We start from the raw sequence: 144179 nt of genomic DNA, 5'->3' as shown, positions 1-144179 counted from the left end.
TGCCTCTCTGCCTACTTGTGATCTTTCTCTCTCTGTCTCTCTCTCTCTCTGACAAATAAATAAAATCTTAAATATATATATATATATTATTTATTTATTTGACAGAGAGAGAGATCACAAGTAGGCAGAGAGGCAGGCAGAGAGAGAGAGACAAAGGAGGAGGAAGCAGGCCCCTGGCTGAGCAAAGAGCCTGATGTGGGACTTGATCCCAGGACCTGAGACCATGACCGGAGCAGAAGGCAGAGGTTTATCCCACTGAGCCACCCAGGCGCCCCAAAGTTTAAGTCTTATTGGAGGAAACTAACGGCTGGTATTGAGAAAATGGAAAAAGTCAGTCTCCTGTGTTTAAGGGTCAGAGGAGACCAAGCGCCCAGTACAATGGGGAGAATGCGAAAGTCAATCTAGAAGTCTTCAGGGAAATTTTGGCCGCTCTGTTGTCTTTGGGGACATGGCAGGAGCCCTTTGGCACCGTTGTCATCCCCAAGACTAGAGAAAGGGTGACAGCTTTGTGAGGGTCACAAAGCATGGACCTTTGGGCCAGCCTAGGGCACCAGGGCTCCAAGGGGCCCAACGTGTGTGGCCTGGACTGGACACTAAGCACTGCACTGTGACCTATGGAAGCCTGTGTGCCATGAGCTGAGGACCCTGGGGTGAGTAAATCCAGGAAACCTTACAGCGGTGAGGCCAGCAGCGCGGCCGGCCGCCATGGAGGACAGGTGCTCCTTAGGACACCCGGAGGTGGCAAGGAGCACTGCGGCAGTGCCAGCAGGAGGCGCCAGCGAGCTGGGAGCCTCCGTTTGGACAGTGCGAGGCCCACCGTGTTCTCAGACCACCTGGAGGGGCGTCAAGAGCGGGGAGTTTGATGCTGGATTTCCTACTCGCTTGGCACCTGGGGTCCTGAACCCATCTTAATTGAATGTGGAAATAATAAGAGACATGCCGTGCTGAAACCCTTAAGTTTGTGGACAAATTCATGCTGGTTACTAGAATACTATGCTCTAGAAGCTGTATCCAACCTTGGAATTATGATGTGTTTTCACAAGCATTAGCCCATATGCTCCTCACGAAGTCCTGTGAGCAGGTAGGTGGTTCGCGCTATCCTCCCCATTTGTCAGATGAAGAAACTGAGTCTTGGTGAAGCCAAATGAATTGCTCGCCATCCCATGATTAATAGGGCCTTAAGCTCTGGCTACCGTTAGGTATTTTGACCCTTAGTCCAGTAGGCCTGTCATGCCATGCCTTTTTTTTTTTTTTTTTTTTTTTTTTTTTTCAGAAAAAGGGGGACTCCATAAGCCCCCCCCCACAAGACTTCAGGATTTTCCTGCCTCTGGACTGGAAGCAATGATCATAGTTCAGGGCCACATTTCCAAGTCGACTTCAGCGTGGCCCCAGCGGCTGTTCTCGCTTTAGTCCACAGCAGGGGCTCTAAGGAAACCTCCCTGCTCGCCACTGTGCTCTGCAGCTGCTCCCGCCTAAGGCAGGCCCTGGCCCAGACCCTCACCCCCGCACCGAGTCCTGCCACGTGGGCCTGCCACACCAGTCTGCTTCCAAACTCGCCATGTCACAGCCAAGTGGTCACTATGCTTTGTTTGTCAGCTGTTTGTTTGTTGTTTGTTCAGTTGATTGAACGATGTCCCCAGCGTTACCGCTGCCTTGCTCTCTCCGTGTTAATGACGTGGGCCATTGGTGGCGCTTCTGTCTTCCTAACTGGACTTGCAAGCTCGGAGATCAAGGGCCTCGCTTCACCTGCCAGCGATTCTCAGCAGCGTCCAGGGCTGAGAAGGAGCCGGCGCACTGCTCTCTGATGGACGCTTGTTCCTTTTTCTCAAACACAGGGTGGGTGCTTGGCCCACACTGGGTAACTGCCTGGTTGGCAAATCTACGATTTTCCAGTCACGTCCTATGCGAAAGCACAAGGATCCTCAGCTCCCGTGTGCACCCTGACACCTACAGAACCACTCCCTTAGCCAGTCACAGGCTGGGGACGTCTTCGTCCTAGAGAGTCGCGGCCCAGGGGCTGCCTGGGTTCCGCCCTCTCTCGGTGGGAGCCATGGGAGCTCCCGCAGGCTCTGAGCTTCTTGCCTGCTGCCCGGGAGTCGGGGACGGGAAGACGGTAACCTTTCTTATCACTTGGGATTGTTCAGGAACTAAGTCTGTTCAGATGTGCTCAGAGCAGTGACTGAGCACAGATTGGCGCGGGGATAGCACAGCCCCGTGAAGGTGACAGCTGGAGTGGACCTCCCTCCACCCCGCCCTTGGCACTTGACCTTGAAGGAGATAAAAAGCAGATTCTAAGATGCGCCCCCCCCCCCCAAAAAAGAGAAAAGCAGGGTTTAACCATTGTTTTTCTGGAATACTCCCCTCCCTCTTCAGGGTGGGCCTTTAAAAAGGGAATAGGTTGTGACTCAGTTCAGCTATTAGAGTCACGATGGGTCACGGTGCGCTTTGTGCAGGGGCAGCAAACCGCGTCACCCCTGCAAGGGCGCCAGGCATTCTCTCAGGCGGCCAGATTGCTGGAAGTTTCACAGGCTCGCGTGGGCGCCATTGCAGGGGCCGCTTCCCTCTCAGCCGTCCACTCAGTGATCCGTACGTGGATTTGTTCACTTACTCATTTGTGTGACAAATATTTCTTCAGCACTACATGGAAGACACAAGATCAAACGTATTTTTTTCATTTTCCTGATATATATGTATACACCCTTGATCTTCTGCAATCCCCAAACAGATGCACTAAGATTTTACACCCTGTCGTTTACGGACAACAGATCAATGAGTAAAGTACATGGTGTGTTTAGATAGTGTCCTGTTCTAAGAAGAAAAAATAAAGCAGAGAAGGGGATGTGAAATGTCAGGGGATGAACATTGAGAAATTCTAGTTACCTTGGCCAGGGAACGCAAACCAGTGTTCCTTCCGGTTCTCCAGAGAACAGGACCAACAGGATAGAGGGAGGAAAGATGGAGAGATTTTAAGGAACTGGTTCCTGTGATGATGGGGCTGGCAGGTCTGAAATCCTCAGGGCAGGCCAGCAGGCTCCCGTCCCAGAGAAGAGTTGATGTTGCAGTTCTGAGGCCAAAGGCAGTCTGGAGGCAGCTTTCCTTTTCCTGGGAGGACCTCAGTTGTTTTCACTTAAGGCCTTCAATTGATTGAACGAAGCCCACCCGGTTGGGAGGAGGTCATCCAGAGGACATGACCGCTAGGTGACCTTCAAGCTGGCCCCGGGCAATCACGGGCTCCCTCCCCTGTCCTTGGAATGTTCCTTCGGCTTACTTGTCCCACACCAGGAGCCAGTGTCAGGGACACAGCCTTGTCAAGGACAGGGTAAGAAGTTTCCAAGCCCATCTGGACTGGTTACGTGGCTGAATACCGTTAAAACCTCTGTATCAGCTTTTTAAGATTCTGGAGGGGGGTCGGGGTGCTGTAGGGATCTCGTCCTGCAGCGAGCATCCAAGACAAGCCTCGTAGGTTCTGTGGCTTATTAAACGTGCCGCCCAAATCTGGAATGGCCTACCTCTCTCTTCAGTGCCCCCTTGCCGTCCTCCTACGGGGGCCAGTTTGCAGCGGCACCCACATGGTGGAGGGTGCTCTGCTCTGCTCCATGTCCACTGAGACGGGGGTTCTTGAGAAAAAGAAAATTCAGAAACTGAGTGAACCACACAAGTAAATATCCAGGAAAGAGAAAAACAAGATGAGCAGAAGATGCAAAGGCCTCGAAGTGGGAATATGCTGGGAGGGGAGTGAATGAGGGGAGGCGGAACGGAGAAGAGACCGGAATTCCAGGGGACAGACTTCGTGGGGCCTTGGCGGGGTTCTGAGCAGAGCGAAGGGCAGGGTTTCAGCAAAGGGTGATGGGGTCTGACTTGGGTTTTAACGAGATGACCGGCCGCTGCGTTGAGAAGGACGTCAGGGGTCAAGAACAAGCACGGAGAGAGCCGCTGGAGGCGTCTCTCTGTGACCCAGGAAGCCCCACGGGGACTCCCCCCCCCCCCCGGCCTGGTAGCGGTGAGGACTAAGGAGAAAGGTCAAGGACAAGTCCTCGAATTCTGGGTGTAGTTTGAAGATGGCACCAAGAGGGTTTGCCGGCAGACTGGGTATGGGTTGGGAGAGAAAGGAAGGAATCAAGGAAGGCACTGAGGTGTTTGGCTCGAACCCCGGGGGCGCGGGGAAGTTTGCGATATTAGCTAGGCATGGAGCACCGTATAGCAAAGACTTTGGGACAGAAAATGGGGGCGCCTAACACCTGCCTCAGGGGAGACGGCAGGCAGGCAGTTGGGAGTCCAGGGCTGGACTGGGAGCATTGGCGGCACGTGGGTGATGTTCAGAGCCCCGCGGTTTCCCGTGACATCACCCAGACAGTGAGAGCAGACGGAGAAGAGGTCCAAGAATCGAAGTGTGGCCACCTGGAGCCTTGTAAGTTGGGAAGCTGAGGAGAAGCCAGCAAACAGGACGAGAAAGTGTGATCAAAAAAGAGACCAGGGGCGCCTGGGTGGCTCAGTGGGTTAAGCCTCTGCCTTCGGCTCAGGTCATGATCTCAGGGTCCTGGGATCGAGCCCCGCATCGGGCTCTCTGCTCAGCAGGAAGCCTGCTTCCTCCTCTCTCTCTGCCTGCCTCTCTGCCTACTTGTGATCTCTCTGTGTGTGTCAAATAAATACATAAGTAAATAAATAAAAGAGACCAAAAAGGTGAGTGTGGTATTGTGGGAGCCGAGGAAGAAAGTGTCTCAAAGAGAAAGTGACCAACATGTCACATGCTGCTGCAGAGGACTGAGAAGTGACATTGGACCTAGCGATGTGGGGTCATTTGTGACTGGGGCAGTCTCAGTAGACAGATGGGGACAGAACCTGATTGGGTGGGCTCCTGGAAGGACAGAAGCCCCGCTGTCAGAGACGGCGAACAGATGCCACTCGAATGTTTAGTAGAGAAAGGAGAGCACATGTGTATGCTGATGGCAAAGGTCCAGGAAGTCGGCGATGCCGTGAAGAGACAAGAGTGCTGTGGCCGTGGCCTTGAGCGGGATGGGGTCTAGTGCACAGGTGCAGGGACTGTTCCTGGCCAGGAGCATAAACAAATCACCCGTCTTACTGGAGAAGAAGTAGTTGCAGGAGGAGGGTAGCTGTGGGGCTGGGAACGTGTGGACGTTCTCATTCTTTCCATTTGCTTAGTGAACTAGGAAGCTAGGTGGAGCTCAGGTGAGAGGGAACATGGCGAGGGGCGGGGGAGAGGGGAGCGCAGGGGTGAAAAGAGGTTTGAGAGTTTGAAGACAGAGCTTGAAAAATAAAGCAGTACTGAGTTTTGCTTGAATTTCTATGAGTTGGAGGCAAGCTCTTTAACCAGTAGTCAGAGCGCAGGAGGCGTAGAGCCTGGAGTGAGCTAACCTGAAGGCTTACGTTTATAGAAACACCAGTGTCCACAGAAGGGCGGGGAGGGAGAGCACAAAGGACCCCAAGATGCCTGCTGCAAGGCAGGAGGCACCCCTGAATGGACAAAGGCTACATCAGGTAGCAACTGGGGATACCAGTGACTTGCCGCGTTGGCTAGTGTTAGACCCCATTGTGAGCGAGGTCTTTGGGTGCCTCCAGAAATCAGCAGACGAAGAGCATTCGCTTCATCTTGAACATTCGCTCCCTTCAAAAGAAAGCCGGGATGTAGAGGGTCAAGCCGGGCCACCCCGTCCCCACCTCCGAGTGGCAGCCCCAGCTCCTCTGTGGACACTGAACATGGCGGTGCAGCAGGCCAGGGGCCCGTTAGGAGGAAGGAGAGGAGAAGGCCCCATTCCAACTCCTTGCCGTCCAAGAAGCTCCTTGCACGTGGGCAGCCGTGTGGTTCCTGGACCAGCAGCATGAGTCTCACCTGGGAAACTGTTAGGAGTGCCAACTCTCGGGCCCCACCTGCCACCCGCTACACTAAAGTCTCTGAGGCAAGGGCCCAGCAAACTGTGTTTGAAGCAGAACCTCCAATGTCCCCCCGAGTTTGAGAAACACAGCCGGGGAGCAGCGCCGAGAAGCTTCCCTCTGTCTTATCCAGTAGTGCCACCTACTGGCCAAACTCCTCCGGTGCTGGCTGGTTACTAGAAACATGGGCACGGGTCCCTTCTTCTTTTCCATATTTAAACAACTTTACAAACCCACACTCAAAAGCAACCTTCTCATGATCCGTCACATTATGTAAACACTAATTTTACATGGCTGTGAGGAATATATTGAGACTCCTGTTTTGTTTTTTCATAAAACATTTGTATTCACTTTCCATGTATCAGCGCAGTAGAATACATACTCATTATTTTTCTGATAATATTTCATCATAACAAAATCACAGAGTCACACTGGCCTTTTTCAAATGTGACAAACTGGACCAATGGTCCGACTAGGCATAAATACAGACAGATGGAGATCACATGCCTTAATGTTTGGAATTAATTCCATCCTGGGAAATCAAAGAAGTTTATTACCGTATCACAAATGAGTCCAGAGTCTCCATGGTTTTAGAAACTTGAGCTCTTTACAGTTTTCCACGGGTGCAAATAATAAGGACCTTTGTATAATAAATTGGTTTCTGAAAGTTACTTCTTTGGGATTATAATCCCTAAAGTAAAATTTCTAGCCCAAATGGTCTGATAACATCAGAACGTTCTCGAAGAGAAGCGAAAGGAATAGCTAGCAAACTCTCCGACTGGGTTAACAAAAGAACCGGTAAGTTGTGGCGCGCTCGTCACACGCAACGACAGGCTTACAACGTCGTGTCGGGGAGCTTTGTCAACCTTCTGGCTTCCCAGTGTCTGGGGAACACCCTCCTTATGTTGCTCCTGCCTCCCTGGTAGAAGCCAGAAAACTCACTCTCTCCGCTTCCCTAGCAGATAGGTTCACACATGACTTGGGCTTCATCCCTTAGGCACACAGAAGTGAGACTGTGCTTCCCGCGTGGGCAATGCAGAGTCCGCCAGCGCGGGGAATCGGCTTTCTGGGGAGGGCAGTGTGGCTCCCAGCGCTCGGGGTGCTGGCACCCAGCCCTCGGCGTTGCAGGTGCAAGTGGGGGGTCTTGTCCGGGGGTCTTCACTGAACAGCTGGGGGTATGGTTTAACCACTACTCCTGGCTGAGTAGCCTTTAAGCTGCACACTCTATCCCTGTCAGAGATCTGGGGACTACGTGGTTCTCGTTGATAAAGTCCCTCTGTGCTTGCTTTCGTCCTTTGCTATGGAACAAATTGCCCTAAACTCTAGTGGATCTTCTGGCTTACAGTGGAATTTCTCCAGTCTCAGCACAGTCAGCATCTGGGGCCAGATAATTCTTTGTTGTGGGGAGCTGTTCTGTGTCCTGGAGGACGTTTAGCAGCACTCCTGGGCTTTACCCTCTAGAGCCCAGAACACCTCCCTGCATGTTGTGACAACCGAAAATAATGTCTGCAGACATTGCCGAATGCCCTGTGGCGGCAAAGATCTAAGTCGCTGGGAATGTCTCTGCCCGGGAGGCTCTGGCTCGGGGCGTCTAATGCAGTTGTTGTCAGATGGTGGTTTGAGCAAGGGGCTGGCTGGGAATCTTTCTCTTATGTAGTCTCAAGGCCTCTCTGTGTGCTTTCTTTACACAGGCTCTTTGGGACTTTTTCACCACGCCATGACCTCTAGTTAGTTGAACCGCTGTTATGGAAGCTTGGGGCTCCAACAGGGTGTCCCAAAAGAACTGGGTAATGCCTTTTATGATCGAGCCTCAGAAGTCACACTGTACCATTTTCACCACGGTCACAGGATTCAAGGGGAGGGGACAGAGACTGCCTCTCGATGGGAAGAGTTGTCCGAGTTACATTGTAGGATCACGTGGCATGGGAGAGGTTGTTTAAAACTTTACCTGAAAAACGCAATCTGTCACAGTGCTCTACAACATTCCTTGTCAGAGAAATGCAAATGAAAGCCACAATGAGATACCACGGCATACCCACCGTAATGGCTAAAAATAAAAAGACTCACAGCACTAGGTTTTGGCAAGGATGTGAAGAGACTGCAGCTGTCTCATATGTTACTGGCAGGGATGTGAACTGGTATAACCAACTTCGGAACAATTGTCTCTGTTGACTAAAACTCAACATACGACCCAGCAATCACTTTCCTGGGTTTAGAACCCAAAGGAAATGAATGTATATGTTCAACAAAAGGCACAAGCAAGGATGTTTGTAGAATTTTTTTTTTCAGCATAATTAAAAACCGGGGGAATAAAAATCCCTACGTCTGTTAGGAGAATGCATATATAAATTGCGATCTACTCATCCAATAGAATGTTACACTACAATATAAAAGGACAAGCAGGGCGCCTGGGGAGCTCAGTCATTAAGCGTCTGCCTTCAGCTCAGGTCATGATCTCGGGGTCCTGGGATCAAGCCCCGCATCGGGCTCCCTGCTCCACAGGAAGTCTTCTTCTTCCTCTCCCTCTGCCTCTCCTCCCCTCACTCGTGTTCTCGCTAGCTCTGCTCTCTCCCTCAAATAAAAAAATAAAAAATATTTAATAAATAAATAAATGGACAAACAACTTATATACTCAACAACGAGGATGAATTTCATAGACATTATGCTCAGCAAAGGAAGTCAGACACATACACATGGTGTGATTCCATTTATATAATGTGCAAAAACAGGAAAAACTAATCAGTGGTGATGGAAATCAGAGGAAACAGTCACCTCTAGTGGGGGAAGGGGATGAATACCAACTGGAAAGAGACACAAAGAACTTCCGGAATGCTGGGGATAATCTGTATTTTGATCTCGGTGGTGATTACACAAGTGTATACAGATGGAAAAGTTAATCGAGATACTTTGATTAGTGTATTAGTGTTGTGTAAGCACTTTATTCCGTCCCTCAGTAAAAAATAGAAATAAAATCCCTTTTCTGCTTAAAGTAGCCATTGGATTGTGTCAGCGGCACCTGAGGCCACTACTGCCGGAAGGCCGGGGCTCGAGCTGCGGCCACCATGTTCCCGGGTGGCCAGACCCCTGCACATGAAGCTCCCTGAAAAACCCTACCCACCCAGAGCGCACCCCAGGGCATCTTCCTACAGAAGAGAAGTCCACAACCAAGCACTGTAACCCTAAAATATGAAAAGCCGAGGAACAAAACCATGTTGCTATTGAATGTATCCATCATGAGCAGCCTGTACACAGCTGAAGGAGAAATGAGGGCACGAAAAGGCTACATTGAACAGCTTTCCCAGAACACAGCACCAAGAGATAAAGGGACAAAAGGAGAAGAAAACTGTAAATGCACAGGGAGAAAAGATTCAGTTAAGTTACAAGCTTCCTCTTGAAGTTATTTCCAAAAGGAGATAAGCAAAGCAACATTCAAAAAAAAAAGATAATAGTCAAGAAATTCCCAGAACTGAACCCAAACACAAGTCCCTAGATTGAGAGAGACTCTGAGGGCATATCAGTATTTAAAAAAAAAAAAAAAAGCCACCACTCACACGGAGACACTGTGACAAAGTTCCAGAACAGAAGGACAGGGTGCAACCCTAAAGCTACCAGAACAAAAAGAAGTGAAAAAATGAGAGTGCAATTGACATGGAATGTGACGTCAGGCAAACAGGTGCAAAACTATCAATCACTGGTGATGGGAAGCGATCAGTACTTGGGAGTTCGTTATATTATTTCCTCTGCTTTTCTGTAAGAGGTTTTCTGTAAGAGGTATATATATATATATATATATATATATATATATATATATAATAAACAGGTTTCTTTGTTGTTTCTCCTTTTGTTGTTTAGTAGAGGGGAAATCTATTTGAACTTTAAATTCTCTATCCATTCATATTGTCACAGATGAAGGCGAAATGAGAACATTTTCAGATTATAAGGGATCAAAAGTATTGTCATACCAGATACTCCAAAAGAACCTCAACAAGGAGAAAAATGGGACTAAAACCAGTAATGGGAGGGAAGGAGCGATGGAAAGCACAGAAGTCAGTGAAATGTGGGGTAAAACTAAATTGTGATTGCTTAGAAAAATGATGGTCTTCAACAGCAAACTGTAACTAAATTCAAGATGCGTCAACATGGAAGTCGCAGGAGAGCGAGGCAGGGGTGGAGCTGAGGGCAGTAAGAGCTTCTAAGGGTCTAATTTTGTCCAGGCTGATTATACAGAAGCAAACTGACCTTTAGCCAAGCGCTGCTCCAGCTTTAATACATACATGAATCATCTGGGGATTTTGTTAAAGAGCGTTTTCTGCTTTAGTGGGACTCAGGTGGGCCTGGGATTCTGCATTTAAAACACAAGGCACCGACTGCATTTTGAGCCGCGAGGCTCTAGACTGTATCGTGGCTGAGGACTATGCTGTCCCAGGGTGAGAAGATGCTAAGCTTCCCTCATTCTGTTTCAAAATGTAAAAGTGATAGAGTGTTTTGGAAGATATTTAGGGACATGATTTTAAAAAACACGGACCAAAAATTAAGTGGAAACCCACAGCCGTGAGTGTGGGCCCTTGGACACCAAGAAGGACCAGACCCAGACAATAAAGTCTGGAATTTCAACTCCAACCAAGGACTAAGGAACCATCGCACCCTCCCCCCACCATTCGCAGTAGGGGAACGGATGCCCTGAGCTCCTTCTGCAGCCGACCAAGCCCTCTGTTATGTGCAGAGCTGGAAACAAGCGGCCCGCTGAGGACAGGACGAGAAAGCGGAGAGAGTTGCACAATACATTTGGTGTGAGCTCCTGGGGAAGAGCTGTGATACACCTACAGCGCAAAAGCCCCAAGCCACTGACTTTTGTCCCCAAGGCACTGGGCTGAAGCAATCTTAACCCCACTGTGGGGGACAGTGAGTGGGAGAGAAGAGAAAACAAAACAAAACAAAAAAGCCTCCATAAAGATGAACGTCGGAAAAAAACGTACAAAGGCCACAGTGAAACCCAGCACTACAAAAGGAAGCCCACATGTAAAAAGAGTCACATAAAACAAAGTAGAAATAATAAAACAATCTGGAAAGGATTTTCAAATGTGTATTTAAAATCAACAAACAAAAGCAGGTGGTTATGAATCAAGAACAGATGAAAAGCTGAAAATTTAAAAAAAAAAACATTGAAACAATTTTTAGATGGTCTATTAGCCGAAGTCCGGTCAGAAAAAGAGAAATCTCTCTAGATATTGCCAACAGCAGGAACTTAACAGAAGGAATGTCTTAACTCAGGTAGCAGAGGAACTGAGAAGCCAAGAGAGGCTAGTGAGGCCCCCCAGAGATGGATATCAGCAGGAAGCCACTACCACCCCTGTGGCTCAAGGGACAGCAGAGGCAGCTGTGCGAGCAGAACCCAGCACGTATAGCCACGTGACCGGAACTCGAACCATAGCAGGAGTGGCCACCATGGAAGGTGCGGCTACCTGGCCACTTCCGGAGATGCTGCCCAAAAGGAAACAGTTTTTCCCATCCCTCTCCCTCAAGCCATCTGCCAATACCTCCCATCTGCCACACCTACTCAGAAGGGATCCCAGGGGGCATCGTTCCCTGCAGTATGGAACAGGGCAGAGTAGGGTGGGGAATGAATCAGAGAATATGCTGTCAAACGCCCAACCTAATGAGATCAGCGAGAATGAGGGCAAAATTGGATTCGTGATTTTTGTGATGGATCTCATGATTTTGTGAGGAAATTACTCAGAGGCAGCACGGTTAAAAAAAAGGTTTAAAATATGAAAAAGTAATTAAGAGCGAGGGGATTAGAGTAAGAGTCACCAACACATATTTAATGAAAGTTCCAGAGAGAGAAATGAGAAAGAATCAGGAAGTAGCAATATTTAAGGAGATAATGTTTGAGAATTTTCCAGAACTGAAAAAAGTCCCTAGATTGAAAAAATTATTTCCAGGGAAGATCAGCTGTATTATTTGTATCGTGCATCCCACCGAAAACAACTAAAACTATGGATAAAACTTTTAAAATCTTAACAGCATTAAAAAATGAATAAAAAAGTAAGGAAATACCAGGCCAAAATCCAAGAGGAAGCAGGAGCCTATAGAAAGAAACAGTTTCAAAGCACAGAATCACTTTTACCCCAAGGGATTTGCTAATAAGGAACACTTGTGCTTCGATTTTAGCAGCTTAATGGGAAAATTTGGACATAAAACAATGCCAGGGCCTGCCCAAGGTAGAGAAAGTAACAGGAGGCCTTTCCCATGGTAAGCTGGGATGCCATTGGCTTGGGGATGTTTAGAGCAGGGAGAAAAAAAATCCTTCCCTGTGAAGTTGTGACCATGAACTTGCAGCTCAGGTTCACACTGCCTGAGTAGTTCTGGGAAATTAGAGCTGTGTACCTGATTTAAAGTGGTTCCAGATTGGGACTAACCCAAGAAGAAAGAGCAAATGCAGAACTTTGTGTCAAGAAATCAACTTCATCCTGGGCTTCAGTGAATTTCCAGCAAAACAATTGTTCACTGTATAAAGTAATCAGCATCAAGTAAAAAATAACCAAACATACAGGAGAACTAGTCATCATGAGTGGGAACCTGATAAAACAACAGACTGCTGAATCAAACTTAACAAAATGTCAGACAGAGATTAATTGGGGGAAAAAATCCTTACTGCATTTAAAGAGATAAAATACATGATTAAAAATACCCACAAGAAGAAAAAACTTTAAAAAGTGATCTTCAATTCCAATAAAAGGAATCAGGGCTCCTTGGAGAAATGATTGTTTCTAGAACTGGGGCAGGAAAAACACACGATGAGCCTGGAGTGTCTTGAAGTGCCAGAAAGTAAGGAAGTGCTCAAAAACCAAAATGATAGGAGTATCTCAAAGGAGCACAGGAGACAACCTCAAGGAGCTAATAATGGCCAAAGCTGAGACAATTTGGGCAAGAGAAACAAAATACGTAATGTAGTATTGAATTATAACCTAAAGTTATGTTTATAAAATTAACATCCACGAGTCCCTAATGATATAAACAATTGAAGACAAGGGGGAGAGAAGAGACAAATCTCCTGTACCGAAGAATTCCAAATAATCTCTGTACATACTCCTGTCAAAGAGGGGAAGTTTACCTCCCCTTCCTTGTGGGTTGTGTTTGAGTCTTGCTTCCGAAAAACGACAGTGCTGAAAGGAAGTGAAGTAAAGCTGGTAAGCACTATCTCAGCCAGGTGACCGAGGTCGACATTGCCAGAGAAATTGCAATTTCTCTTACCTGCAGAGAAGAAACGGACTGGCAGTGGACTTTGCTGCAGAAACACTGGAGGCCAGAAGAAAATAAAGAGGTAATTTTAGTGAGCTGAAAGAGACTAACAGCCAACCTGAACAATCCCCACTCCGTGAAAATGTCTTTCAGGAATAAATGGGAAATAACAAAGAAGAGAAGCAGAGCCACAGCAATCCAGATAACGAAGTTTTTAGATACTAATTTCAAAGTAATTGCTTAATGGGACACCTAGGTGGCTCAGTGGGTTGAGCGTCTAACTGCGGCTCAAGTAGTGATCCCAGGGTTCTGGGATCGAGCCCTGGTTTGTTCTCCTTGCTCAGGGGGGTGTGTTTCTCGCCCTGCCCCTTCCACCTCCTCCACCCCGTTCCTGCACATGTGCTCTCTCACTCTCAAATGAAATAAAATAATTGGTTTATATGCTCAAAAAATTAAAAGAGAAGATTTAAAATTTTGGCAACAAAATTAGAAAGGGTAAATAGAATCGAAAGGGAATCCAGAACAACAACAACAAAAATACAGTAATTGAAATCAGTAACTTGATCCATGGGCTTAACGGCATTATTACACACAGCTAAAGAGATAATTGATGAACTGGAAGATAAGCCCAGAGGAAAAGTAGAGGGGGAAAAGGAAAATCCAGAAAACAGAGTAAGAGACATATAAGTTATAATGAAAAGACCTAGCAAACGGGGTCAGAGAAGTCCGAGAAGGGGAGAAGAGACAAGATGGGACTGAATCGATATTTGAAAAAGAAATAACTGGCAATTTCCCCAAACTAATGAAACATACAAGCCACGTGTTCACGAACTGCTGTTAGTGTGAAGCGGGACAAACACAAAGAAAAGCACACCTAGGCATGTCATAGCCAAAATGCTGAAAACAGAAGGCAAACAAGCAAATCTTTTTAAAAATTCATTTATTTATTTGAGAGAGAGAGAAAGTGCATGAGCGGAAGGAGCGCTGAGGGAGAGGGAGAAAGGGATTTACCACGGAGCAAGGAACCTGACGCCGGACTCGATCCCATGACCTGAGCCGAAGGTAGAGGCTTAACTGACTGAGCCACCCAGGCGCCCCCAAACAAATATCTTAAAAGAAGACGTGCAAAAAAGACAAGTACCTTCAAAGGAACAATTATAAGACTGACAAATAATATTTTTTAACAGGACCGGCAAGAAGAAAATGAAATGGTATCTTCAAAGTGTTGAGAGCAAAGAGCTGCCCATCCTGAAAATACCTTTCAGAAATGAGGCTGAAAAAGAATATTTGCGGACAAAAGGTTGATGGAATTCCTCACCAGCAGAATTTCCTTAAAGGAAATAAGGAGTGTCATTCAAGCCGAAGGAAAATGATCCCAGATGGAAATCTGGACTTGCAGAAAGGAAGGAGGTACAAGCAAAAGGGTAACTGTGCGGGAGGTTCTGATATCGACTGTTCGATACAATAATAATAATTTGGGGGAGGCTTAACATACACAACTACAGTGGCATATAGGTCAGGAGAGGGTATAAATGGAAGGTTCCGAGGTCCTTGCATGGTCCTGGAAGCAGGCAAAAATGCCATTTAGCATTAGATCTTTTTTTTTTTTAAGATATTATTTATTTATTTGACAGAGAGAGATCACAAGTAGGCAGGGAGGCAGGCAGGGAGAGAGAGGAGGAAGCAGAGCCTGATGTGGGGCAAGATCCCAGGACCCTGGGATCATGACCCGAGCCGAAGGCAGAGGCTTTAACCTACTGAGCCACCCAGGCACCCCTAGCATTAGATCTTAATGAAGGAAGATGCCTGTTTAATCTCTCTTACAGCTATCACCCAGCAACGTTACTCCCAGGTATAGACCCAAGAGAACTGTGCACATGCGGGCACCAAAGGAGAAGGGCAGGAATGTTCACAGTAGCGGGATTTGCAATGGCCCCAGCTGTTGATGGAGAATGGATCAAGAAAGTGAAGCATATTTCTCCAGTGCAACAAAGCAGAACCAGGGAGTTCCAGGGAGTCTCTGACTGGAGCAGCTCGCCCGCTTTCCCAGCACAGCCACTGGAATGAATGAATTGGTTCGCTTCACTCCCGTTTAGGATTAAAGGATTAAAAGTTCCAGGAGAATGAGTCACCCTCACATACTTTAGGCAACACGCTGACACTTTGGCTCTGCTGCAGACTTGGGAGGAAGGATCTGGCAGATGGAGCCTTCAGGGGCCCCCTTAGTTTCTGTAGCAGGAGTTCTGCCAGAGCCTCAATTTGTCATTCCGCCAAGATGGTACACACCTAGGGAATTGCCCAGGAGTAACCACGCTTGCTGGTATAGGAACGATGGATCAGTGCGGGCGGGAGCCCCCTCCCCTCACCGATCAATCTATCCTTTTGGTCCCTCATTATTCACATAACTCATCTGCCCCAATATACACTTCCCACAATGCTGTGGCCCAAAATAATGTGATTTTATCCCTTACGACATAAAATGTGCTCACACCGCCCAAAGAGAGGCTCACTGAAGTTTCCTTGGTTTCTGCCTCCAGCTGCAAGATAAAGATCTTTGGACCAAATCTGTTCCTCTTCTAATTCCAGCACAATTCTGTAACCCGTGGTCTGAAGAACAAGTTTATCCACTTCATCTATGCTGAGAAAGGAGTCAGCCGAAGAGACGAAAAATTCTTTAAAATTTATAAATATATGCATTTGGCAAAGAAGACAATTTGAGGATCAGCAAACGTCTTGTTTTTGCCACCAGTTTGGAAGTTTCCCTCCTCCATCGTAGAACCCTAATTCCTCCTGCCTTGCTGGCGTGAGGGGTCCCAAACTTGAATTTCTGAATCAGTCCCGCCTGTTTAGGAATCCAGTAGTCTTTCATTACCGTTTGCCTGGGGGAGCCCCGTGTTCTAGCCATCCCCTACCCTAACCCCATGTGTGGCAGCTCCCAATTTTGTATTGATCAGAAGCAGGTAATCAAGCCAATATCATAAGCCCCTTGTTTTGTTGGCACACAGTCATATCTGGAAGGGGCAAGCAGTTCATGTACGAGATGAGCCTGGCGGCTCTTTGGATTAATGTCCCAGCTAAAACCAATGGCTCTTCCTCCCCACAAAGGGGGAGGCTGTGCGTGATCTCAGTTGCTCACAGTCTCTCCCATTGCTATCAGCAATGGGCAGCTGATGTTCTCAGAACTGGTATGCAACTCCCCTAGATAGTTGGCAGCCAAGGTCAAATCCACATCCTCCTAATGCTGCCAGCCCGCACCCCCCCACAACTGCTCTCATAGAAGCCCTATAAAAAAAGGGGGGGGGGGACTGCCAAAAAATATATAAAAGGATTTTCAACCTCACTAATAAACAGGGGGATGCAACCAAAACAACAAGAAATGATTTTTCACCCACCAGACCGGAAAATATGACATTTTGGCAAAGTTTAGGGCAAAGAGGCACTTTTGTTACTGCAGGAAGTATAAATTGGCGCAGCCATTTTGTCAAGGAATTCGGTTGTGTCGCTAAGACTAAATATGTACATATTATATGACTTGGCGTCTGCTCTAGGAAACACACCTTGGAATAGATAGATGGGAGATGTTCACCTTGGCATTGTGTATAAGAGTGAAAGTCTGGGTACAACCTAAAAGTCGTCAGTGTAAGATAAGTGAAATGTGGTGTTTTCACCATTTTATAGCTCAGAATGAACTGGATGCACGTGTATTAACAGGGATTTCAGAACCGGATAAGATGGTTGAGTAAAAAGAAAAAAAAAAGTAAGGAGGATTGGAAACAGTGAATGATACTACAGGAGAGTATTACCTTTCTAAAAACAGGCACATGCATGTTTATATACATATTTTTAAGTTCTATAAAGATTTACTCCAAAGCCGTAATAAAGAGTGGAGAGGCGGGGAGGAGAGGGACCTAGATCAGGTTACAGTTAAAGAGGACTTTATCTTTATTAATAATGTACTTTTTCTCATCCAGAAAATGAGTTATTCTTACAAATGAAAATTAGTAATAAAAATAATGCCTGTTACTCTGGAAAGTTTAGTTACCTTAAAATGCTCACTCACCTGGTGTATGATAAAGATCTGCCTTTGGCCACAGCCTTTTTGTAGGACCATAGACCAAGTGGCCGCAGAAGCTTCCAGCAGTACTCCCATGGAGATGCAAGGTCTAAGGGGCTAACCAGGCAGGCCCAGCAGAACTTCTTTATGAGGCTTAAGTAAAATTTAAACAGGAAGATTCCAAAACTTTTGAAAATCCACCAAAACTAATGAGCCCGCTTTGGCCCTCGAGTGACTTAGCTACTGCTGCATAACGAATCGTCTCGAAACTTGATGGCTCAGAACAGCATTTAGTTCGTCACAGTTACTGTGGGTCAGGGACTCGGGTTTCTCACAGTGCTGCATTCAAGGTGTCCACTGGGGCTACGGGCTCATCTGAAGGCTTCATGGGGAAGCGTCTTCTTTCAAGCTCACTCAGGGGGTTGCTGGCAGGATTGTGTTCCTCACAAGCTGTTGGACTGAGAATCTTGGTTCTGGTGAGGGCCTTAGTTTCTCACTGGTTTTTGCCCACAGACGGTCCTCATTTCCTTGCCACGTGGACCTCTCCGTGGTGTAGATCACAACACGGCAGCTGGCTTCATCAGAACGAGCAAGTAAGAGATACCAGACAGAGAGACGGCTGTGACCCAGACAGAAGTCACAGTCTTTTGTGAGCCAGTCTTCAAAGGGACAACCCGTTGCGTTTGTCGTGTTCCATTCATTACAAGCAAGTGACTAGTGCCGCACACTCTCCTTGCGTCGTTGGGATCCAGATCAGAGGCTGCGACAACCGTCCCATGTGAATTCTGTCTTGTGTTTATGCTGTGTTAGGATGGGGCCAGTAAGGTGCTCAGGTGAGGGGGGAGGGTGGGCCCAGGCATGGCAGAAATATTAGTATCCAAGAGTCCCAAAAGACAGATGCTGGCGTTAGAGAGAATACGAGTAAATCCAGCAGATGGCAGCCTTCACTGTGAGCGCGCACCCGCTCCCTTGAGAATAGCATCTTCTAACACAGCTACCCTGGGAATAAAGAGATTTAAGCAGCCAATTAAATAATCTTATTAACAGGGAATTATGATCTATACCTATTGATGATCCGTTTTCAGAGCAAAATAATACGGTTCTGCTATAATTTGAAGTGATTTCTGTGATCGTCTTTTTAAAATTTTGTTGCAGATTTTGACAGTATGGTGACAAATTATGTCACAATGACATGGAAAGTTCTCGCATGTGAGCCAGGATCTGACGAGTACGGAGAGAGAGCAGTCATTTTAAACGGAAAGTACCCCAGTTCAGCATCACAACTGCTAAATTCAGCAAGCTGTGGCCATTTGTGTCTAACAAAGTATTGTACTGCCAGAAAAATGGCCATACAGTCGATTATCTTTTTTTTTAAGATTATATTTATTTATTTGACAGAGAGAAAGATCACAAGTAGGCAGAGAGGCAGGCAGAGAGAGAGGGGGAAGCAGGCTCCCTACTAAGCACAGAGCCCGATGTGGGGCTCGATCCCAGGACCCTGAGACCATGACCTGAGCCAAAGGCAGAGGCTTTAACCCACTGAGCCACCCAGGCGCCCCCCCCCCGCATCAATTAACTTTTAATCTTCTTCACGTGGGTAAAAATCTCTGGGTAATTATAGATATCAAGGGTCATCCAGCAGTGTTTTTCAGTCTATACTAAGACGACTTATGAGTGCATCAGAAGGGACATTGCCATGGGGGCTGAGTGGTCTTCTAGGTTGTAGATTTGTAGACTACCTGTGGAGTACTCGTGTTCTCTCTCTGTTTCTGTCTCTGTTTCTCTCTCTCTTTCTATCATCCCGTGTTCTCTGGTGGATTGTGCTGAGCACTGGACAGCAGCAACACAGACTCTCTGCCCAAACTACCCCAGGAAGCCAGCCATCCCCAACAGACACAGAGGCCACGAAACATCCCCCACTCCACTCCGGCCCAGTGATCCTCAAAACAATCTCCATAATCAGAACGAGCATCGCAGCCACACAACAGGAATTCTCAAATGCAAACACGAACACGGAAAACTTAGGGAACATTTGAGGGAATCCACAGCCATGAAAGACAGGCACCAGCTCAACCGACACGAGAAATACCAAAGTTGCCTCTGGTATATATGGAGGGATAGTTGTGTGTGTGTGTGTGTGTGTGTGTGTGTGTGTGTGTGTGTGTGTGTGTGTCTGTCTGTCTGTCTGTCTGTCTGTCTTCTTTCCACTCCACCTGGAGGAGTCTGAAACATCTCCAAGTTGGGATAATAGGAAGAGGGCTTTTTAGAAATGTAATTAAAGGCGAAGGAGTCATGAGCTCTTTCAGCATAATTAGCTTCAAAATAGACACCAACAGGAAGTTATCCTCCTCAGAAACATTTGACTGCTTTGTAACTATTTCTCGCGAAGGTCACCTCACCACACTGAACCCTTCCACCAGCAGGACCTAAAGCTTGGTTCTCCTCCATCCAAGAGGGGAACCGGGTGGAGCGCCACGTAGCTGACAGCCGTTATCAGAACTAATAAAGGCATCAGGGGATATGGGGAGAAGCCAAGGGGTTGGGCATGGTTCAGGGAGGTTGCTCTCTCCTAGCAGAACAAGGGGACACAGGCACGCAAGATGGGTTGAATGGATAAGGGCAACCTGCCAAGTTCTTCTTTCGAGCCCATATGGCTTGGATTAGGAAGCGAAGAACCAGTGTTGTGGGTTTGCTCTGCTGAGGTGTGGGTGTGTTACATCCTTTACCTCTCGAGCTACTCACAAAGGTTTGCTTTCTCTCAAGTAGAAGATAAAGAGGAAGGGGTCGTGCATGGGGTAGTTATTGACCCTCCTGCCCCTTCCCCAACAAGGTGAAAGTCACTAAGCCTAGACTGCATTGTGAGGCACTGTAAGCCGTCCTTGTGTTTAAGGGTGTAATATTCAGCTGGACTTCAGATCGAAACTTTGGTGTTAAACCTGAACAAGAAAACATTTTCACCATAAACGTCAGACCGTCGGAACAATGATGTCAAAGAACAAGAGTTGGGCCACCTGGGCCGCTCAGTCGGTCAAGCATCCGACTCAGTTCATGCCCTCGTGGGTTGTGAGAGAGAGCCCCATGGGCTTGGTGCCCAGAGGGGAGTCTGCGTGAGATTCTCTCCCTCTGCCCCCACACTGTACACTCTCTCTCTTTCTCTCAAATAAATAAATAAGTCTTAAAAAGGGGGGGGGGGCGCCTGGGTGGCTCAGTGGGTTAAAGCCTCTGCCTTTGGCTCAGGTCATGATCTCAGGGTCCTGGGATCGAGCCCCGCATCTGGTTCTCTGCTCAGCAGGGAGCCTGCTTCCCCCACCTCTCTCTGCCTGCCTCTCTGCCTACTTGTGATCTCTCTCTCTCTCTCTCTGTCAAATAAATAAATAAATAATCTTAAAAAAAAAAAAGAAAGAACTGATGTTGTCCCGACCCAAACGGCAATAGCTCTGACATTCACCCCAGATAGCCCCCCAGAAAGGGACATTGTGAGATTTGAAGTCAAAGTGGCAAATTTGGGGGAGACTATGTTGTCGGAACTGCATATATTAAAGAGAAACCCAACATATGCCGCATTATGTAAGTCTCCCCAACTGAGCAAGTCCGAGTTGTAAATCGGATGTCACTTCAAACATAACCTCCACAGATGTCTAGTCTCCAAAGAAATTCAAGTTGTTCCTGGATGGGGACAGAGGTCTTGTGACCAACAGGCTTGCATTCGCTCAGCCCCACCAGTGCCCCCAGCCCCCTGGGACCCGGGAGCCACCTTGAGGCTGGGGATACCGTAGGCTTTAGAGTCACTGATATCGAATACTTGCTACCGGAAACATGATCAGTTTGCGAGAAGTTTCTTAAGGCCCCAGATCGAAAGACTTTGATCTGTGATTTGAGATGCCAGCGAATGGGGACAAGAGTGAAAGGCACAAGAACAGAGCAGCTCTCAAGTGACTCCCACGTTAGGACTGTTCGTGGGCTCTAAGTCACCAAAATGGTTTTCTGTTTGTTCTGAGAGCCGCCTCACAGCCCTTGAGAGAAGAGCAGAATGGACGATGCTGGCAATTCACAAGCCCCATTTATTAGCACGTGTTGGTGAGACAGGGACAGGACACTGCCCCCTTCTCCGCACTGTCACAGCCGGCCTTTCCTGGGAAAGAAGACCGCAAGTCTGGAAGGGCCAGAAGCCCCAGGAGCAGAGCTTCTGAACCTTGGCTACACGCTGAGTCACCAAGGGAGCTTTCTAAAAATACCGATGTCTTGATTCCTCCCGCAGACAGTCAGTCTCCCGGCTGGGGCTGAGTCCTGCGCGGAGGGATTTTTTCAGACGATACCAGGTGAATCTAATGTGCCGCTCGCATCGAGAACCTCCGGTCCGGATGAAAAGCCCGTAACCCTAATTTATAGCCAAGATTTATGAAGCCGTCTTGGCTTCGGCAAGATTTTCCGAATCCTCACTGCTGGTGAAGCTAATCTGAGGAGAAGAAAAAGGTCATTCATAGCTGTTCTCCAAAAGCAAGAGTGAATAATCAAGCCCAGACTGAAGATTCTGGTGTAGATCTTGGGGGGGGGGGGGGGGGGGAGTGACCCAAAATACAAAATTGGACTCGATATAAGCAAGATCCCAGTGGTTTAGATACAGCAGGGTCGGGGCGCCTGGGTGGCTCAGTGGGTTAAGCCTCTGCCTTCGGCTCAGGTCATGATCTCAGGGTCCTGGGATTGAGCCCCGCATCAGGCTCTCTGTTCAGCAGGGAGCCTGCTTCCCCCAACCCCGCCTGCCTCTCTGCTTACTTGTGGTCTCTCTCTGTCAAATAAATAAATAAAATCTTTAAAAAAAAATTTAGATACAGCAGGGTCTGAAACCTGAGGAGGGCCCTTCCCTCCCCAAAGTTCTGCTGGGAGACTCTACACACGAATTTGCTTTCAGCTGAACGGGATGAAGCATGACAGGGCAGGCAGGGAGTTTTTTAGCCATTCATACCCCCTAGCATTTTGGAAACTCAGACAAATGTACATAAATGAAACCTCAAATGCTACCTCCAAACACTGGGATGTTCTACAGGGCCTGGGTTTGTTTCGAGTTGTTAAGGAAGACTGCCAACCAGCGAGCAGCCTGCAAACACAAAGAGATCTACTTGGTGAACGTCTTCTCATTGTCACATCATACGGGGCAGAAACTGTGGCGTGTTCCTCTCTCTGGCTCTAAGGTACGTGAGAAGAAATCCAGATGAACGCAGTCAGGCTCGGCTTGGCCTGGCCTCCACAGAGCCAAAAAAGTCATTAAATTCCTATCAACAGGAGAAGGTTGGAGACTGAACTGGAGGAACGTTCTTTGGGTGCTGCTATGAAACTCTGGGCCTCTCTTCACAAAAACTTTCAAATACTTCCTTAGGAAAAGTGTAACAGGGACAACAGTTTTATAGTACGAACATTTTTGATAATACAAACTATCTTCTCTCACTAAGTTCAGTTTCTAAGGGAGGAAGAGTTTTTTTCACGTGGCAACTCTGGGGTTTTCCTTTGTTGAGGAGAATCCATGGGTAAGGCACAAAGAGATTAAAAAAAAAAAAAAGTAAAGAATACGGAGATTCCAAGTTGGAAGAGGAGCAAAGAGGGAGGAAAATAAGAAGCTACAGGGACTAGTTATTTGAGGCGATTTGAGAAGGTTGGCAAGGGACAGTGGGAGAGATTTTCAGAGATCTCTCATCAGCAGCGTAAAGTTTAGTAGAGAAGCAGCAGTAGGGAGAAGGAATATTTAACATGTTAGGTAGGCATTAAAAATGAATTTTTTTCTTTGTTTTTTCCCAAGAGACCAAGTAAAGCTGTAAATTACTCATCGTGAATGTTGGCTGCTGACCTAGATTTCTTTGGCTAGATGCCTTGCAATAAATGGATCACATGAAGTCCCGGCAAATTAAAATTATTAGACTTGAAATTAACTATTAATATCAGGAGAAAGATTAGAGAGGCTATCACATTCATAAAACAAGAAATGGCTGTTAAGAAATAAACCAATTAAAGACTGGAAAACAAAAATTTGAGTATCAGAAAACACTCTGGCTGAAGAACAAGTTTTTCTGAGGGATTTTCTCAGAACACAGTGCAAAAGGGGAACAAAAGAGGTAAAAATGTGAAGGAAAAGAGAACAAGGACAAATTTAGAAGTATCCGCACTGATGTAATGAAAATTCCAGAGTAGCTAAAGGGAATGGAGGGGAGGACATAAAAAAAATGAGATGAAAATGCCCCAGATGTGAGAAAGAGATACTGGATTTCAGATTTTAAAAGTCAGTCAAATGCCAAGGAAGATGATTTTTAAAATATTTATCTGGCTCTATTATGATGAAATATCAGAACACCGAGAATAAAGGGAAAAAAAGTCCTTTAAATTCCCAAACAGGAAAAACATACTGCCTTCAAAAGAACTAGAATAACATTATTGTCAGATTCTCATCATGACCTCTAAATACCATAAGAAAGGAAATAATACAGCTTCAACTCTCAAGAGTGAGAACAGAACAGACATATTCAGACATGCAAGGACTCCAGGTTGACCTTCCCAAACCCTTTTCAGGAATTTTGAGGATGTGTTCCAGCATGTGATTGTGTAAGTCTAGAAAGAGAAAGACAAAATATTAAAGAAACAGTAAATATGACCAGGAAAACAAATAGAAATAATTCAAGAATAGGAGCTGCACAAAGAGACCTAGAGAGAAACCACACCGAGTTTAAACGGGAAGGAGGATCCCAGAGGGGGGAAAAAAATTGTGAATAAACCCAACCATCCAAATGCAGAATTAAACTAAAGAGCTCAAAAATAGCACTGCTGTGGTAAAATGACGGGTGAGGGACATTAAATATAAATTTAGAATTAACACTAAACTAGAAATTACGTTTATAGAATAGAATGCAAATTTCAAACACCTTAATGAAGTAAAAAAAAAAAGTAACCCATAAAAAATGGACAGTATTGGGACGCCTGGGTGGCTCAGTTGGTTAAGCAGCTGCCTTCGGCTCAGGTCATGATCCCAGCGTCCTGGGATCGAGTCCCACATCGGGCTCCTTGCTCAGCGGGGAGCCTGCTTCTCCCTCTGACTCTGCCTGCCACTCTATCTGCCTGTGATCCCTCTCTCCCTCTCTCTCTCTCTCTGACAAATAAAAAATAAAATCTTTTAAAAAAATGGACAGTATATTTTCCATTTTGGGCAAGAGTAAATTAACTTATTGCATACAAGCTCTTTCACAAAGTACGGCCAGAAACACCAGGTAAGACATTTTTCAAAATCTGTTGGAGGGTATCAGGGCCAATGCAATGAGGACTTGAGAGCCAAGATACAACAGAGATGAGACACATACAAAGATGAGACCAACAAGCACTGCTGACTTCTTTTCCCTTTGAGGCATTTACTGATTCTAAAAAAGCAGCTGAAAGTCTGAAAAGCTTAGCAAATGCAATGACTCATAAACTGTGGAACTGAGCAGTTCTTCCAATAGTCTCAAAGGGATAGGGGGGAAATTAAAGAGTTTAGGGTCCACTAAGGAAGAGGGACACTGATAAATACTTCATGTTTTCAGCTAAAATCTCTGATGGACCATAAGTCTAATAATTTAGGGATATGAATGAATCAGAAATGAGTAAGCCCTCAAAAAGACTTACTCCTAGATTCAAATCAGTTTAATCCCTGATTATACTAAGGAGAATTGTGTCACTTTCAGCTTCTAGCCTGAAGCTAAAAAACAAACAAACAAAAAGCTATTCCATAAGAATTCACTACAGTGAATCAAGTTGTCTCTATAATTTTTCATACACAATGTCAAACATTCCTTCAAACATTATTAGAAGGATTCTGGCCAAGATGGAGTAAGAGGACTGAATTTACCTTCCCATCTGAAACAACCAAAAGATAGGGGAGAAAAAAAAAAAGGAAAAACTAGGTTACAAGACATGATCTTTAAACAACAAAATGGCAGTGATGGGGAGAACTGAGAAATTAAAAAGGTGATCCCTAGGACTGCCCCACATCACTACCTTGAGTTTTGAGCTCCCAGGGTGGGAAAGAATTCAGGCATAGCCTGGCAACCTCTCCAAGTTGAAGAGACAGAGCTGAAAATCTAGGGAGATCAAAATGGTGGAATCTGCTGGAATGAGTTCCAGAGAGGAAAAAAAAAACTGCAAAAACACAGAGAGAACTCCAGCTATCTACAGAGGGCCCCCTGAGTATTCAGCGGAGTGCTAATCAGCACAAGCATGTTAGCAAGCTGCCCAAGGCCAGGGAGAAAAGTAAATGAAGAGGGAACAGTACTCAGGCTTACACAAGGCCAACAACAATGCCTGTTCCCACTAACCAGACTGGACAACTTCAAAATTCACAGGGAATTTGGCAGAGTACTCAGAAGAATCTTGGGTCAGTTGTGGAGATAATTAACCCTAGACTAAACACTGTTCTGGTCCTGTCTAACAGATCTTAAAAGCAAGATCTGAAAGGATCAAATTGTTTCCAAGTGACTTAACTGTGTCACAGAATAAGACTCAAGAATGTTTATAGGAACACAAAATTATCCAGCACTCAACAAGGTAAAATTCACAATGTCTGGTGTCCAATTAAAAAATTACTAGGCATGCAAAGAGGCAGGAAAATGCAACCTAAAATGAGGTGGTAGGTGGGAATAAATCAATGAAACCAACATAAAATGACACAGATGTGAGAATTAGTAAACAAGAACATTTAAAGAGTTATAACAGTGTGTCATACATTCAAAAAGTTAAGACATGGACATTATATTAAAAAAAATCAACTTCAAGAGATGAAAACTATAATGTCTGAAATGAAATTATACTGGATATTAATAATAGATTAATAACAGCCAAAAAATTCCAAAAATGAAGAAAACTATAAATTCACAGATTTAAGAAAGTCAGTGACATCCAGGCGCATGCATGCACACACACACACACACACACACACACACACACACACACAACCATGAAGAAAACCATTACAAGACACATCTTAATCATATTGCTCAAAACCAGGGATAAAGAGAAAAATCTTAAAAGCATCCAGATAATCAAAAAACATGCTACACGGCATATTTCTCCTTGGAATGATGCAAGCAAGAAGACAGTGAAGAAACAACTTTAGTGTATTAAAAGAATAAATGTCCACCTAGAATTCTATGCCAAGTGAAAATCTTTCATAATGAAGGGAAATAAAGACTTTTTCAAAGTTACAAAAGCTGAAAGAAGTCATCACACGCTGGGAAAAGGATAGTCTCTTCATAAACGATGTTGGGAAAAGGGGATCTCAAAGAGATAACTGCACTCCCATGTTCACTTCAGCATTAGTCACAATAGTCAAGATCCAGAAACAACCTGAGTGCCTGTAATGAATTAATGGCTAAAGAAAATGTAGCATAAGGGGCACCTGGGTGGCTCAGTGGGTTGAAGCCTCTGCCTTCGGCTCAGATCATGATCCCAGGGTCCTGGGATCGAGCCTCACGTCGGGCTCTCTGTTAAGCGGGGAGCCTGATTCCTCCTCTCTCTGCCTGCCTCTCTGCCTACTTGTAATCTCTGTCAAATAAATAAATAAAATCTTAAAAAAATGTAGCATAAGTATACACATGCACACATATATACACACATATATACATACACACACATGCTGTATACACACAAACACTAGAACATTATTCAGCCTTTGAGGGAAAAAAAAAGGAAATTCTGCCATCTGTAACAACGTGGATGAACCTGGAGGACATTATGCTAAGTGAAATAAGCCAGACACGGAAAAACAAACACTGCATGATCTCACTTATATGTGTAATCTAAAAAAGTTGAACTCATAAAATCAGAGAGTAGAATGGTGGTTGTCAAGGACTGAGAGGTGGAGGAAATAGGAAAATTTTGGTCACAGGGTACAAAGTTTCAGTTATGTAGGATGAATAAGTTCTGAAGATTTAATGTACAACATAGTGACTATAGTTAATAATACTGTACTGAATATTTGAAATTAGCTAAAATAGTAAATCTTAAGTGTTTTTACCACACACACACACACACACACAAAAGGTAACTATGTGGGGCAATAGATATGTTAACTAGCCTGACTGTGGTAATCACTTCAGAGTGTACATGTAGATCAAAACATTACATTTTACACCTTAAACATTTGTCAGTCATACCTCAATAAAGCTGGGGGGTGGAGGACAAAGGGAACAAAGAACAGATAGGATGAACAGAAAACTAGCAAAAAGTGACAGACGTAAACCAAATCACATCAATATTCATATTAAATGTAAGTGGTCTAAACACCCCATTAAAAAGGAAGAGATTGTCAATTTAGATTACCAATAAGGACAACCTAACTATATGTTGCCTATAAAAAAGGGACCTTAATCATAAAGAAACTTGGTTAAAAGTAAAACGATGGAAAAGATACACCATTCTAAATCTAATAAGAAAGCTGGAGTGGCTATATTAATTTCAGACAAAGCCTATTTCATGGCAAAGACTATTATAAGCAATAAAGAAGAGTATTTCATAATGATAAAGGGGTGAATTAATCAAAATTGCATGAAAATCCTAAACATGCATCCCCTAACAGAACTCCAAAATACACGAAACAAAAACTAAAAGAACTCCACAGAGAAAGACAAATCCACAACTGTGGTCAGAGATTTCAATATCCCTCTAAATAATTTATAATAGAAGTAGACAGAAAATCAGGAAGGATATAGAAAATTTGAACAAGGGCGCCTGGATGGCTCAGTGGGTTAAGCCACTGCCTTCGGCTCAGGTCATGATCTCGGGGTCCTGGGATCAAACCCCGCATCGGGCTCTCTGCTCAGCAGGGAGCCTGCTTCCCTCTCTCTCTCTCTCTGTGCCTGCTTCTCTATCTACTTGTGATCTTTCTCTGTCAAATAAATAAAATCTTTAAAAAATAAAAAAAGAAATTTTGAACAAAACTACCAAACACCTGGACCTAACTAATTGACACTTAAAGAATACTCCTCCAACAAGAACAGAGTACACATTCTTTTCAAAATACTTGGTTACTAAATAACACACTTCTCTATAACTCACAGGTCAAAAAGGAAATTAGAAAGTAAACTGAACTAAATGAAACAGAAAATAGAACATTTCAAAATTTGTAAGATGACACTAAAGTAGTACTGAGATGGGAAATGTTTAGGACTAAATAACTAAATTAGAAAAGAAGAAGGAGGGGCGCCTGGGTGGCTCAGTGGGTTAAAGCCTCTGCCTTCCGCTCAGGTCATGATCCCAGGATCCTGGGATACAGCCCCGCATCTTGCTTTCTGCTCGGCAGGGAGCCTGCCTCACCCTCTCTCTGTGCCTATCTCTCTGCCTACTTGTGGTCTCTGTCTGTCAAATAAATAAAATCTTTAAAAAAAAAAAAGAAAAGGAAAGAAGGACTCAAATCAATGACTTCAGCTTCCACCTACAGAAACTAGAAAAAGAAGAGGAAATTAAACCCAAATTAATCAGAAGGAAGATGATACATAGATCAGAGCAGAAATCAATGCCAAAAAACCCACGAAAACCCAAGAAAATAAATGAAACCAAATGCTGCCCCTTGGAGAATTTTAATGAATCTGATAAACCTCTAACCAGATGGATTAGGGAAAAGAAGAAGAAATCATCACAAGATATGAGCACAAACCAGCATGTGTCATGAACATAGCTACAAAAATTCTCACCATCCCTCAAACCAGCTTCTCCTCCCCATAGCTTTGCCAATATTTGTGCATCACCATTCGAGTCATCCTCAAAACCCATTTTCTACTTCTCTTTATCTCTGCTTCCACAAGCAGTCAATCAACTTGTCTTTAATTTTCCTTCCCCACTCACTGGTTTCAAGGCTGCCCCCCTGCTTTCCCTTCCTACCATCCCTGCTGTAGCTCAGGTCCTTCCTATCTCACAACTGGACTCTTGCCTCAGCCCTTGAATGGCATCCTCTTCTGGGTCCAATCCGTGCAGAACACCTGCACACTGGTACAAACCGGATCGACCTTCCAGCAGCACCATCTTTGCTAACACCTTGAACTAAATGCCTTGTGTCAACAAGCACTAGGCACAGTGTGTTATATGTAATCAGCACTCAAACATTATTTGCTGAATGAAATGAACAGTGAGTTCCTCAGGGCGGGGATCATGTTGTTTATCAATGGACAGTCCTGATCCAACATGGTGTACAGGGTAGCACTCAATAAGCGTTTGATTGACTAAATAAACAGAAGGATGCCATTTGTCTACTCAGAAGTTTTCAAGGGCTCCCTCTCCCTATTGGCTATTGATTGAAACTGCTTAGGCTGGCATTCAATATACTTTACAAAATATTTCTGTACTAATCAGGGCTCTTTGTGTTTTGAAGGATTAAAAGTCCAATTCTGAAGAAATTACGTTTAAAAAAGGACATTTATTGGCTTGTGTAACTAGAAAGTCCAAATATCAAGAACAGGATCAGTTGAGCCAATGGGTTCGCCATGGGTGGTGGCATCCCAAGGTGTCTGAGGCAAGATCTCAGGGGAAGCATGCACAAAGTTAAGAGGAAGCTGAAGAATCAGAGGTAATGGGGAGCAGTGGGGGAGTAACTGATAGGTGTTTGAGGCAAATCCAGGAGTCTGCAATCCAGGGCCCTGTGTGTGAACAGAGCAGGTCCATTTAAAGCAGCCTCAGTGGGTAATGCCCTGGTGAGTGTTAAGGACTAAAGGCAAGGACGCTTGTGGGTGGAGGGAGGAACTCAGTAAAGCCCCACAGGAATTTCTACCCAGAGAGAAAGACATTTTCACCTGATAATACCTCCCTTCCCACCCAAGTGAAAATTATTTCCTTCCTGTCAAAGAACATCAGGGTTGCTGATGGCCCTGAATAACTTACACATTCATATGCTTAATATCATGGCCCCGCCCCAGAGGACGGCATCCTGTGCCTTTCACTGCAATGATTTCCTACTTGTTTCCCTTTGTCAGTAACATGGGATTTCCCCAAATTTCAGAAAACAGGAGTGATCCAGGGTTGATGCAAACAAGTCATATCTTTTGGAACTGTGTGTGTGCCCAGGACCCAAGCCTACACCCTGGGGTTACAAACCCAAGGCAATAGAAGCACTGATGTTAACTGTAAATATTCCAGGAATTTCTTGATGCATATGAAGGGGTATTGTAGTTCAAAAGAAAATTCTAAACAAAAATTTGGTAATGTGAATTCAACAATATATAAAAAGGAAAGGACTTCTACAAAAAAAATCCAGAGCTGAAATAATATTTATTACTGAAAGACTGAAGGCTTTACACCAAAGAGCAGAAAAAGGCAAGGATTTCTAACAAGGCCAGGAAAAGAAATTTCATAAGATGGGAATGTAACAAGTAAAAACATGTCACAGATGACATGATTGTCTATGTAGAAAATCCCAGTGAATCAACAACGAAAAGCTCCTAGACCTCATAAGCAAATATATAAAAGTAGCAAGTTTCAAGGTCAAGATACACAAGTCAGTTGTATTTCTATATGATAATAATGAACAATTACTGGGAGAAAAAATTAAAAACCCAATATCACCACAACAATTCCCAAATTAAGTACTTAGGTATAAATCTAACAAAACACGTACAGGATATGGGTGCTAAAAATTACAAAATGCTAATAAAAGAAGGAGAGACATGCCATGTTCTTGGATTGAAAGACTCACTAAAACTAAGACGGCAATTCTCATCAAATCGCTCTACAGATCTAATGCAACTCCAGTCAAAACCCAGGGGAAATTTTTGAAGATAGAGACAAGCTTTTTCTAAAATTTATATGGAAATGCAAAGGAACTGGAATAGGCAGAACAATTTTGAAATAAAGTTGCAGGACACAGACTACCCAATGGTAGGACTTCCTATGAAGCTACAGTAATCAAGACAATGTGGTATTAGAGAGAGATAGACACATAGATCAATGGGGCAGAACTGACAGTCCAGAAAGGGCACTATAGAAATGTGGCAAATTGATTTTTGACAAAGCTGCAAAGTCAATTCAATGAAGAAAAGATAGTGTTTTCAACCAATGATGCTAGAACAAATGGATATCCATACGCCAAAAAAAAAGAAGAAGAAGAAACACCTCAACTTAAACATCAAACCTTGTACAAAAATTCACTCAAAAAGGATCATAGGGGCACCTGGGTGGCTCAGTGGATTAAGCCGCTGCCTTCGGCTCAGGTCATGATCTCAGGGTCCTGGGATCGAGCCCCACATCGGGCTCTCTGCTCCGCAGGGAGCCTGCTTCCTCCTCTCTCTCTGCCTGCCTCTCTGCCTACTTGTGATCTCTCTCTCTGTCAAATAAATAAATAAATAAATCTTTAAAAAAAAAAAAAGGATCATAAATCAGGGGTGCCCGGGTGGCTTAGTGGGTTAAGCCTCTGCCTTCAGCTCAGGTCATGATTTCAGGATCCTGGGATCAAGCCCCATGTCCGGCTCTCTGTTCAGCGGGGAGCCTGCTTCCCCCTCCCTCTCTCTGCCTGCCTCTCTGCCTACTTGTGATCTCTCTCTCTGTCAAATAAATACATAAAAATATTTTTAAAAAATGGATCATAAATCTAAATCTCAATTGTAAAACAAGATGTAAAATAGAAAAAACTTGATCTAGGGTTAGAGTTCTTAGGTATGATGTCAAAAGCATAATTCATAAAAAGAAAAAAATGAAATATTGGACTTTGTAAAAAATTTAAAACTTCTCATCTGCAAAAGATGATGTTAATACATCAAATAAAAAGATAAGCTATAGACCAGAAGAAAATATTTGAAAGTCACAAGCCCAACAAAGGCCTTATATCCAGAATATATAAAGAAACTCAGAACCCAATAGAAAGAAAAAACAACTCCTTTAAAAATGGGCAAAATGCATCAACTGACACTAAAACAAAGAGATATATGGGTAGTAGACATAGTGTAAAGTTCCATTTCTTTTAAATGACCGGAATAGCAAACTTATGGAGAATGAAAGGAGCTTACTGGTTGCCAAGAGGCTGGAAGGAGGGCGTGCACTATGGAGTGACTGCTAGTAAGTATGGGATTTCTTCTGAAGTGATGAAATAGTCTAAACTTAGATCTTGGTGATGGTTGGGAACTCTTTGATGATACAGAAAGTATTGAATTGTACACTTTAAATGGGTAGATCTTAGAGATGTGAATTCTATCTCAGTAAAAATGTTTTTTTAAAAAAATCTGTCAAACAGTGTGGTATATTTACAGAAAAAGACAAATGACAAATGGAACAAAACAGAGAAAAAGACCCACATATGTAGGAATATTATTCCTATTACAGAGCTGGTTCCACAAATCAGTGGGAGGAGTATTGGAGTTTTTTGATGGAATTCAAATGGTACCAGTTTGGAATTGAAAAAACCTAAACTGGATGTCTAACTCATATATTTCCTAAAACCAACTGTAAAGACTTCAGTAAGGGAAGTCAAACTATAAAGCTTTTAGAAGATGGTATTAGAGAATATCTTCCTTATTGTAGAGCAGGGAAGCCTTTCCTCAGACACATTAAGAGCTAATCATAATGAAAGTATCTAGGGATGCCTGGGTGGCTCAGTGGGTTAAAGCCTTTGGCTTCTGCTCAGGTCATGATCCCAGGGTCCTGGAATCGAGCCCCTGATCAAGCCCCTGATGGGCTCTCTGCTCAGTTGGAGGGGTGCTTTCTCCCCTCTCTCTGCTTGCCTCTCTACCTACTTGTGATCTCTGTCTGTCAAATAAATAAATAAAATCTTTTTTAAAAACCCTCAATTTTACTTATTTATTTTTTATTTTTAAAAAATGTGTAAGTAATCTCTACACCCAAAATGGGGCTCAAGCTCAACCCCAAGATCAAGTCACACACCCCACCGACTGAGTCAGCCAGGGACCCCTCAAGTTCACTACTTTAAAATGAAGAACTGTTCCTCAAGAAACACAATAGAAGGAGCCTTAAGGCAAGTCACAGATCCCACAGAAAATATGTCCAGGGATTGTTAAATATCAAGGACTAATACCAAAAATATAAAAAGGATGTTTATGAATCAACAAGGAAAAGGCAAACAAGCCAACAGAAAATGGACCCAAAAAACCCTATACAGCCATGTCACAAAAGAAGAAACACAAAGCATCAACAAACATGTGAGAAGATACTCAATATTATTCATTGTTGGGATATGCTCATTAAAGCCTCAATGAACTAGTTTTGTGTGTTTTTTTTAACACGCATAAAAGTGCCCAAACTAAAAAGTCTGAAAGTACTACACTTTGGTGAGAGTGCATAACACCGAGAATTCTCACACGATGCTGCCCATCTTCACCCAAACCGTATTTTCAGATTTTGCCGGTGAGTTGTGTAAATTGGTCCGGTTTGAAACAGAGCTTGGCGTTGCATGCGCAGTTTGAATAAGTCGTTGGACCCGGTTCTTTTCTCTCTCATTCCCGCCGGCTTAACAAGACGTACCGCATTCCAGCAGAGAAAGGTGTGGGAACTCGGAGCCAGCACTGTCTATATGCTAAGCATTAAGTTAAGACTGTTTCACACGCTTCTTTAAAGTTGAGGTGAGGGGCGCCTGGGTGGCTCAGAGGGTTAAAGCCTCTGCCTTCGGCTCAAGTCATGATCTCAGGGTCCTGGGATCAAGCCCCACATCCGGCTCTCTGCTCAGCAGGGAGCCTGCTTCTCCCCCCCCTCCCCCCCCCCCCCCCCCCCCCCGCCATTGCCTGCCTCTCTGTCTACTTGTGATCTCTGTCAAATAAATAAATAAATCTTTAAAAAAATTATACATAAAAAGAATCAGTTAAATAAAGTTGAGTCGAAAGGGGTGCCCAGAATGCTGTTATTCTCTGACGAGAAACTTCTGGCTGAAGTTGCTTCTACTAAAGAAATATATCCCAGGAGCACTCTTCCTCCATCTCGAGAGGCTACACATGGACAAATATTACTGTTCTCTGGCTTCTTTCTTCCAGAGACTGGGTTTCAAACATTTCAGTTTTTCGGTACAAGAGCGATCACACACTGAGGTGTGGGAATAAAGGGATTTTTCCTGTCGGTGCCATTGTAGGATGACGAGACAAATCCAGGAGACCTTGGCTGTGAATTACAGGAATGCCCTAAGTAGCAAAACACCCATCAGAGAAGTAACAAATACAAACACGAGAAAATTTCCTTCAGCTGAATGGGGATTTGACTCATCAGGAAGAAAGGGCTCAACAAATAAGCCCCAGACATGATTAGGACATACACACACATATACACAGGAGAGATCCTGGCGAACTTTCTAAATTCCAAAGATAAAGGAAAATAAATCCCATAACCTTCAGGCAACAAAAGAACAGGGAACATATTTAAAACAAAAAACAAAAAAACAAGAACCACCACACCAGCAGCAGGCTTCTCAGAACACTGACGTTGGAGAACAGTGAGACATCTATGAACTGTCAAAGAAAAGGGACTGTGACCTCCCTACTAAGATACCGTTTGTCAAAGCAAAGGAGATATTTGGGGGGTAGTCGAGGCCTCAAGAAGAATATACACTCTCACAGCAGACACGAGAGAACACACATGCTATGCATCGGTCACATGACAGTCTCCTCGGCGCGCAGATGGCAAATGGGGAGAGAGAGAATGACTGAGAAACAGCCATGACAATAGATCCTGCAGTGCACACTTACATCTCAATCGATTATGATAACACGACCGAGGTCTGTAATAGAAGAGATAAGAAAAGACTGTTGAAATAGAAAACGTACCAGACAAAGCAGAATTCGGGACCCAATATGTTAAAGAGGACGAAAATGATGCTCTGTAAAAGGCACAATCATGAAGAAGTCACACATCTATGCAGCAAAAATGTATTCAGACACCGAATATGTAAAGCAAAACTTGAAACACAAGGAAACTGCCTAAAACACCCTTATGGGGGAAGATTTTAATATTTTTTCAAAAATTAAAAAATTTAGGGGCGCCTGGGTGGCTCAGTGGATTAAGCCTCTGCCTTCGGTTTAGGTCATGATCTCAGGGTCCTGGGATGGAGCCCCACGGCGGCGCGGCGGGTAGCCTGCTTCTCCACCCCCTCTCTGCCTGCGTACTTGTGATCTCTCTCAAATAAATAAATAAATTCTAAAAAAAAATTAAGCAGTCAAAAATTAGCAAGGGTATAAAGGATTTGAAAATATCCAAGAAGCTAGATTTTATTTATAAGTTTATACCAGATACAGAAAAGTAAACATTATACTAATATGTCTGTGTTTTAGTTTAAAAAAAACCTTATTGTGCCTCTCCCAAAAAGAAGACTTTAAACATTTCCCCCAAATGTGGAGGTTATACATCCCATAATTTAAACCCAAACCAATAAAACCAGAGATCAACACTTGAGAAATCAATAAAAACTTTCACTTTTTAGAAGTTAAACACTATTGTAAAGAGGAAATCAAAACTCACATGTAGAACTATCTAGAAAATTATGAAAAAGAATAATTAATATGCAATGGGGCATAGCTAAAGTCATGTACCAAGTAAAATGCATAGCTTTCAAGGAGTTCATTTAATCAGAAACAAAAATAAATGAAATATGAAACATAACACATTTCAACTAGATAACAAAATAAATAAAAAGAAAATAGGAAAAGAAAACCAATAATAATGCAAGAGGAAATTAAATAGAAAACCAACACATATAAGGAATAAACAAAATTAAGAGCCATTTCTTTGATGATATCTATAAATAGCCAAACCTCCGACAGCCTGCTTAAAGAAAAACAGAAGGGGGGCGCCTGGGTGGCTCAGTGGGTTAAGCCGCTGCCTTCGGCTCAGGTCATGATCTCAGGGTCCTGGGATCGAGTCCCACATCGGGCTCTCTGCTTGGCAGGGAGCCTGCTTCCCTCTCTCTCTCTCTCTCTCTGCCTGCCTCTCTGCCTACTTGTGATCTCTCTCTCTCGCTGTCAAATAAATAAATAAATAAAATCTTTAAAAAAAAAAAAAAGAAAAACAGAAGGGGCACCTGGCAGGCTCAGTCAGTGGAGTGTGTGACTCTTGATCTAGGGGTTGTGGCTTCAAGCCCCACGTTGGGTGTAAAGATTAGTTAAAAAGAAAATTGTTTAAAAAATAGACAAAGCAAAATATACAACATTCAGGATGCAACAGGAAATAAAACCCTTAGTGCAAGAGAATTAATCCTAAGAATACTGTGTATATCTTTAGGGCAATAAATTAAAAATCTGGAAGACTAGCTCTCAACCTTAGCTATGCCTTATGATCACCTGCGTTTGCAAAGCTACTGATGCCTGAGCCCGCCCCAGAGGTTCTAATTTAATTGGTCAGGACACGAGGAAGATGAAGGCTGGGCCACGTGATTCTCGTGTTCCCCCAAAATCTAGAACCACTAAATCCTTACAGGGCTTGAGCCATGTGCTCCGTGAACAAGCAGCATCAGCATGTCCAGGGAGCTTGTAAGAAATGCAGAATCTAAGGGGGAAAAAAAACAAAATCAAACTAAAAGAAATGCAGAATCTTGGGCCCCAGACGTGCAGAATCAGGATGAGCATTTTCATGGCATCTCGCAGGTGATGCGGACACACATTAACATATGAAATGTAGGGGCACCTGGGTGGTTCAGTTGGTTAAGCCACTGCCTTCATGACTCAGGTCATGATCCTGGAGTCCTGGGATCGAGTCCCATATTGGGCTTCCCCTGCTCTGCAGGGAACCTACTTCCCTCTCCTTCTGCCTGCCACTCCCCCTGCTTGTGCTCCCAATTCTCTCTCTCTGTCAAATAAATGAATAAAATCCTGAAAAAAGAATAAAAGAAAGAAAAAACCATATGAGATGTACTGATTGAGAACATGGACAATTTCCAAGGGAAATAGAGACACGGAAATTTATTTGAGAATAAAACCTGATGGATTAATTAATTAATTTAATAATTAATATAGAAGAGATCAGAAAAGTAAAGACCTACCATTTGCTTGTTTTTGTTTTTGCTTATGTATTTATTTATTTTTTCTTATTAACGTATAATGTATTATTTGTCCCAGGGGTACAGGAGAGCTACCATTTATAGAGACATCAGACCCAGGGTGCCTGGGTGACCCAGTGGGCTGGTTGAGCGTCCAACTCTTGATTCGCACACAGGTCCCGATCCCAGGGTTGTGAGGCTGAGAGCCCCGAGTGGGGCTCTGTGCTCAGTGGGGAGTCCACTGAGATTCTCTCTCCCTCTGCCTCTGCCTCTGCCCCTCCGCCTGCTCACTCTCTCCATCTCAAATAAATAAATAAATAAATAAATAAATAAATAATTTTTTTTTAAATGATGACGATTTAAAGATTTATTTTTTTATTTATTTGACACAGAAAGAGAGAGGGAGAGAGACAGCAGGAGCGGAAACACAAGCAGGGAGAGTGGGAGAGGGAGAAGCAGGCTCTCCACCCAGCAGGGAGCCAGATGCAGGGCTCGGACCCAGGTTCCTGGGATCATGATCTGAGCCGAAGGCAGACGCTTGACGACTGCGCCACCCAGGCGGCCCCCAAAATGGTGAACATTAAAAAAAATAACAATAAGTATCAGACCCAAATTCTTTCACAATTGAGTTCCAGCTAATCCTTAAAAATCAGATAATGCCTCCGGTTTTTAAACCCGACTATAGAGAAGTTTCCAAGTTTATCTTTCGCAGCTAGTGTTACATGAACATTCAAACCCGCTGACAATAGTTCCAAACAAGAAAATGCCACAATTATGAACACAGATACAAAAATTCTAAATAAAACACTAGCCAGTTTAAGCAACAGTATAAAGAACAACAAAAATCGCCTAAGTAAGGTACTTTCACATGGACGTGAAGTGAAGGAACATGGACGTGAAGACAACATGATACACATAACAGGCTCAATTTAATATTGAAAATTCAAGCAATTTGGAGTAAAAAAAAATCCCAATGGGTCTTCTAAGGAAAACCAGGTGAAATGATCTTACTCTTCCTATGAAAGAATAAATGTCGAAGAGACAGTGAAAAAGAAAAGGCCTTCCCTTTTGATACTAAAGTTCAGCCCAGAGTACTGTGAGTAAAACAATATGGCTTTGGCGTAAGAACAGCAAATAGATCACTGAAACAGAATGCACTTCATAAATGAATCCAAGGTTAAGCTATGAACTTGGTACATAAAAGTGTAATTTCAGTTCCTCACGATCGAGGATGACTTACCATAATAAGTGGCTCTCTATCCAAGAGAAAAGGGAAACTAGGCCCTTTACCCAATAACGTATACCAAAATAACTCGAACTGTATACAAATCCAAACAAAATCAAAACATCACAAGAAAAATCTACGTGTGTATTTGTAGAAACGTGGGGTAGAAAAGGCCTTTGTAAGTAGGACAAGAAACGTTAGGAATCATAAAGGGGGAAAATAAACATATCTGATTACACAAATATTACAGATTTTTATGTATCTAAAGAGAATGTAAATAGTAACAAGATAAACCATAGACTGAAAAACTGTGCAGCAAGTGTATTAAAAAGCTAACTAGGCCAGATGGTCAAAGGACTAACGAGAAAACTCAAAGGGCTCTTAGCCATGGGAAAGTATTATTTAACCCCACCAGCAGGCAGGTCAAGGCAGACTAGAACAATGATGGCATACAGAAATACTGTGATACTGGCGCAATATCACAGCCACTGTTTGGAAGACTGAGGGGAGTAGCTACAACCCTGAAAACCTCAACGTCCAACAAATATCTCTTTAGTATCCACTACACACCATGCTGTTCTAGGTGAACTGCAATGAACAGAACAGACAGAAATCCCTGTGCTCCTGGAACTGACATTCTAACAAAAAAATAACTTGCTAATATCGAGTGACATTTTCAAAATAGCACATATCCTCTCACTTAGCAATCACATCATAGGGGAATCCATCCTACAGAAGTCGAAGCCCAAGTATGTGAGGAGTATAGGCACAAGGACAATTATTTCAGTATTCCTGTAGTGGCAGGAAACTGGAAACAACCTAGATGTCCATTAAAAGGGGAATAGTTGGGGGCACCCGGGTGGCTCAGTGGTTTAAGCTGCTGCCTTCGGTTCAGGTCATGATCTCGGGGTCCTGGGATCGAGTCCCGCATCGGGCTCTCTGCTCGGCAGGGAGCCTGCTTCCCTCTCACTCTTTCTGCCTGCCTCTCTGCCTACTTGTGATCTCTCTCTGTCAAATAAATAAATAAAAAATCTTTAATAAAAAGGGGGGGGGAATAGTTGACCAAATTATGGTGAGTTCAGTATCTGGAAAGTTATTCAGCTATCAGAATGAAACAGAGCTCCGTCTCCTGTCCCAGAGAGATGCACACGATATATTAAACGACTTGCAAAGATACATAATCAGACTTTGGTCAAAAAAACGTGAAATTTCTGCCTCCCCTGTTCTCCCAGCTTCCTCATACTCTCTTTCTGTTATCTATCTATCTTTGTACAGGTTTGTATGAGTATGGAGGGAAAGCACACAGTCTGTTAATGATGATGACCATAAGGAGATGGCTGGCAGGAAGGTGAGCTCAAGCTTGTCTTTTCTTTTTTTTTTTTAAGATTTTATTTATTTATTTAACAGACAGAGATCACAAGTAGGCAGAGAGGCAGGCAGAGAGAGAGAGGAGGAAGCAGGCTCCCTGCCGAGCAGAAAGCTGGATACGGGGCTCCATCCCAAGACCCTGGGATCATGACCTGAGCCGAAGGCAGAGGCTTAACCCACTGAGCCACCCAGGCGCCCTCAAGCTTGCCTTTATACTTATTTTGTATTGTACAACACTTGTTCCAATAACATGATGCAACTAAAAAACCTAATCAAATTAAAACTCAGTAAAGATAGTCTTAAAAAGATAGTATGTTCGTCTAGATAGGTCTCCTAAGGGAAGGGAAAAAGCAAAAACGAACTATTGGGACTTCATCAAAATAAAAAGCTTCTGCACAGCGAAGGAAACAATCAACAAAGCTAAAAGGGAGCCTACGGAATAGAAGATATTTGCAAATAACATATCTGATATAAAGGGTTACTATCCAAAGTCTATAAAGACTTAATCAAACTCACACAAAAAACAAATAATCCAATTAAAAAATGGGCAGAAGACATGAACATTTTTCCAAAGAAGACATCCAGATGGCCAACAGACGCATGCATGAAAAGATGCTTAACATGATTCATCATCAGGGAAATGCAAATCAAAACTACAATGAGATCTCACCTCACACCTGGCAGGATGGCTGAAATCAACAACGCAGGAACCAACAGGTGTTGGCGAGGATGTGGAGAAAGGGGAACCTTCTTGCACTGTTGGTGGGAATGCAAGCTAGTGTAGCCACTGTGGAGAGCAGAATGGAAGTTCTCAAAAAGTTGAAAATAGAGCTACCCTACGACCCAGCAATTGCAGTACTAGGTATGTAGTCAAAGAACACAAAAACACTAATGTAAAGGGATACCTGCGTCCCAACGTTTACAGCAGGATTATTTTATACAATAGCCAATGTATGGAAGCAGCCCAAGTGTCCACCAACTGATGGATGGATAAAGGTGTGTGTGTGTGTGTGTGTGTGTGTGTGTGTAAAATAGAATATTATTCAGCCATAAAACAATGAACTCTTGCCATTTGCAATGACAGCGACGGAGCTAGAGAGTATTACGCTGAGTGAAATGAGTCAGTCAGAGAAAGACAAATGCCATATGACTTCACTCGTGTGGAATTTAAGATACAAGCAAATGAGCAAAGTGGGGAAAAGAGAGACAAACCAAGAGACAGTCTTAACTCTAGGGAACACACTGATGGCTACCAGAGGGGTGGGGGGTGGGGAGAACAGGTGATGGGGATTAAGGAGGGCACGTGTCCTGATGAGCACCAGGTGATGTATGGAAGTGTTGTACACCTGAAACTAGCATTACATTGTATGGTAACTAACTGGAATTTAAATAAAGCTTTTTAAAAAAGAGAAAAGAAGATAGTATGTTCTAGGTAATGGGATTGAAAAAAGAAGGCAGTTTACTTTCTTCTCAGTACCATTCCGAAGTTTCCATATTCTCTCCAAAAAGAATGTGCATTAAAAAATTTTTAAAGACAACTGGTAGATAGGGAAATAGTTGATGCTTGAAATGAAAATTCCTTAACTTAGAACGGATGCTATGGTAACAAGACAGATAAAAGATTTACATGTACGGACGAAGACCGGAAGATGAACAAAGATGAACTTCTTGAATAAAGCAAGTAGCATTGTGGGTGATCATTTTTCTAAATTTTGTTACAAAAATATGTAATAAAAGTAACTTGCAAAGTTATCAGCTTTAAATGTAAGTAAATTTGCCCTTGAAAAGTTGTTTTTCTGAAGAAAAACTAAAGCATACCATACCAGAAGAAACAGAAACTAAACCTTTTTTTAAATTTTTAATTAATTATTTTTAAGATTTTATTTATTTGACAGAGAGCAAGAGAGAGGGAACACAAGCAGGGGGAGTAGGAGTGGGAGAAGCAGGCTCCCCGCTGAGCAGGGAGCCTGATGAGGGACTCGATCCCAGGATCCTGGGATCATGACCAGAGCCGAAGGCAGACGCTTAACGACTGAGCCACCCAGGAAACCCTTAACCTTTTTTAAAAAAGATTTATTTGGGAGAGAGACCAGGGGTCGGGCGGGTCGGGGGGAAGGTGCAGAGACAGAGTCTTGAGCAGACTCTGCACTTAACACAGAGCCCGAGGTGGAACTCGATCTTCTGAACCAGAGATCACCTGAGCCAAAACCAAGAGTCGGACGCTCAACCAACTGCACCATGCCGGCACCCCAGGAACTAAACCTTTAAAAGTCTGTCACAACAACCACCTCAAGGGGGGACAAATAGAAGTGAATTGCTGAAAAACAGCAAATATTTAAAGCTACAATAAAAACTTCACGTTTTGCCATTGGGCTAATGGCAGGGGGCAACCCGGATTTGGACTTACCCTTACTATTTTACGAAGATGGCAGGAGGGAAGTCTTCTTCTCTGCCTTCCCTGAGTCCTGGCCTGGGAGGGCTGGCAAGGATATCTCAGCCATTCTCTCCCACTTGCTCCATTTCTCTGGTGGGAGACCGAGTGGTCTCAATGGCTCAGAGGGACTTCGAGGGACTGGCTGCATCAGTCAAGGCCTCAAGTAGGGGGAGAGAGATTTGACCTCTGGGTCTCCCAATTCAACTTTACTAGAAGTCTCACATTCAACTGGTGGTTCCTGTCTATTTCCAATGTGGTTAGAACCCAAAGAGGAGAACGGGTGGAATTAGAACCCGCAAAACCCCAGCGGATGTCTGTGCCATACCTCTCCTTATTTCAAAGCAGCTCAGACAAAAAGCAATGGCTTCTGAATTTAAAAGCCAAGCATAACCATCCAGGAAAAGCAGAAACCTGCCTCTCTTGGAAGGCAAAATAACGTAGGTCTTGTTAACTCTTCTGTTTTCATCAATGCGTTCGGATATTTGTGATAATTCACATCATGAAAGAAGAAATGCCATCTAAAATTCCTTCGCAGGTTTTCTGTAGCAAAGTATCATCATAGTGGCTTTACTGTAGCAGCAGGTCACAACGCCAAATCGTTTGTGCTCACCAATACCAGCAATACAAGTAACACGAGCCCAAAGGAACAGGAAAAACTAAATAAGGTAATTCTTGACGTTGACCTCAAACTTGGCAAACTAAGAATTTCCCTCAGAAGTCATGAAAATGATTTTAAAGTCAGAGTTAGGAGCAGATGCTACAGTGGAATTTCCACGGATGCTGGAAATGCTAGAAATGAAGGGATCACATCACCCAGTTTATACTTTTTGGGGGTTTATTAACTTTGTGATTTAAAGCACTTCACTTCCATGTGTCTGTGGATGTAAGTGTTTATGTGTGCGTTTGCATGCGTATGCCTTGTCTATAGCCAACACTCCGCTAGGGTAACTGAAAACAAAATAGGAATTTATTTACAATAGCAAAGATGTCAAAGGTAACAGAAACGATATATAACAAATCCAAGACTTAGTTTATCAAAAAGGCAAACAATATATACACGAAAGAAAACAAGATCCCAAAGGGCAAACTTAATTTTGACTTGATCTGAAGAGCTGCAGAATGTGGCAAAATGATTTTTCAGATATGAATTACACAAGTAATGATGGGCCAATCAAAGACACTTTTCAGCTTTTCTCCTTTACTTGCTGAATCTTCCTCTGAATCCTATTAACCTCTGGGGGATGTAACTTAGAGGAGGCCATTCAAGATGAATGAAATACAGGCCACTTAATGTATACTAGAAAGGATACGCTTATTGTCTGGAGGGCTCACACTTTAAAAAAGGTAAACCAAAGGTGTTAACTAAGTCCCATTTCATCCTCATGGCTTATTTCTGGGGTTGTGTGTGTGTGAGAGAGAGAGAGAAAGAAAGATTTTCTTGTCTACCACACAAAATGCTGCACCAGTGATCTTTTCGGTTCCCCGGGTGCTCTGATACGGTTTCCCAAACCGGAGCGTGTGTCGGAAGCCCGCGGAGGACATGTTAAGACACAGACCATCTGGTCTCGTGCCCCGCAGCCCGATTCGGTGGGTGAGGTGTGCAACCAAGAATTTTTATCTTTAACAAAGTTCCAGGCGATGATGATGCTGCCACTGTTGCAGACCACACTGTGGAAACCACTGCTCTAAAATATCACCCTTTGAGGGCGCCTGGGTGGCTCAGTGGTTTAAGCCGCTGCCTTCGGCTCAGGTCATGATCTCAGGGTCCTGGGATTGAGTCCCACATCGGGCTCTCTGCTCGGCAGGGAGCCTGCTTCCCTCTCACTCTCTCTGCCTGCCTCTCTGCCTATTTGTGATCTCCCTCTGTCAAATAAATAAATAAAAATTAAAAAAGATAAAATAAAATATCACCCTTTGAACGTTTGGACCGGTCCCACCTTTCCTTCACGAACCCTAGCATTTGTGGGCAACCAAACTGTTAATACCGAGATTCCCAGAGGACGGAACCGTACCTTACCTGCCTGCCTGGGATCTGAGCAGTAAGAGACTGTCTACCAGGCATTCTGTTACAACGAAGGGTTTCACACGCTCCGCTTGTGTGTGGTTTATGGCTCTGGGCAGTGACACTCACCGTGTTCTCTTGACCGCTGACCCCAAGTTTTGATTATTTACGGTTTCAACTATTAGGCAAACAAACACTTGTTCCTACATAGCTCAAGATCTGAGGATCTCATCTTTAAAAATCAAAGATGGCTCAGATCAATGTTATTCTCTTTTGACTGCTGGTCACTTTTACCTAACTTCCTATTTTTCTAACTGTGGCCACTCTGTAGCATGTTAGCGTCTATGAATGAAAGCCCTCCAAATGTGGCCACAGAGGCATCCCTCTAGGGCAGGGCTTCTGCTGTGGAGGTGGGGACAAGACCCCGTGATTAAGTGTGCTATGCAGTGATACCGAAATGAACCTTAAGTGCTCTTAGAAACCATTACGCATGGCAAATTCGTCTCAGGGGAACTGGAGATGCTAATAAAACAAATCCCTTATGAAGATAAAAGGGAAAAAAGGAACTTCAAGGACATGCTCATCAAAGGACTCACCCATCATCTCTTAGGTTCTCTGATATATTACTTGTAAATTTGCAGGGCTGAACTATGAGGAGTATTTGCATCGAGTCACAAAATTCAAAGCAATCAAGCATTTTGCAATCCACTGCTGCATAAAAGGAATTAAGAAATGGGGAAATGAAAATAATCCACTGTTTTTGATGTTTATTAGGTTTACAAAAACTGTACATTTTTTTCCTTAAGAAAAAGCATTAACTTAGTACTGGTATCAAATAGACTAAACATCCATTAACAGGAAAATATTCTGATTTTTATTTTTGCACGTTATTCTCAAGTACACAATTACAATAATGTCACACATCCCTATATGATTTTCTTTTTATGTATTTTACTTTTTTTTTTTTACAAAGTGTACAGAGGGAGGGACATACAATATTTAATAGGATATTTCTACAGAACAATAACTTATATTATGTCCTTGTAAAAATCTGTACCTCTTTAAAACATTTAACTGAAACATCCATTTTTTTTTAGCTTTGCTAATCAAAATTGTTTTAAGAATTAAAACTAGGTTGTAACTAATGTCAGTACATAACAGTGACTACAATTTCATTTTCTCTTTATACAGACAAATACATTTTATCATATTCACTTGACCAAACCCTTAAATACCTTTTAAAGGTTTCAATATTGTGCTTTAAAAAGAAAGTAACTGTGTATGATTCCAGACTATGTAAGAGAAATATAAAGTGTGTAGAGTGTTGTTCTTTATCTTTCAGTTTATTTAAAAAAATATAGTTAAATGACCAAATTATTTATATTTTCTGTACTAATTTTACAGCATGTTTTAAAGTTAATAGATTTCCACCTTCATTTAAGTGTCTTCTTTTACATGATTTCTGGGGAAAAAAAGAAGGGAGATTTTAAAGGTTCTCACAAAAAAACAGACAGAGCTTTCAAGGATAGTACTGCAGGGCAATGAATCACACAATTGTTTAAGTTACTAAAAAAAAAGAAAGAAAAAAAAGCAGGTATGAGAGCCAAGAGGGCACAGGAGCTCCCACTAGGACAGGCCCATGCCTTGGCTTTAACTGGCATTCAGGTTGGAGTTCATACCAGCCTAAAGCACTTGATTTACAACTGGACGAAATCAATCTAGCACTTCAGAGGCTTGCCAACCACCAAATATTTAGGTTTCTAACCCTATAAATATACTTCTTGAATACCAATATCAATGGCAAAGAGAAAGACGAAAGGTCAAGACCTAACAGCACAGAGGGGATGGAGCACCATAATGAAGTGGCAAGGCAACTATCAAGTGGGAAGGAAATTCCTAAATCTCCTCCGATGTGCCAGATACTCATAAGCTGACAGCCAACTGGACCCCAAAAAGTGTCTTTCATTTTCTAAGATCCATCTTGACATAATCTAGTTCTCATTAACCAAGTTCGTTTTATGCATTTCTGACTCTTGATTCAGAACTGCTTGTTTAAAAAATGTCGGCTCTCGAAGAAAAACAAAACTGTGAAAGACTTGGTGACGTTCCAAATAAGGCCTCCGCTTTTCCTCATGCACTTAAACACACCTTTATCTTCTAACCAAAGCCAATCTGAGCATTCAGTTTTTAAAAGTTTGCTAACTGTAATTCAGAAGTAACAGGGCAGGCTGAGCCTGCCAAGTCTGAGTCATAATCAGCACCCAATCTCTGGGACATGGAGCTGTGGTTTCCTTAACCCCCCTCACTGGGTGACGCAGGGTTCCCTCACGGGCTCCAGAGAGAACCAAGGGAGTTATGTCCGGATACTCATTAGCTTTTCAGAAAAATATAAAGGCATGGAGCTGAAGTTGTATGAAAACATTCTATCTAGAAACATCTTAATGTCTCTTTTTTTCAATTACCAAAGATATTTAAAAGAAAATACCTTTACTCTTTAAAAATACTAGTGTCCTTATTCTCCTTCTAATTCTTCACCTGAGTAGTCTCTCTGAAGAGCATGATTCACAAAATGCTCTCGTGCATCCCTGCATCGTTCACGTTATTGTAAATTTAATACTTCTCATTATAGATCTTAACTACTACTGGGGTTGTGTGTATAAATATGTAAAATAAGCAATACACACAGATACATGTTCTCTATATATGTGCATATATATAATTCAGGGTACATTTACATATATAAAGTCGCAAAAGATCCTACGAGCCACGAATTACCTCTAGGAGATTCCAAAATGCAGTCCTCGATAATCTCACTTGTAGCACACAACCATTCCAAGACAAAGCAGCACAGACGGGATAATCAAAATACAACAGCGTCAAGTAAAATTTGTCAAGGACGTTTTTCTAAAGGTTTGCTATGCTGACAAAAGATGCCAATACACCAAAGAAAGCCCCCAAAGAAGTATAGTTTGTCTGCTAAACAAAACGGAAAGGAAACACGAACCCAGCCACTGCTCTCTCCTCAGCGATGCCAGGGACGCAAAAGCTCAAATGGAAACTTTCATTGTCATGTGGTCTGAAAATAGTAAGCAAGACGAGTAAATGACTTCCATGTTAGGATAATTAGAGCCGACTGTAAAAACCTCCCATTTGTGTTAGTAGATGTCTCTGACAATTTTATTGTGAGAAATTTATGGGGGGGAAAAAAACTGAGTCAACATGAGTCCTTTCAGAGTTACCAATCTAAAGTTACCTTAACTTTAAGTTAAATGGTCTTAGAAGAGTACCATCAAGGTAAGCAAGGTAAATATTTAAATAAATATAAAACTTCTAAGAGAGAAAAATTCAGTATAGAATCAGGGATTATTTTATTAAAAGCAACTTACTTGTTGCTGCTTTCCCCCATTTATTAAACAAACTGAATAGAATTCAGAACACACTATTAAACAAAATGTAAAAAACAAAAACAAAAACAAAAACAAAAAACAAAAAACCAACTCAACTAGAAGCAATAATTCTATTTGTACACGGCATAATCAATGTACAGTATTGTATGTGAACGAGACCAATCGGCTCTACAATGAAATTTCTGCTTCAAGGCCAACATCTCCACAAATGTCCGTAGCGGGATGGTCAGGGCAGGCCCACTTCTTTATGATGTCGCATTATGTGCTGGTTCTTTTCGGAAGGTCTGCGGAAACCTTTCTTGCAGTACTCACACCGGTGAGGATAGTCTTTCGTGTGGATGGAGATGACGTGCCGTTTAAAGCCCGAGGCGTCTGTAGTGCTATACTCACAGTACTCACACTGGTACACCTTCCTGCCGCTGTGTGTCTTCATATGCTTTTTAAGCTCATTCTGTTGCCGGAATCCCTTTCTACATCTCTTACACCTGAACGGAAGATCTTTCGTGTGAACCGAGAGAATGTGGCGACTTAGAACAAACGGATCTGCGATCTTAAAGTCACAATGTCTACACTGGTGCATTTTTTTACCCTTGTGGGCAGCCACGTGCTTCTTGAGTTCGGAAGGCCTGTGAAAGCCTTTATCACACATGTCACACTTGTGGGGGTAGTCCTTCGTGTGAACCGAAATTATGTGTCGTTTCAAATCGCTTGAGTTCGAGCTCTTGTGGTCGCAGTGCAAACACTGGTGTGTTTTGCTTTCTTGGTGGATAAGAGCATGTTGCTGCACCTCTTTGGTATCTGAGAAAGTCAGAAGACAGATGTCACACTTGAATGGCATCTCTTTACTATGCTTCGTTTTTACATGTGTTTTCAAGTTAGAAGAGTCTGCGGACCTATACTCGCAGTACTGGCACTGGTACGGCTTCTCCCCCGTATGGATGCGCATGTGCTTTTTGAGCTCTGACGGGTGACGGAAACCTTTTCCGCACTCCACACAAATATGAGGAAAGTTCTTGCTGTGGACCGCCAAAAGGTGGCGATTCAACAACCCTTGTTCAGCTGTCTCGTATTCACAGAATTTACACTTGTGCATTTTGTTGGCTCCTTTCTCCTTATGCACCATTTTGTGAGTAAACAAAGCCCCAGCATGAGAGAAATGCTTCCCACACTCATCGCATTCGATGGCCTTCTCTGCCTTGCTGGTCAGCTTGTGGCTCTCCAGGTGGTTGTGTAAACTTATCTTCTTGTTGGTAGTGTACTCACAGTCAGTACAGCGGTACTTCTTCTTGGTAAGGTGTTCAGGATGGTTTTTCATGTGCCTTTTCAAAAAACCTCTCGACTTAAATTTTTTCCCACAAATCATGCAAGGATAGACAGTCAAGGGATGTCCATCAGGGCCAATAATTATTGCTAGGAAAGGAAAAGAAAGGAGCATGAGTGATCAAACCAGGTTCTTCCATTTGGGTTTCTGCAAGCATTTCAAGTGTGTGTTCGGAACGTTATTAGGCAAGCACTCCTACATTAAGCTATCTGCTACGTAACATTCCTTCTACCGTTTTTTCAATATAAGAGGCAGAGCAACGCTGTCATAAAGAGAACCCTGGTCTGAAAACTTCATTCAGTCTGGTGGTACCAACCTCAGTCCCTCCAGTTTAAAAAAAATCAATCAATAAATACGTAACTTCTGCCAACTAGCAGTGATCAAAGAGCTATCAATTTAGAAATCGGCAGAAAATTCTTCATAAAAATAAAGTTTTGTAATCACAATTCCTGCTTTGGTTATTCCAAAAAACCTAATTTTGTGTCACTCGACAGTAAAGCTTAAATCTATCTATGAAAATTTTAATATGCAAACCACCATCCACGAAGAGACAGGAATAGGGTCAGGTAAACTGAGGTACTTGTCCTACTGCTCTGTAAATTATGCCTGCCTTAAGGTAACATGATCCAATCCTTTGCGTTAATTTAGGTTTTAAAACAGTTAATGCTTGTAATGTGTCTGAGGGATTTCTTTTCCTTTCCACATAAAAACCACCCGAGTTTTGCATTTTGTTCCCCATCCACGTTTGATCCATTCCCTGTTTCTTTTTATCCCAGGCAATCATTCATGAATATCACTGAATTCTTAAAATTATATTTTCAAATTCCACACACAAAAGCTACATGTGGTCTAGCAGCTAAAATGCCATCACAACACCTCTGTGGATACATACTAGAGTTTCATCTGAGAGCTCGCCAAGCACGCTGCGCTGTGGGACTCGTGTGCCCTCACCTGTTTGGTACTGCCTGGAATCAGGTCTTCTCCTTTTCTTTGGTTTTTGTTTAGCCAGCCTGCCGAGCCCAGCAGACTCATCTATGTGCAAGAGGGCACTTGCAGTGCCATTCCGGGTTTCAATTCCATCAGAATTATTACCTAACAATGCGCATTAAAAAACAAAATCATACAGTATTATAAACTATAAAAAATTAGGGATGCTTTATTAACTATAACAACGAAAAGTAAGCCATGATACTCATGAATGACAGAAAGTCCCCATTCTAGGTAATGGGTTTTAGGACCGCATTTATTATAGTGAGACGGCAGGAAAGGCCTTGCTTCCAAATCTAAAAAACACATGTCAGCGTTTTGTCCCATGAACTCCCGTGTCGTCTCCCCAAACTGTAAAGTCATGGGCCAGATATGATCAAGATGAAAAGGTTCAGCTTGAAAGCCTGTGTACTTCTTGCAGTACTTCCTTCTATGTAATACACACACGAAGGAAATTCCTGTTATAAATAAACACAGAAGGTAGACTTTATCATCTTACTGTCCTCTTGTTCAAATCAAGTAACCCTTACAGGGTAGTGGTGTTTCCTATTTCGGGAACCTAAGGCCACAGACACCGTTTTTAATCATGAAGTCCCACTTGCGAGCCAAGTCTGTCTGAAGAGCCGCCAAGGGACTTACCGTAAGCCGCTGCCCAGGCTATTGGCATGAAGGTTTTGATTTCATTGTCGTCGATCTGCTGCTCGTGCGCCGCAGCGGCTGCCGCTGCCGCCGCCGCATCCTCCTCCCCTACGATCACCTCCATATAAACTTCATCAGCGATTTCCGCGACATCTAAGTAGGAAATTAAATCAACTCTTGTGACCAGGTTTACAGAGATCACAGGAAAGGCATTTTTATTTGAATTCGGGTAACAGACAAGTAGAAAGAAGGTTCAAGTGTTACACACCTAGAACTTTCACAGAGTCCTAAGCAGGCAACAAGTATCTGTTGAACGAATCATTCGTTTCTTGGCTTTCACCTTAACGGGTTTGTAAGGCAATGTTCTATGCATCCACAAAGAGTTACTGAGACTGCCCTTGGAGGCACACGGCAACATAACAATCTCTACAATCATGCCACTTATTTTCCTTCGAATACTGACCGTATTTAAAAAAACAGCTACAGAAACATAAGACTTTCTCCCACAAAAAGGCCACCTACTTACTTAAATCTTCATCTTCTTGCTGAGAGTCGTTGACGGTCATATAAACCATCTTTTCCCTTGGCACACGAATACTGCTGTTCTGATCAAGTAATTCAACTCCATGGTCATTCTCAGGCTCACTCTCCACAATGTCTACGGTGCCACCTATCAGGGAAGATGACAGCTCTGAGAATTTATCTGAAAACTTCATTTCCACCCATTTGCCTTAGTGTATTTCATATCCTTTTCCACAGCTGCATGAAAATCCTTGTTTAAAAGTTATCTTCAGACAAGATTTCAAAGGTCTGTAATCTCAACCAGCCAAGAAATCAGGTCGATGTGCCTGATCAGGATGCATAATATGGTGAAGATTTCCTCTTACCTAAGTCATCCTCTCCGGGGTCAGCTTTAAAAATGTACACCTTGATGACTTCAGGGCAAGTGCCATCCACCTTACAAGGATCAATTTCCGACTCTGCATCCATGGTCATTCCAGAGGAACCATCATGTTCTATTTTGCCAGCATCATCCACTGAAAAGGCAGGAAACACATTACAAGTAACAATTGCAGATAGTTAAATAAAATGTTGTGTTCTGCAAAGTCCTTTTTACAAATATCCTAACAGGATTCATACAAAATAGGATGATTTTATCTAGACCAGTAGACACACGGGGCATGGTGGGAAATGCGGTTGACTGCTAAGCCAAGTGGGGGGTCATGGAGGCTCTTGTGCAACGAGGCAGAGGGGTTCAGACTTGACAATGGTAGGTCAGAGGTTTCTCAGTCTGGTCAGGTGTCAGTATCTCTTAGGGAACCAAAGACCACAGGCTCCAGCCTGCCAGCACCACAGAATTAGAATGTGTAGGGGTGAAGCCAGATATGTGGAGAGATTTAGAGATTCTGAGCAGAGACTTTTCAGCAGAGCAGTGAGAATGGCAGATCGCCATTTTTGCTAACACCATGCTGACCTTTAGAGAAGTGGATGCCAAGGGATGGAGATGGGAAGCAAGGATACCACTCGTGGGTCTACCACAAAAATGCAGGTAACACTTCCCCACCCCCAAATGCAGGTAACAGAGGACAAGGCCTCAAATCAGAACAGAAGTAGGATGGATGGGGAAGAAGGCGAGACCGGAGCCCTGTCTCAGGACTCATGGTAGGACTCAAGAGTGGAAACTGAACATGACAAAGGAGCCAAGAATAACTATGGGGTTTCTGATTTAGGTGATCTCTCTTCCTACATGTCTAATTAATTTAAGGTCTGAAAGGTAACATCCCTAAAAGCTCTCAGGCTGGTGCCTGTCCCGATTCTTCTATATTCACAGCACCCTTTGCTTGCTTCTCTCCGAGTATACAGTTCACTGTACTGGCCCTATCAGAGACTTTCCCCCATCTTCCCCACTGACAGAGCAGAACCTGTCACTTTACTCATCAGTCTTTAAAGACAAGAGTCCGGTGACAGCAGATGCTCAGAATGTGGATGAGCCAACAATTCAATGAATGGGACAGGAAGATGGTTGCTGGATATTTGAGTCTGAAACTGAAGGCCGACACACAGGTTTGGGAAACCCAGTAAGGCCCACGGTAACAATGCAGCGCACACCCAAGTCAAGGAGAAATGTCTGTATGGACTGTAATCACCTGGAAGTCACTGATGCTCCTGGTGAAAAGCAGTGGAGTGAAGGCTATACCCATTATATGTGGGGTCAGATTAAAGTGGGGTGAGGATTCAATGGACGGTGTGCATTTCTTCAGAAAGTCCAATTTTAAAATGGAGAACATGGGGCAGTAACTAGAAAGGGGCACAGGGTCAAGGACTTTTCTATTTAATTGCTAAGAATACTTAAGCATATTCAGTCTGTGGGGGCAAATACAACAGAAGGGAAGAAGCTTAAGCCAGAGGACATGGGAAAACTTCCGGATCAAGACCTCAGAGGAAAAGGGGAAGATGAAATTAGAGGCTAAGATGAAGAAATTCTCCTTAGACGGGGGAGCAATGTGTCACCCTTCTGAGACTCGAGGTGGTAAACACGGATGCGAACAAAGCCACAACGCGTGAAGGGGGAAGGCTTCAACCGTGGATATGAAACTGGAGGCAAGGGCTTGGGTTACCAGGAGAAAATGGCAAACTGGGTGAAGAGCTTCAGAAGCTGGAGACAATGAGCTGATCCAGGACAAGCTTCACAATATGCAGGTTCAGAGACCAGCTGGTTAAACTCTTTGTGGTTTGAAAAAACAGAGAGGTTCCCTGAACTCTGCACATGAGTAACCAAATCCAACTATCTTGACTATGCTTTATAAAAATGGTTTGTAGGGGGAAAGAACTGGGATTAGGTCCTTATTTCTGGCCTGCTATGTACTTACCCTTTTTCAAAGCTAAATATTTTTAGGACATACCCAGCTGACTGAACCAAGGCTGTTTTCTTAAAGGTAGCTCTGCAATTTCAAGGTGAGATAGAGATTACAAGGATGAAGAGCCCAGCACACTAGCTGGAGAGGCCTGCATCAATCTGCTGTTACATATTCAGGAAACTCATCTCTGAACAGTTAGATACTGTTGATGAAGCTTGCCCCCTTTTTTGGCAAGGTTTGGCAAAATTGATTCTAACAGGTACTGGAAAATCAAATGTCCTTGTGTTTACAAAGAACAAGGTCAAGCTGGCTGTTCTAGCATGTTAGTTTGTTGGTACTCATAAGATGAAGCCTTTGATGACGGAAAAAAATCTAGTCATTTTGGAGCCTGCAAAATGTCACGCATTTATCTATAATTTAGAGCAAAAGACCTTTCTGCTTGCTTTCGTAAATGTGGGGGGAAAACACATTCAAATTTACAGGCTCACCTGAGCCAAGCCAACAAGCTATTTTATTACTAGACTAAAGTAGAATTCACCTTCAGGTTTTCACCTTTAGAATTTGCCCCACACTGAACTTATGAAATTACTTTGAAAATGAAAAATTACAAAAGTGACTTTAAAAAAAACCCCACTTTGATGGTCCTGTTAAGTACTCAAAATTTCTCTGTGCTTTTAAAGCCATCATTAAAAATGAACTTCTAAAAACAGACAAAGAAGCCTTGGATAAAACTGAGTCATCATACATATGATTTCCGCCTAAGTGCCTTCTCCTAATGTAGTGATGAAGGCCTAGAGCTCTGGAACAAGGCCTCTCCAAAATAGAAGAGCATAATTTCTGGAAATTAAGACTACTTCTAATAATGATCACCATTTGCGTAGCATTTTGCTATTTCCTTAACATTTCTCTGTACTTTTATTTGAACCTTACCTTTTCCAGATAAAGAAATAAAGGCTCTGAGATGGTATGTGACTTGCCCAAAGTCAGTGAACCAATGAGTGAGGGATGGGAGAGAGAAAAGGTGCCTGTCTTTAGAACACAGACCTTTATTTTCATCTGCTCGTTTTTTAAAAAATGTATGCTTACTGTATAAAATTTAGAATTAAAAAAATCACCAATAGTCCCACCAACCAGAGACTCCTTCATGACGTTAGTGAATTTTCTTCCCAGTTTTTCTATTTTTGTTGAAGTAAAATTGGGCATCATAGTTTCCTCGAGCCTTATATAATAATAATCTTTACAACTCATCCAGTATTATAAACTTCAAAACTGAGAAACCTCTGACTTACCAATGATCTCATTAGTAACGGCAAAACTATAGCAAAACATAGGCAGGACTTTATACTGCTTGAAGGGAGCTTCAGTCAATTCTCTTTGAAGACCAAAAGTTGAGGGATACTTATTTGCAACGTTATAGATATAACGGTGTCTAAAAATATAGTTGATCAATATCTCAAAAAACCCAGTAGTTTCTAGAAGAGAAAAACTACTGGGGTGGGGGTGGGAAATACAACCCTTCAAGTAAATTGTTTTTGTTTTTTAACGAGAAAGAGTGCACAACCATCTGCGGCGGTGGGGATGGGGGGGGCATAGGGGTGGGGGGAGCGGCCGAGGGAGATGGAAAATAAGAATCTTAAACAGGCTCTACGTCCAGCATGGAGGCCAAGGCAGTGAGCAAGACTCAGGGCTCAACCTCACAACCCTGAGAGCAGGACCTAAGCCAAAATCAAGAGGCAGTCGCTTAACTGACTGAGCCACCCAGGCACCTGTCTTTTTCTTTACGTAGGCTCCATGCACAGTGTGGAGGCCAATGCAGGGTTTGAACTCATGATCCTGACATCAAGACCTGAGCTGAAATCAAGAGTTGGATGCTTAACTGAGCCACCCAGGAGCCCTCAAGTAAACTGCTAAACGAACACTGATCTAATTAAAAGATCAGTAAAACTAAGCCGACGGAGAATCGATGTAACAAGGAAGGATGATGGTCATGACGGATAATGGTAACATTTACTGACCACATACCTCATGCCCAGCATGATGGTAAGCCCTGAAAATGTAAACCATTCACTCCTCATGAAAACCTTATGAAATAGGTAATACTGTTTTGTTACTTTCACTTAAGTTTCTAGACAAACTGTAGTATAATTTTTACCAAGACAGAAAAATATATGATATTGGATTGCGATGGGATTGCATTTTGTACAAATTAACATCATAAAAATACAAGATCTTTACCATTTATCTCTCTTCCTACATTTCCTACCAAATACCCCTAGGCACAGCCCTCAGTCAGCTTTCCTAAAACAAAGATCCAGTTGCCTTACTCTCTGGCCCAGAATGGTACTCCATTTCCTACCAAATAAAATACAAACTGCACAGTCGAGCAACCTCTGACCGAAGTGCTTTCTGCTTTCAATCCTGTTTCCCCAATCAGGCCCTAGACTACCCGGGTGCCCTGAACTTAAATAATACATTTTTATTTCTATTCTTTTATGCTTCTTGTACTTGTATGTAATTTGTTGTAGAAATCATATAGTCTACTGTTCAAGAAAAGTATTTTTTAACAATTTTATTTTTATTTGAGAGAGAGAGCATGAGCAGGAGAGCACAAGAAGGGGGAGCAGCAGAGACAGAGGGAGAAGCAGGCTCCCCACTCAGTAGGGAGCCCGACATGGGGTTCAATCTAAGGACCCTGGGATCATGACCTGAGCCGAAGGTACCTGCTTAACCCAGTGAGTCACCCAGGCCCCCGCAAAGAGAAGTATTTTTAAAGTATAAAAGGAAATTAAAATGTGATCAAAATCCTACCACTTAGAACTATCAATTTACAGATCATTACTCAGACATATTTATAAATAAATATTATTTGTAAATCTTTATAAATTTATAAATTTTATAAATCTATAAATTTATATTTATAAATATTATGCATATTTATAAATAAAGGGAAGAGTGAACAGATATTTTAATGAAAACTGGATATCATAATATGTCATTTTTAAACAAAAAATACTATGTTATCATTTACTTGAACTCAACTTGAATACACAGTCAATCTCATTCCCTTGCTCTCTGATCCCCTGCCCTCTCCCTCCTTTCATTCCATCATACTGGCCTGAGAGAACCACAGACTTGCCTAATTTCAATTCTCCTCTCTGCCTCTGTATCAGCACCTGGATGGCTACATCTGACCGGAAACACACATGCACCCTGATGGTCCCACCTTAAACCCGTGACCCTAAACCTGAAGCAAACTGTTTCTGCTACTTTCTCTCTCTCTTATTTCCTAGTATCCTCTCTCCTCAAATCTCTAATTTCACCTCCCCATCCTCATTCTCAGTTGACAATCCTCTTATTTCACTGAGAACAAGTGAAACAATCGAAGATTCACTATCAGCTCTACTCACCTACCAGCAGCTAAACCCCGCCTGGAACCAAGACAAATCACCTCCATTCCCAGCTAAAGCCTGCCCCCTCTTTATTGCTCTGGCATCTCTCCCCTTCTACTGGATCACTTTCATCAGCATATAAACAAACTATTCTTTCCCCCCTTTTATAACAAAACCTCTTTTCCCCATTTCTCCAATTGTCTTTTCGTATCTTCTAAACTCACTTCAACCGCATCCATGATTTCACCAAAACTGTTCATCAAGGTCGCCCGTTCTCTGCATTCCTTTGACTCTGATTCACTTTCCTCACTTAGCTTCCAGGATGTAAGCTCTTGGTTTCCTCCTCCCTCACCGGCCATGCCTCCTTAGTCCTTTGCAGGAGTGGCCTCTTAATGTTGCAAACCTCAGGCTTGAATTTTGGTGTTGGTTTATTTACAATCACTCCTTTGGCAATGTCATTCAGTTATATAGCTTAAATCTCATCTCTATGCCAGTAACACTCAATTTTGCATCTCCATTCTAGTCCTATTTCCCGAACTCAGATTTGTACATGTCTTTGAAGTCTATCAGGTATCTCAAAATTAAGTCTCTGCTCAAATGTCATCTCAGCAAACCCTGCCCACATCTGCAATCCCAAATCCTCCTTATGCCTCTGTTTTCTTCCCAAGAAGGTATCACATATATTACATCACTTATTTATGTCTGTGTACCTCTGCTACAACATAAGGGAGGGAAAAGCACTGGCATCTGTTTTGTTCAATGATGTATCCCAAGTGTCTACAATACACTCTGATATACGGAAAAGATTTAACATTCATTTCTTAAATATATGAATGCTGATCTTCAAGTAAATGCCAGATATTACGTTACTAGTTCTTAAACCTCTAAAGATGAAAAAACATATTACAAAAACATTTAGAGTCATATTTTGCTTATAATACATGAATCATTTTTTTTTTAAGGAGAGTGAGAGCACATGCACAAGAGTGGGGGAGGGGCAGAAGGAGAAGAACAGAGACAATGTCAAGCAGGCTCCATGCCCAGCGCAGACCCTGATGTGGGGCTCAAAGTCATGACCCCAAGATCATGACCTGAGCAAAATCCAAGAGTTGGACACTTAACCAACTGAGCCACCCATGTGCCCCATGAATCACTTTTAAGGCCAGTATCTACTGTTATCCTACTATGAAAGATACGGAGATGAACATATCAATACCCTCCCATCCCCCTTCTTCTTATTATTTATTTTTTTTTTGAGAGAGGAGGAGAGAACACACCTGTAGGGGATGGGGTCAGCAAAGGGAGATGGAGAATCTTAAGCAGGCTCCACGCTTAGCTTGGAGCCCAATGCTGGGATCAGTCTCATGACTGTGAGATTATGATCTGAGCCAAAACTGAGAGTGGGGCCCTCCTAGGTGCCCCTCCCTGTCCCAAATATTTTATAGTTATTTAAATATTAAAGGAATGCCAATGCTCACTACCAACTCTTTTTTTTTTTTTTTTTAAAGATTTTATTTATTTATTTCACAGAGAGAGATCACAGTAGGCAGAGAGGCAGGCAGAGAGAGAGAGAGAGGGAAGCAGGCTCCCTGCTGAGCAGAGAGCCCAATGCGGGACTCGATCCCAGGACCCCGAGATCATGACCCGAGCTGAAGGCAGCGGCTTAAACCACTGAGCCACCCAGGCGCCCCCACTACCAACTCTTTTATCAGTTTCTCCATTCTGGAGTTCTTTATACTGAATGATCCCTTGGTTTCCTTAGATTACCAAATAGGGTTGACATGAAAATGTCAATCTGTGGCCTTCACTTGAAGAATACATTGGCTGGGTATAAAATTCTTTATTTTATTTATTTATTTGAGAGAGAAAGAGTAACAGAGGGCATGAGAGTGAAGGTCAGAGGGAGAAGCAGACTGCTGATGGAGCTGGAAGCCCGATGTGGGACTCAGTCCCGGGACTTTGGGATCATGACCTGAGCCGAAGGCAGTCACTCAACCAACTGAGCCACCCAGACACCCTGGGTATAAAATTCTTAAGTTACATTTTCTCAGAACTTTGAAGAGTTGTTCCACTCCCTTCAAACACTGAGTATTTCTGTGTGGATGTCCCTACAACTTTTGATCCTTAAATTTCACTAAACATCACTATGATTATGACTTGCTGGTTTTATCATTCTTTTTTTTTTTAAAGATTTTATTTATTTATTCGACAGACAAAGACCACAAGTAGGCACAGAGACAGGCAGAGAGAGGAGGAAGCAGGCTCTCTGCGGAGCAGAGAGCCCGATGCAGGGCTCAATCCCAGGACCCTGGGATCATGATCTGAGCTGAAAGCAGAGGCTTTAACCCACTGAGTCACCCAGGCGCCCCTGGTTTTATCATTCTATTAATTTCCTGAAACAAGAAAGATTTGATCTTTATTTCAGGAAAATTCAGTGAAATATTCCAATCTCTATTTTAGGAAAATTTCTTCCACTATAAATATTTTTGTAGTTCATTGGCTGTTCCCTTCTTTGAGAACTCCCCTTATGTGTCTACCTCCTTTATCTGTCTCCTGTACCTAGCCTTCTTCTCCATAATCATCTTGCACCTTTTTCTTCTTAACCATTTCATTTTTGTGATTTCCTAAAGCTGGATCCTCTGTCCATGCTTATTTACTGAGGCATATTTATTCTTATAGTTGCTTCTATGGCAGCTTTTATCTTGATCCTATTTTTATTTTTCTCTTCAGCTTCTTTTTGAATTTTGTTAGTTTATTTTCTAGGTGCCTCTACTGTCATAATATATTCTTTGAACTTCTGCATTTCCTCTTTGGCTTTTAAAAAAGATCACGTTGGAAATGTTCTATGTCTCTATCTGCACTAGCTACATGTGGTTATTCAGCACTTGAAATGTGGTTGGTGCAACTTAGACAATAGACACCTAATTTTATTTTTCATTTAGTTAAACTTAAATTTAATGAGCCACATGTGGCTAATGACTATCATAATGGAACACAGAGGTTCAGACAATTGTTGGGATATACTTACTCTGTTTCTTTCAGAGATTCTTCTTGCAATTAATATATTGTATTAATAAAAAAAAATTTCAGAAACCTTAAGATTTTTTAGATTCAAAGAACTCACCATTATTGAAAACACAGTATAAGAAAATACCTATACCTAACTAAGCACAAATGTATGGTATTTCAGACCAGGAGGGATAAAAAGATCTTTAAAGCTTTCAGAATAAAAAGAAACACTTACAAAGGAATGAGAGTCAAGATGACATCAAGCTCCTAAACTGTAACACTAGATGCTAGGTGACAGTGAAATACAGCAACACAAGTTCTGAAGGAAAATTCTCTTTAACCTAGAATTCTACATCTAACCAAATTATCAATCCCATTTACGGGTAGAATAAAAATATTTTTAGTACACAATCTATACTCCTTAGAAGTTATTTCAGTATGTGGTCCAGTACAATAAGGGAGTAAATCAAGAAAGAAGATGGCAAGGGAATCCATAAAACAGTGGATTAATCTGGGGAAATAAGGGAAGGAAAATTTCAGAATGTCTGTAATACATTAAACCTAGAAAGCAACTACTTCAGAATGGAGCAGAAACGTAAAAAACTTCAGGGGCAGTGGGCCAGGGGGATGGACGCCCGGGTGGCTCAGTCGGTTAAGCGTCTGCCTTTGGCTCAGGTCATGATCCCTGTGTCCTGGGATCCAGTCCCACATCGACCTCCCTGCTCAATGGGGAGTCTGCTTCTTCCTCTGCCTGCCCCCCCCAATACTTGTTTGTGTGCGCGCGCGCTCCGTCTCTCTCTCGCAAATAAATAAAATCTTTAAAAAAAGAAAAAAGCTTCAAGAGGGGAGTCACTGGGAAAAGGAGGACTCAAAGAAAAACCTACGTGGATGGAGAAGTCAGTCAAACTTAAGGACAGATTTCTCAGAAAGCACAATTAAGAAGGAAAACTCAAGCTACTTGGATGGAATCAGTCTCAAGGACAAAGCTTAATTAAGCTTGAAGTCTATATAAACCATGACCAGTACCACAAGGAGGACATGGATTTAGTCACTAAATCCCAGCCTTCCCAAACCAGAAGCTAGCCACCTAATAGATCTTAAAACAGGTTAATTTTGAAAGAAAAATAAAGATGATTTAACATCCTAAATAATTTATTTCAAGGGACAGTCTGAATACACAAATCTTTATTCTAAAGTTTTAACAAGACCCCTATGTGTGAATGTTAGGATTAACATCATGGAGGGAAATCATGCCTTTGCAGAAGACCCTACAGTCAGTATTGCTATTGAAGAAAGAATTTGGTTCTCTGAACCAAGAACCTGTTCTAAGTTACTCTGGTAAGCCCAATCATCTTACTACTACTTAATCATTTCAATCTTTAAACCTCTAAACCCAAAATCCAATCAAAAGAAAAAAACTACAGAGTAAAAACTTGGTCTTGTTTAATGTCTTAAGGTTTCCTGTGTGAGCAGGTAAAAATACCTAGGGACACCTGAATGGCTCAGTCGGTTAAGCGTCGGCCTTTGGCTGAGGTCATGATCCCAGGGTCCTGGAATCAAGTCCCACATTGGGCTCCCTGCTCATTGTGGAGCCTGCTTCCCCCCCTGCTTGGGCTCGTTCTCTCTCTCACACAAATAAATAAATAAAATCTTTTAAAAAAAAAATAACCACAGATGGGTAGCTCCCCTTAAAAGGATACCTGAGCTCATGAGCAACTGTTATGTCCTAGACACTGTAGTCAGTGGTATCCCTCTATTTTATCATGATATCAATGACAACAGCTCCATGACTTAGGTGTTTTATCTCCACTTTACAGATTTGAAATCTGAGCACTTAAGACTAAGGAACCTGCAGGAAGCATTCTGCTGAGTAAGCAGATGTTCTAGCAGATAAATACACTTACAAGTTCACTTTTGGGCATCCCTGTCTTAGCTTCCTCCTTAGAAACCCTCTTTCTGTGGTTAAAATTCCATCTTATTTTCATTATATAGCGTATAAAAGATTTCAGAGGATTAGTTATAATCTATCTCCTTTACCTCTTGAAGCTTTCCTGGAGACATTCAAAGATTTAATGAAATTAGCATATTCTATAGAAGGGGAATTAAAGGATCAGAGCTGTCCTAAGTTACAGGGATCTCTAGCATGATGTCAGAGACAGAACTTAGGAAAAATATTTGCCAAATTGGTCTAAAATATAGCTAACCAAATCTAGTTAGCCAAGAATGGATTTCTTAGTACTATACATTCAGGGGAAAAAGAACGGAACGACTATCACAATCCCACCCTGTGCCTGCCTTTAGCCAAGAATTCCCAAATCAGACAAAAGGAAGGTCTTAAGTGAAGCCAGTCCAGAGTTAGTGATGCCACTAACGGAGAGATTCTGTGTGGACAACAATGATTAGCCATTACCGACAGGCAGGCTCTGTCCTGGGTGCCTGCTGCATAGGATCTCGAATTCTCCTAACCAGTCCACAGGTCAGGTAGAAGGACTGCCATCTTACTAATAAAAAAACAAAGGCCAAAGAGAAATCAGTAAATTTGCTCAGAATCATACAGCTAATGACCAGCTGGGCTGGCATCCAAACGGAAAGCTGGCTGACTCTAACGCTGTTGCCATACACTGAAGAATTTCTCGAAGCGTGTTCTTTCTTTCCCTCTCTCCTCATTTCTCTCTCCCCTGCCCAGCCCCCATTATCCCACAAAGTAATCATAGATCTGTTCAAAGGGCAAGCCGTTGGACAATTTTGTCTAGGTCACAAGCAGATAAACAGTAAATATGAGTCACAAGGCTCATCTGAAGCTCCAACTGCTTCTAAGGCTTTCAAGATACAGACTTTTTACCCAATCTTATTTTTGGTGCGGAGAGGGGAGGACAATGCATGTGCCTTACTTGACTGCTTCACTCTTGGTACAAACCCAACTGACATCCACACTGAACATTAAACCGAAAATTCAGAATGCCCACACTAAAGACAATAATTTTAGACGGATTAACAGAAATCTTTTTGAATTTCATCAGAACAAGCTTAAAGCTTATTCAATATGTCTTCCCTAAATAAGACTTTTTTCACATTTCAGAAACATTCCCATGAGGATATATATTTTTAAAACTCTAAAATTTTATATTGTGGTTTACTAATGGTTAAGAAACAAAACTGACAGAGGAAAGAAAAATAATGGTAAGATACAGAAACATCCAACAATCTGCCCACAGAACAAAGGAATAAAACAAATATTTTAATATGTCTCCTACACTAACAGCCCTGAAAATCAGTAAATAAACGATAAGATTGTATTTACCCTCAAAGTTAATGCGTTAAACATAGTGTATTTACCCTCAAAGTTAATGCGTTAAACATAGAAGTTTGGATTTATTTCCTCATTCATTCCCAGAACCACTTTTGCGGGGGAAGGTGCAGAGGGAGAGGGAGAATGAGAATCTTAAGCCCCAGCATAGGGCTCAATCTTACAACCCTGAGATCAGGACTTGAGCCAAAATCAAGCTGCACACTTCACCGACTGAACCACCCAGGCACTCCCCTCCCCCAGAACTTTTTTTTTTTTTAAGATTTTATTTATTTATTGACAGACAGAGATCACAAGTAGGCAGAGAGGCAGGCAGAGAGAGAGTAAGGGAAGCAGGCTCCCTGCCGAGCAGAGAGCCTGATGCAGGGCTCAATCCCAGGACCCTGGGATCATGACCTGAGCGGAAGGCAGAGGCTTTAACCCACTGAGCCACCCAGGTGCTCCCCTCCCCCGAAACCATTTTTTATTAGCTATCCACTGTGACCAAAAGTTGTGCTTAACTAGGAGCTAACATCAGACCATCTGGTCAGAACACCTCAGCTGGAAGGCCAGGGGCACCACGTGGACGGATGCAGGCAGCAACCTTGTGGACAGATCTGCAGCGTGTCCAAACGTGCTCCTCCTCTGGTAATGGTTTCACCATCTGCCCAGCCCCACAAGCCAGAAACCAGGAAGAGAGCTTTGAACTCTCCCTCTTCCTCAAGCCTAAATTTAATCCAAATTCTACTTCCTAAAGATATCATGAAGCAGTTTCTGCCAAACTCTACTGAAAGAGCTATTTCAAACTATCATCAGTTTCCTACCTGAACTACTAAAATCTCCCATAGTGCCCTTTTTGTTTCTGATTTTACTCTCACCTTGTTTGCTCTCAACACTGCCATGAGGATGATCTTTCCAAACCACCAGCCTAACCATGTTATTATTAATCTGCTTACAACCCTTTAACAGCTCCCCATATTGACAAGGTAAAATGGGCTTCTTAGTGCATTCAAGGGCCTTTATGATTTGGGCCCTGCCTATTTTGTCTATCTTATTTCTCACCATTTCCTCCATTTTCTTCGCCAAAGGTATTATTTGCACGCCAATGAGTAAGTCTCTGAACACTCCAAGATCTTTCACATCTCCTTGCCTTTAAATAGGCCCTCCTCCCTCCTGCCATTCCTCCCGCCTTACCCATCCACTCATCTTTCAAATGAATGCACCTCAAATTGTTTTTTTAAAGATGTGACCATGATACTGTTTCATTAAAAAAAAAAATCACTGTCCTTCAGATATACATACTAAAATACCTATGAACGAAATGATGAATGGAATTTGCTCCAAAATAATTGTGAGAGGGAAGGAAATGGTCAGGAGTAGAGATGAAATACATTCAGGTCTTCAACCAAGCTTCCACAGAACTCTGGTTTGTAATGCTTTCACAACACATAACACACAGAAGTATACCAAAAATCCACACACCCCCCATTTCCGCCCTTAACGCTTCCAAAATACTTTGTATTTTCAGTCTTGTATCCTCCACAATCAACTGTAATGATCTGTTTCTGTTTGTCTTCCTTCCAGGATCCTGTACTGGACTCTAAAAAGCCAGAGACTTGCACTGTTTATCTCTAACAGCTACCAAGGTTCCTAGCTTATTGTGGCTGGTCAAGAAATGTTTCTGAATGAATGAAGTTGCAAGGAAAGTAAATATGGGCAAAAGTAAAAATAACAGTTTATGTATGATTTCTTTTTCTCATTTAAACATAAATTTGAAAAAAAATTTATTTTTTAGATAGAAAAACAATGGAATAGGATTTGGAGGCTGTCTTGGTGGCTTCAGCTATGAGTTAAGTAAGAAAATGTTTAAGTCCCTTAAATTATTTCCTAACACTACTGAAATTGGGTATTCAATAATACTGTAAATTTTTAAAATTTTTAAAAATAATATAAATTTTAAGAACCACTGAATTCTAGTTGCCTCCTCCACCCACCTATAAGCAGTATTTAAGCCAAACTCTACTGCTTTGTAGTAGGAGCTTTATACTCCTATGTATATAAATACACACACACACGAAGAAAGGCAATATGAGAGTAGAGGGTAGACACTTTGGAATAAAACACACTTGATTTCACATCCTCAATCTAATGCCAGCTGGATGTATAACTTCGGTCAAGTTACTTAAACTGATCCTGTTTTCCAATATGTTAAGAAGAGTGATAACACCAACATTATAAAGTTGTGTAAAGAAAATAATATACACTAAGTTCTGGCACACAGATACTATTTATTGAAGGTTTACTCTTACCTATTTTTGTTGTTACCAACTTGTTACAAATCTACAATCTTGGGGCGCCTGGGTGGCTCAGTGGGTTAAAGCCTCTGCCTTCGGCTCAGGTCATGATCCCAAGGTCCTGGGATCGAGCCCCATATCGGGCTCTCTGCTCAGCAGGGAGCCTGCTTACCCCCTCTCTCTCTGCCTGCCTCTCTGCCTGCTTGTCATCTCTGTCTATCAAATAAATAAATAAAATCTTTAAAAAAAAAAAATCTACAATCTTTCCTGGGATAAAACAGCTTAAGTCAAAAAATTTTTCTTGGGGCGCCTGGGTGGCTCAGTGGGTTAAAGCCTCTGCCTTCGGCTCAGGTCATGATCCCAGGGTCCTGGGATCGAGCCGAGCCCCACGTCCGGCTCTCTGCTCAGCGGGAGCCTGCTTCCTCCTCTCTCTCTGCCTGCCTCTCTGCCTAGTTGTGATTTCTCTCTGTCAAATAAATAAAATATTTAAAAAAAAAAATTTTTTTTTCTTAGTTGTCCATTTTGACTTGGTAACAATCAAACCACAAATATAGTCATAAATATTTTCCCTTTGAAAAGTGACCTTTATTAACAACAAACCTGCAAACTGACTCAAGGGTCATTTTAAAAAAATAGGTCTGGGGCGCCTGGGTGGCTCAGTGGTTTAAGCCGCTGCCTTCGGCTCGGGTCATGATCTCAGGGTCCTGGGATCGAGTCCCGCATCGGGCTCTCTGCTCAGCAGGGAGCCTGCTTCCCTCTCACTCTCTCTGCCTGCCTCTCTGCCTACTTGTGATATCTCTCTGTCAAATAAATAAATAAAATCTTAAAAAAAAAAAAAAGGTCTGATGAACACGTTCCACACATTAGCACCTGAGCTCTTCTTGAAATACTAACTCAAATGGACTTAAATTACATAAATGCCACCAAACCAAAAGAGCTTAAGAAGCATTAGTTAAGAACTAACCAATCTAATGATTTATTATCACTCAGCTTTTATACAAGCAGTTACATACTGTAGAAAACAGTATTTCAAAATCTCTTAGTGAAAACGTCTTTAACCTTAGTGTATAAAACCAACTAAATGGAGAGAAGACAGCTGTATTATTACTCCACACTCACTGTCATAACTTTTATTAAGTTTACGGTCTGAACAAAGTAAAAATTTCCAATTTTATAATCAACATGTTAAAAATTATGGCATACTTTCATTTAACCAAACTAGTTTAAAGGATTCTAAGTTTTAATTATTTGCTATAATTTTTCTTAATGTATCTATTTTAAAACTGCTTAAAATAACCTAGAGCACATTTTATTAAATGTATAGAAATGTATAGAAATGTATAGAAATGAAATGAAGCATCATATAGGCTGACATTAGAGAAGAGGCTCTATGGCTAAGTGTTCAATTTTTGACCGGAAGGACCGCATGCTGCGGAGGTGTATTAGTTGTTTCCCCTGATGTTACCGTAAGACAGGCAAGCATGCCCAAAGCACCAGTGTGTTCCGTAAGAACGTACAATGTCGCCATCACTTATGGTGTTACACCTTTTAAAACTGAATTATGCGTTTTTGCCTGGACTTAAAAATTTAAACTTTAACATTGAGAGTACTAAATTTTGCAAATTTACAAGGCATTCTTGACAGCATGGAACTAGTATAAGGATAGTATAAGGAACTAGTATAAGGAACAGAGTTAAAAGCCCCAAAAATAAACCCTTCACATTTACAGTCAATTATTTTCAACAAGAGTGCCAAGAACATTCAATGGGGAAAGAATTGTTTTTTCAACAAATGGTGCTAGGACAACTGAATATCCACATGCCAAAGAATGAAGTTCGCTCCTTATCTACCTCACATCATACACAAAAATAAACCTAAAATGGATCAAAGGCCTAAATGCAAGAACCAAAGCTATAAAACTCTTAAAAGGAAACACAGGTGTAAATCTTCATAACCTTGGATGAGGAAGCAGTTTCTTAAATATGAGACCAAAAGCACAGCAACAGAAAAATATATAAATTGGACTTCATCAAGATTTAAAGCTTTTGTACATCAAAGGACACTATCCAGGAAGTGGAGACTACGGACAGAACGGGACAACATACCTGTAAATCATTTATCTTGTAAGGGACTTGTAACTAGAATATACAAAGAATTCTTTCAACTCAATAATAAAAAGGCAAGTAATTCAATTTAAAAATAAGCAAGGCATCTGAATAGACATTTCTTCAAAGAATATATCCAAATGGCCAATAAGCACATGAAAAACTGCTTGACATCATTAACCATCACAGAAATGCAATCAAAACCACAACAGGCTATTGCTTCCCATCCACCAAGATGGCTAGGATTAAAAAAAAAAAAAGACAGTATTCACAAGTGCTACAAAGGGTGTGGAGACACTGGAACCCTCGCACACTGCTGGTGGGAATGCAAAATGGTGCAGCCCCTTTAGAAAACACTCTGGCACTTCCTTAAAAGAGTAAACATAAGAGTTACCATATGACCCAGCAATTCCACATAAGAAATGTATGTCCACAAAAACTTGAATGCAAATGTTAAAATCATAGCTGCAACAGCCAAAGAGAAGAAACAACTTACAAATGGACTAAAACATATACCCTGTACACCGGGAAGATGGGAACAGTCTTCAGTAATAAAAAGGAAAGAAGCGCTGACCCCTAAAGCAACACGGATGAACGTTGAAAACGTTCTGCTAAGTGAAAAGAGCCCGTCATAAAGATCATGTATTACAGGACTCCGTTTATAGGAAATATCCCTAACAGGCAAATCTATCCAGGCAGAAAGCAGATTAGGGGTTGCTTAGATCTGGAAGGGACAGAGAGGATTGATGGGAGTGATAGCTAAAGGGTATGACGTTTCTCCCTGGGGTAACTAAAATTTTTTGAAGTCTGATGATGGCTGCACAAGTGAGTGGACACACTAAAAACCACTGATTTGCACACTTCCAATGGGCGAACAGTCTGGCATGTGTTACACGCTGTTACATGTGCAGAGCTGTTACCAAAAAAAGTTTACTTCAACACTTAAGTTGAATCTAGGATTAGAAAGAATACCTAGCTCCTGTTCCTCTTCTAACTGTTCTAATTAAAAGACATGGGACATGTCAACAAGATCGAAAGAGTGGGTAATACCAGAGGCACCCAGAGAGTACTCTGCTGCGTGCAGCTGTCGTAAGGCAGCGCCTGACTCATCATCACCAGAGCTTCTCCAGCTTTCCCTATTGTACAAATTGATGTTGGACAAAATAGCATCTTGACTACACAGCTGCAAAGTGAAAGTCCAGGAGGCTGAAGACCACTGCAAAGAACTCAGGGATGTCTGGCAGCTGTCTCAGATTAAAAGAGAACTAAAAAACAACTTGGTTAACACATGGATGACTCAAACATTCCACCTCAGAGACCCAGAAAGCTCTCTAAGTGCTCTAAAGCGGTACCACCGTATCTAGCCTAACCAGAACCAAGTGAGAACCAACAGCTTTTGGTAGGGAAGAAATGAATTATTAACTCCTTCAATGTGGCACAATGCCTACAGACTTGCAGCTACAGCCTTCGTATATTCAACTAATATTTATTTCACACTAACAGGCATGGAATTTGATGAAGAAGATACATCAATGGCTAAGATGCAGTGGGTACTTCCTATTTTCAAGACAAAGACCATCAAATTCAGAAGCAATCATAACATCTAGACGGCAGAGATGGCATCAAGAGGTCATTGTGGCCTCAAAGGCAGCTCTAGTGTGACAAAGAACATTTGTGTCTATATACACCATCAGGACACTGTAAAGAATGAGGATTGCTACTTCGTCATCGTTTTAGTTTTTTTTTTTTAAAGATTTTTATTTATTTATTTGACAGAGAGAGACACAGCGAGAGAGGGAACACAAGCAGGGGAGTGGCAGAGGGAAAAGCAGGCTTCCCCCTGAACAGGGAGCCCGATGCAGAGCTTGATCCCAGGACCCTGGGATCATAACCTGAGCCGAAGGCAGATGCTCAATGACTGAGCCACCCATGTACCCCTTTGTCATCATTTTAAATGAGACCTTCAGAGGGAAGAAATCTGCCAGGGTAGACACTAAAGACTTTATTAAAAGCTGTTTATTAGGCTCTTAGATCTAATGACTTACTGAAAATTTTAAAGAGTATTTAGATGTCTGTTCATGTTCTCTGACCATGAGGTAAATAAGTATCATGGGAATTCAGAGATACTACTATCTCTCATCATTTTATGAAAAGCACTGAAGTTGACTGCTAGTAACAGCATTTCTGCATTCTCTATCATGGAGAAAATCAGACCATAGTTCCCCTATATGCTTACCACAACGCCTTTTTCAATCCTAAACTTCTGAAATCTATTTTGGTTTTAAGGTGAAATGCAGCACTGGGAGGCAGAAACAGGAGAAATGCTAATTAATTCCAAAGCATTCAACGTGTTTGTTCCAAAGCCAGTAGTAAATTAAATTTTTTAACATGACTATACTTTGAAAGGAAAAGGGATGATGGTATGGAATGGAGGAAAAACGAATGAAGTATCTGCAAAAGAACAACAGATACTACGAAAAGGCACCATTGCCCCCTCCAAAGTCACCATCCCTAAACCCAACTTAAAAGCAATCAGGGGCACCTGGATGGCGCAGCTGGCTAAGCGTCCGACTTTGGTTTCAGCTCAGGTCATTATTTCAAGGTCGTCAGATCAAGCCCTGTGTCGAGCTCCCGGCCTGGAGTGGAGTCTGTTTGGGATTCTCTGTCTCCCTTAGCCCCTCCACTCATGCTTTCTCTTTCTCTTCCTCTCTCTCTCCCAAAAATAAATAAATAGTGCTTTAAAAATTTTTTTTTAAATAAAAGTAATCAAACCTTTTCATTATAGTAAAATAGGGGGATTAGGTAATGCATGCACACGTGTATGTGTGTGTGTGCTCTGTATTCTTTGAGCTTGGATGTGACATTCTATTTTAAAAGGAAAGGAATAGGGGCACCTGGGTAGGTGAGTCAGTTGGTTAGGCGGCCAACTCTTGATTCTGGCTCAGGTCATGATCTCAGGGTCCTGGGACTGAGCCCCATAGCAAGCTCTGTGCTCACCGGGGAGTCTGCTTAAGGATTCTCTCTCTCCCTCTGCCCGCCCCCCACTACTTGCATACTCTCTTTATCTCTAAAGTAAATAAATAAATCTTTTTAAAAAAAGAAAAGAAAAAACTATCACTGTATTGTTAACTTATATACATATATAAAGTATATAAAAATACATAACAATAAAAGTTTGTGTCCATCCTTATTTGCTTTTTAAGGAACATTAAAATCTATGTAAACTAGCAGAAACCCAGGGACCAAAAGAAAGAGGACTGTAAGATTTTTAATGAAAATTCTGTAAGTCTGGACTCTGTAATACAGTGTATTCTAGTATACTGGGGTCTCTGGGTGGCTCAGCTGGTTAAGCATCCGCCTTCAGCTCAGGTCGCGATCTCAGGGTCCTGGGATGAGCCCTATGTCCAGCTCCCTGCTCAGTGGAGAGTCTGCTTCTCCCTCTGCCCCTCCCACTGCTCGTGTGCTCTCTCTCTCAATAAATAAAATCTTAATAAAGAAAAAAAGAATCTAGTATACTATGTCAACCCTTACTAAATCAACGTTTGGTGGGTTTTTTAAATGACATTCCTGGAAGGCTGAACTTCCTAACAGAGTAACGAAGGCAAGAGGCAGTATGAAACTACAGGTCAAACCAATGCTATACATTTTACTCCTTAGCAAACAAGTTTCAACGAAAAGGGAAGTCAAGGAGAACCAAGAGTGCTGTCTCCTAAATATTTCACCAGATCCTTTTTGCCCTTTGCCTTCATAAAGTACGATGAACCCAACTCCTTACTTTCTTCAGCCTTGCCTCTGGGTTGCCTGTTCTTACAACAGAAAATCTGGTAGTGGTATTTCAAAATGGTGTTTTCACACTGAATGGCGTATCTGACATACAAACTAGACTCCCAATCTCAGCCAGCCCCTCAACGCAGCTAAATAATCTATCCTGTAATAGATCTATCCTGTGGCTCAGTGGATTAAAGCCTCTGCCTTCAGCTCAGGTCATGACCTCAGGGTCCTGGGATCGAGCCCCGAATCGGGCTCCCTGCTAAGCGGGGAGCCTGCTTCCCCCCTCTCTCTCCACCTGCCTCTCTACTTGTGATCTCTTTCTCTGTCAAATAAAAAAATAAAATATTAAAAAAAAAAAAGGGAGCAAATTCCTATTATCAACTGCTTAGAAAAAACATCCATTAGATTGACCCCAGCGAGCAACTCTAACTTCTAACAGGTCCTAAGTCATGTTCTCTGCACCAAATCTCCCCCTCTCAGGTAACAGCATGCCCAGGCACCCAATTCCCCAATTTTCTGCCATTGGCAGAAATCTTTGGCTCCTCCATGAATTTTTTTCTCCCTCAGCTCCCCACCCCTATTATATGTGTCACCAAATCCCATTCATTTTACTTCCTCAATTTTTTTTTTAAGATTTTATTTATTTGACAGAGAGAGATCACAAGTAGGCAGAGAGGCAAGCAAAGAGAGAGAGGAGGAAGCAGGCTCCCTGCTGAGCAGAGAGCCCCATGTGGGGCTCAATCCCAGGACCCTGAGATCATGACCTGAGCCGAAGGCAGAGGCTTAAACCACTGAGCCACCCAGGTGCCCCCTACTTCCTGAACTCTTGAATCTAGTTGCCCCTTTCATCCCCATTCCTATAAAGCCACTTAGGATCTTCTTTATCTCATAAACGAACCATTTCAACTAACCTCTACCACTAGTCTCTCCCTCATCTATTCTTATTCTGTATCACTATCAAAATTATCTTGCTAAAATAAACTCAAACTTCAAATGGCTATTGTATTTTTCCGTGAGATTGGCAGAAACTAAAAAGGAAAATACCGTGTTGGTCAGTTGTATAGGGAAATGATCTTCTCATAAACCTGGCGCGGGAGTTATTATTAGGCAGAATATTGAGGCAATATCACCAGACTTATAAATGTGTATACCTTCTGATCTAGCAATTCTGTTTCAAGAAATTTGTTCTAATGAATTCACCAAGAAGTACCCAAAGATACACAAGTACCTCCTAAAGTTCCCATCATTCCCAGCAAAGGCCAGGACTTTTTTTTTTTTTTTTCTTTTTAAACATACTATACAATTTGCCTGGAATGACTCCCTCCCAATTCGTGCCCTTCTTCACCTGGTAAAAACTAGAACTCATTCTTGAGCTCAGGTCAGCAACTCCATCTTGTCTCCACAGCAACTTGATCATGTCTCTGCATCACAGTGCAACCTCTCTTTCTTTCCTGCAGTGGACTGTGAGCTCTCTAGTAACAATGGTTTTATGTATTTTTTTTTTTTTTACTTATCACCTATCCATATCTGCACTACTTACAACAATGTCTAACACAGAGTAGGGAAACCAAACACATGTGTTCAATGAAGGCGTTTTCTTCCTCTTCACACAGAGTTCTCGGATTTCCAAAATCTGGAGCTTTTAAAAGGTATTTCCTAAAATGCTGGTGGACTCCAATATATGTTATGTGAAATTCCTCTATTGTAACAGGTATTCAAGCAAAGCAAACAGTCTTGTGAATTTATATAAGCAAATAGTCTGTGAGTCTTTGTTTGACGTTTAGTTCCTAAAGGCACAAGAATCCCCATAGTGGGTCAGAACTGTGGTCTATCCAATTGAGGATTTTATCTTTGAAAGTGGTACCAAGAAACAGGTTGTAAAAAGACACAGCTATCCTTCCAGACGTTAAGTTAAAAATGTTCGAGTGTGTTCCAAAACACCTTACTTTCTTCAATAACCTACTATGAGTCCATCATACTTGAAATCACGTTTTGGAATCATTTAAAGTTTCAATACTACGCCAGAGCTCTTTTCCATGCTGTTATAGAAATAGCATTTCACATGTAAGGAGAGTAAGTACGTAAGTAGTACATAAGTAGCACTGTGCATCCATATACAAGAATGTTAGTTTGGTTATACACTTTTTTCCAGGTTGAACTCCTTTTTAGTTTCAAGAGGATTCCTAATTCTAATAAAGGCTCATAACAGCCTAATCACATCCTTCATGATTTCAGAAAGTTCAGTTCTACTCCTTTCCATCTTTGTCTTTCTAGACTGAAGAAATCTCATCTTTCTATTGTGTCCTTATAGAGAAACGCCTCTTTACTCTGCACCATTTCACTTTTAATTCTGGGTTATCTTATAGGCTCCAAACTGAAACAATGCAGGTAGATCTATGAGATTTACTTTAATTTTATAGAAGTCAAGAAAATTTCACCCCTGATGTAAGTTAGGAAAGATAGCCTTCAAAAATACCTTTGACAATCACGGTACCCCAAGACTTACAGGAAATCATAAGGTAGTCCTCACAGTTGCTTTTGTCATCATCTTGCTGGTCCACAGGGATCCCATTGGCATCTATGACTGCTTCAGAGGCACAATCTGCTACCAGTACTTCTTCTGAAACGACGTCCGTTGTCAGAGGGTCGGTGACGATTTCTGCTTCCACTACACTGTCATGAACCACGTGTTCAACATGTCCAACATCGGACACGTGTATGGATTCACTCGTCAAGACGTGTTCTGGCATAGACATTGAGGCTGAAGTAATGTCGGAAGCTAAAACATCATCTGGGACTGTGCAATGTGCTAAAGAAACTTCTTCAGTTACATCTGAGTCCAGCACTTGCTCAGGAATGATGACTGTTTCAGACACATCTGCTTCTTCCATGATATCGGGGCACTGAACATCTTCTATAACAACATCCTCAATAACATCCTGGATCACAACTGAGTCTGGGTCATCAGGAACAAAGTTATGCACAGTTATGTCTGAATCCACAACATCTGAAACAAAAACAGTTTCTTGTACTTCCACAACAATCTGATCACCGTCCATGTGTGCAGCATCAGCTCCTTAAAAAAAAACAAAATTAAAATCACAAATTACACGTAGGTATGCATGACTACCTCAAATAATGTACAAACTATTTCATTCCTACTAGTAAAACAGACTAGCTCCTCGGTTTTCTCAAACACTAACACAGATCAAAGAGGGAATCTATTTTTGAATCATACCAGAAACATAAATTTTTAATACAAGAACTTTTACTCTCATCCCAAATCAATTGACACATAAGGAAATACAGAAAAACAAGGCACCTGACAGTCTCACACACACACGCACAGAAAATCATCAAAGTAAAATTCTAGGCTCACTAAAGTTAATCCCATATGCAAAGGTACTTAAGGGATGATTCTAAAAATAAGTAATGCAAGTTCAAGCGACAAATACACCATTTCCTTCATTATATGTGTTTTCATTTCTTTTTCCTTCTTGTTCCATCTCTTTCTCCTCAGCTCATATTTTTTCATCTTTCCACCTCTCCCATGTATCTCTTTTGTTTTCACCCCTTCCATTTTTATCCCTTTCTCCCCCTTTGTTCGAGAACAGTATCTCACCAATACCCTCCATTTATGACTGTGGAAATTTAGAAATTATCCTCTGAATCTAGGATATAAAAGGATCAGGGCATAAACGAAAAGAGGGCTAGAAGGCCACAGTTACAGAGAAAAGACAACTGGCTAAGGAGTCTCTGTGGACAGATGAGATGCATAAAAGTGCAGCTGCTCTGGAGTGGTGGAGGCCAAGGTTAGTTGGAATGGTGCCTGCCCCAACTTCACCAGGGTATTTGGTCTCCGCCCAGCCTCCTCCTGTCCCCCCATATCCCAAGCCCCCAGGCAGCTCCTCAAAATATAAAAAACCTTACTCTAGTCCACTCTGCAATTAAGGAATAAAGGTAGAGGGTTGAATCAGTTGAAGCCCCGCTGAGATTAAATGACTTCACCAAGATCACACAGTTCGCACAATGATGGTGCTCCATAAATATCAATCTGAACGAATGCCACAAATGGGAATCAAAATCAAATATCCACGCCAAAAACATAGGATAAAAGAAAACAAATCCAGTATCTTGGACCCTGGTCTAGAGAAAAACAAAGTTTTATAAAAGTCTTAACTTAAAATGCTATTCTGTTGATTGGTGATTCTGGAAGTGACTCAAACCAGGCTGAGTCCAAGCAGCTGCCTAACTCAACAATTGTGTGTCACTGGCCAGGTCCTCAGAGACATATGGCTTTGTTTAACAAAGAATTACTAACAAGGGCCAAAAAAAAAAAAATCATTAAAAAAATGTAGGAAATCTTACAGCCAGTTAATATCCATTTTAATCACATCTAGAAATAATACACAGTATGTTTGCTTTAATTTCTATAGAACTTCTACAAAATGCTTTATACTCATTTATCTTCCATATTCTCAATATTAACATCAGCAACAGATCATTGTAATCTCCATTTCACAGACATGAAGATGAGAGCATTTGGTGGCAAGAAGACTGGTTACAAAATCTAAATCAGAGAATACAGTTTGGACACTTGTTCATTTTGTGACCTTGGGCAAGTCATTTAACCTCTGAGTTTCGGTTTCCTCATCAGTCAAATGAGGACAGTAGTATCTGCCATGCATACCTCACAGGACTGTTGTGATGATCAAATGGGAATGTATGGGAAGTATTCTGAAAAACTGTAATGAGAGGTTTCATTATTATTAGGACATGAAAATGGAGGCCCTGACAGACTAAGTGACTTGCTCAAAGATAAACAAACACCATAAGTGTTAACAATCAGGGCTGAAATGCAACAGCCCTTCAATCTACCACTTAGCCAATGACCCAGGCTCACTTGTGGCAAGATTAAGCTACTAAATAGTGTGTGTTTTTCTCCAAAGAGCTTAGTCTCTCTTTCAAGCACGTTAATTCTACTTCATGTTCTAATGAAGAGAGAATTATACCCTTGTATTTATCATTATCAAACTGAAGTTACCAAATGTAAGTTAAAAGACTATTCCAAGTTGTTAAGAAAAATACATATACCCCCACTGGATTTAGAGATTGAAGAGGATTGAAGGAAAAATTAAAATTTAAAAATTATTAATATTTAACTTCCTGATAAAGTGAATCACTATTTCTTTAATATACTGCAATATGATCATTTTAAGTCCAATGGAAAACCAGTCAACATTTTATTTATAAGGGTGGCTACCTAGTGGGATAAAACACCATTTTACATTATAAAACCTGGCATAACCACTGTACAATGCTACACAACTGCAATCATGGGTAACCTGAAACTGTAAATACATTTTTTTTCTATTTTTAGAACTTCATGAATTTAATCGTCCTTGTAGTTTGGAGAGTGAGGTAAGACTCCATCTTCCTGAAGCAGAGGGCTCCTTTTGTCACCTTGTGAGAGACATCGTTATTAAAGTAGGACAGGGTCAGAATGTGAAGGGCCTGAGGCTTATATTTTACCTTTAGGGTAATGGAAAACAGAGAAATGATACAATTCACATGTTGTTTTTTGATCAGTATTCTAATTAGTAGGCTGGACAAAAGAGACTAAGGGTAAGGAAAAGAATTTAAAAACTACTGCAGACTAAGAATGAGCCAACAGAGAACGTCTATGGGGGAGGAAGTCAAATGAAGAGATGTAAGCAAGGAACATTTTCAAAGGGAGAAACAACCGGACTCAGCACTATAACTCGGCAAGATGCGAACAACTGAAGGGAGCACCCGCGCTTTGATACTCTGCTATTATGGAGAAGAACACGAATGCTGGTTGTGAGAAAAACACATTTTTAAGGACAGGAATAATGATGTGCTCATTTTAACAAATGTAGGCATGACAGGATAAAAATATACCTAAGTGTGAGTATCAATGTGAGAGTCTAGCAATTTGTCCACTTGATAGCCAACTCCAAATCTGGTAGTAGGGAAGCACAACAAACCAAGTTATACCTGTTGCATCAAAAAATGAGTTTGGCTCTTGTGGTTGTAATTCAAGTCCATCTTCATCCATGGCCTTTAATTCTCATCAGTCACAGTTCCTAAATCAGAAAAAAAAGTAAACCAAGCATTACTTTTTTAATATCATCATGTATTAAAAATCTCATCATGATATTTACATTTCTGAAACATTCGAAATTACGTGAGAGATGAACACCTACCAAAAATTTATCTGGGACACCTGAGTGGCTCAGTGGGTTAAGCCTCTGCCTTCGGCTTAGGTCATGATTTCAGGGTCCTGCCTGGGATAGAGCCCCAAATCAGGCTCTCTGCTCAGCAGGGAGCCTGCTTCCCCCTCTCTCTCTGCCTGCCTCTCTGCCTACTTGTGATCTGTCAAATAAATAAGTAAAATCTTAAAAAAAAAAAAATTTATCTACCTAGGGATGCCTGGGGGCTCAGTCAGTTAAGTGTCTGCCTTCAGGTCATGATCCTGGGATCCTGGGATGGAGTCCCCACATTGGGCTCCCTGCTGAGCAGGGAGAACTTCTCCCTCTGCCTGCCGCTCCCCCTGCTTGTGCGCTCGCTCGCTCTCCCTCTCTCTTTCTCTAGCAACTAAATAAAATCCTTTTAAAAAAATTTATCTACCTAAATTAAAGAGAACTTAAGTGATATCCAATGATATATGGGCATCTAGATGACAAGGGAAGGCAGATAAACCAAACAAGTAAGATATGCCTAGCTTTTTTTTTTTAAGATTTTATTTATTTAGAGAAAGAGAGCACAAGCAGGGGAAGTGGCAAGCAGAGGGAGAGAGGAAAAGCAGACTCACCACTGAGCAGGGAGCCAGATGTGGAGGTTGATCCCAGAACCCAAAGATCATGACTTGACCTGAAGGCAGACACTTAACTGACTGAGCCACCCAGGCGTCTCTACGCCTAGCTTTTTAACTGAGATACTGCTTTCACATCACGTATACACATCTTGATGAATTTTTTTGAAGATTTATTTATTTTAGAGAGAGACAGAGACAACATGGGGGGAGGCAGAGACAGAATCTCAAACAGACTCCCCCAATGAGCACAGAGCCCGAAGCAGGGCTTGATCTTATAATCCAGAGATCATGACCTGCGCTGAAATCAAGAGTTGGATGCTTAACCAAGTGGGCCACCCAGGTGCCCCACATCTTGATCAATTCTTACAGGCATAAACCTGTATAATCACTAAACTACCCAGATCAGGATCCAGAACATTTCCGGCACCCCAGCACTCTTGTCTCCTCTCAGTCCCTATACCCCATATTCCCAGAATGGTAATCAGTTTTATTAAAGTTCAATTTAATCACACTCTACAGCTTACTGGAGGGAAATTTCTCCACAATTTCCCTATTACTTCTCTAAATTTAATGTAGTCTGCTATCTTTCAACCAATACATTAAACAACTGTAAAAATTCAAAATGCTAACTGCAGTAAAAACACCCCTTGGGCATTCTGCCTAACTTACGCTGATCCCTCTTAACTGACTCTCCAATCTAGAGAAGTAAATTCCCACAGTGTACTTATGCTCTCCAGGCCACAGTTGACTGGCACTAGGTAAAAAAAAGTAAACACAAGTTGATCTGTGAGCATAATAAAATCAAAGTCTTATCCCTGAGAATCTGAAACCATGAACAAAGGTCTTCTCCCCAACACTGCCAACCCTGGCTGTAACACAGGACATGAGGAAGGCCATTTTCCAACTTCAGGTTAGATTAGTGAGATAAGTTTTAGATATAAAAAAATTAAAAAAGAATCCAAGGAATGCTCGGAGAAATAAAGTAGAGGGAGTAGGGAGGGGAGGTTTACCAAAAGCTTTTTAGCTCCTGGTTCTAGACCTTTCTGAAATCCAGCTATAGAACCTTACCTGCCTTGGGTTTTTACACGACAACCCAATGACCTTAATGCTCCCTTCTGTCTACTTAAGCCCAAACTTACAAAAACAAAAAAACTTGGGGTGCCTAAGTAGCTCAGTCGATTGAGCAGCTGACTCTTGGTTTCTACTCAGGTCATGATCTTGGAATTGTGGGATCAAGCCCTACATTGGGCTCCTCTGCACTTTGCAGGGAGTCAGCTGGAGGATCCCTCTCCTTCTGCCCTTCCCACTGCTCACACACAGACACTCTCACTCTCTCTAAAATAAGTAAATCTTAAAAAAATGAAGATCCTAACTAATACTACACATTTAATACTAATTACTAATAAAGGATTGTGGTTTATTCATGTTGTACATACTGCATAAACCTCCTTCCTCACTGGTTTCCTTATCTACTTTCTCACTTTCTAATCCGGCCTAAATGGTACTATTTAGATGCATTTTTCTTTTACATTTATCATTTTTTGCTGGTGATATAAATACTGAATGCCTCTTACTAAAATTTCAAGTAACAGAAAGTGCAAAATTTTTAGTTTATTATTTTAGTAATCTCTATAACCAACACGGGGCTCAAACTCACAACCCCCAGATTATGAGTCCCACACTGTGAATGAGCCAGCCAGGTGCCCCAAGAGTCATTTTTCTAAAGATTCACCTAGATGATGTCATTCTTCTGCTGAAAAATATTTAATGGCTTCTTGCTGCTTCCAAATAAAGTTCACACTCCTGTCATCTTCTGAATTCCAGCCCCAAACTATCTATCTTTCCATCATTCTCTCCCTTACCTTCCCTTCAACCACCACCCCCCACGACTGCAGGAGCACACTTCAGCCAAACAAAAATGTCCCATGTCCCCACTAAGATCTCAGCTCTGCACTGAGCTCAGGGTTGCCTCTACCCAGAACTCTTTTCCCTTATTAACTCTGCTTAGACCTTTTCCCCAAATCCCCTTAAGACACACACACACCTGAAAATAATCTTTCCTTCCTCTGAATTTCTACAGCACTTTTATCCTTTTACTCTGATTTTACTTGTTGCAGTATTTATTTATACATATCTTATTTTCAGATGTTAAACTTACATATAGTTCTTAAATATCCATGAAAAACTGAAATAACATTAATATAATAAATGATTTTCAACATGTAATCTCAGACATATTCATTTTCAAAGAAGGACCTGTTTTGTGTTATTTATTCAAACTGCTTCAAATTAAAAGTAACAAAAAATTTTCAACTATGAAAAATGGAAAATATACATGCTCTAAATAAGCTGTCAACTGCTCTCTCCCCATTAAAATCACCTCTGGCAGGGCATCTGGGTGGCTCAGTTGGTCCTGGGTCCTGGAATCAAGCCCCCTGTCAGGCTTCCTGCTCAGTGGGAAGTCTGCTTCTCCCTCTCCCCCTGGCCCCCCACTCGTGTTCTCTCGCTTTCTCAAAAATAAATTCTTTAGAAAATAAAAATAAATAAATACAATAAAATCATCTCTGACCATAATGTTTCCTCTTCTCCCCCCTTAAAAATGTAATTACAAAATGATAAACAGTAAATTAATCTTCTAAACATAATGCCATACTACTTTCCAAAATTAAGCCAATTAAGAGGCCAATAAATAGGATTGTTAGGGTATTAAGGCCCTCTCTCCAGTTTCCCTACAAAACTGAATCCCATCAGCTCTAAGAATTCTCAACCCGCACACTAAAAATTATTTTGCTGGGTATTCATCCTCCTTGGCTTTTCTATTTGACAGATTATCACTCCCCGGGATTCCAGAATTCTCTCATTTCTCTTCCCACCTTGCCAACTGCTAGTTACTCTGCCTCCCCACTCCTTACTGCAGCCTTGCCCCAAAAGATCAGCCCTCTTTTGTTCTTTTTATTCCACGGTTTCAACTGCCATGCACACAAAGATGAGTCCCCAAATCCACACTCAGGGTAGCACCTAACACTTACTTCCAGGACCAGACTGCCTGCGGAACATTTTCATCAGGACAGAACCCTGCTTTCTCCTGACATGGCCATTATGGCCTTTTCCTTCTTCCCTGCTTAAATTCAATGAGGCTGTCAGACCTTCTCCGTTTCTTCTCCACAACTTCTCAGGAATCTGTCCCTCTCTATTCCCAGCGTCACCGTCACCGTCACCGCTTACTCTGAGCTTCCTATTTCCTGATTCCCACCGCCCACCCCGCCCCGCCCCCGCCTCCGCCCCCGCCCCGGAACGGGGGATGAAAATAGCCTCTCCACTGGCCTTTCTGCCACTCCCACAACAAATGACGAGGAAGCCTGTTCTGAGCGAGGGCTGGGGGCCGAGTCCTGAGGAGGCGGTCCTGCAAGTCACATCTGCTGCACACTGATCCTCCCAAGCACTGCTTTGAACAGGGCACTCCCTTGCTCAGAAAGCTTGCAGTTCCCCAACATGCCAGCTGCTGGAAAATATTAACCCCAGCTATCACAACAGACTTATTAGCCATTATTCCCATCATTTTACATCCTATCCATTTATTTTCTAACAGATATACTGGCCCAAGTGGTGGGTATCCACTCACCTTATTTTTGAGATAGGTGAGCAGTAATTATTAAACAGTTTTGACTATTTTTCATTCTATTTTGTCATTACAAAATTCACATCAGGAAAAAACATGTTTTGTACATTCAAGCGGAGAGGGATATCCTTCAACTTTGTAACCCCTGTGTGGTTAGAAGTAAATCTGATAATCAGAATGAAACCAATGTTCTTAGAACAGAAACTACTTAGAAGAGTTCTCAGGATTAGGAAAAACTAAGAGTGGGGAAATGTGCACTAATAACATAACCGAAATTGCCCTTGCCATTGCTGCAAAAACCAAGCCCGGAGTTGAATCTGGAGGCAAATAAGCAGAATGGTTCAGAGAACCAATACTCTTAACCATTTAGGTGAACACATACTAACGTTTTGTCTGATTACCAAATGTCCTCAAAAATACTTCTGCGACCCCACTCTCACCTCAAGGTCAATAAAACAGTCCCATCCCAGTTGCAAAAATCATGATCCTAACCATGGTGTGGAAGGATTCACAAGAGAAAAACACAGTTTCAAGGGAAATAACGGGTTGAGCGAAACTCAAAAAATTCATAAAAACTTTCTTCCATTCTTTAAAATAAAGCAGTAAAAATACCATACCAAGTTAATAGGTATAGCAAGGGCATTTATCTATCTTAAATTAGGGTAACGAGTGTATTTCCATCTTGGATCTCTTTTTTTTTTTTTTTTAAGATTTTTATTTGTTTATTTGACAGATCACAGGTAGGCAGAGAGAGAGAGGAGGAGGCAGGCTCCCCGCTGAGCAGAGAGCCCGATGTGGGGCTTGATCCCAGGACCCCGGGATCATGACCTGAGCCGAAGGCAGAGGCTTTAACCACTGAGCCACCAGGCGCCCCCATCTTGGATCTCTTGATGCCTAGACACGGTAATGATCTCCCTTCTTGAGCAAGTTAACAGGGTTCTTACATATTCACTTTGCTTTCTGCAGCTATTATGCATCAAGAATTACTTTTCTGCTTTTGGCCTCCCCAAAACTCACTGCCTTTTAATTTTATGGCTCAACCCTAGTTCCTCTCCCTAAGTCAAACTCAGAGAACTAAACTGTACTATACACAGTAAATGGAATTGCTCAAGCTGCAGGAAAGGCAAAAAGCAGATCTGTTTCTAAGAGAACTCTTCTTCCTTTCTCTTAAGTAAACTGTACCCCCAAATGGGGCTCGAACTTGAGACCCTGAGATCAAGTCACATACTCTGAGATTCTTCTTTTTTTAAGTTTTTTATTTTATTTACTTGACAGAGAGATCACAAATAGGCAGAGAGGCAAGCAGAGAGAGAGGAGGAAGCAGGCTCCCTGCTGAACAGAGAGCCCAATGCGGGGCTCGATCCCAGGACTCTGAGATCATGACCTGAGCAGAAGGCAGAGGCTTAACCCACTGAGCCATCCAGGTGCCCCTCTGAGATTTTTCTTAGAGCAAAAGTGGAACTGGTAAAAATTTACATATAAAGCCTAATTAACATCTTCCCTCTTAAGCTACGTTTCTCTCCAATTTTTACCCCCCGTTGTTCGATGTTGGCCATTATTTCTTCAGATACCTAATGGAATTATATTTCACTTTTCTTACCAATTCAGCCCTTAAATTAAGTTTGCCTCTAAGCTAGCCACTCTTAAATTCGTCAACTCCTCTTAATTTTCACTGCTACCTCTCTACAAAGCTCTGGTTTCTTACATCCAGAACCCAATGGGGCCATTCCAATGAAAAGATTTGAGCCCTTCTGGGGGGCACTGAGCTGGCTCAGTCTTAAGAACATGGGACTCTTGATCACAGGGTCATGAGTTCGAGCCCGGTGTTGGGCAAAGAGATTACTTAAAAAGAAAAAGAAAAAAAAAAAAAAAGACCTGAGGCCTTCTTGAACGCAAGGAATTTTCTTCTGTTGTTTTTATATTTCCTCCCATCTTCTCTGTTCATTCATATTAGAATTTCCATTATATGATATAAGGACTCCTAAATCTAGCCTCCATGTTGCTTTTTCTTTCATATTTTCTTTCTACTACATTCTGAAAACCCCCAAACTCTTTTCTCTAAGCTAGCTAATTTGCTCTTTACTCCGTCAACTGAGTTTTTAGGTCATATTTTAATATCAAAATAGACTTAGTTTCTTTTTCACAGCAATCTTTTCTCATTTTTTTTTTTTTTTGGTGGATACAGTATCTTCCCAAATATCTCTGAAGATCTGAAGTTAACTCTATATTCTAAATTAAACTGTCTCCTCTGCTGTCTCTTTATTTAAGTGTTTAGATTTGGTGCCTCTTTCAGACTGCTGATTTTCCTCAAAAGCAAGATTCTTCTGGATTGTCAATTAGTATCTGTAGATGAAGGTCAAGACCAAAGTTACATTCTGATAACTGGACTGTATTTCCTCAGCTCAAGTGAGAATCCCTATATGCCTAGCAATGAACCTAAATTATGACCACATTGAGAGCTCTATAGTCTAGAAGGATGAGGCCAAGGGAGAGAAAAGAACCATGTAAACAGCCAGGCTTTCCTTTAATGATGGACAAGCATCCCATCTTCCAGTACAGGAGGTCCAATAACCCTCAGATTAACTACAAGCCACCTAAAGCACTGTCCCTTTCTCCCCACAGTACCCACATTGGAATTTCCTATGGACAATCTGTAAATCTGAGTGGTGAATTTCTGGCATTATCTCAGGAGGAAAACCACATGAGAAGACATCTATACGCATAGGTAAATGATTTAGCCTTCCATATCCTTAATTAACTGGCTGTGCCCATGGCTTGCTCTTTCAGACATCCCTGCTTCTAAGATTAGGAATAATGCAGAATGAAATTTCTGGATGGTCCTTCCGACTTTTTGAAAAAGGCTACAGGTTCACTAAGCTCCCTATGTTACTGCAATTTTTTGATTCCCAACTGCTTTATTCAACCAGAAATTTGTCATATTCTGGTTGACAAGTGGCATACCTGTCAGATTTTTTTGTTTCTCTGGATTTTTCTGCTTCTTCAGTATGATTTTCAAAGGGGGAAGAAAAAAGTAAATGTGTGTGTTCTCTAGTCTATCTTGAATTTGAAATCATTATGAATTTGCATGTGTCAAAACATGAAAATATATAAAACAATAAAACTACGAGACACAAAGGAAAAATTAATAGTAGTGGCAAGTTATAACTCTTACCAACACTTGACAGATCAAATACTCAAAAACTAAGGAAGAGGGGTGCCTGGGTGGCACAGTCGTAAGCATCCAACTGTTGGTTTCAGCTCAGGTCACGATCTCAGGTCGTGACATCAAGCCAGCCCTGCCGTGGGCTCCACCCTCAGTTCAGTCTGCCTGGGGTTCTCTCTCCCCCGTCTCCCTCTGCCTCTTACCCTGCTCTCCTGTGAGTGCTCTATCTAAAATAAATAAAATATTAAAAAAAAAAAACAACTAAGGAAAGAGACGTATATAATTAACAATATTAATCTAATAGCTTTATTTAAAATTCCATTCCTAAAGAATAATATATTTTATTTTCAAGCAACCTTGCCCACCCTCTGTGACAAGAGGAGGAAGAGAAATGCTTGCTGCTGTGAATACCCAAGTCCCGTCCTTCCTTGCCTTGCCATACTCACAACTTCTGTACACTTGCTCAAAATTTCAATGCCAAGTTTTTGTTACAGATTTTTTTTTCCATAGAACCAAACTGAGCCAATCAATAACTTCACTGTTTTGTTTAGAGTCTAAGAGTTTGAACTTGCAAAATCTATTAAAATCTGGTCCTAAAATGACAAGTCTTCTTAATGCCTTATTTTTCCAAAGCCCTTATTCATGCTCAGACTTAGAGCTGCCAAAGGACCCTCTGAACCTAGATGCACTGATGTGCCATCAACACCAAGCACTGGAGTTTTTAAATGCCTTTAAGTCTGTAAGCTTGATGTTAGGAAATGCATATCCTTTCTAACTAGTTTTTCATATGTAAAGCATATGAAAATATTGCTATTTAATTCACTTAATTTGTCAATCCACGTTCAGTACAAAACAATCTACCATAGGGGGATAGAAGGACGGACAAAATGGAAGGGATGTAAAAGGTACAAACTTTTACTTATAAATTAAATAAGATAGATAAAATGTACAGAATAGGGAATTCAGTTAATAATCTGTAAAAACTTTGTATAGTGACAGACAGTAGCTAAATTTATCATGGTGATTACTTCATAAGGTATATAAATGTTGAGTCACTACATTTTAATATACTGAATATACTGTACCACATATACTATACTATAATATGTAATACACTGAAACTAGTAACACTGTATGTCAACTACGCTTCAATTTAAAAAAATAATGTATAAAAACTCACTTTGGATCACTCTTCTTGATTTTGTCCTGAAAAATAATTTTTAAATAGTTTATTAGTCTTTGTTAAGATTTTGAACAGATATCCTACTCACATATTTCCTCTAATGAAGTATTCTGCCTTTAGTTGCAGGTGTACTGGAGTGGGAAAATGTCAAACACTTGATGTGACCGAAGGATAAAAACAGTTTCCTGACATAATATGAACTGGAGATTAATTTAAGCTACACTGTACATGAAATAGTTAATTTAAATAAACTGCGTGTGGAGGGGTGGCATTTTTAAAAGGTCAATCTCTGTTAAATACAGTACATGATGAAGAAAGACTGGTATTATTAGAAACTGTGTTCCTCCCCTTTTCCTTTTTCTTGTACTTGCCATCTTTCCCAAAACTGGGCATTTAATTCATCTCTTGAACTGATTATTCCCATAGTTAACCAAGTACTTTTCTTATCAAATTCCTTCTTAATGAGTAATGTCTCCTTATATTTAAAAATCTTTCTGATAATGCATTGGAATTTGGGTGGTCCTTTTTTTTTTAAGATTAAAGCATTCTTGTTTTCATGTTACTTCATTCAAGCTAGTGCTTTCCTTAGTTTTCTGGCAACGTTATATAAACCATGTATTACAGATTTAAAGTTTTTAAGCTATTTTAAATATTAAACTATGAAACATCTTAAAATTACTGTCTTGCCAGATCACCAACACAATAACTTAACTAATATTGACCCTACTTTTTCCCTTACCTACATGACCACATGCTGCTTATTATGGCTTTTCCTAAATATATTACTTTGGGTTTGCAAGGTTCTACTGACACTAACAATGTTCTCTGTATGTGTTAAACACTGGCAAAAATTATAATGCCAGGCTTTTCAACAACTATAATAAAAAAATTTTTTTAGGATTTTATTTCTTTGGCAGAGACAGAGAGCACAAGCGGGGGTGGGGAGTAGCAGGCAGAGGGACGGGGAGAAGCAGGTTCTCCACTGAGCACGGAACCTGATGTGGGGTTCCATCTCAGGACCCTGGGATCATGACCTGAGCCAAAGGCAACCGTTCACCAACTAAGTCACCCAGGTGCCCCTATAACAAAATTTGTAAATTCACAGTTGCAGAATCATGGAATGTTTTTATATTGATTTTTTGCTAAAGCAATTAGTAGTATGTTTTGTACCTTTCATAATTAAAAAAAGGAAAAAAAAAAGACCAGGCTAGACACCACAGGGATTGTTTTGCAACACACCTGCTTTCTCCTCTTTTTCTTCTTTTTATAAACCCTGTGTTGAGGGCTCACCTGCTTCTTACATGACTAACAGTGGCATGCTCCACTGAGTATCAGCTCCAGGTTAAGTATCAGCAGCATTAATTCCACCATCATTCTCTGGGGCAAAGTTAGGGAGCCAGTCAATTTATACCTCACCAAAAGAATCCAAACCTGGCTCTTTTCAGGAGTTTGGGGAGATAGCAAAATACTACTAGATAATAATCTAAAATGGGGGGGGGCAGAGACTGAGAGAAAGCACAAACATATAATCTGAAAATGATAAACACACAAAAAAATTTAAAATCTTTTAAGAAAATAGCCTATAATTCTGTGTTAGCACATTAACGAGAAATGTGTAAAGCATTATTAATTAATTAAAGAAAAACCCAATCACCATGAAATTGTTGGAAAATTTTTCTGAATAAAGGAGAAAGTGCCAAAACAGAGGAGAAAAGCTTTCACTTCCTTTTACAAAATTTTGCCATTTTTAAAAAAAAACTAACTAAAAAATGTAATCAAACCACAAACTTGATTAATTATGAATCCAAAGTGAAGTGTTTGCAAATGTGACTCATCATGTAAAAAACATGTACACACACACACACACACACACACACAGACCTTGACAAACTATGGTTATTCCGGAATTCAAGGATGGAGCCAAATAATAGCCCAAATTAATGGGTCAAAAAAGGAAAATCCTAATACTCTCAATAGATGCCAAAAAGTTGAAATTCAACATCTATTTCTGTTATATGTCGTTTTTGGCAGCATTCTCTCCAGGTTTGGGCGGGTCATAATTTAACAATTAGTCAGGATGTCTCCTTTTTTGTCCGCTTTTCATTTCCCATACTCTGGAACATCTACTTTTTATTTAAAACAAACTACTCAGGAGGCGCCAGGATAGCTCAGGGGGTTAGGTATCTGCCTTCTCCTTGGGTCTTGAGATCAGGCCCCACATCCCCACATAGGGTTCCCTGGCTTGGCAAGGAGTCTACTTCTCCTTCTCCCTCTGCCTATCCCCCTGCTCCCGCTCACTTGTGGAATAAATCTTAAAAAATATATTAAAAAAAAAAATACCCTGTTACACTGTAATATAAAGATTTTTTTTAAAGGTTTTATTTTTAAGTATTCTCTGTACCCAATATGGCGCTCAAACTCACAATCCCAAGATCAAGGGTCACATACTGTACCTACTGAGCCAGCCAGGTAGCCCAGAAAGGTCATTTTCCTAACAGTTAAAAAATACAATAGGAATGGAGTGCCTGGGTTGCCCAGTCCGTTAAACATTTGACTTCGGCTCAGGTCATAATCTCAGGGTCCTGGGATCAAGCCCGTGGAAGAGAGCCCACATCACCCCACCTTGGGCTCCAGGGTCTGTGCTCAGCAGGAGTCGGCTTGTCCCTCTGCCCCTCCCCCAGCTCATGCTCACTTGTGCACATGGGGTCTCTCTCTCAAATAAATAAAATCTTTTTAAAAAAACACAACAGGAACGAAACACAAATACATGCTACAACATGGATGATCTTTGGAAAGAATATGCTAAGTGACAGAAGCCAGAAACGAAAGATCATGTATTAAATGTCAAGAATAGGCAAATACATACAGATAGAAAGTAGATTAGTGGTTGTGATGGGTAGGAGTTAGTGACAATGATTGCTAATGGGCACAGGGTTCCTTTTGGGAGTGATAAAATGCCCTAAAATTAGTGGTGATGGTTGCACAACTCTGGATTTACTAAAAACCACTGAATTGTACATTTTTAAAGGGTGAATTTTATAAAACTTTTATAAATTATAAAAAACACAAGTATAAGCAAATCTTAGACTAGTGCATGTTACACAACATGTTTTTGGATAGGAGAATGATGTATGAACTTATAATAAAAAGACATTGATTCAATTAAGGTAAACCATTAAAAGTATTCCTTCTAAAGTCAATGAAAACAAGGACACCCTGGGGTGCCCGGGTGGCTCAGTCGCTTAAGTAAGGGACTCATAATTTTGCCTCAGGTCATGATCTCAGAGTCATGAGTCTGAGTCCAGCACAGAGCTCAGCACTGGGCGTGCAGCCTGCTTAAGATCATCTATCTCCCTCTCCCTCTGTCCCTCCCCACCAACTCCCTAACCCTCTCACAAAAGACAAGTACACCCAGTAACAGTATTATTAAGATTACATGAGGATTTATAGCCAATGTAATTAGGTAAGAGAATATGATGCAAACCACAATTATTTAAAAGAAATTATACTTATTTAAATATGATCTAACTATGAAGTCCAAAGGAATCAACTGAAAAACCACCATTAGTATGGTTTTATGGTGTGATGGTACAAAATTAATAGACTTGAAGACAAAAGTTTTCTTACATAACACATTTAAATCTCATTGATAAAAATACTTGAAAACTCTAAGTGTGATTAAAAAACACAAATATATAGATAAATCAATCTTGCTCTTCAAACCCACAACTATATTGTCAATTAATCTTTGACAAAGTGGGAAAGAATATGCAATGGGAAAAAAGTCTCTCTAATAAATGGGGTTAGGAAAATTGGACAGTTGCAAGCTAAAGAATGAAAACTGGACCACTTTCTTACACCACACATAAAAATAAACTGAAAATGGATGAAAGACTTAAATGTGAGAAATGAAAACATTAAAATCTAGAAGAAAACACAAGCGGTTAACTTCTTCGACATAGGCAACAGCAACTTCTTTCTAGATACGTCTCCTGAGGCAAGGGAAACAACAGCAAAAGTAAACTGTTGGGACATGATCAAAATAAAAAGCTCCTGCACAGCAAAGGAAACAATCAACAAAGCTAAAAGGCAAACTACAGAATGGGAGAAGATATTTGCAAATAATATGTTTGATAAAGGGTAAGTATCCAAAATATATAAAGAACTTATAAACCTCAACACCCAAAACAAATAATCCAATTAAAAAATGGGCAGAAGACACAAAGAGACACCTTTCCAAAGAAAACATACAGATGGAGAGTAGACACATCAAAAGATTCTCAACATCACTGATCATTAGGAAAAAATATAAATCAAAACTACAATGAGATATCACCTCACATCTGTCAGAGTGGATAAAATCAACAACAGAAGAAACAATAGGTGTTGGTGCAGATGTGGAGAAAGGGGAACCCTCTTTGCACTGTTGGTGGGAATACAAACTGGTACAGCCACAGTGGAAAACAGTATGGAGGTTTCTCAAAAAGTTAAAAATAGAACTATGCTATGATCTGGCAAATGCAATAGGTATCTACCCAAATACAAAAATACTAATTCAAAGGCATACATGCATTCCAATGTTTATAGCAGCATTATCTACAATAGCCAAATTATGGAAACAGCCCAAGTGTCCATCAACTGATGAATGGATAATGATGTGGTATATATACACAATGGAATATTACTCAGCCATAAAAAAGAATGACATCTTGTCATTTGCAATGACACGGAAAGAGCTAGAGTACTGTGTTAAGCGAAATAGGTCAGAGAAAGACAAATACCATTTCATTCATATGTGGAATTTAAGAAATTAAAAAAAAACAGCAAAGGGGAAGAAGAGAGGCAAACAAAGAAACATGTAAAAAAAAAAGATTTATGTACATATGTATGTATGTATTTATTTTGAGAGGTGGAACGTGGAGCATGGGCGGGGGGGGGGGGCAGGACGTGGGCGCAGGGCACAGAGGAAGAGGGAGAGAGAGAGAGAATCCCAAGCAGACTCCCTGCTGAGTGTGGAGCCTGACATGGGTCTTAACCTCACAACCCTTAGATCATGACCTGAGCCAAAACCAAGAGTCGGACGCCCAAATGATTCAGCCACCCAGGTGCCCCAAGAAATAGATTCTTAACTGTAGAGAAAAAACTGATGGTTACAAGACGGGAGGTGGGTGGGGGGATGGGTTAAGTAAGTGTTGGGGAGTATGCAGTGTTCTTGCTGTGATGTGCACCAGGTGTTATATGGAAGTGCTGAATCACCACACAGTACTTGTGAAACTATTATTACACTGCATGTAACCTAAATGGAATTTGAATAAAAACTTTTTAAAAAGTCTTGTTCTTTAGTATGTTGAATAGTATCAATTCTCTATTAACCTCTACATTCAATCAAAATCCCAATACACTTTTGTTGTAAATCAGCTGACCTTCCATATGTAGGTCTTCTTTCAGACTGTTCTATTCTACTGATCAATCTGGCTTTCTGCCCGCTGTTTTAATCACTGTAACTTTATAATGAGGCTTGATATATAGTATTGTAAGTCTTCCAACTTTTTTTCAAGATTGCCTTTGCTATTCCAGGCCGTTTGCATTTCCATATACATTTGAGAATTGATCCAAAAAAAAAAAAAAAAAAAAAAAAGTCCTGTTGGGGTTTTGCTTGGCATTGCAGCAAATCCCTACATATCACAACTGACCTGTTCGTAATGCTGATACTTCCAATCCACGGATGTCGTATCTCTCCCCACTAACTTAGTTCTTCTACTTCTCAGTAAAGCTTTTACTGAAGGTCTTAGTATGTTTTTACTTACATTCCGGTTAACACATAGTGCAATATTAGTTTCAGGTACACAATACGGTCATTCAACATTTCCATACAACACAGGGTGCTCATCACAAATGCACTCCTTAATCCCCATCACCTGTTTAGCTTCCCTCCCCACCCACCTCCCCTCTGGTAACCATCAATTTATTGTCTACAGTTAAGACTCTATTTCTTGGTTTGCCTCTTTTTCCCCCTCTGCGCCTTTGCTTCTTAAAATTCTACGTATGAGTGAAATCATATGGTTATTTGTCTTTCTCTGACTTATTTCACTTAGCTTAATACTCTCTAGCTCTATCCATGTCGTTGCAAATGACAAGATGTCATTCTTTTTGATGGCTGAGTAATAAGTACTGGCTCTTAAATTTGATTTTCATTGTTTATTGTCAGTATAGAGAAATATGGTTAATTTTTACATATCAATCAATACTAACAACTATAATGCAATAATATATAAATAAATGTCACAGAGACAAGAGAAAAAAAATCCCATAGATTTAAAAACAAAGTTCTAAATAATTCACTGGGCAATAGGAAAGTTATGAAAATCACAATATATTTAGAACTAAATAAAAATGAATTCATGTCAAAATCACAGCATCTAGTTATAGTTCACAGAAAATTTATAATTTTAAAGGCATATTAGGAGCACAGATTAAATACTAATAAGCGAAACCTTCAAATTAAATTTTTTAAAATATCAGAATAAATGCAAATAAAGTAGAAGGAAAGAAATATTACGCATATCAGTGGGAACAGAAAGGATCAATAAAAGTGCTATTTGGAAAGCCTTAATAATATAGACAAGTTACTGGCAGTATTGGTCAGGAAAAAAAGAAACGAATTAATGAAATTAATAATTTAAAGTCATTATAGAAGCCTGTACTTTATACCAGTATATTTGAAATTTTATATTCTTCTAAAATATTGTTCCTTTTATGTAACAAGAAACAAGAAAAGCCAAAAAGACTTATCATCATGAAACTATATCAAAAACCAAATCACAAAAAAAACCAGTTTCAAAGATGAATTCTAACTTTCAAGAAAACAGAGCATCTCCATTAAATACAATCTGTTTCAAAATATAACCCATCTTATGAAGTTAGCATAAGCTTGCTATGGAAACAAAAGTAAGACTACACCAAAAAGGAAAAGTACTTGGCAATAACAAAGGAATGCAAATATCCAGGGCATCCAAACACAGTTTGAAACAGAAAATCTAGGGATGTCTGGGTGGCTCAGTTGGTTAAGGTTCTGACTCTTGATCTCAGCTCAGGTCTTGATCTCAGGGTCTTGAGTTCAAGCCCTGCGTTGGGCTCCACAGTGGCATGGAGCCTACACTAAAAAAAATATATTAATGCAATTCATCACACCAACAGATGCAGCAAAGGCACTAAAAAAAAAAAATCAATTGTTCAAGACGAAAATTCTAAAATGATCAGTAGAAAATAAATAATATCTATTCCCTCCCAAAAAAACCCCACTACAGCATGATATGCAATGACAAAATATTAGAAGCACTCCATTAAAGTACCTAGAGAAGGATGCCTGATACCAGTGCTTCCATTCAACACTGTGCTAAATGCATTAGTCAATGCAGTTTCAGAAAAAAATAATGAAACAGGGGGCAAAATCTAATGGTAAATAAGAAATAAAACCTCCACTAATCACACTCAACTACTTAGAAAATACAAAATTATAAACTATTATCTGCATGTTTCATTCAATCTAAAGATACTACCAACTGTAAGATACACTGTTGTTTTACATACAACTACAAAAAAACACTGCCAATTAAACCAATGCCACACTTTTTTATCTAGAATTTTCATTTTAGATTGAGACTATTCTTTTAGACTTAAACGTATTTTATCATATCTTGCACATATACAGGAAGAAAAATAAAAGCAAAACTTTCCTATATAACTTTCCTAAAACTTCACATTCAAGGTCCTACTATGGATTGCTTTTCTACTCAAAGCTATCCAATCTTTCTTAACAATATTGTCCTCGGCCGACAGGAGTTTTAGTGACACAGCATTTCTTAAGATGCTCCACTATTATCTGTGGGATTTTCTTTCCAGTCAGACATTCACTTCACAATTTCTTCTGCCTCAGTTGTAGTGTTTGGCATGAAGTAACAACACAACAATGTACATGCTCATTTAAGTAACGACAAAACGAAGAGTGTTGAGCAAGTGCGTGCAAGTGTATGCAATGAAAACTACATCATGACTGCTGCCTGAATGACAGTGATTATAACGTGACCTACCGAAAACCTATTTTGATTTTATAAATTCTAAAATATTGGGGGGGGCATCTCAGAATCTATGAAATACAGTAAGAGCAAAGATCAGCAAGGTTACATGATGAATATACCTAAATCCATAGCATTCCCTATGCATTAGCAATAACGAAATAAAAATAACTAATAATAAAACCTATTCACAACGAAAACTGCAGAGTATCTAGCAAAAAAACAAGTTGTGCAAGAGCTTTATGAAAAGCAGCAGAGCATGCTCAGATTCAAATTCCAGCTCCACTACTTAGCATGTATCTATGCGTCTATATATTTATTCTGTAAATTTGATGCAAATACAATAAAAGTCCAACAGTTTTTCATAGACATTGACAAACTGACACCTCCCCCAAAAAAATAGCTTTAAAAGTTTTGAAGAGAGAAGAACATATTATTAAAAAAAAAAAAAAAGATTTAGTTATAAAGCTGTCACTTTTAAGTCAGAGTGGTACAGACATAGAAAGTCAAACAGACCAATGGAATCAGAAGACAGAAACTAGAAACAGATGTGTATACATGAGAATACAATAAACCTCAGGAGTTTCATTATAAATCAGTGCAGAGAATGGCTGAATTACTCAATGAATCCATATTAAAAAAAATAAAATTAGATCCCCAAATCATACAATAGAGAAAAAATTTCAGATGAATTAATGACCCAAATATTAAAAAGTATCAGTATGACCTTGGGGTAAAGGAAGAACTTCTTGCATATACAAAAAGACATAAGCCATCAATGAAAAAACACAGAAAACTGGCTACCTTCACATTAAAAAATCCTACACAAACAAGCTAAAAGATAAACCACAGGCTAAGAAATGGTATTTTCAGTATGTATAATTACAAATCATTAGTATTCAGAATATAAAAAGAATATCCATCAACCAATGAGAAAAAGAAACAACCCAACAGAAAAATGGACCCAAAGGTAAAAATAAGCAAGTCACAGAAAATTCAAATGGTCAATAAATACACAGGGGAAAAAAGCTCAACCTCAACAGTAATCTAAGAGAAATGCAAAGTGAAAACAGCAATGAGATACAATTTATACTCAACAGATTGGAAAAAATCGCAAAAGCTAATCTTTTGGCAGTAGTCTCCAGAAATAGAGGCTCACACGCAGCTGGTGGGAGTGTCAAATGGAACACAATTTGATGATTCGGCAATTCCCAGTAAAGTCGACAAACGCACACTCTTGAATGTAGCAATTCTACATCTATAATCTCAAGAGAGAAGAACACCCTGTAAGGATGTTCACAGCAGCACTGTTTGAAACTGCACAAAACTACAAACAACATAATGGCCCCTCCAAAGAAGAGATAAATAAACCATAGTATATTTATACATTGAAATACAAGTATAATGAACTAGATCAGTAGTTTTCAAACTTCTTGGTATCAGGACCCCCTACATTTTTAAAAATTGAGGACCCCAAACAGTTTTTCTTTATGTGTATTGTATCTATAGATACTTACATTAGAAATCCAATCTGAGACATTTAAAAATATTAATTCATTAAAAACAAGCCAACTGTACTTAAACACTTATTTTAAAATAATTTTTCAAAACAAAAAAACAAGTGAAGAGAGTATTATTTTACATTTCTTCAAATCTCTTTAAAGATAGGCTTGATAGAGGACAGCTGGATTCCCATAAATGCTTCTGTGTTCAACCTATTATGACATCACGTATCATGTAGCCTCTGTACAGCACTCACACAGAGCACACAAGAATGCGGCGAAAAGAATTTTCTGGATCCCTGGGAATTCCCAGAGCACACTCTGAGAACTCCTGAACTAGATCCACACACAAAATGGAAAAACCTCAAAAACACAATTTTAAGTGAAAAAAATACATGAGATGACACACACAGTATGATACCATTTATGTAAAGTTAAAACATAAAAACCAATACCTGATAATGGTTTTGGTACATATATATTAGGACAATTGTTATTTCTTGCAAAGACAAGACAGGAATGGGATGGGGGGCACTCTTTAAATGGATCTGTGAAAGTTTCTTTCTTTAAACAAACAAAAAAAGTTATGAAGCAAATATGTAATAAACTATTAAGTTCTGGGTGATCCTTGCTTTTCAGGAGTTCTGAAATATTTCACAATTTAAAAATTTAAAATATATTTTTAAAAATCCTATACCTATGTCTCATTGAATTTTTCTTAAAGTGTGCCTCCTCTGAATAAAATATAGTTATGAGATACCTGGATTTTTAAAGATTTGGGGTGCCTGGGTGGCTCAGTAGGTTGAGCATCTGCCTTTGGCTCATGTCACAATCCGGGGGTCCTGGGATCAGTCCCACATCGGGCTCCCTTGCTTCCCCCTCCCCCCAACTCGTGTTTGCTAGCTCTCTCTCACAAATAAATAAAAATACTCAAAAAAAAAAATTATTTATTTGAGAGAGAAAGCATACCCTAGCAGGACGAGCACGGGGAGAGGGAGAGAGAATCTCAAGCTGACTCCACACCGAGCACGGAGTCCAATGCAAGGATTGGTCCCAGGACCACGAGGCCATGACCGGAGCCAAAACCAAGAGTCGGACAATTAACTGATTATGCCACCCAGGCACCCTGAGATATCTGGATTTTTACTGTAAAAAGTTGTTTGGAAAAATAACTTGAAAAAAAAAAAAAAAGAAAAGAAAAGAAAAAGAAAAATTTGAGAGGAGTAAGAACTGATTGGCCATAATGACCCCAAAAAGTTAAGCAGTGGGGGTGGGATTACCCAGCTCATGTAGTGTGCCTTAATATGTATACTCCTTAGTCAAAGGACACACAGATTAGATGCTTTAATACCTGAAAACTAATCAACTACAAAAAGTTTTCTATAACCAACAACTGAGATCATTGTTTTCAGAGACAATGACCATGTGCCAGGTACTGCTCGAGGATAATAAAAGAGAACCTGTCTCTACAATCAGAGCTCAGAAAAGATGACAAAAATATAAACATACAGTTAAAAATATAATAGGTCAAATGCTAAATTAAAGTTGCCCACACTGATATGAGACAAAGAAGAAAACCAGATAAATTTGGTTTCAGCCATGCTGAGACAGTAACACACCTGGGTAGAGATGGTCAGGAGGCAACTGGAAATGCTAGATGAGAAACTACAAGAGGGTGGGCATGGTAAAGGGACATTCAAACCAAGGGAGAAGATTCAAGAAAAAGGACAGAGAATTGACCTTGAGGGAAATCCCATGACAGAAGACCGAGAAGGCACAGAAAATTTCTGAAACAAAGAACACTTTTATTCGATACATCCAATGACATCTTCTGAAAGTTTCCCAATTTCGGAAATGGTGGATTCAGGAGTAAGTGCAATGAAAAGAAATAAAAGTACTGGTGAAGGGAACGAGAAGACAAGTGAGGTTTTTGTAAGATGAGCAAACCTAGGAGTGTTTCTAAGGAGTGGGAAAGGCACCAGCATAGGGGTAATGATGCAAGCAGCAGAATCACTGAAAGAGCCTCGTAGGCGGAACGGTTGTGGGCCTGAAGGAGGCCAATTCTTTCAGCAGCGAAAGAACTGGAGGAAAGCCTAGGTAGAGAGAGAGGAAGAGTATACAGGGGAAAGGAAGGAAACTCAAATGCTTAGATCAGATTGTTGTCTATCTTTCTGGTTTAAGTAAGAGATGAGGTAATCTCTGTGAGGCTGAGGGGTTTCAAGGATGGGTGGAGGAGTTTGAGAGTCAAAAAATAGTCTGGAATCGTCAGTGTACACAAACACAAATAACACAAGCAAGGTCATCAATGACAATTATGAGTCCCGATGGGGTTAGAGAGGAAGCATTTACGAGGAGCGATGTGGGGGGGACAAAATTTTTTTAATGCACTGTGGGTATGTTTTGTTTAAAAAAAAAAGGAAACTTGAACTTATCCAAAATATACGCATAAATTAAGAACACCTCATTTATCCAAAATGGTTGGGTAGTAAAGTGTTACACCAGTCAGTTTTCCAGATCATCAAGGTCTACCCTTTCAAGCAAAAACATTCAATACTTAATGGTATCCGACAGAAATCCTTCTGAACTACACATGATCTGTCTTCTTGACTACACAAGTTGAATCTCAATGTTAACCACCTACTCCTGCTGTACTGTGTGTGCAGCTAGACAGTGCTCTCTTTTTTACAGCTCTTCTATGTCTTTCCCAGCTGTCAAGATAGAAAGCAACTGGTTCTTCTAAGTTTATGTTTATCCTTACCACCTCAACAACCACAGCCCACTTGCTTAGCAAGTTGCTTCTAGTCAGCCTCCTACAATGCAGTGTTCTCCAACTTTTCTAAACCATGGCCCCTTATGATAAACATGAGAATCTTCAGTTCCCTTCTGTCCTCTTATGGAGCACCAGTGCTCTGACCCCTTGCAGTCCAGGAAAATGGAAAAACTGAAACAACTTCCTAGTGAATACTTACACTGCCTATAGATTTAGATCATAGGATTCTAGGAAACACACTCCCCACACGTCCCTCTAGGACAGTCAAGTATTAATCAAAAGATGAGCAAGTTTAGCTTAGCAAACAGCCTTAGTCCCCTCTCAAACAAAAGGGTAGTTACTCTCACCAGGCGAACAGGGATTGCCAAAGGCCATGTGAAGGCTGCTGTCTTTTTAGTAATCTTTCTTCTAACTTTTCAAACTGACTTCTTAAAAAAATCACCATGAAAATACTTACAGGTTCATTGCTCCTCATCTTAAGTAACCCAGAGCACTAAGGCTGCAATTTTCAACCACGGTAAATGAGAAGTTAGAAACCTCTCACTCTTTGTTTACTACAGAAATTACATCTTAGAACTAAACGTTATTTGGAGAAGTTAATACAAACCAATCATTGAAAAAATAGCAGAACTGGCTTAACTTCCAAACAGTTTCGATAATCATTCAGGCAGTGAAAACACTGATCCACTTGCTACTCTCATTATTTCTCAACTCTGAAACTTTTCCTAGGTCCAATGGAACTGGTAAGTAAATATAAACCCCAGCTCAGGTGTATCACCATCCTTCTACGTGAGGGCTTCCCTGGGTAGCCCGATCATATAAGCCCCCCCACCTGGCAAGCAAGCTCTTCCATCTTTTCTAGCCAGGATTCCCACCACCCTCCTACCTTCCCCATCGACTCCTGCCAAACTACAAATACTTGCTGCTTGTTTTTAGCTTTGTTTTTTGGTTTTTTTCCCACATACTAATTTGTAAAGAATCTTCACCCTTGAAATGTCCTTTCCCCAGCCCCCACCTCTGCTTAACAAATTCCTACCCATCCTTAAGTAACTTCAAAATGTCACCTACTTCAGAAACCCTTTCCTCATGCTCCACATAGAAACTCTGCCTTCCTCTGCTACCCCAGTAATTGGCTGTACCTTTCCCGCAGCACTTGAGCGCAATCCACCACGTCTCCTCCGTCTCTGAACAACGAACTTCTTGCAGCCACCGTCTGCATTACAAGAACCTTTCTAATCTTTCTTATCAGCCAACGCAGTCCATCAGTAACACTGGGTTCCAAGTTTGCGGGGGAGTTGTACAGTGTGCAATCAAAAAGTCCTTTAAGGGACAGGATGCCACCTAAGAATTTTTCAATTCAAATAAACTAAAAATCATAGCAAGCAGAGGAACAAAACTGCAACACTAAGAAAATAAAACTTTCTGCCCGTCTTACTCCTCAAAAAAAAAAAAAAGTTAATACCAACAGATCTAATAGCTTAAAACTAAAATAAAAATTAAAATTAAAATAGCTTATAAACTAATAGCTTAAACGGACCTTTTCAAGAAAGTTGTTTTCAAATAAATGAGTTGAAAAGACTCCTTTAAAAATTTATTCGTTTTCGCGCTGTGCAAATTACACTTTTCCCCCTGCTGGATAAAGGAGTGATGAGAACTTCTTTCCTATCGAATTTTATTTTTATTTCTTTATTCAGGTACTAGAGAAAGCAGTGAGTGTTGGAAAACCGCATCAAGGGCACCATAACAGCCACGTACAACGCTGAGTAAAAATACAATGTCGTGGGGTTCCATTTGCCGTAGTGAACCCAGATGACGGGGCTGCCACCCGTCCCGACAGCCCTCGGGTTGCTACAGGAGGGGGAGAAAGGCGCACAGCCAGGGACGCTGAGGGACGAGATGGCCGCCTGCGGCAGCTCAGTTAAAATGCAGCGGAAGCAGCAGCCAGTCACGGGGCTGCGGGAGGGAGGGCAGCAAGGTGGCGCTGCCGCCGAGCGCCCAGAGCCTGAGCGCCCATCATGGCGGCAAGGGCAATGGCCGCTGTGGGGAGTGAGCACGCCCCCTCCGCGCGCACGCGCTGCCGTGCCGAGCCTCGGGGGCCCGTCACCGGAGCCGCCGCCGCCGCCGCACGCTCTCCGACCCCCCCTCACGGGCTGTAGCGGAATTTTCTCTTCAGACGCCGCCTTCAAGATGGCGGCTCCCCCTCCCGACAACCCCCTCAATCGTCCCCTGCAGCAGGCGCCGAGCCGCCGCCATCTTGTCCCCCGTCCCTCCCCCCCCTCGCCGATATTTACATAGCGAAAATCGGCCCGGCCGGCCTGCGGCCTTCACCTCACGCCTGCAGCCTTCGCCTCCTTGCCAGGCCTCGCCCCCGCGCGGTGCCCCGGGCAGGCCGTGGCGCCGACCCGACGCCCCTCCGCCGCCTCCCGGGCCACCGGGCGATCCTCCCCCAACCCCCGCCCGTTCACGGAGCGCGCCTCCGCCGCCACTCGGGGCAGCCGGGCTCCTCCCCGGGCCTAACTGCGGCCTCCTCGGGGCCTGCACGCGCCGCACCGCCCGGCCTAGCGCGGAAGGGCGCCTTGCGGGCCGCCGACCAGGCCGGGACCAGGCCGCTGCGCGCGCGCTAGGCCCCACGGCCGCGGCGGCGCCCGGAACTCACCGGACGGGCGTGCGGGCGGTCGGCGACGGTGCCGGGTGCTGCAGGCCGGCCTTTCTCTGGAGCACTGGGCCGGGCTCCGGCTGGTGGGGCGGGCGGAGGGAGGGAGGAGGGGCCGAGCTCGGAGCTGACAAAAAGCGGCCCAGCTCCCCGGCACGGGCCCGCCGTCAGCACGTCACGTCACCGCCCGGGAGAGAGACCCAGGAAAATGCGGAAGGGTAGATAGGCCCCCTCCTCCGCCCGGTGTGTCCCCCCCGGCGCCCCGGGTTGGCGCCGCTCACGCTCCGCGACCGGGGAGCCCAGTGGCCTCGTTGCGGCGGGGTCTCCGGCGGCCGGAGTCTCCGTGACAGCGCCCCCCTTCTTTCCACCTCCTCCGCGCTCCCGCCCGCCGCCGCCGCTACACACGCGCCGCTGCCGCCGCCTCGGCCGTAAAGACCGCGCCGGGCCGCGGTCCTTCGACCCCGTGGAGAGGCTGGCGGCCCGCACCCGACCCGGCCTGGCCGCCCCCCCCACCACCACCATCTCCCGTGGGCCTCGGCCGCCCCCCGGGCCCTCCCCGGAGACCTACCGCCTCTCCGTGCCGGTCTTGGCCGAGGCGCCTGCTCGAGTTGTTTGCAGGGCCTCAGACCCCCGCCCGCAGTAAATGTGTTTTCTTCATCCCTGTGGCTGGAGAAGATAAATTTAGCAATCCCCGCCGTCCCCTGCCTTGGCTTAAAAAAAAAAAAAAAAAAAAAAAAAAAAAATCTGAAATAAAATGAAAAAAGTCTTGCCAGTCTAAATGGGTGTGTGGGCACGAGGAGGGGGAGAAGGGTTATCCAACAGCTACTACCAAATCGTTTATTTTTTTTAACAAGCATTCAGAGGACCTGATTTTATTAGTTTGCAGGATACAAAGATGAGGAAAAGCGTTACCTTTTCAAACTGGTTTCGCACATTGCAATGAACAGGAATTTTTAATGTATATTTTCTATATATCTATTTCAGAGTTTGGGAGCCTATGAAACCTAAGCCTTGTGTAATTGTTTTATAAATAATGAGTTTTTCAGTCTTTAGAGAGGTAGCAGAATTGAGTATAGTTGGTTTTTTACAAACTAGAACAAGCCTTTTAAAGTTTAAAAATATTTAAGGGCAAAAAAATATGTATTTGACAAACAAGCATTTATGAACTCCAAAAATGCATATTTGCATTTCCATTAAATTTTCATGCTTTCCATACTGAACTTGGGACCCAAACTATGTTTACAAGTTACTAGTTAAACGTTAAGCAATGTAATCCTTATATTAATCCACAATCTGACGTTTTTATTTCTTCAGTTCACTAAATGTTAAAAAGAGATTTTTAAACAGTAACGAACACAAAGGTTATAAAGCAAATAGCATACCGGTGTGAAGTCTCTTCAAATACAGAGGCCATGTATTTAGGTTCCTGTCATAACTTTAAAACTCCCATAATGCAAGTTGTCCTTTCCCTCAGAAATTCTACAATTATAAAATGCTTTCAAGAAGGAAAAACAAAGGTATAATAACCAGAAATCTCTGAAGACATACTGGAGGGTAATTTTCCTCTCCAGGCTTTACCTTTGGTTTTTTGCAAGAGATTAAATTTCCTTTCCAAAATGGTGAATGACAACATGTCTTCACCGTTTCTAGAAAATTGCAGTAGGTTGTGATACAGACTGTATTCACAGAAAGGTAAATAAAACTAATACTTGTCCACGTAAAATATGGGAAATAGCTTGTGTGTGCATACTAATAACTTCAAGGCGAACCATAAGAGACTATGGACTCTGAAAAACAACCTGAGGGTTTTGAAGGGTCAGGGGTGGGAGGTTGGGGGAACAGGTGGTGGGTAATAGGGAGGGCACGTACTGCATGGAGCACTGGGTGTTGTGCAACAAACAATGAATACTGTTATGCTGAAAAAATAAAAAAAATAAAAAATAAAAATAAACTGATAATCAGTGTTTTAAGTACTTTCTAAGGGCCTCCATTTAATGCTATGGTATGTCAAGAATGGGGCCTCATCACCATGTAGCTACAAGCAGCATGAATACAAAAACCTAACATCAGCATTCTTGTTAGTTCTTCCATAATTACCATCAAATACTTCTAAGTACACCAATATAAAGCACTTCAGAAAACAGTATCAGGGATTATAAAAGAAAAAGATGTTTCCTCAATTTAGAAGTCCAGAAGTAGTTTAGGTCTTTAGATTTTTCAAAAGCCCTTTACCCATTACTTTTCATACATAAGAGACTATTACCTTTGTTGGGAAACAAGGAAACAATGCCCTGGTTCTATTAATTATATTAGATAAAACTTTTTTGCGGTACAACAAATATTCTATAGCTGATTGTACAGATGAGCTCAACTATAAGTTGTCAAGAAAGGGAAAGTAATTTGTACTTTAAATCCATTTATGGAAGGCCATAACAACAGTGTATTATGAAGATCATTTTACTAGCAGTACACTCAATATAAAATACTCATGATAAAATAAAGGAACAAAGAAAGTGTAAGCAACAGAGATCAGAAATTGTTCAATCTTACAGTAACACACAAAACAGAGTCTATGAAAATATTCACACTAGGACCTGGAGGACACCTAAGATCAATGCAAGCATTTGGTAACCAAGCGGTGAGTGATTAAGGACCTGACACCTTACACTGAAGGACAGCCTATCTTGCACTGCGGCTTTTGTTCAATGTTTTGGTATTTGGGACCTATAGAATTCTGGGCACAGAGAGTAAAAAGATGTGGTGCTTGCCCTTGGGGAACTGCAAATAAGGAGGCTGTGTGTGGCAGAATAAAAACATTCTTAAGTGCTTTCATTTTCTCACTTAAATAAGCACACAGTAAAAGGAAATTTTATTTAGGTACATGGAGAGCGGAATATTTCAGAGGCATATGCTGTGAATACAGAATAGATGTTTTCAATGCAGTCAAACGGATTTTGGTTATGTGCTAAAATTTATTTGTTCCTTCAGAGCTGTTAATGTATATCAGATAGTTAAAAGCTTCTACTCAAGGTTTTGACAGTGTTTTAATAACTTAACTAAAATCCCTGACATGTTTATAGGTCCTTGAGCCAGAAATAATACCAGGCCTTTCAATCACTTTTCCAGAGAAAGATTAGTCAGAAAAGAAGCTGTTAGGAAAAAAAGAAAGAAAGAAAAGAAAAGAACAACAAGAAGAAAAGAAGCTGTTGATTTTCATTCCACGTCACTGACTGATGGAAATCCAAATGGGAAACAGTAAATTATTGGCTTAGAAAACAGAGACCTTCTTGAATAAAGTTGTGGCAACTCATTATTTTATATCCGTAAGATTGAAAATTATTCACTTTCCCCTAGAAAGGCCCTAGTTTTATTGAACTAAGCATGCCCTATAAAAATGGACCATTTATCTGATACTTGATACTTAAGTTATACTTATCTTAACATGAGCAAGTTGCATCATGTTGGAATTCAGCTGGCTATAATTAATGTCAAGTAAGAATTTTTAATCTGAGCCTTTAAGCCACACACCCTCCCCAAGGGAAATAATTTTTAAATAAACAGTGACTGACAATTAGGTGATTTTCAAACAGTATTTTTTCACACAAGTCATTAGTTGAATAAGTCATTGTTTAGTTCCTGAAAGTCACCAATAGCCAAATTCTCATGGATTATAAATCACAGAACACAGCAAACAAATTCCTCCACTAAAAAGGTGAAAATCGATATGTGAGGCCTAGAAACAATGACCTGCCAGGTCCCCAGCCTTGGGCCTCTATGTACAATTTTCCACTAAAGGAACCAGGGTTTCTGGAAGAAATGACGGATTCCTGGGCTGCGGCAGAAAAGTACATAGCAAACCAGGAATATCTCCTCATAACAGAAAGCAAGAAAAGAAAATGTCAAAGCTTACTAGGGGTGTGTCAGAGAGTCTCAGGGACCAGTTTATAGAGGCTCTAGTTGGCTAAAGATGAAAAAATTTGGATGTCAAAGGATTAACTGCTGTGGAATGAAACACATCAAGTATGTTTGTGAGTTTATAATGAGACTTTTAAAAATGATCTATTGCACAGCTTTGTGAATATACTAGAGACTGGTAAATTGTACAATTTAAAAGAGTGAATTTTATAGCATGTGTATTATATTTTGAATTTTAAAAAATGATCACCTTTGCAGAATGGTAGAGAACCAAATTATTGTTTTGAAAACTAGTAAAAGGAAAGATGAAGCACTGATCCTGTATGATATGCTCCTCAGGCTAAACAAACAGCTGATGGGGGAATTTTCTTTTAATAATCCTACAAATACATGAAGAAGACTTGATGGAATTAGAATAGAACCATTTTGCAACCTCAAGTGAATTAATAGATCTAGGCAACAAATAGAAATGGCTGCTAACCAGAACGACAACTAGACATATACCTTGTGACAAAAGTACACAGAGCCATCGACTAAAAAAATCAAACCTGAACCTGATCAACTCTTTAGCTCTAATTGCCAATTTACAGGAAATACAAGGAACAGAGAAACATATCGACGAACCACAGGGATGCAATCAACAAAATTCAGATGGTGGGAAACACTATAGGACCTGCTTTCTTCAACAAATAAACTATACCAAAAAATTTCAGGGGAAACCAATAGATAAGAAAAGACGTAAAAGACATTATTAATAAAACGCACTGTATGAACTTTATTTTGATCTTGATTCAAACAAACAAGTGTAAAAAAAAAAAGTAAGACAGAGAAATGTGAACACCGAATTGTTGTCAACATGAACTGGATATAAACAATTTATTGTCAATTTGGTTTAGGTGTAATGATGATGTGATTAAATCTCTTTTTTTAAGATTTTATTTATTTATTTGACAGACAGAGATCACAAGTAGGCAGAGAGGCAGGCAGAGAGAGAGAGTGGAAGCAGGCTCCCCGCTGAGCAGAGAGCAAGATACGGGGCTTGATCCCAGGACCCTGAGATCATGACCTGAGCTGAAGGCAGAGGTTTAACCCACTGAGCCACCCAGATACCCCTGATGTGATTAAGTCTTAAAAAGATACCTTATCTTTTAAAGGTACATTATCAAAATGTTTTCAATAAAATGATATACTACTGATGAAAGACCTATACTCTGAAAGCTGTAAGACACTGATTAAAGAAACTGAAGATGACACAAACAAATGGAAAGATATATTGTACTCCGGATTGGAAGAGTTAATATTGTTAAAATGTTGATACTACCCAAAGCAATCTACAGATTCAATGCATTCTCAATCAAAATACCAATAGCATTTTTCAGAGAACAGAAAAAATAATCCTAAAATTTGTATGGAACAACAAAATATCCTGAGTAGCCAAACCAGTTTTGAAAAGAACAAACCTAGAGGTATCATAATCCCAGATTTCAGACTCTACTACAAAACTACAGTAATCAAAACAGTAAAGTACTGGCACCAAAAAAAGACACATAAATTAATGGAACAAGATAGAGAGCCCAGAAATAAACCCGTGCTTACATGGTCAATTAATCTAAGACAAAGGAGGCAAGCACATAAAAGCACAATAAATAATGGGAAAAAGACAATCTCTTCAATAAATGGTGTTGGGAAAACTAGACAGCTACATACGAAAGAATGAAACTGGACCAGTTTTTTATGCCGTATACAAAAATAAACTCAAAATGGACCAAAGACTTAAATGTAAGACCTAAACCAATAAAACTCTTAAAAGAAAATATAGGCAATAATCTCTTTGACATCAGCCTAAGCAACATATTTATAGATAATATTTCCTGAGGTAAGGGAAACAAAATAAAAAATAAACTATTGGGACTACAACAAAATAAAAAGATTTTGCACAGCAAAAGAAACCTTCAACAAGACAAAAAGGCATCCAAATGAATAGAAGAAGATATTTGCAAATGACATACCTGATAAAAGGTTCTTATCCAAACTATATAAAGAACTTATATAAACTCAACACCAACAAAATAAACAATCCCATTAAAAAACGAACAGAGGACCTGAAAACAAACATTTTCCCAAAGAAGACTTATTGATGGCCAACAGCCACATGAAAAGATGCTCCACATTACTAATCATCAGAGAAATGCAAATCAAAACCACAATGAGATACCTTATATCTATCAGAATGGCTAGTACCCACAGACAAAAAACAACAAATGTTGGCAAGGACGTGAAGAAAAGGGAACCCTTTTGTGCCCTGTTGGTGGGACTGTGAATTAGTGCAACCCCTGTGACAGGGAGTATGGAGGTCGCTCAAAAAATTAAAAATAGAAATCCCATATGATCCAGTAATACCACTTTTGGGTATTTACATAAAGGAAATAAAAACACTAATTTGAAAAGATATATGCACCTCTATGTTTATTGCAGCATTATTTATTTATTTAATTTTTTAACATTTTGTTTATTTATTTTAAGTAAGCTCTACACCCAATATGGGGACGGGCACTTGTGACCCTGAGATCAAGAGTCACATGCTCTGCTGATTGAGCCAGTCAGGAGCACCTGCAGCATTATTTATAATAGTCAAGGTATGGAAGCAACCTAAGTGTCCACTGATAGATCAAAGTATAAAGAAGATGCAGGAGATAGATAGATAGATAGATAGATAGATAATGTATCTATTATGGAATATTACTCAGCCGTAAAAAAGAATGAGATTTTTGCCATTGCAGCAACATGGATGGGACCTAGAGGGTATTGTGTTAAGTGAAATAAGTCACACAGAGAAATAAATACCACATGATTTCACTTACAGGTGGAATCTAAAAAAAAAAACAAAAGAAATGAACAAACAACAAACAAAAAGAGACTCATAAGTAACAGAGAACAAACTGGTAGTTGCCAGAAAGAAAGTGGGTGGGAGCATGGGCATAGTAGGTGAAGGGGATTAAGAGGTAAAACTTCCAGTTATAAAGTAAATAAGTCACAGAGATGAAAAGTACAACACGGGATATCGTCAATAATACTGTAATAACACGACAAGGTGACAGGTGCAGACTACGCTTACTGTGGTGATGAGCACTTCGTAATGTATAGAATTGCTGAAACACTACACTGTACACCTAAAACTCGTGTAATACTGTATGTCGACTATACTTCATAAAGAGAATGATATGCTATCAGAGATGACCTTCAAAATAACGAGGGAGGTTGAGGGAAGCACGGAGGTTGAGGGTGAAGTGGGTGGGGGATATAAATGAAACAGAATTGGCCATGAAAGGACAAATATTGATTCTGGACGATGGGCGCATTGGGGTTTGATGCATTATTTTCATTGTGTATATATTTGAAATTTTCCATAGCAAGTTTAAAAAACAAACAAAAATAAACATACAAAGAAAAAATTACCTTTACATTTCACAGAATCTTTGGAATGGGGCAAGAATTACAGATATTCGATTGCCTCCCTTCTCACTTTCCTCTGAACAATATGATAGCACTTATTTTAAAAAGAATTAGCGTAATTAAAAATGGAATAAATAAAACTAGACCACTTATGATTAAGAAAACAGCAATGGTTTTCAAATTTGCAAGGGAATATCTTGCTAAAGATTCAGACTGCTGGCTCTCACTTCCGAGAAATTCTAATTTTTAGTAGCTAGGCGCTAGAGCTAAGGAATCTGCAGTTTAACCAGGGGCCCAGGTGATACATAGACAACCGGGCCACACAGCAATACACTTTAAGAAACATTAGTACACCCCGGTAAATGCCTCTTTGCCCACATTTATGAGTTTCTCTTGGAGTATAAAGAAGTAAAATTGCTGGATATGGCACATTTTCAATATTCCTCTCCAAAATGACTATACTAATACATATTCCTTCCAGCAGAAGAAGAGAATTCCCAAATCCTCATTTCTTGGCTAACTCTTGATGTACTCATACTTTTTAACTTTTGCCAAGAACATAACTACCTTACAGAATGATCTTTCAGTTAGCAACATTTGCTAAAGCAGCTCTTGAAAAATCTGCCACATTTTGAACAAAGACTCCTTTTTCATGACATAATGACTTTTCACCTCAAAACACATTAAATAAATATGACAAAAGAAGTGATAATTCAACATTACATTTTAAAGCAAAATATTCTCACCAATTACAGAATATAAGAATTCCTCATCAGAGGGGCGCCTGGGTGGCTCAGTGGGTTAAAGCCTCTGCCTTTGGCTCAGGTCATAATCTCAGTGTCCTGGGATCCAGTCCCGCATCTGGCTCTCTGCTCAGCAGGGAGTCTGCTTCCCTCTCCACCCCCCCGCCCCCCCGCCTGCCTCTCTGCCTACTTGTGATTTCTCTGTCAAATAAATAAATAAAATCTTTAAAAAGAAAAAAAAAAGAATCCCTTATCAGAGAATCTCATTTGGAACAAGTTTGAATTGTGCTCTATTTTTTTTTTTTTTTTTGCTTGTTTTTGCACACAGACATAAAGCAAATAGAAACAAACACCCCAAATTGAGAATAAAACAGGAAGGACTGTCTGGCAGAAATGTGGAAAGTTTCGTAATTCTTGAAAAGGTGAAGGAAGCCAAGGACACAGCAGGAATCTGACCGAGTGAAATTCAGGTTTTAAGGGTGAGTTGTGCGTGTAAGACTCAAGTGGCCGGCAATGCGGTCCCCACTCGACGGTGAAGACACTACGTCGAGGAAAATTCACATGAAAATGAAGTGAGAGGTCGAGTCAGAGCCTGACACGAGGTGGTCTGGTGAGGAGTCTGGGACGCTCTTCGCTGTAAAAATGACGCCGTGAGCAGCCACAACTGATGGATTCGTTATACAAGGGCTACGGGGCTGTGAGCTGGGCTCTGGAGCAGAGCTTCTGGAACCTCATGTGCACACAACCCCCGCCCCCCGGCCCCAGCCCCCCGCCCCCCTCCGCCCAGGGGTGCTGTGAACAGGCTTTTCTGCGGCAGCAGCGGGGCCAGGACTGCCCGAGACTATGCTTTTCCAACCAGCTCCCGGGCTAGGCCTCTGCGCCGAGCAGCGGGGGTTCCTGGGATCCCGGGGCCGCGCGGGGGCTCTTCCCGCGGACTTGGCTTCCAGCCGGTGGCCCACAAGCCACGCAGCCCACGCACGCAGCTGCCCGCACTGCGCTAGAAGGGCGGTGGCAGCGGGAAGAGACCGGAACCCATGGCCTGCGCCGCCGGGCGGGGGGCCGCGGGGGGCCTCAGAGTCCTTTATTCCCCCTGAGCCTCACCCGTGGCCCAGGAGGGCTGAGGGAAGGGCAGGGGGGCAACCGCGGGGGAGGGGAGGACCGGCCCCCGCGTCCGCGCCCCCGGGGACCCTACGTGCGCGGGTGGAGGAGAGGGACGGCGGCCGCCGAGACCTGACGGCCGGCGCCGAGGTGGACGGGTACCCGCTGCTCCCAGCCCAGAGAGGCGCTCAGAAATGAGCTTCTGCAGAAAAGGTTTCGAAGCTTAAGGCACATCTCTACCTGCAGACTGGAAGAGCTCCCCGCACCTCGGGGAGAATTACCTCCCTACGCACCGACACAGCTGGGCGACAGTTGCGAACGACCACTCTCCACGGCAGAAAGCCCTGCAGTCGTGACGACAGGAGAAAACCCGTCCATTCTTGAGGGCTCCCCTTGTGCTCTGCACGCCACTTGGTACTTCCGTGAGCGCTCTCATCCGAAGCTCACAGCGCTCCAGGGAAAGCCATGGTGCTAGCCTTCGGCTTGACCGCGTTCAGGAACTCCATCACTGTGGCCAGGCCGCCTTTGCCCTCCAGCTGCCTAAGCTCTCTTCCATCCCATGCTGTAGCAGACGGCGTCCTTCCACATGGGCCCACGCAGCTCAGGGCTCACGTCATGGCAGCCCAGTCCCCCCGGAAGAAAGAGAGAGGCTCTCTGGGGACAGTGGCCCCTAACCTTCTTGTCCTGCTCCTCTGGCTGTGGAACCTCTCTGCCTGTGAGCAAGCCGGAGCAGGAGAGATCAGGTCCCTGTACTGCAGCCTGCTGCTCGTGCAATAGAACTTCTGTCCCACAGTGGAGGCTGGACAGGAATGGGACCTCCAGTCCTCTGCCTTGAACCCACCTGGGTATAACTTCTGCAACACAGAGATGGGGTATTGAGAGATGCTGATGGCCTGCCCTTCCCGGAGTGAAACCATAGCCCTAGACTGGGAGCGGGGAGGAAATGGAATCCATCAGACTCAGCTGTGAAGTGGGAAGCAGTTCGTGGCTTAAATGTCACAGACTCCCATTTAAGTAACAAGTTCATGGTTCTTACTAAGGTTTACTAGTAGATTTTCTTGGATAAATGTTTCTCTATTTGCTGTATGTTCTTGGGACAATCCCAGAGACTTTAAATGGTTGGGTTTTTAAAATAATTTTCATCAGTTAAATGGTTGTTTCACTGGGGAGAGTGTCTACTGACCTTACCCTACCATTTAGGAAGTCCTTATTTCAATCACATTTTTTTTTAAAAGGTGAAAAATAGGTTTGTTTGATAGTATTATAAACTCATGATTCAAAAATATATTCCATGTGTTTCAATCCACTGCAATTATTCTTACTGATGTTCAAATTATCCCAACTGTGACCAGGGGAAACTTCTCTAGGTTGGCTCCTAAGTCCTTTTGGCATGTTCTTAACAGTTGTTGAAAGCTCTTTTGCTGTTAAAATACTGTGTACATTCTACTTGCTTCAGCAGTACAAATACTAAAATTGGAATGATACAGAGATTAGCATGGTCCCTGTGCAAGGATGACACAGATTCGTGCAGCGTTCCATATTTCTAGATGCTGTATGATTTCACTCATGTGTAAGACTTAAGAAATGAAAGAAATGAACAAGGAAAAAAAAGAGACAAGCCCAAACCCAGCCTTTAACAACAGAGAACATACTCATGGCTACTAGAGGGGAGGTGACAGGGGACATGGGTTAAATAGGTGAAGGGGATTAAGAGTACACTTATCTTGATAAGTACTCAGTAATGTACAGAAATTTAAAAAATAAGGAAACATTAAAGATAGAATAAAAAGGGATGCCTGGGTGGCACAGTCAGTTAAGTGTCCAACTGGGTTTTGGCTCAGGTGGTGATCTCAGAGCCGTGAAATCAAGCCCCAGGTTGGGCTTCGTGCGCAGCATGGAGTCTGCTTGAGATTCTCTCTCCTCCTCCTGCTCATGCTCTCTCTTTCCCTCAAATAAATCTTTTTTTAAAAAAGAAAGCATAAAAATAGGACATGAATAATAAAAAATGTATTAGTCATCATGATAAATATATTGGAATACACACCCCTATTAAAAATTAAGATTCAAAAGGAAAACAATTAAGATTCACAGGGGTGCCTGGCTGACACAGTTGGTTGAGCATGTGACTCTTGGTCTTGAGGTTATAAGTTGAACCCCCGCATGGGGTGTAGATATTACTTAGAAATAAAATCTTGGGGCGCCTGGGTGACTCAGTGGCTTAAGCCTATGCCTTCGGCTCAGGTCATGATCTCAGGGTCCTGGGATCGAGCTCTGCATTGGGCTCTCTGCTCAGCGGGGAGCCTACTTCCCCTTCCCTCTCTCTGCCTGACTCTCTGCCTACTTGTGATCTCTCTCTGTCAAATAAATAAATAAAATCTTAAAAAATATAAAAATTAGGATTCACAAATTGGATTAAGAATTCTATTTTATGTTATTTAAATGAAACACAAAATGAATCAAAAAGATTAATGTAAAAGAAGAGGAAATCCATAAAAGAAATGCAAATGAAAAGAAATCAAAGATGAAAAACATTAGTACAATTTGACATTTAAAAAATGACATCGGAATTTATAAAGCCAAAATATGAAGAAGGATATAATATCACTTAATACAATTAATAAGTCTTCCTTAACAGCTTCCTAAAAAGAAACAGGTATTGAATACTAGATAATATGCTGGGTTTTTTAAAAGATTTTATTTATTTACTTGACAGAGAAATAGAGAAAGAGCACAAGTAGGCAGAGTGGCAGGGAGAAGGAGAAGCAGGCTCTTCTCCGAGCAGGGAGCCCAATGCAGGGCTCGATCCCAGGACCCTGGGATCATGACCTGAGCTGAAGGCAGCTGCTTAACCGACTGAGCCACCTAGGTGCCCCAATAATATACTGTTTTTTTCCTAGTGTCATGTAGCATTTACAAAAACTGAATATATAGCTCTACTAACAGTGGCATGTAAGTAGGGTTCAAATGCTAAGGAAGACACACAGGACCCAAGAGGACATGGCTTACAAATGTAGTTTATTATAGGAAAAGGACATGCTATAGAAACAGCACAAAAGTCAGAATATACATCACAGCATATGATTCATAGCAGAGGTCTGGAGAGGCCAGGTGCAGGCTCCTATTGTCCTCTTCTTCTGGTCCTAATAGATGTTCTGCACTCATATCTTCCCTGCCCCAACCCTAGAATCAGCCATTTCTTTAAGGAGCCCTGGTTCCGTTTATTGAAGAATGATATTTAGGAACACAGATCTGGGTGCTAGGTGTGCTCATTGCTGCTGGGGTAACATGGCTTCTAGACCATTTCAGAAGCCAGAGCTAGAAAATATATCTAAGTATACTACCCTAGGTATATATGTGTATGTCTATATTTCTGTATATATCTACCAACTAGACTTGGTATGTACACTTATGTACAGTTCTTTTTATTGTTAGCCTTACAATATCTAGTCAAAACACCATTTTTTTTCTTTTTTTAAATTGAAGTAATGTTGACATACATTTTTTAGTTACGGGTGTACAACATAAAATTCAACATTTGTACATAATGCAAAATGATTACCCCAATAAGTCCAGTTAACATCTGCCACCATATACCCATTTCTTGTAATGAGAACTTAAAAGACTTCCTGTCTTAGCAACATTCAAATATGCAATATAGTATTTATTAACTATAGTCACCATGCTGCACATTATATCCCCATGACTTATTTATTTTATAACTGGAAGTTTGCACTTTTTGACTCCCTTCACCCATTTTACCCACATTTCACCCCTCTCCTTTGGCTACTACTAATCTATTCTCTGTGTCCATAAACTTAAAAACAGTGTTTCAAAGTTATTTAGCATTTCTCCTTGCCCTCTTTAGCGAAGTTATGCCCCTACAGTTTTAATACAATTAGATTCTTTTGTCACAGGCTGCATTCCATCCTAGGCTCACTAACGATCAGATGAATTTTTAAAAATTTGCAAACAGTAAAGTTCATTCTTGGTGGTGTAACAGTCTATTGATTTTTGACAACTGTAGAGTCATATATATCCACCCTGCCCTGGTACAGCCCATGATGTATTCAACCCTTCCCTCTCTCACAATCCCTGGTAACCACTGCTCTGCTTTCCATCCTGTGGTAGACTGAATAACGACCTGAAAAAATATGCAAGTCCTAATCCTTCCAACCCCTGAATGTTACATTACATGGCAAAAGGGACTTTGTAGATGTGATTAAGAATTCAGGTGAGTCCTAAATGTAATCACAAAGGTCCTTAAAGGAGAGCAGCAAGAAGTCAAAGAAGGTAGTAGGAGACATAAGGATGGAAGCAAGAGGCCAGAGTGATGTGAGGAAGGGGTTACAAGCTAAGTAATACAGGCAGCCTCCAGAAGCCAGAAAAGTCACGGAAATGCATCCTCCCTTAGAGCCTCCTGAAAGAACCAGTCCCGTAGCACCCTGACTTTAGCCTAGTGAAACAAATTTTTTTTTTACTTCTGGCCACCAGAACTGTAAGAGAATAAATCTGTGTTGTTGTCAGCCACCAAGTTTGTATTATTTTTTTACAGCAACAGTCGGAAACTAATACATCCCCCTATAGTTTCACCTTTTCCAGAATGTCCTATGAATGGCAGTATACAATACTTCCGGGTCTTAGAACCTGGCTTCCTTCACTTGGCAAAATGCATTTACAATCCATCCATGTTGATGTTATATATATTTCACCACTAAGAAAAGAGATTCATTCATGTCGAGTGAATCAGTAGATTTTTTTCCTTCTTATCACTGACTACTACTCCACTGTACGCATGTGCCAGTTTGTTATCCACTCACCTGTTGAAGGACATCTGGTAGTTTCTGATGAATAGAGCCGCTACAAACATTTGTATACAACTTTGTGTGTGCACACAAATTTTCCATTAGCTTAGCTATTAAAGAAAACTCAGGTTTTCAGAGCTTTTAGGACATGAGGATGGCAATTTAAATATCATTACCAGGGAAACACATTATTAAATAATACAAACAAAAAGACAGGCACCTGGGTGGCTCAGTTGGTTAAGCAACTCCCTTCAGCTCAGGTCATGATCCTGGAGTCCTTAGATGGAGTCCCACATCAGGCTCCCTGCTCGGCGGGGAGTCTGCTTCTCCCTCTGACCCTCTGGCCTCTCATGCTCTCTCTCCTTCTCTCAAGTAAATAAATAAAATCTTTAAAAAAAAAATGAATTACAGGCTTTTTAAGGCCAAAGTTACGTTCACAGAACAAGCCAGAAATTTTGAGTTCCAGATATCTTACAAGACCTCTTTGTTAGTAATAACATTTTCAAGGACATGTTAAGAAACCAGAAAATTGCTTTATTCTGTTGCTGAGATTTCATACTGGCAGTTAGGACAGCCTGTGGTTTTCCAGACCAAATGCTGAAATTCCATTATTTAGAAATGAAAGAATTAAAGACAGATCTAGGAAGATTAACACTGACGATGGAAAGGAAAAGGGCAAAATAGAATTATAAACAATTGGAATATTCGCATGGAATGTTATCTATCCTACAGTGTGAACAGCAAAAACTGACAATGTCTGAATTTCTGATTTATTATATTGACAATCCATTCACCTCTAGTCCTTAGTACTGTTGCCATGAAACTTTTTCAAATAATTTCATGAAGTCATTAAAACGTACCTGTTTTTTCCAACAAATATGCTGGGACACCTCTGTCAGTGGAGTTCTGCCCAAACGAAACAAAAAATAAGTCATTCAAACATAAAAGTCACAGAATTTTTCTCTAAGGGACCCAAACTACACAGGAATAATTCGGAGTTGTACCCCTTAATGCAAAATCAGGTACAAGTCACATACTATCCGAAAGTTTATAGAACTAACTGCAAAGTGTTTAATAAGTATTTGCCAGGGTTTGAGAATTTTTTTTCTCCTGCTTACATGCTAACAAATTAGCCTGTGACCATTTCCTGGATGCCAGCAGCACGGTAAGCAGTATATTTGTGTGGGTTCCCCCCTCCCCAAGTCCCACAGGGGCCATGCAGAGGGGCCCAGGGGACAAACTGTGTGTTTCATGTACTTTTGCATTACAGCCAAGGAACACTGGCCTTGTGGGAATTCACATCTTTTAGAGCAAGCCTCCTATTTGTTCAGAAGGAGATAATCACTTCGTCCTTCAAGGCAGCTCCCTACAAATAAAGCCCTGGGAAAGGGCTCAGTAGAGAGCGGTCTGGGTCTCGTGTTCCAGGCACATGGAAGAACAAGCAGTGTGGCTCTGGGCTGCGACCGACAGCATCTTCCAACAGCAGCATGCCCAGAGAGAAAGCAGGCTATCTATCCTTCCACATGAAGCGGACAATAAGAGGTCCTGCCCAAAGTTTTGCTCCCAGGAATATTTCCCTTCACCACCATCTTTCAGGGACTGGAACGCAACCATTTTTAAGCTGCTGCCAGCAAACCGTGCTTAGGTAACCAGGCCTGTGCTTTTTCTCCGTTAACCAATCATAGAGAACTCTCTGGGAAGTCATAAATGTGGGTTAAGGGAGATGTAAATCAGTAGAAGCCAGTACCATAGGAGTTTAAAACATCGCTTCACGCACTTTACTTGTGCCTTCTGACCAGCCTGGGCTCAGTCATGTATGTACGGTGTTACCATTTTCTACAGGAATACTGTTGTCACATCCAGTTTCAGTGTTTCCATGGATCCGATGACACTAACTTCCTGATGGTCATTTCAAGTAGCACATCTTACTCTTTCACCTTCCAGATTTCCACTGAGTGAAACTATCCAGAAGCCGGAGGGCAAAGAGACCTATTGATACGGCCCCTTCCCGTGGCACAGAGCAGGTAGAGAGGGTGGAGTGAATCTGGAAGGGCAAATGGAAGATATCTAGCCCAGCCCATAAATGGCATTGATGTCACTGGCACGATTTTCTAAAACATTAAGCCATTCTTGGGAAAGTTCCAAACGAAACAGCACGCTCCATTCAATTTACACAGTAGTTCCGTTCCTGGAAAATTCCAGGATATTAAAACCATGCAAAAAATACTTTGAGTTATGCTCACTTCAGCAGCAATATACTAAAGTTGAAATTATACAGGGAAGATTAGCGTGGCCCCTGCACTACCGGAATGACATGCAAATTTGTAAAAAGCATCCCATATTTTCAAAAATAAATTTTAGAAAGAGAAAAAAGTACATTGAGTTTATATGCAAAGTGAAGTCAGGTTTAGGTTCAGATAATTACAAATAAGATTTTCATACACATGAATGCCTAGGGCGTGTTTGAAAATTACATAAGATGTAGGAAAATTCATCCTTGTAAGAAAGTCACATGCATTGAAGGACATATGACATTCTTGGCTTCTGCCCAACTAACTAATCCCTAGCCAGGGGGTTCCCATCAATCACTGCAACAACCATAGTAGCCCCACGTGTTTTCAAAGCATACCCTTGGATGGTCCTGCCCCTTGTGATACTCTGCTAAGGTGAAACATTCATCCTTGTAGAATTCGAGTTTGATATTTCATCCACTTAGCATCCGGAGGCAACACTCAACAGAAGAAATTACTTCTCAATTTATGGATTCTTGTTCAATCCAACATACAAAAGTCTCTGACCCAGTTACCAAACACTTGCTGCCATTTCTGGCGTTGTATATTTGTGAATTTAAATTTTCTGATTTCGTATAAATACAAAGTAAGAAAATAACTGAACATGATAATGTTGAACATGAAGCTCAGACTTCACATGGAGCCAGATTAAAGTTTACAAATAACCACATTTCATATCACCTGATACTAAACTATAACTTTTTTTCCTTTTAACTAATATATTTTAAGTAATACATCCACATTATATAAAAAATAATAAATACAAAATATAAAAAAATATATATATATAATAAAATACATAAAAACAAAACATATTTAAAAATATAAACAAAAGTAAAGAATAAAAACATCACATTCTATAGTAGACAGAATAATGGCTCCTCTCAGATATGTCCACGACCTGATTTCCTGGAACCTGTGAATGTTACCTTACATGGCAAAGGTGACTTTGCAGATGTGACTAAGTAAAGGTTCTTTTTTTAAATTTTTATTTGACAGAGAGAGATCACAAGTAGGCAGAGAGGCAGGCAGAGAGAGAGAGAGAAGCAGGCTCCCTGCTGAGCAGAGAGCCCGATGCGGGACTCAATCCCAGGATCATGACCTGAGCCGAAGGCAGCGGCTTAACCCACTGAGCCACCCAGGTGCCCCAAAAGTGAAGGTTCTTGAAATGGGTAGATTATCGTGGATTATCCAAGTGGGCCCAATATAATCACAGGAGTCCTTAGGAAAGGGAAACAGGAGGGTCAGAAGACAGAAAGAGTGATGTGACAATAAGAACATATATTGGAGTCATGCAACCAGAGTCAAGGAATTAAGGCAGCCTCAGCTTCAAAAGACAGAAGACACAAGCAATGGATTCTCTCTTAGAACTTCCAAAAGGAACCAACCCTGAAGATGCCTTGATTTTAGTTCCATAAGCCTCTTCCTATTTCTGACCTTCAAAACTGTAAGAGAACAAATTGGTGTTGTTTTAGGGCACTACATTTGTGGTAATTTGTTACAACAACAATAGGAAGCTCATAAACATCCCTGCCCCTGCCCCCACTGAGATATCCACCATTGTTAACACCTTGGTACCTGTACTTTGAGATCTTTTCCTATACCATTATATGTGTCCATGCATGTGTGTGTACTTCTTACAAAAATGAATTACAGTTGGATCACACGCTATTTTATAACCTACTTTTTTAAGTCTACAAACTCCATATGTCCATTTCATCAAATCTCTAGCCTACATTAAAAATTTCCCAAATGACACAAAATGCCCTTAACAGTTGTTTGGTCCATAACAGGATCTATTTGAGGACAACACATAGCATCTGATTTTTAGGTCCCCTTTGTTACAATGTTGACTATTAAAGAGACGGTTCTACAGTTGCTTTGAAGAATGTGCCACCTTTTGGTTCATTTAGTTTCTACCTCTGGTGCTTTTTAGTTTGTCCTTTGATCCCTGTATTTGCTGTAACATTTTTCCTAAACATTTTTGGCTAGAATTCTCTGTAGGTGATGGGCATTCAGGCCAAATCATATCAGAAAACATGTAATACATGGTTAATCCATTAATGACGTTAAGACTGACCAATGAATTAAGGTGATGATTGCCTAACCATTCCATTTTACAGTTATATTTTTGCCCTGAAACTAGGAAGTGACCATTGTTCTTTTTGCATTTTTAAAAAATTTTATTTATTTATTTGACAGACAGAGATCACAGGTAGGCAGAGAGGCAGCCAGAGAGAGAGGAAGGGAAGCAGGGTCCCTGCTGAGCAGAGAGCCCCATGCGGGGCTCAATCCCAGGACCCTGGGATCATGACCTGAGCCGAAGGCAGAGGCTTTAACCCACTGAGCCACCCAGGCGCCCCTGATCTTTTTGCATTTTAAAAATATCCAGTTCCAGGGTGCTTGGCTGGTTCAGTTGGTAGAGTATGTGACTCTTGATGTTGGGAATGTGAGTTCAAGTCCGACACTGGGTATAGAGATTACTTAAAAATAAAATCTGTTTTTAAAAAATCCAGTTCCCATTAACCATTTTATCACCTATAGGTATGGTGTTATGATCATTATAAGAATCACGGTAATTTGATTCAAGTTTGTGATACTTTCAAAATCTATCATCTCTTCTACATTTACTAATTAGCATTCACCTGTGAAGTAGAGCTTTCCTTCATTTGGGGAGATATTTGGTTACATGAAATACAAATTCTACTGGAAAGGCAGGATAAAGTGCTTATTTTTTTACCATTAATTACCAATTTTCTTTTTTCAAAGATTTTATTTATTTATTTTGACAGAGAGAGACAGCGAGAGAGGGAACACAAGCAGGGGAAGTGGGAGAAGGAAAAGCAGGCTTCCTGCCGAGCAAGGAGCCCAATGCGGGGCTCGATCCCAGGACCCCAGGATCATAACCTGAGGCCAAGGCAGACACTTAACAACTGAGCCACCCAAGTGCCCCATAATTACCAATTTTCATAGTAAGTAGTTGATTCAATAGCTTTCTCAAATGGTGACTTCTCGAGTCCATCTGTTTGAACTCATTGTCACCATAGTCTTTATAATGCTCTAAATGTCATGACAATGGCCAGTGGAACGTGACCCCAGTAATCTTTAAAAACTTCATTTATTTCTAGCACAACAAAACATCGCTGGCTTTCCTTGTATTTTCCCTGTTCCAGCCTTGGAATAAGCTATTTCTCCAAAAGGCCCAGGTGCACTTTAATGGGGAATGGTTTTCAGAGACCACAACCTGAGCACTCAGGGGCATTCATCATAACTGAGGTGACACTGCTTTTAGGCCATTTCAATGGATAGAGCTAGAAAAATATACATATTGTGGCAGATAGGCTCTAGGGTGGCCCCCATGATCCTTACCTCCTGGTGTTCATGTCCCTGTGTGCTCCCCTCCTGCAAGTGGAAGGAATCATGACATGCTTCTAGTCAGTAGTGTATGGCAAAGACAACAGGATGCATATATATGTATGACTGATGCCAGTCTTAGAAGGAGAGTATCTCCCTTGCTAGCTCTAAAGAAGCCAGCTGCCAGGCTGTGAACCACTTATGGAGAGAGCCACTTGAAAAAGAACTAAGGGCAGACTCTGGCTAATAGCCAGCAAGAAACTGAGACCCTCAGTCCAGCAGCCTGCAAGGAATTAAAAACTGCCAATAACCACAGCGCTTGGGAACAGATGTGAGCACAGCCTTGAATGACACATTGATTGAACTTCTGTGAGTCCCTAAAGGGGAGCATTTAGCTAAGCCATGCCCAGACTCCCGACCCGCAGAAAACGTGAAATAATAAATGTGTCCTGTATTAAGCCTCTAAATTTGTGGTAATATTATGTAGCAATAGATAACTAATACACTATTTAATCATGGGCATACATGAATTTTTAAATTCAGTTTTAACATTACAGTGTTTTTCTTAATTTCTCAGAATTTTATATTAATAGTCCCATTAAAATAATGGGACTATTGATCCTAGTCCCTGGAGGACTGCACACCAAATGGTGAACAAAAAACTGAAAATGAGGGATCTCTTCTTTCCGTTTTTCCATTCTTCCTCTCTTTGAAGGACAGCATTTATTCATTCATATTTTTTCATTTATAGCCTTGCTCATTTAAGTAAACTAAGTCTAGGAAATCACTTTATAATAATTTTAGCCCTAAAATTCCTTAAATTGTTATTGCGAAGTATAACATTTCCTATTAATATAGTACTTCATGGTTTAAAACTAATTTTTTTCATGTCAAAGTTTCTCTAATAAATTTTGGAATGGAGTTCAATTAACAGAAGTGTAGGCACAATTATCATACAAGTTACTTGCTTTTCACTAACTATGCTTATTTCCCTGAACAAGGCACATCTATGCTTTTAAAATATTTTTTGAAAAGAATACATAGTTTCCTTCTTCATATTTTTAAGAAACATATGAAATAGAAATTCAAGGTCCAAGCTCTGGACAACCACTTGTGGTGAACAAAGATGTCCCTAATTAAAATAACTACTTCCTTCTTTTAATGTTTAGTAACAAACATTTATTTAATTTTTAAAATTATATAAATAAATCTATATTTCTATTATTTATGGTAAAAAGTTAAATGTTTTCAAATATCCACAGGGAGTAATGTCATTAATATTGATAAAAGAAAAAAATACTTAGATTCACTTTGAATACTAATCTATTACTTTCAGGTTTAGCACAAGATGTTATAGAACAAATAATTCAGCCAGACAAAAACTATTTCTCAAAAGTACTACTTCAGGTAACAATTTCTCTTTTGAATGAGACTTGACAATAAATATTGTGGTGTTTCTTATGATCACTCTGCTCATGAGTCAACAAGTATACTATAATGTATTTTATAGAAGGCAGCAAGGCTAGCCTTACAGAAGCTTGAGGACAGTGGGTAGGTTCTCTTGACCAAAATTATCATATCCACTAAAAAAGAAATTAAATTATTTAAGTCAAAGACTTTTCTGGCACAGCTTCACACATTCTTTAAAACTCTGTTCCAAAACAAAAACAAACAAACAAACAAAAAACTCTGTTCCTTGTCATGAAACTCTTTTTTCATGTAAAGTATTGAAGAGATTGAAGGAATTTTAAGAAATGGGTGTAGGTTTTATTTCTTTCTCTGTCCTCAGGTCTAGTATAAAACCTGGCATATTAACTCAATTTGTGTTAAATAACTGAATGAGTAATTGGAGGAAGGAAGGAAAGGGTGTGAAGGATCCAGTGAGATGGCCTTAGTGCCTTTAAGTTACTGTGAAATATATTTAAATGTTTTTAAATGAATAAAGAAATACAAAATTATGAAAAACTAAAAAAAGTTAACCAAAACCTTAGTGAAAGCTGCAGATTTCCATGAATCAATGAAAGAAATAAGTATTAATAGGAGGACCCCCAAAAGATGGGAGAGTAAGATTCTCAGTTCACCTCTTCCCACAGATACAACAAAACTATGAATGCATATAATGCAACTCACTCTGAAAATCACCTGAAGTTTGGAAGAACAGATCTTCCATAGCTAAAGACAAAAAGAGAAGACCACATCAAGAAGAGTTGGAGGGGCAGAGACACAGGAGAATCTGAGAATCAGATATCTGACATGGTGACCCACAAGAGCGAGAGACATTACAGACACAGAAATTATCTCTGAGGAGCAAGGGACCAAGCCCCACATTGGGCACCTCCAGCCCTGGGGACCTGCACTGGGAATATGAGCCCCCATAATGTCTGACTTCGAAAATCAACAGGGCTTACCTCTGTGAGAGTTAGAAGACTATAGGAAACTGAGTCTCCACTCTTAAAGAGCCAGTACACTGTAACAAGTGGTCAAGACCCAGCAAGGATGCAACGTTTGAAAAGCACATGGGTTATACATAAAGATTTATTTTAGGGGATGTTTTGGAAGAGAAAGGATCTTTAGGAAATTTCTCTGGAAATGGAAGTTTTGGGAGGCACTGTTTATCTTACCCTCCTTCAGTGTAGCTAGCAAGACATTTTTGGGAGCCAGTTCTGACGCTCTGCATCTACCTTGCAAGCACCTATTACCCCACCATGGCATTCACCTGCAGACCTGCCATGACAAGTGCCTCTCCAAGGCAACTTCTGCCCTTCCATATCTGGTGGGCACCCCCAGCTAGGACTGGAATCCCCCCAAAGCAGCTATCAGCCAACTACACCTGGCAGGCAGCCCTGATGGTACTCCACCCCTCCAAAATGACTCCTGCCCTGAGAAATCAGAGAGGGGGTGTCAGTCCTGCCCACTAGAACAATCATAGCAGTTGTAGCCTGGTTCTGGTAACCAAGGGAGACTGGATTAGTGGGCCCTACAGGACAACTTCTAAATAAGGCCACTACCTTCAAGACTAGGAGATGTAGTTGACCTACTTACTTAATACATAGAAACAAACACAAAGGGTCAGACAAAATGAGGAGACAGAGGAATATTTTCCAAACAAAAGAACAAGACAAAAATCTCAGAAAAAGAGCTTAACAAAATAGAGATAAGCAAGCTACCTTATAAAGTGTTCAAAGTAACGGTCATAAAGATATTCACTGGGCTTGACAGAAGAGTGAGAACTTCAAAAAAGTGATAGGAAATATAAAATAGAACCAATCAAAACTGAAGAATACAATAACTGAAATGAAAAACACACTAGAGGGAATCAACTGCAGATTATGGTGTGCAGAGGAACAGATCAGTGCTCTGGAAGATAAGGTAATGGAAAGCATCCAAGCTGAATAGCAAAAGAAGAAGTAATTTTTTTAAATGATGCCACCTGGTTGGCTCAGTCAGTTAAGCATCTGACTTTGGCTCAGGTCATGATCTCAGGGTCCTGGGATCGACCACCCTCCACCTTGAGTCAGGGTCTGCTCTCAGCAGGGTGTTTGCTTGTCCTTCTCCTTCTGCCCCTTCCCCACGTTGTGCTCGCAATCTCTCTGTCTCAAATAAAAAAGTAAAATCTTTTTAAAAAGTGATAATAGATTAAGGGATCTCTACAACATCATCAAGTGTACTAACATTCACATTACAGGGGCCCCAGAAGACGAGAGATACAGAGGTAAAAAAATTATTTGAAGAAATAATAGCTGAAAAATTCCCTAACCTGGGAAAAGAAACAGACCTTCAGGTCCAGGAAGCACAGAAAAACCCAAACAAAATGAAACCGAGGAGGTCCACACCAAGACACATAATTAATATCTCAAAAATTAAAGATAATCTCAAAAGCAGCAAGAAAAAAGCAAATAGTTATGTACAAGAAAAACCATATAGGGTTACCAGCTGATTTTTTTCAGCAGAAACTTTGTAGGCAGAAAGGGAGGGGCATGATATATTCGAAGTCCTAAAAGGCAAAAAACATACAACCAGCAAGGTTATCATTCAGAAATGAAGGAGAGATCAAGAGTTTCCTAGATAAATAAAAGTGAAAGGAGTTCATCACCATTCAACTGGCCTTACAAGAAACATTAAAGCAGAAGAGGCCAGGGTGCCTGAGTGCCTCAGTCGGTTAAGTGTCTACCCTCAACTCAGGTCATGATCTTGGGGTCCTGGAATCAAGCCGTGCATTGGGCTCCCTGATCAATGGGGAGTCTGTTTCTCCCTCTCCTTCTGTCACTCCCCTGCTTGTGCTCTCTCACTCACTCTCTCTCAAATAAATATTTTAAAAATTTAAAAAAGAGAAGAAAAGAAAAGGCCATAACTAGAAGTGATAGGCTAATGAAAGAACAAAATTTCACTGGTAAAAGCAAATATATAGTAAAGGTAGTAGATCAATCAGTTATAAAGCTAATATAAAGGTTAAAAGACAAAATAAGTACAATCAATTCTATCTACAAAAATTGTTAAGCGATAGACAAAACATTAAGATGTGAAAGACGACATCATATACCTAATATGTGGATGGGGGAGTAAAAATGCAGTGCTTTTAGAATGTGTTCAAATTTAAGCAGCCATCCACCTAATAGAGATTGCTATATACATAAGATGTTATATATGAATCTCACAGAGCCACAGATCAAAAACCTATAATACACAAAAAATAAAGAGAAAGGAATCCAAGCATAATACTAAAGAAAGTTACATAATCATAAGGGAAGTGAACAAGAGAAGAAGAATAGGGAACTACAAAACAACCAGAAAACAACAAAAGGTCAGTAAGTACATTTCTATCAAAAATTACTTAAAATGTAAGTGGACTAAATGATGCCATTAAAAGACAGAGAGTGACTGAATGGATAAAAACAACAACAACAACAAGGCCCACACATATATATGCTGCCTACAAGAAACTCACTTCAGGGGCGCCTGGGTGGCTCAGTGGGTTAAGCCGCTGCCTTCGGCTCAGGTCATGATCTCAGGGTCCTGGGATCGAGTCCCACATCAGGCTCTCTGCTCTCTACTTGGCAGGAGCCTGCTTCCCTTACTCTTTCTCTCTGCCTGCCTCTCTGCCTGCTTGTGATCTTTCTCTCTCTCGCTGTCAAATAAATAAAATAAAAAAAAAAAAAAAAGAAACTCACTTCAGACTTAAAGAGACATACAGACTGAAAGTGAAGAGATGGAAAAACATATTCCATGCAAATGAAGGCAAAAAAAAAAAAAAAGGCTGGGGCAGAAATACTTAAATTGGGCAAAATAGACATTAAAACAGAATGTAACAAGAGACAAAGAAGGTCATTACATACTGATAAAGGGATCAATCCAACAAGAGGCTAACAATTGTAAATATCTATACACATAACACAGGACCACCTAAGTACATAAAGAAAATATTAACAGATACAAAGGGAGAAACTGACAGTAATACAATAATAGTGGGGACTTTAACACCCCACTTACACCAATGGATAGATCATCCAGGGAGAAAATCAGTAAGTAAACAGTGGCTTTGAATGACATATCAGACCAGATAGACTTAAGAAATATATTACAGAACATTCCATCCCAAAACAGCAGAATTCACATTCTTTTCAAGTGCACATAGAACATTTTCCAGGATAGATCACATGTTAGGCCACAAAACAAGTTTCAATAAATTTAAGAAAAATGAAATCATATCAAGCATCTTTTCCAACTACAATGCTATGAAACTAGAAATCAATTACAAGAAGAAAATTGGAAAAAATACAAATGTATGGAGGCTAAATAACACGGTACTTAATAACCAATGGGTCAATGAAAGAAATAAAAGAATACTTGGAGTTGGTTCAACATTCGCAAATCAATCAGTGTGATAGAACAAATCAATAAGAGAAGAGAGAAGAACCACATGGTCCTCTCAATTGATGCAGAAAAAGCATTTGACAAAATCCAGCATCCGTTCCTGATGAAAACGCTTCAAAGTATAGGGATAGAGGGAACATTCCTGAACTTCATAAAATCTATCTATGAAAGACCCACAGCAAATATCATCCTCAATGGGAAAAAGCTTGCAGCCTTCCCATTGAGATCAGGAACACGACAAGGATGCCCACTCTCACCACTCTTGTTCAACATAGTATTAGAAGTTCTAGCAACGGCAATCAGACAACAAAGAGAAATAAAAGGTATCCAAATTGGCAAGGAAGAAGTCAAACTCTCTCTCTTCGCAGATGACATGATTCTTTATATGGAAAACCCCAAAGACTCCACCCCCAAACTACTAGAACTCATTACAGCAATTCAGTAACGTGGCAGGATACAAAGTCAATGTACAGAAATCAGTGGCTTTCTTATACACTAACAATGAAAATACAGAAAGGGATATTAGAGAATCGATTCCATTTACTATAGCACCAAGAACCATAAGATACCTGGGAATAAACCTAACCAAAGAGGTAAAGGACCTGTACTCGAGGAACTACAGAACACTCATGAAAGAAATTGAAGAAGACACAAAAAGATGGAAGACTGTTCCATGCTCTTGGATTGGAAGAATAAACATTGTTAAAATGTCTATACTGCCTAGAGCAATCTATACTTTTAATGCCATTCCGATCAAAATTCCACCAGTATTTTTCAAAGAGCTGGAGCAAATAATCCTAAAATTTGTATGGAATCAGAAGAGACCCCGAATTGCTAAGGAAATGTTGAAAAACAAAAACAAAACTGGAGGCATCACGTTACCCGATTTCAAGCTTTACTACAAAGCTGTGATCACCAAGACAGCGTGGTACTGGCATAAAAACAGACACATAGACCAGTGGAATAGAGTGGAGAGCCCAGATACGGACCCTCAACTCTATGGTCAAATAATCTTCGACAAAACAGGAAAAAATATTCAATGGAAAAAAGACAGTCTCTTCAATAAATGGTCCTGGGAAAACTGGACAGCGATATGTAGAAGAATGAAACTTGACCATTCTCTTACACCGTACACAAAGATAAACTCGAAATGGATAAAAGACCTCAACGTGAGACAGGAATCTATCAGAATCCTAGAGGAGAACATAGGTAGTAACCTCTTCGATATCAGCCACAGCAACTTCTTTCAAGATATGTCTCCAAAGGCCAAGGAAACAAAAGCAAAAATGAACTTTTGGGACTTCATCAAGATCAAAAGTTTCTGCACAGCAAAGGAAACAGTCAACAAAACAAAAAGGCAACCCACGGAATGGGAGAAGATATTTGCAAATGACAGTACAGACAAAAGGTTGATATCCAGGATCTATAAAGAACTTCTCAAACTCAACACACACAAAACAGATAATCATATCAAAAAATGGGCAGAAGATATGAACAGACACTTCTCCAACGAAGACATACAAATGGCTATCAGACACATGAAAAAATGCTCATCATCACTAGCCATCAGGGAGATTCAAATTAAAACAACATTGAGATACCACCTGACACCAATTAGAATGGCCAAAATTAGCAAGACAGGAAACAACGTGTGTTGGAGAGGATGTGGAGAAAGGGGAACCCTCTTACACTGTTGGTGGGAATGCAAGTTAGTGCAGCCACTTTGGAGAACAGTGTGGAGACTCCTGAAGAAATTAAGAATAGAGCTTCCCTATGACCCTGCAATTGCACTGCTGGGTATTTACCCCAAAGATACAGATGTAGTGAAAAGAAGGGCCATCTGTACCCCAATGTGTATTGCAGCGATGGCCACGGTCGCCAAACTGTGGAAAGAACCAAGATGCCCTTCAACGGATGAATGGATAAGGAAGATGTGGTCCATATACACGATGGAGTATTATGCTTCCATCAGAAAGGATGAATACCCAACTTTTGTAGCAACATGGACGGGACTGGAAGAAATTATGCTGAGCGAAATAAGTCAAGCAGAGAGAGTCAAGTATCATATGGTCTCACTTATTTGTGGAGCATAACAAAGAACATGGAGGACATGGGGAGATGGAGAGGAGAGGGAGTTGAGGGAAACTGGAAGGGGAGATGAACCATGAGAGACTATGGACTCTGAAAAACAACCAGAGGGTTTTGAAGGGGCCGCGGGGGAGGGGGGGAGGTTGAGGAACCAGGTGGTGGGTAATAGGGAGGGCACGTACTGCATGGAGCACTGGGTGTGATGCCAAAACAATGAACACTGTTATGCTGTAAATAAACAAATAAACGAATAAAAAAAAAAGTGAAAAAAAAAAAGAATACTTGGAGACAAATGAAAACAAAAGCACAATGGTTCAAAATCTCTGGGACATAGCAAAAGCAGTTCTAACAGAGTTTATAGCCATAAGCAAGAAACAAGAAAAATCTTAAATACACACTCTAACTTTACACTTAAAGGAATTAGAAAAAGAAGAACAAACAGAGCCTAAAGTTGATAGAAGGAAGAAAATAAGAGTGGAAATAAATGAAATAGAAATTTAAAAAAAAATCAATGAAATTAAGACCTGGTTCTTTGAAAAGATAAACAAAATTGATAAACCCTTAGCCAGACTCAAGAAAAAAGAGAGGGGACTCAAATAAATCAAACCAGAAAAGAAAAAGTTACAACTGATACTACAGAAATAGGATTATAACAGATTACTATGAAAAATTATATACTAACAAATTGAACAACCTAGAAGAAATGGATGAATTCCTAGAAACATACAATCTTCCAAGACTGAATCAGGAAGAAATAGAAAAATCTGAACAGACTGATTATTAGTAACAAAATTGGATTAATAATCAGAAAACTCCCAACAAACAAAAGTTCAGGACCAGATGGATTCACAGGTGAATTCTATAAAACGTTTAAAGGAGAATTAATATCTATCCTTCTCAAACTAGTCTAAAAAACAGAAGAAGGAATATTTCAAAATTCATTCTATGAGGCTACTATTACCCTGATAGCCTAACTGGACAAGGACAATACAAAAAGAAGAGAAAAATATTCAAGAATATCCCCAATGAACATAGATGCAAAAATCCTCAACAAAATATTAGCAAATCAAATTCAACAATACACGAAAAGAATCATTCACCATGATCCAGTGGGGTTTATTCCAGGATGCAAGGATGACTCAATACCTACAACTCAATCCACATGATATACCACATTTAAAAAAATGAAAGATAAAAATAATAACCAACTCAATAGATGTAGAAAAATCATTTGACAAAATTTAACATCTATGCCAATAAAAGCTCTCAACAAAGTAGGTATACAGGGAACACACCTAAACAAAATAAAGGTCACATATGACAAACCCATAGCTAATATCATACTCAATGATGAAAAGCGAAAAGTTTTTCCTCCAAAATCAGGAAAAAGACAATGTTGTCCACTCTCCCCATTTTTATTTAACATAGTACTGGAAATTCTAGCCACAGAAATCAGACAAGAAAAAGAAATGAGGGGCACCTGGGTGGCTCAGTGGGTTAAAGCGTCTGCCTTCGGCTCAGGTCATGATCTCAGGGTCCTGGGATGGAGTCCTGCATCGGGCTCTCTGCTCAGTGGGGAGCCTGCTTCCCCACCCCCCCGCCGCCTCTCTGACTACTTGTAATCTCTGTCTGTCAAATAAGTAAATAAAATCTTAAAAAAAAAAAGAAAAAGAAATGAAAGGCATCCAAACTGGTAAGGAAGAAGTAAAATTGTCACTATTTGAAGATGACATGAGACTATCTATGGAAAATCCTAAAGACGCCACCAAGAAATATTATTACTAATTAAATGAATTCAGTGGAGTTGCAACATACAAAATTAACATAAAGAAATCTGTTGCATTTCTATACACTTCTTAACAAACTAGCAGAAAGAAATTAAGAAAATAATTCCATTTACAATTGCATCAAAAAGAATAAAATGCCAGGGCGCGTAGGTGGCTGAGTGGGTTAAAGCCTCTGCCTTCGGCTCAGGTCATGATCCCAGGGTCCTGGGATCGAGCCCAGCATCGGGCTCTCTGCTCCGCAGGGAGCCTGTGTCCCCCTCTCTCTCTGCCTGCCTCTCTGTCTACTTGTGATCTCTGTCTGTCAAATAAATAAATAAAATCTTACCAAAAATTATAAAATGCCTAGGAATGAATTTAACCAAAGAGGTGGGAGACCACCATTACTATTTAACATAGTACTGGAAGTCTTAGCCTCACCAATCAGACAACAAAAAGAAATAAAAGGTATACACATTGGCAAGAAAGAAGTCAAACTTGCACTCTTTGCAGACCACCTGTTACTCTATGCGGAAAACCCTAAAGACTCCACCAAAAAAGTGGCAGAACTAATACATGAATTCAGCAAAGGCACGGGATATAAAATCAACATAGAGAAATCTGTTGCATTTCTAGACACCAATAATGAAGCAACTGAAAAAGAAATGAAGGAATCAGTCCCATTTACAACTGCATCAAAAACCGTAAGATACCTAGGAATAAACTTAAGTAAATGATCTGTATCTTGTAAAATATAAGACACTTATGAAAGAAACTGAAGAGGACACAAAAAAATGAAAAAACATTCCATGTTCATGGGTTGGAAGCACAAACATTGTTAAAACATCTATACTACCCAAATCAATCTACTATTTAATGCAATCCCTATCAAAATATCAATAGCATTGTTCACAGAGCTAGAAAAACCAATCCTAAAATTTGTATGGAACCACAAAATAGCCAAAACAACCCTAAAAAAGAAAAGCAAAGCTAGAGGCATTACTATTCCAGACTTCAAGCTATATTACAAAGCTATAGTCATTAAGACAGTATGGTACAGGCACAAAAACAGACATAGAGAGCAGTGGAACAGAACAGAAAACCCAGAAATGGACCCAACTATATGGTCAACTAATCTTCAACAAACCAGGAAAGAATATCCAATGGAAAAATGACAGTCTCTTCAACAAATGACATTGGGAAAACTGGGCAGCAACATGCAGAAGAATGAAATGACCATTTTCTTATACCATACACAAAAATAAATTCAAAATGGATGAAAGACCTAAATGTGAGACAGGAAACCATCAAAATCCTAGAGGAGAGCAGAACCAGCAGCTTTTTTGACTTCAGCCATGGCAACTTCTTACTCAACATGGCTCTGGAGGCAAGGGAAACAAAAGCAAAAATGAACTGTTGAGACGTCATCAAAATAAAAAGCTTCTGCACAGCGAAGGAAACAACCAACACAACTAAAAGGCAGCCTGTGGAACAGGAGAAGATATTTTCAAATAACAGAGCTGATAAAGGGTTAGTATCCAAAATTTACAAATAACTTATCAAACTCAACACACAAAAAACAAATAATCCAGTTAAGGAATGGCAGAAGACATGAATAGACATTTTCCCAAAGAAGACTTCCAGATGGCTAACAGACACATGAAAGATAAGACCATTTATCATCAGGGAAATACAAATCAAAACCACAATGAGATACCACCTCACACCTGTCAGAACAGCTAAAAGTAACAACACAAGAAACAACAGGTGTTCGCAAGGATATGACAAAAAGGGGAATGCAAACTGGTGCAGCCACTCTGAAAAATGATATGGAGGTTTCTCAGAAAGTTAAAAATGGAACTACCCTACAAGTTGGCAATTGTACCACTAGGTATTTACCCAAAGGATACAAAAATATAGATTCGAAGTGGTACATGTATTCCGATGTTGATAGCAGCATTATGAACAACAGCCAAACTAGGGAAAGAGCCCAAATGTCCACTGACTGATGAATGGATAAAGAAGATTTGGTATGTATGTATGTATGTATGTGTATATATATATATATATATATATATATATACATATATATACGCACACATATATATACACACACACATACACACACAATAGAATATTACTCAGCCATCAAAAAGAATGAAATCTTGCCATTTGCAACGATGTAGATGGAGCTAGAGTGTATTATGCTAAGTGAAATAAGTCAGTCAGAGAAGACAAATACCGTAGGATTTCATTCATATGTGGAATTTAAGAAACAGAACAGATGAACATATGGTTGTGGGGGGAGAGGGAAACAAACCATAAGAGACTTAAGGACAGGTAACAAACTGAGGGTTGATGGAGGGAGAAGAGTGGGGGATGGGTTAGGTGGGTGATGGGTATTAAGGAGGGCACTTGTTATGATGAGTACCGGGTGTTGTATGTAAGTGATGAACCACTGAATTCTACTCCTGAAATAAATATTGCACTGTAGGTAAACTAACTAGAATTTATAATTTTTTGGGTTTTTTAAATTTCTTTTCAGTGTAACAGAATTCACTGTTTATGCACCACACCCAGTGCTCCATGCAATACATGCCCTCTGTAATACCCACCACCTGGCTCCCCCAACCTCCCACCCCCCGCCCCTTCAAAACTCTCAGATTGTTTTTCAGAGTCCATAGTCTCTCATGGTTCATCTCCCCTTCTAATTTCCCTCAACTCCCTTCTCCTCTCCATCTCCCCATGTCCTCCATGTTATTTGTTATGCTCCACAAATAAGTGAAACCATATAACTGACTCTCTCTGCTTGACTTATTTCACTCAGCATAATTTTAAAAGATTTTATTTATTTATTTGACAGACAGAGATCACAAGTAGGCAGAGAGGCAGGCAGAGAGAGAGGGAAAAGCAGCCTTCCCACCAAGCAGAGAGCCCGATGTAGGCTTCGATCCCAGGACCCTGAGATCATGATCCAAGCCAAAGGCAAAGGCTTAACCCACTGAGCCACCCAGGCGCCCCTAGAATTTCAATAAAAATTGAAAAAACAAAACAAAAACAGAGAGGTAGAAGACCTATACAGTGAAAACTATAAGATACTGATGAAAGGAACTGAAGATGACACAAACAAATAGAAGGATATATCATGCTCATGGGTTAGAAGAATTAATATGTCCATACTACCCAAAGCAATCTATAGATTCAGTGCAATCCCTAGCAAAATAACCGCATTTTTCATAAAACTAGAACAAATAATCCTAAAATTAAAATGGAACCACCAAAGACTGTGGATAGCCAATGAAATCTTGCAAAAGAATAACAAAGCAGGAGGTATCACAATCTCAGGATCAAACTACATTACAAAGCTATAGTAATCAAAATGGTATGGTACTGGCACAAAAAAAAAACCCACATAGATCAATAGAAGAGGATAGAGAGCCCAAAAGTAAACTCACACTTATATTGTTAATTAATTTATGACAAAGGAAGCAAGCATATAAAATGGGGAAAAGACAACCACTTTAATAAATGGTGTGGAAAACTGTATAGTTACTTGCAAAAGAATGAAAGTAGACCACTCTTTTATACCCTACACAAAATAGACTCAAAATAGATTAAAAACCTAAATTTGAGCTCTGAAACCATAAAACTCCTAAAGAAAATATAGACAGTAAACTCTTCAATATCGGCCTTAGCAATAATTTTTTTTTTAATCTATCTCTGCAAGCAAGGGAAACAACAGCAAAAATAAATCACTGGGACTACATCAAACAAAAAAAAAATTTTTAAGATTTTTTAATTGTTTTAAGTAATCTCTACACTCAATATGGAGCTCAAACTTAAAACCTCGAGAGCAAGAGTCGAATGCTCTACCAACTGAGCCAGTCAGGCACCCCAAACTAAAAAACTTTTGCACAGTGAGGGAAACCATCAACAAAATGGAAAGGCAACCTACTGAGTGGGATAAGATATTTATAAATGATATATCTGATAAGGGGTTAATAACTAAAATATATGAAGAACTTGTACAACTCAACACCAAAAAAACCCCCAAAAATCCAATAAAAAATGGACAGAGCAAGTGAATAGACACTTTCCCAAAGAAGACATACAGAGGAATTCCTGGGTGGGTCAGTTGGTTAAGCAGCTGCCTTCAGCTTGGGTCATGATCCCAGCGTCCCGGGATTGAGTCCCACATTGGGCTCCTTGCTCAGCAGGGAGCCTGCTTCTCCCTCTGCCTCTGCCTGCTACTCTCTGTCAAATAAGTATATAAATAAAATCTTAAAAAAAAAAAAAGAAGAAGACATACAGAGAGCCAAAAGACACAAGAAAACATGTTCCAGATCACTAATAATCAGGGAAATGCAAATCAAAATGAAAATGAGATATCATCTCACACCACTCAGAATGGCTAGAATCAAAAAGAAAAGAATTAAGTGTTGGTGAAAATGTAGAGAAAAGGGGACCCTCATGCACTGTTGGTGGGAATGTAAATTGGTGCAACCACTGCAGCAACAGTGTGGAGGTCCCTCAAAAAATTAAATACCATACATTTCAGTAATTCCACTTGGGGGTATTTATGCAAAGAAAAGAAAACATTAACTCAAAAAGATGTATGTACCCCTGTGTTTATTGCAGCATTTAAAAAAAATTTTATTAAATATTTTTATTTATTTATTTGACAGACAGAGATCACATGTAGGCAGAGAGGCAGGCAGAGAGAGAGGAGGAAGCAGGCCCCCTGCTGAGCAGAGAGCCCGATGCGGGGCTTGATCCCAGGACCCTGGGATCATGACCTGAGCCAAAGGCAGAGGCTTTAACCCACTGAGCCCCCAGGTGCCCTGCAGCATTATTTATTTATAATAGTCAATATATGGAAGTAACTTTAGTGCCCAACAATAGATGAATGGATCAAGAAGATGTAGTATACATATGCAATGGATATGTATTATATCCATATTTATTACCCAGCCATGAAAAGTAATGAAAACTTGCCCTCACCGCAACATGAATGGACCTAGAAGGTATTATGCTAAGTGAAATAAGTCATATAGAGAAAGACAAATACTATGATTTCACCTATAACTGAAATCTAGGGGCGCCTGGGTGGCTCAGTGGGTTAAAGCCTCTACCTTTGGCTCAGGTCATGATCCCAGGGTTCTGGAATCGAGCCCCACATCGGGCTCTCTGCTCCCGGGGAGCCTGCTTCCTCCTCTCTCTCTGCCTGTCTCTCTGCCTACTTGTGATCCCTGTCTGTCAAATAAATAAATAAAAGAGGGTTTTGAAGGATTGGGGGTGGGAGGTTGGGGGAATAGGTGGTGGGTAATAGGGAGGGCACGTATTGCATGGAGCACTGGGTGTTGTGCAAAAACAATGAATACTGTTACGCTGAAAAAATAAATAAATTTAAAAAATGACCTATGTACAGGGGAACCTGGGTGGCTCAGTGGATTAAGCCGCTGCCTTCAGCTCGGGTCATGATCTCAGGGTCCTGGGATCGAGCCCCACATCGGGCTCTCTGCTCAGCAGGGAGCCTGCTTCCTCCTCTCTCTGCCTGCCTCTCTGCCTACTTGTGCTCTCTCTCTGTGTCAAATAAATAAATAAAATCTTAAAAAAAAAAAAAAGACCTATGTACAAAGAAAAAAAAAACCTGAAATCTAAAAAACAAAGCCAGAAAGAAATTCATAAATACAGAGAACAAACTGCTGGTTGCCAAAGGGGAGGGCTGGGAGGATGGGTAAATTAGTATAGGAGATTAAGAGGTACAAACTTACAATTATAAAATAAATAAGTCATGGAGATGAAAAGTACAGCCTAAGAAATAGAGTCGATAATAGTGTAATAACTTAGTATGGCAACAGATGGTAACTATAATTATTGTGGTGAGCATTTTGTAATACTTATGTGTTAAATCAAGATATGGTACACTTGAAACATTAATATATTGTATGTCAACTGTACTTCTATTAAAAATAAAAATTAATAATAGTAACAATAATTTTTAAAAATCCAATAAATGCATATTAATAGGCTATAAACCCAGGAATGAGGATTATGTGGATAGCAGGTACAAACCCTACTTTAAGTTTTGGAATCCATGTCATTTTGTCTAAAAAGGGGATTGGGGTACCTGGGTGGTTCAGTTGGTTAAGCATCTGCCTTCAGCTTAGATCATGATCTTGGAGTTCTGGGATCGAGGCTCACATCAGGCTCTCTGCTCTGGGGAGTTTGCTTCTCCCTCTCCCTCTGCCCCTCCTCCCACTCATTCACACATGCAGGCTCTCTGTCTCTCTCTCTCTGTCTGTCTCTCTCTCTCTCAAATAAATAAAATCCTTTTATAAAAAGGGCAGGAGGCAGTGGAATTAGCCTACCCTTAGAGAGCTATGGCACAGACCTCATAATCGGCCAGGCTTTGGCCAAAGGGCAACCTCAAGTCAAAATAGACAGCAATTGCCTTGAAGTAATAGGGACAATACTGCCCTCTATGGAGTACTTTGGAAGTTTGTGTGTACTTTTTTAGACACGCTGGAGTGAAACTGCAAAACATCAATGATAAAGGGAGTCTTTAAGGCCACGAGAAAAAAAAGGGCACTACCACTAAAAAATGAAAATTAGACTGTCATCAGACTTTGCATCAACAGTCAACAACTGATACCAAAAGACAGTGGAATAATATTTTCTAGTGAAAAAGAGAAATTATTAGCAACATAGGATTTTATACCCAGGTTAAATTGCCATTCTAGAATAAAACAAAATAGGGACATTCACAGAAAGAAAAGTAGTTTCCCACTCACAGATCTTATGAAAAGAAATACTGTGTTTTAAAATTTTTAATTTCAGTATAGTTAACATACAGTGTTACATTAATTTCAGGTGTACATTGTAGTGATTCCACACTTCCATGCATTGCCCAGTGCTCATCATGATAAGTTTACTCTTAATCCCCATCACCTATTTCCCCCATTCCCCAACCGCCACTCCTCTGGTAACCATCTGTTTGTTCTCTATACTTTTGGGGTTGTCTTTTTGCTTTGTACCTTTGTATTGTTTCCTAAATTTGACATATGACTGAAATCATATAGTATTTGTCCCTCTCTGACTTATTTAACTTAGTGTTTTATGCTCTAGAAAAGAAATGTAATTATCAAGAAAGGTATCACCCCTATTTCCCAGTCTCAGTGAAAGAGTTGAAGCCTAACTTTGATAAGCACCAATTAGCAAGTACAGCCAGCCTAATCACATAGACCAATCTTCCCCTAATGTCCTCCAGTACTTTTACACTAGCTCACCTCAATGCTTAAATTTTAGAGGTGAGTTCAATCTTTCTCCCCCATTGCAATAGTTTTTTTTTTTTAAAGATTATTTTTTAAAAAAAGATTATTTGTTTGAGAGACAGCATGCAACCCAGCCAGGGGAGGGACAGAAGGAGAGGGAGAGAAAGAATCTTAAGCAGACTCCCTACTGAGCACAGACTCTGATGCAGAGCTCAGTCTCACAACCTTGAGTTCATGACCTGAGCCAAAAATCAAGAGTCAGATACTCAACTGACTGAGCCACCCAGGTGCCCTGCAGTAGTTTTGAATAGTTTTCCTTGACTTTTCAACTGGTCTGCTGCAATTTTTCTTTTACAAAAATCGTTCAAAATGTTGCTATTAGAATGAGTACATTTTAAAGAAGAGAACTGGAGAAGATGATCCTTTAATTCCGTGTATGAACCAGCACAAATCCCAAGCTCACCTCTGATGAGCATGCATGGGACAGACCCAAAGAAATGTATCAAACAAAGACTTTGAGAACTGAATGGTGATATGGTGATATAAAACACCATTCAAACTAGCCCCTGAGTAGACAGTATGTAGGATAAGCCTAAAGTATCAGAGCAAAGGCTTTGAAAAGGGAACTGATATTGGGACTAATTCATACAGAAGGTGAGCTAGGAATTTACAGTCTGAAATGTAAATTTATGATGGCCTACCTGCTTTTTAAAAAATCACATCTGACAGAGGACTTTATGACAGGACCCAGATTCTTACAACATAAGATTTTAAATATCCAGTATAGAATCCAAAATTACTTGACATACAAAGAATCAAGAAAATGTGACTAATTCCCAAGGGAAAAGACATTCAACAGATGCCAAACCCAAGATGACTCAGCTACTGAAATTTATAGACAAAGACTTCAAGGCTGCTATAATTACACCCTGTGAGTTAAACATACCCTTTAAATAAGTGAAAAGATACTTCTCAGCAAAGTAAAAAGAAACTATAAAAAAATAACCAAATGGGAGATTTTAGAGTATAAAACTATAATATATGAAATAAAAATCCACTAGAGGAGCTCAATAGCAGGAGTAAATGTAACATGTATGTATAATGTATCAAAAGCCATCATTTTATATGATATATAACTATATATGGTAGGTAAATATGAGGATTATGAGGACTGCAGTCACAACTCCTACTTTAAAATTTTGGAATCCATGTCATTTTGCCTCTAGAAAGGGGATTAGTCTAGCCTTGAAGATCATGAGAAGCTGGAGATCTACACCCCAGCTCTCACAACACAGCCAGTCTCTGGCCAAACAGCAAGCTTACTCAAAAGAGATGGCAATGGTCTCTGAAGTGTTATGGTGTAAAAGAAACAACAGTGCCCTCTAGGGAGCATATTGGAAGTTTGTGTGTGTATTTTTTGGGGACACATTGGAATGGAACTGCAAATTACCAATGATAAAGTGAATATACATACAAAGGAAGGCAGGGAGAATGGGAGAGAGTAAGGATTTGTCTAATGTGATTGTAGGGGATGGAAAATTTAAAATCCTAAGGGCAGGCCGGTGAGCTGGAAACCCAGGGAAAAACTGATGTTGTAGTCTTGAGTCTAAAGGCAGTCTGGAAGCAGAATTGTTTCTTCCCCATAGCAGGTCAATCTTTTTTTCTTAAGCCCTATAATGATTAAGTAAGACATGCTCACATTATAGAAGATCCTCAAAGTCTACTGATTCACATGCTAATCACATCTAAAAAATACCTTCACGGCAATATATAGGCCACTGTTTGATCAAACACTAGGTATCATAACCTAAGCCAAGTTGACACAGAAAATTAACCATCACAGATGACAGAGAAAGAGGACTGTAAGCTTGAAGACAGATCAATGGAAATTATCCAATCTAAAGAATAGAAAGAAAAAAGTGAATAAATTTAACAGAACCTCAGGTCTATGAAAAAAAATATGAAAACATCAACCATTTGTGCCATTAGAGTCCCAGGAAAGCAGAGAGTAGTGCAGAAAAAAAATTTGAAGAAATCATGACTGCAAATTTTCCAAATTTGGAGAAAGATATGTCTCTATAGTCAAGATCAGCAAACTCAAAACAAGATAAGCTCACCAACAAGAAAAATTTGTTCATTCTTCTCAATTACATATGATGCAATAATAAAAAATGACCAGACATAAGTGACAGTTTCAATAAATATTAAAAAATCAATATTAAACAGACCTCAGTCTCTGATAGAAAAGAATACAAATATTTTTTTAAAAATAAATGTTTAACCAATTATACTTCAGTAAAGCTGAAAAATGTTTAGAACAATAAAATGCAAGGCACCTGGGTGGCTCAGTTGGCTAAGCGTCTGCCTTTGCCTCAGGTCATGATCTTGGGGTCCTGGGATCAAGCCCTGCACTGGCTCCCTGCTCAGTGGGGAGTCTGCTTCTCCATCTCTCTCTACGTCTGCATCTCCCCCCACCTCCACACCCCCACCGCTCATGCTCTCTCTCACTCTCTCAAATAAATAAATTCAACAGGGATGCCTGGATGGCTCAGTCAGTTAAGCTGCTGCCTTTGGCTCAGGTCATGATCCCAGGGTCCTGGGATCGAGTCCCGCATCAGGTTCCTTGTTCAGCAGGGAACCTGCTTCTCTCTGCCTCTGCCTGCCACTCTGCCTGCTTGTGCTCTCTTTCTCCCTCTCTCTCTCTCTGAAAAATAAATAAATAAATAAAATCTTTTTTAAAAAGGACAATAAAAATGCTACTAAATAACTTATGGGTTTAAGAGCAAATTATGTTGTTGGTTTTTTGTTTGTTTGTTTGTTTGTTTTGCAAATCACGATTTTGCAAAGTATTCTTAAATATGATACTCAAAGCACCAGCAACAAAAGAAAACAGATATACTGGACTTCATCAAAATGGAAAACTCTTGGGCTTCAAAAGACACCATTGAGGAAGTGCACAGAAGACCCACAGAATGGGAGAACACATTTGCCAACCATAAACCCAATAAGAGATTTTTATTTAGAATATACAAAAAATTCTTACACCACAATAATAGAAAGACAACCCAACTGTAAAAATGAGTAAAGGATCTGAATACACATTTCTCCAAGGAAGATGTACAAATAGCCAGTAAGCACATGAAACAATATTCAGCACCATTAGCCATCAGGAAATTGCAAATCAAAAGGATAATGAGACACCACTTCACACACACTAGGATGACTAGAATCAAAAAGCAACAGGAACTGTCATTCATTACTGATGAAAATGCAAAATGTACAGCCACTTTGGAAAACAGTTTGGTAGTTTCATACAAAACTAAACGTACTCTCTTACCATATGATTTTACAATCACTGTCCTTGGTATTTACTCGAATGAATTGAAAAGTTATATCCACACAAAAATCTGCACACAAATGTTTATTACAGCTTTATTCTTAACCACCAGAATTAGAAACAAACGGGTTTTTTTTTCTGAAAAACAAACAGTGGACATTCATAAATGGAATATTATTCAGTGATAAAAATAAATGAGCTATCAAGCCAGAAAGACCCTGAGGGACTTTAAATGCATATCATTGAGTGAAAGAAGCCAACCTGAAAAAGCTACATATAGTGTGATTCCAACTGTAGGACATTCTGGAGAAGGCAAAACTATGGAGACAGTAAAAAAGAATAGTGGTTGTCAGGAGTTTAACGGTAGGAAGAAAGAAAGATATGAGTAGGTAGAGCAAGGGGATTTTCAGGGCATTGAAACTATTTTGTATGATAGTGTAATGGTGAATATATGTAATTATACTACTATCAAAGCCTAGAGAAGGTACAACACAAAGAGTCAATCCTAATGTAAATCATGAACTCTAGTTTTAAAAAGAACACACACCTGTTGTAGAGTAAACAATATCAGCTAAAAAAGAACATAGCCAAAGGAGAAAAAAAAAGTCGTAGCAACAGGTGTTGGTGAGATGTGGAAAAACAGGACCCTAACATATTGCTGGTGGGAATTAAAGTGATAAAGCCACTTTGAAACACAGTCTGGCATTTCTTCAAATGATTAAATATAAAGTTAACATAAGATCCAGTAATTATCCTCTTAGGTATATGCTGAAGAGAAATGAAACATACGCCCACACAAAAACTTGCACACAAATGTTTATAACAGCATTATTCACAGTAACCAAAAGATGGAAATACAAATGTCTATCAATGGACAAATGAATAAACAAAATGTGGTCTATCCATACAATATTTTTCAGCAATAAAGGGAATGAAGTATTAATAGATGCTACAACATCGATGAACCTTGAAAACATGCTAAATAAAAGAAGCCAAGTGCAAAATGCCATATGTTGTATGATTCCATATCTATTAAATGTTTAAAATAGGCAAATCCATAGAGACACGAATCAGGTTAATGCTTGCCAGGGGCTGGGGTTGGAAATGACTGCTTAATGGGTATGGGGGTTTCAGGTTTGGGAATTAGATAGGGGTGATGGTTGCATAACTTTATGAATATACTAAAACCCACTGAATCATGTATGTTAAATTGGTGAGCTTAACAATATATGAATTATACCTCAATAAAAAAATAAAGTAAACAACATCCTGAGCTTCAAGAAACAGATGGGCACAGCAGCTGCTTCTGGAAAAAGGGCTTGATTGAAAAAAAAAGTTGCAAAAACAAAAATAGGAAAGGTTGAAAATCAATGAGTTACATATTCAGTTCAGGACCCTAAGGTGAAAAAGGTAAACCCAAAAGAGGTAGAAATACAGGTGTTAAAATAGAAGAGCACATAAAGTAGTGACAGAAAACAAAACAAAACAATAATCAACAAAACCAAAATGGTGTTCCCTGACAAAACTATTAAAACAGAAAAAACTTCACCAAGTCTGTTAGTTAGAAAAATAAAGGAAAAAAGAGAGAGCATGAGAGAGGGAGAGAGAGAAAGCAAGAGAGACAGAGAGAGAGAACATTAGAAACAGAAAAGGAAATATAATAAACAATAAGAGCAGAAATTTTTAATAACATGTGAGAATACTATGAACAACTTTATTCCAGGACATCTGAAAACTAAGAACACATGGAAAGATTTCAAGTGAAGTACGAATTACCAAAATAGGAACTGATAATCAAATGTTGCTCATGATAAAAAAAAAGTCCATTGTCTACTAAAGAGCTTGATCAAGTCTTGCAAAGAAAGATAATCTTTCTTTATTAAACAATTATCTTTCAAAAAATAGAAGAAGTGTTAAAGTTACTCAGCTCATTTTACAGGCTAATATAAACTTCAAAACAAACTCACTAAATAGTAAAAGAAAGTAACATTTTAGATCAATCTCACTTATTAATATGCATGCAAATCTTCTAAATAATAACCCTAACTTAGGCAGGGTATTAAAAAAAGAATAATGTGATACAACCAAGTAGGACTTTCTGAAGAACGCACCGAGTTCAACATTAGAAAATCTAGCAATCTAACATTTTATAGATTAAAGGAAAAAATATAATCATCACACAAGATACAGAAAAGATGATGATCATTTATTCATTATTTAAAACAAGACAAAAGAGTAAAACCCTTAAGATAATTAGACTTAAAGGGAAAATTCCTTAGCCTTGGAAAAAAGATCCATTAAAAAAAACCACATTGGGGCACCTGGGTGGCTCAGTGGGTTAAAGCCTCTGCCTTCAGCTCAGGTCATGATACCAGAGTCCTGGGTCTGAGCCCCGCATCGGGCTCTCTGCTCAGCGGGGAGCCTGCTTCCTCCTCTCTCTTTGCCTACTTGTGATCTCTGTCTGTCAAATAAATAAATAAAATCTTAAAACAAAACAAAACATCGCTTCTCGGCCTTTTGGCTAAGATCAAGTGTAAAAAAAAACAAAACACATTGAGGAGGCAAGAATTTTGGGGAAAATGGAAGACAAATTATGTCCCTAAAAAGGAACCATAAATTTGGATACAAGTGACAAAAACAACCATATCAGTGTTCTAGAAATTGACTGAGGTGGGGAGAGGGGGAACACAAACTACTACTATCAGGAATGAAACAGGACATATCACTATAGACCCTATAGAAATAGTAAGGATAATAAAGGAATACTAAAAACAACTCTACACATGAAAACTTGAAAACTAAGATGAAATACACCAAGTCCTTAAAAAACACAAACTCTCACAATGCATCCAATATGAAATACATAATTTGAATAGCCCTCTAACGCTTAAGGAAATTGAATTTTTATTTTAAAAAATTCTCCCCAAGAGAAATCTCCAGGTCCACAAGGCTTCCAGTGGAGAATTACAATCTTTTCCAGAAAATAGAAGAGGGAACACTTCCCAATTCTTTTGAAGCTAGCATTTCCCTGACCAAAACCAGAGGCAATAGAAAAAATGAAAATTACAGCCAATATCCCTAGTGACTGTAAAATGCTTAGCAAATATAATTCAGCAGTATGTAAAAAGAATTATTAAAAAGAATTCCAGTAAA

General features: G+C 40.7%; 2 protein-coding genes and 2 non-coding genes across 14 annotated transcripts; 3 read left to right on the top strand and 1 right to left on the bottom strand.

The window, feature by feature from the left end:
- Nucleotides 1–44915: 44915 nt before the first annotated feature.
- On the bottom strand, nucleotides 44916–101658 carry ZFX (zinc finger protein X-linked). Of its 11 annotated transcripts, none has more exons than XM_045995252.1 (9): nucleotides 101041–101562; nucleotides 77253–77341; nucleotides 75925–75979; nucleotides 73741–74310; nucleotides 51410–51559; nucleotides 51049–51192; nucleotides 50523–50675; nucleotides 49848–49988; nucleotides 44916–48985 (listed from the first exon to the last, which is right to left on the bottom strand). In XM_045995252.1, the coding sequence occupies exons 4-9, from the start codon at nucleotides 74291–74293 to the stop codon at nucleotides 47802–47804; spliced, it is 2325 nt and encodes a 774-aa protein (XP_045851208.1). In that variant the 5' UTR covers nucleotides 74294–74310; nucleotides 75925–75979; nucleotides 77253–77341; nucleotides 101041–101562; the 3' UTR covers nucleotides 44916–47801. The 11 variants fall into 11 exon arrangements, with proteins under 11 accessions (XP_045851208.1, XP_045851200.1, XP_045851202.1 ...); XM_045995244.1 differs by lacking the exon at nucleotides 75925–75979 and adding an exon at nucleotides 99524–99725 and having other exon boundaries at nucleotides 101041–101561; XM_045995246.1 differs by lacking the exon at nucleotides 75925–75979 and adding an exon at nucleotides 86035–86060 and having other exon boundaries at nucleotides 101041–101561.
- Nucleotides 100194–101680, top strand: LOC123934562 (basic proline-rich protein-like). The gene is made up of 3 exons (XM_045994726.1): nucleotides 100194–100640; nucleotides 100744–101255; nucleotides 101341–101680. The coding sequence occupies exons 1-3, from the start codon at nucleotides 100194–100196 to the stop codon at nucleotides 101678–101680; spliced, it is 1299 nt and encodes a 432-aa protein (XP_045850682.1).
- Nucleotides 101681–111689: 10009 nt separating this feature from the next.
- On the top strand, nucleotides 111690–111791 carry LOC123935677. Its single transcript, XR_006816963.1, has one exon. It is a non-coding gene; the product is annotated as a U6 spliceosomal RNA (small nuclear RNA).
- Nucleotides 111792–117284: 5493 nt separating this feature from the next.
- On the top strand, nucleotides 117285–117392 carry LOC123935674. The gene has a single exon (XR_006816961.1). It is a non-coding gene; the product is annotated as a U6 spliceosomal RNA (small nuclear RNA).
- Nucleotides 117393–144179: the final 26787 nt, after the last annotated feature.

This window comes from Meles meles, chromosome X (assembly GCF_922984935.1).
Source record: "Meles meles chromosome X, mMelMel3.1 paternal haplotype, whole genome shotgun sequence".
Lineage (NCBI taxonomy): Eukaryota > Metazoa > Chordata > Mammalia > Carnivora > Mustelidae > Meles > Meles meles.
This window is presented reverse-complemented; position numbering and strand designations above follow the sequence as displayed.

Bases quoted from the DNA above. Each gene is read 5' to 3' on its own strand.
- ZFX (XM_045995245.1), bottom strand. From the start codon at position 77,313: ATGGATGAAGATGGACTTGAATTACAACCACAAGAGCCAAACTCATTT. The intron at 51,560-73,740 runs GTAAGTCTTGGG...CTGCCTTTTCAG, and splicing joins GGACTACCTTATGATTTCCT to TGGATGATGCTGGCAAAATA. The intron at 48,986-49,847 runs GTGAGGGCACAC...TTCCTTTCCTAG, and splicing joins TTCCAGGCAGTACCAAACAG to CAATAATTATTGGCCCTGAT.
- LOC123934562 (XM_045994726.1), top strand. From the start codon at position 100,194: ATGACGGGGCTGCCACCCGTCCCGACAGCCCTCGGGTTGCTACAGGAG. The intron at 100,641-100,743 runs GTCCCCCGTCCC...CCTCCTTGCCAG, and splicing joins CGCCGAGCCGCCGCCATCTT to GCCTCGCCCCCGCGCGGTGC. The intron at 101,256-101,340 runs GTAGATAGGCCC...CGGGGAGCCCAG, and splicing joins ACCCAGGAAAATGCGGAAGG to TGGCCTCGTTGCGGCGGGGT.